Raw genomic sequence first — 129,696 nt, forward strand, 5'->3', positions numbered from 1 at the left:
TGATCTAACAAGATGAGGGAGAGAGGGCTTTGGGGGGTTGGGGGTGTCAGGGAAAGCTGCAAGGAGGAGGTATAACCCAAGCTGGAGTTTCAAGGTAGAGTACTGGAACAGATGGAGGATGAGAGAGACAAGTCCATGATGAGGGGATAGTCTCTATGAATACATGGAGGCAGCAGAGTCCTGGATCAGGCTGGGGAATAACCAGGAGTTCAGCTTGCTTGTCAATAGCTAATAAACCGTTATAAGTGCTTCCTATGGGTCAGGCTGCGGGTACAATGGTAAATGCCTTTGCTTTCAAGCTCAGTCTAATGGGGATATACATCACATAAACAACTATGTAAAAGTACAAACAAGTAATATACAGAAAAAACCGTAAATAATCAACAGAGGGAAGGCACTAGAATGAAGAAGGGTTGGAAGTGGATATGAGGAGAGACCATTTCAGGCGCAGGGGACAGCCAAGGAATCAGACAGTGTCAGGAGATGAGAGGTCGTGTGTGGAACAGCAAGGAGACCGGTGTTACTGGATCACAGAGGAAGTGGGGTGTAAATGTAGAGAACAGCCTAGTTATCAAGGGCTGTGAATGCTAAATAGAGGATTCTATATTGGATCCTGGAGTGTATCAGTGGTGTATGCGTGTGTGTAGAGTGAACATGGACAGACCTGCACTTTAAGAAGATCACTGTGATGACCACCAGCAGGCTACTGAAAGAGTCCAGGCGTGAGGTGATGAGGGCCTTTGGGAGAGGTGGGGAGAAAAGAGTGGGAGTGTCAGAGAAAGGGATGTATAGGAAACACATAGGCAACTGGGTGGTACAGTGACTACAGCTCTGGGCCCGGAGTCTGGAAGACCTGAGTTCAAACCTGCCTCAGATACTTACTGGCTGTGTGACCCTGGGCAAGTCATTCAACCTGTTTGCCTCAGTTTCCTTAATCTGTAAAATAGGAACAATAATGAGAGAATAACTGTAAAGAGTTTAGCACAGTGCCTACCACATAGTAGGCCTTCTCTCCAGATGAATGTAAAATCAACAGGCCATGGCAGCAGACCGGATAGAAAAATGAGGAGTCAAGAATGAAACCTAGGTGGCAACCCAGGGGGCTGGGAAGATGGTGGTGTCTTTGACAGTAATAGAGGTTTGGAAGTAGGGAAGGTTTCAGGGTGGGAAATATAACAAGTTTGGTTTTGGATATGCTGAATTTAACACGTCTATGGGACATTCAGTTCCAGTGTCCAACAGGCAATTGGAGATGTGCCCCTGGAGGTCAGCAGAGAGTTGAGGGCTGCATAAGCAGAAATGAGAATTATCAGCACAGAAATAACTGAGTCAATGGGAGCTGATGAGATCCCCAAGTGAAAAGGTTTAGAGGGAGAAGAGGGTCTAAGACAGGGCCTTGTGGGGTACCCACTGATGTGACCTGGATAAAATTCCACGGAGACTGAGAAGAACCAGGAGAGAAGAGTGTCACAGAAATCCAGAGAGTATCAGGGAGAAGAGGGTGACTGACAGTGCCAAAGGTGGCAGAGAGGTCTAAAAGGATGAGGACTGAGAAAAGGCCATTGGATTTGGCAATTAGAGTAACTTCAGAGAAAGTACTTTCAGTTGAATGACGACGCCAAAAGTCAGACTGGGAAGAATGAAGAAGAGAGTGAGAGGAAAAGAAAGCAGCGCCAACTGCTGACGCCAGCAAGAGAGATGTGAGAACAGCGGGCAAGGATGGCAAAGCCACTGGCACACTTCTAGGCAGCAGAGGAGAAGTCAGGAGACAGGAGGAGACTGAAGATGAGTGAGAGAATGAGAATGACAGCGGGGGCAGTCTGCTGGAGGAAATGGGGAGGAGGGGTTGACCTTGGCCAGGAGAAGGGTCATCTCTTTGTGTAAGACAGAGGTGAAGGAGGAGACTGTAGCACCTGAGTGACAGGAGAAAAGGAAGAGAGAGCAAATGACTTTAATTTATTGTTCATACCACAGCTGCCAGTGGTGATGGAAATGGAGTTATCAAGGAAGGAAAGAGCAGATACTACAAGGAAAGTGAAAAAAGGATATCACGCTGGGCCTGAAAAGGATCACTGGTGACCTTGGTAAGAACACTTACCATGGTCGTCAGGATGGAAGCCAAATTGCTGGAGCTTCAGGAACCAGTTGGTGTCAGGTGGACAGCAAAAAGAAGCAATCAGTATACACTACTTTTCCTTCAAATTTAGCAGTAAAAGAGAGAAGAACTAACGGAAAATACCTGAAGTAAAGGAAAAGTTTTAGGATATGGAAAACCTGAATAAGTTTGTAGGCAGGAGACTGGCGATAGTGAGAGATGGGATAATAGATGGGGCAGACAGCCTGGAAGGCACAAGTGGAGGAGATAGCCTGGGCCATGCCCGCTTTTGAGCCTGCATAGGTGGATAGATATTATATATGTTAGAATTTCCTAAAGGAGTAATTGGTTGAATATTATAGTGGAGATTAACTATTTAATTATAATGATTCTATTAATGTCATCTTGGCAAAAACTTCATTGGCTGAGACATTACGCAACACACCCATATGCATCTGTATCGCTTCCTATGAAATAATAAGTTTAGATTCCACTCAGACCTTAGCACACTGTCTTGTATTTGTAGGGACTCAATATTTGTTGAACCTGATGGAATGAACTGCCATGGCCTACCCTAACCCATTAAGACTCAAATCCCAACAATCCTCAAAGAACTTGAGTTCAGAGGACCCAAAGGACAACAGAAAAACGCTTGCTGAGTGTAAGGAGGCCGACACATTAGCAATGATGACATAGTCACACAAATAATATAAAATTTTTCATCCAGAAAGTGTCTGATTGGAAAGGGAGATAGACCGCTCTGGTAGTGAGAAAAGGGACAGAGGAAGATCTCCACTGCATTGCCTAGGATCCTCTACTTTTTTTTTTAATTACAGAAGAGTTTTTGTTTTTTTTTTTAACAGGAGTTTTACAGGAGGAGGCAGACAAAAGTCATAAAGAAAGTGTGGAACATCAGTCACTAGTGCTGATGGTAGATGAAAATATGGCTATTTGAAGTATTCAGAAATTTTTAAAAAAATGAATAAAAAAATCAACCTCTCACTGTTCACCTCTCAAGTCTCTCCTCACTCCAGTTAATCCACACCCACCTACCAAAGTGATTTTCTGTAAGTGCAGATCTGACTGGGTCATTCCTTCTCAATCAAGCACACTGGGCTCCCTAGTGCCTTTAGGACAAACTATAAACCTTTCTGTTTTGCAGCCTGGCTTGGAGCTCTCCTTACAGCTTCCTTCCCTCCCTCAGTGACCCAGCCCACAACCTGCTCTTAACTTTGGCCATCTCCATGTCTTGGCACTGGCAGGCAGTCTCACAGGTGTGGGCATGCTCTCCAACCTGACCTTTGTCTCACAATCCTTCCCCTTCCTTTAAGATGCAGCTCAGAAACAAAAATAAAACAGTCCCTGCTCTCACAATGTAGTTTACAATTCATTAGCACATATTCAAAAGTATAAGTTAATTGGGGGCACATCAGGAAAAACCTCATTTAGATAGCAATGTTTTAGCAGAGATTTGAAGGAAACCAGGGATTCTGAGAGGCAAAGATGAGGCACTGAGCTGTCATGACATGTGTGAGGGACAGTAAGTTTGGCTGCACCATAGGGTATATAAAGGGAATAATGTATAAAGACTGGAAAGGTACGAACAGTTAAGTACTTGCTAGAATGGCATCCATTGACAGTCAAAGTAAATACTGTTATACCACTGTTCCAACCAGGACTGAAGAAGTTACAAATATGTGAAAAAGGCCCATGTGATTGTGGAGTGAACTAAAGAGTGCCTACCTAAGGAAATTAAAATTGTGTGAACATTTAGGAAATTTGAAGATGTGATCAAAGACAGGTAGATATATTTACATTTCCATATGTGTGTGTATATGTATGTGTAGGTGCGCATGGATGTATATATGCATGTACAGTTGTATCCTCCAAACATGTAATTTACCTACACACTTCCTCACTATGTATGCAAATGTCTGAATATATAGTGTTCGTCTTCTGGCCCCAAAATAACTTCTGACATATGACAAGCCCTGAAAGGGCTTGCTGTACCTTAAAGAAAGCAAAATGGACTTTTAAAGAAAATCTGTTATGGCATAAATAGAACACTCAGTGGTGATGTAATTTTTCCATACACAGGGAATGACCTAAATGACTCATTTGAGTATCTGTGGTTTGAGTTACAAACCAGTCCCTTGTTAATGATTTTTAAATATACAATCGCTCAGGACATTGCATTTACAAGAACTCAACTAAATTTCCAACACTTAAATCACAAAATGCATTGTGAAGAACCACCACACCAAGAAATTAAGTTCATGAGTAAGGGAAACAGAAAAAAAATCATATGGAAGATAAGAATATACAAATCATTTAAAGAATATTTGAGGAAAGCAAACTTTTACGTGTTCCTTCAGAAAAATACTACACATGGATCACAGGATCTTCTCAAAGTTTAACTTACTTTAACAAAATTCTACGTATCCATGGGTGTGGTACCTTTTGATGAGGAACAAATCTGTCAATCTGCCAACAAGTACATCATATATGCTTTAAAATTCTAAAAAGAGAAAACTAAGTACCAAGTTTTATCAATTCATCTTCTCAACCACACCTTGATCTTTGGACATGAACATCTATAAGAAGTGTTCCATAAAGAAAAGGCCTCATTTTAAAAAGCACCAGTCTTTCCTCTGCTCACAGACAACATGCTTAAACAGTGCTGACACAGATGTTTTTCTATGGGGTACTAGGGAAAGAGACTGGATTTAGAGTCAGTTACTTGGGTTAGAGTCTGGCTCTGCCACTTACTAGTTGTGTAACCTTGGACAAATTTCTTAATTCTTCTAAACTATGTTAGCTCCTCCATCTATAAAACGGGGATGACACTTTATAACTATAAAGCACTGTATACAGGAGACCTGATATAGGCTAATTTGGGGGATGGGATACACTGACTCAGTATCACTTCTGCTGCAGGTTACAGAGATTGCCAGCCTTGAAAAGGGTCCTGCCCCCCTCCCCTGTCCTGTCCCCACTCCAATGCTAACTACAGGCCATGTAGGGGCAGGTTAAATCCAAGAGTCCCAGTCACTGAGCTCTGCTTTTATCCCCCTCCCCACCCTATCCCCACCAGAGCCATCATCCAGGGAAGCAGTTTCTGTGGAGAAGTGGCCAACATACCACTGCCATTGATGGACAGGGAAGACAAAGAGCTCCAGGCAGAGCAGGCCTCTGCAGCTATGATGCATGGAGAAAATCCTTTCCTAGCTGTGACCAGGCAACTGTCTTTGAAGGCGCCTCAGTCCTCTCCTCTACCACAGGTGTGGCTACTGGAGAACCAAAAACTGAGATTCTCAATACCAACATCCCTGACATGGTCAAAGACTTCTTCAACATTCTGATGTCATTTTGTTGTCAGTTTTTGAACTGACACAGTTTGTTCATGGAAATGACGATAAATGAGATTCATTATCATCTGCCTAGGGGAGCTGGTACTCAGAAGGACCACTGACACAGCTGAAATTTCCCAGATGTGTTGTCTTTCCCTATCAGCAAGTGACTGCCCAGACACTAGGGACTGTCTTCCTTTTCTACTTGTATTCCAGCACTTTGCACAGTTAAGAGCTTAATAAATACTTTTTCATTCATTTAGAAGAGAAGCTTGTCACAGTGATTCTGATCAGCTAAGAGGGACTTCAGTGGCCACTGATTTCAACTCTGAACCAAAGGAAGCCTCCGGCACTATGATGTCCTCAAGAAGAAGGGGTCATCTTTTCAGCCTGAAGAGAGACCCCACAGACAGGGAACCCACATCATCTCTAGGCAGTCTGTTCCTCTTCTGGACGGTTCTCACTGGCACCAAGTTTTTCCTGGCATCAGTCTACAGTCGCCTCTTTGCCACGTTCACCCACTGCTCCTGCTTCTAGTCACTCCTCATTATAACCCTTCAAATCCTTGAAAGCAGCTGTCATGGTCCCTGAATCATCTCTGAGCTAAATATGCCCAGTGTCTCCCAACAGATCCCAATGGTCTGCTGGTCTGCTCTCCAGATCCCTCATCCCCGAACATGCTCATCGACATCCTTTTAAACAGCAGTGCTTAATCAATTTTTGGGAGCCTATGATCATCTAAAGACAGCACAAGTTCGAACTTACTTCTTTAGTTGTCACAGATCACTCTGCTAAATCACAGTGAGCTTGCAGTCCATTAAAACCTCTTATCTTTTTTTTCCCCTTATTAGTTTTTTTAATTTATTTATTTTTAGTTTTCAACATTCACTTCCACAAGATTCTGAGTTCCAGATTTTCACCCCATCTCACCCCCTCCCTCCATCCCAAGATAGTATGCATTCTGAACAGCCCTTCCCCTAGTCTGCCCTCCCTTCTGTCTCTCTCCTCTTCTCTTATCCCCTCTCCTTCTATTTTACTGTAAGGCAGGATAGATTTCTATACTCCATTTCCTATATTTCTTATTTCCCAGTTGCATGTGAAAACGTTTTTTTTTTTAATATGTGTTTTAAAAACTTTGGGTTCCAAATTTTCTCCCTTCCTCCCTCCCCACCCACCCTCATTGAAAAGGCAAGCAACTCAATACGGGTTATACATGTGCAGTTATGCAAAACATAGTAATCACGTTGTGAAAGACTAACTCTATTTCCCCTAATCCTATTCTGCCTCTCATTTATTCTATTCTTTCTTTTGACCCTATCCCTCCTCAGAAGTGTTTGCTTCTGATTACCCCCTCTCCCAATCTGCCCTCCCATCTATCATCCCCCTGCTCTCTTGTCCCCTTCTCCCCCTATCTTCCTGTAGGGTAAGATAGATTTCCATACCCAATTGAGTGTGTATGTTATTCCCTCCTTAAGTTAAATCTGATGAGAATAAGATTCACTCATTCCCTCTCACCTTCTTCCATTTCCCCTCCACTGTAAGAGCCTTTTCTTTTCTGTTTTTTTTTGTGAGATAATTTACCCCATTCTACCTCTCCCTTTCTCCTTCTCCCAGAATAATCCTCTCTTGCCACTTAATTTTATTTTCCAGATATGACCCCTTCATCTTCAACTCACCCTGTGCGCTCTATCTATCTATATCTATATCTATATCTATATACACATATATAGATATTTTTCCCTCCAACTACCCTAATACTGACAAAGGTCTCATGAGTTATAAATATCATCTTTCCCTGAAGGAATGTAAACAGCTCAACCTTAATAAGTCTCTTATGATTTCTCTTTCCTGTTTATCTCTTCATGTTCCACTTGAGTCTTATATTGGAAAGTCAAATTTTCTATTCAGCTCTGGTCTTTTCATCAAGAATACTTGAAAGTCCTCTATTTCACTGAATGACCATTTTTTCCCCTGAAGGATTATACTCAGTTCTGCTGGGTAGGTGATTCTTGGTTGTAATTCTATCTCCACTGCCCTCCGGAATATTATATTCCATGCCCTGCCGTCCCTTAATGTAGAAGCTGCTAAATCTTCTGTTATCCTGATTGTGTTTCCACAATACTTGAATTGTTTCTTTCTGTCTGCTTGTAATATTTTCTCCATGACCTGGGAACTCTGGAATTTGGCTACAATATTCCTAGGAGTTTTCCTTTGGGGATCTCTTTCAGGAGGAGATTGGTGGATTCTTTCAATTTCTATTCTGCTCTCTGGTTCTAAAATATCAGGGTAGTTTTCCTTGATAATTTCTTGAAAGATGATGTCTAGGCTCTTTTTTTGATCATGGCTTTCAGATAGTCCAATAATTTTTAAATGATCTCTCCTGGACCTATTTTCCAAGTCAGTTGTTTTTCCAAAGAGATATTTCACATTGTTTTCTAATTTTTCATTCTTTTGGATTTGTTTTACACTGTCTTGTTTTCTCATGAAGTCACTAGCTTCCAACTGCTCTATTCTAATTTTTGAGGAAGTATTTTCTTCAGTAATCCTTTGGACTTTCTTTTCCATTTGGCCAATTTTGCTTTTCAGAGCATTCTTCTGCTCATTGGCTTTTGGACCTCTTTTGCCATTTGGGTTAGGCTATTTTTTAAGGCGTTATTTTCTTCAGTATTTTTTTTGGCAAGTATCTCCTTTAGCAAGCTGTTGATTTGTTTTTCATGATTTTCTTGCATTACTCTCATTTCTCTTCCCAGTTTTTCCTCTACTTCTCTTACTTGCTTCTCAAAATCCTTTTTGAGCTCTTCCAAGGCCTGGGACTGATTCATATTTTTCGTGGAGGCTTTGGATGACTTTGGAGACTTTGCTGTCTTCTTCAGGTTGTATGTTTTGATCTTCTTTGTTACCAAAAAAAGATTCTATAGTCTGACTCTTTTTGCAAGGTTTGGTCATGATCCCAGCCAATTACTTGAGTTATAAACTCTTTATTAAGGTAGAGGTCTGCTTCCAATGTGAAGAATGTACTGTCCCAAGCTTCAGGGGTTTGTACAGCTGTTTTCAGAGATACTTCTAGGGACTTGTAAATTTTCAGTTCTTCCAAGAAGGTATGATCAAGGGTGAGATGTTTACTCCTTTCCTGGCCTGTGCTCTGGTGGATGAGTGACCACAAGCACTCCTTTCTGTCCTGGAACTGTGAGGAGGATTCTCTCTCCACAGCCACTATGAGCTCCACCATGCCAGTGCTCCTCCTCGCCCCAGGACCACCACCCAGAACTGTGACCCAGATCCAAGCACCTGCAAAGCAAGAGAATACTGCACCAGCACTGGCAAAGAGATCCATGCAATCCCCCTCTGATCAGCCACTCTATTTCCCCTCAGTCTGTGGGCCGGAAGCTCCAGAGGCAGCCACCACCCCGGGGACTGGAGCTGAAACCACCTTGCTTCTTTCTCTCACCGCAGAAACAGACTTTTCCCACCGACCTTCTAAGTTGTCTTTGGCGTTTGTGGGTTGAGAAGTCTGGAAACCACCACAGCTGCCCACGATGGTCCTATGAGGCCTGCTCTAGGTTCACTGTGACCTGTGCGGCCTGCGCACCCATGCCAAACTGCACTCCTCTCCCACCCCAGCGCAATACACCTTTCTGAACAACCATGCAGGTTGTCTTGAGCTGGAAATTTGTTTCACTCTGTCTTTTTGTGGGTTCTGCTGCTTTAGAATTTGTTTAGAGCCATTTTTTTTACAGGTATTTGGTGGGGTTTGGGGGAGAGCTCAAGCAAGTCACTGCTTTCACTCTGCCATCTTGGCTCCGCCCCCCTTATCTTTTTTTTCCAAAACTGCTGTCTATCCATGCTTCCTCCACATTGTACTTGCAAAGATTTTTTTTTGTCCCCAAGTGCAACACTTTTTACATTTATCCCTACTGAATCTGACTGTATTACACCTAACCCAGTGAACTCATCTGTCAAGATCCTTTTGGATACTGATTCTATCACCCAGAGAGTTAGCTATCCCTCATAGCATTGTGTCTTCTCCAAATTTGATAAGCGTATTTATCCAAGTCATTGACGGCAATATTCAACAGCACAGATCTCCCATGTGCTCCTGTGTTGACAATGAACTGTTCACAAGCATCCAAGCACTTCTGAATCGATTTGACTCGAGTCAGATCCAATCTGTATGCCTCTACTCCCTTCACAAGGATAATATCAAATACTTCATCCCAAGTTTTGCTAAGATCTAGGTGAACTATATCTACAGCATGCCTCATCTCATTTACTAGGTTAGCAAGCCTGTCAGAAAAGGGAAATAAGAAAAGATTCTACTGTCCAGAACTTTGTTTCATGACCCCATTTAGTTCACAGGTCACACTGACAACTGACTCCTGGTCTACAAGTAGCTAAAATCACACCAACACCAAGCCAGCTACTTGTAATTCAGACCATCATTTGGTGCCAGCCAGATAAGGAACATATTTACACAAGTCTGTGACCTCAGCAAAGTCATCTAATTGGCACTTATGAGGTACAGAAACCACATATGTATGTTCTTGGTATCTTCTGAAAGAAAAGAACCACATAAAATGAGTTCTTGTTATTAGGAAGTAAAGAAAAATTCTGAATGAAAAGTGACAAAGTATGCTTAACATAAAATAACGACACCTCAATCTTAACTTTTTAAATAAACAGAAACTTATATAAAGAACATAAAGTTCTCGGTTTCAACTAAGTTTTATTTTAACAAGCTGGGAAGAAAATGTGAAATTTACTGAAAACTTTCTTTTAAAGTTCCTTTTAGGCATATTAAAATTCTGTTTAAAAGCCTTTACAAAAGAACATACAGTAGACCAGGGGTGGGGAACCTGTGGCCTTAAGGCCCACCCCTGCAGTAGCCCCTCATTTCTCTAGAATCCTACTATTCAGTGATCTCACTTACTCCCAACAATACAGATTCACAGCAGGGAAGAAAATCAGAAGCTACCCAGTTTGACTTTTTCATGGAGATAAGGAAAATTCCCAGAGCTTCCCAGGGTTGTATAAAATTCTAACTACTATAAAGAAAGGCAATAGGTTAATCACAACCAAATTAACTTTGGATTTTTTTCTTTTTTAGAAACTGGGAGAGATACTGACAAATACCAAACTTACAGGCTGTCACAACCCAAATAACTTATTTTATTTAGCACTTTGTTTGCAAAGAGCTTTTCTCACAATGGCCTGGTGAGACAATTAGCATAAGTATCATTATGTCCATTTTACAGATGAGGAAACAGAAAGCTGGACACATGGGAAAGAGACTTGTCTGTGGTCACAGTATTAAGTATTACCTCCTTAGTTTGTTTCAGGCATCAGTAAGCATTCAATGCCAAAGAAGGGTCTGTGAATGGACTTTCAGATCAGCAATCTACCCTTTACTGGGGACAAGTCGCATGAACAGTATGAAGGAAAAAGCACTAAATTTGAAGTAAAGAAATCTGGTTTAAAGGCCTGCTCTATTTCCTAGCAGTGACCTTGGGCAAGTCAAAACCTCTGAGTTGGAATTTTCTCATTTGTAAAATGGAGATAATAGGGACATTGTGAAGAAAAGTGTTTTGTAAACCTCAAAGTGCTCTAAGTATGACCTCTCATCACCTTAAAGCACTGTTCAAAGCTAACAGTAGTAATAAAAGAGCAAATAAAAAGTATTAGCCAATGCAAAGAAATGTTGCTTTTTTCATTTCCAACATTTACTGAACATCTAAATCAACAAATGATTGCATATTTCCCTATGTGTAGGATATTATACGCTAATTTGCTTTAGGGAAAAAAAACATAAGATTATGTCTGCCCTCAGGGAACTTATACAATCCCTTAGGGGAAGCAAGGCAAATACAGAAAAAGAAGAATAAATAAATGAAAGCAAAGCTAAGAGCCTACACATGAATAGTGGAAACAAAAAATGCTACAATTTCAGAAGTCATCTGATCACAAGTTTATAAAAATCTATGAACACAAATTACAAAATATGCCAGTTAAAGTATGAATATGCTGCCATCTAGTGATCAATTTTTAATATGTTCAACATTTTAAACAAAAACCAAATATCAATTCTAATAAGATTATGTAGTCACTTGATTAGAAATGCAAAGTCTTGCTTTATAAGCAAGCTCTTTAAAAATTTAAAAAAAAAAAACAAAAACAAAAACATACAACTCCCCCTAAACTACTAAGTCAGCCAATTTTCGTTTAAAAGCACCAAACTATGCAATTAAAAAGCCTCAATAGGTCCAATCTAAAAAAAACAACAACCCGACACTGTACACTGGATTCTGAGGAGTTTTTAAAACAAATATTGATGCCAACTTTCGAATACAAATAAAAGTGAACAAAGAAAGCCACAAATACGCTCAGAGTACGTGACCCATAAGAAAAGGGTAAAGGAACAGATGATTTTCTTAGGGAGTATTTAAAGAAAGCCAGGGAAAACTTAATAATGTTCTTCAAAAGCTAATTTGTAGACTGAGAAAATATGTCCATTGAGGTCAGAATGAGAAAAAGGACTTCGTCTAGAACACAAGAAATTTAGGCCAGAAATGAAAAAGTTCCCTGACAACAAGGAGTTTATATATTGTTGAGAGTTGCAAAAGAAAACTATGAGAATCTTTTACTGAAGCTTTTAAGTGGTTTAAACCTGTGCTGGCTTTGGCAAATTTGAGTGTGGTTTTAACTGAACAAATTTAGGAAATGACATTCTAAATTTTCATTGAAGAGAATACCAAAATCTCCTCATGTGCCTAACAGTGCTCTGAACTTAGGCATTTAGTATTGTTGTACTATACTGAAATAAAGTAGGAGGAAAGAAAAAAGCATTTATTAAGCATTTACTATGTACGAGGTACTGTGCTAAGCCTTAGTAAGTTGGCTTCCCATTTATTAAGCATCTAAGTTTATGCATGTTGTCATTCACTATATACTTAAAACAATAAGGAGATACCATAGACTTTTCCCTCTTGGGAGGTAAGAGGGAATGAATTTTTCCAATCCTCAATTCTTAAATGTTCATCAATGCTCTTTCCATGGCTCTCAATTTTAATAAGAATTAATTAGGGAAGGAGAACAAACATTTATTAAGTGCCTACCATTGTATCAGGCACTGTGCTAAGTATTTTACAAATATCATCTCATTTGATCCTCCCAACAACTTTGGGAGGTTGTATTATTATCTTCTTACAGGTGAGGAAACTGAAACAGATCTCTAGAGGCGAAGTGACTTACCCAGGGTCATACAACTTGGACGTTTCTGAAGCTGGATTGGAACTCAGGTCTTCCTGACTCCAAGAACAGTGCACCATCTGCTAACTAATTAAAAGCCTATTTATGCCAGGCACTGGGGATGACATGAAGACAAAAATCTCCAAAACCCCAATGAGATAGTCCCTTACTTCAAAGAACTTGCACAGAGGGGCAAAGAAAGGGAAAGGGGGCTAGGTGTAGAATACAATCAAGATATAACAAAGATACAAAAAAAAACATGAGGGGAAGTTAAGAAGAGTCTTCCAGGGTGGGGGGGGGGGGGGGTGGTCAGCCTGGCCCATATGGCTGCAATAAAGAGTTCTTGCCTGCATAATCAGCCTGGAAAAGTAAGGTGGAGCCAGACTGTGTAAGCCTTACACTTTTAATGGATTTGTTCTGTAAAATTTGGATTCAGTCAAAAGGCAGCACTGAAGATTTAGAAGGCCACAGTTCCTCTGCCCTGGGTAAGGCTTTAAAAGGCCAAACAGATGACTTTATATTTTATCCCAAAGACCAAAGGGAGTCAGAGAAATCCCGGCACCGACAAAGTCAGACTTTAGGCATCTGTCTGGAAGACTGGTGAGGGGAGAAGTTGGATGCATGCAGACCAGCTAGGAAGTTAATGCCAACAGTTATGGTACAAAATGAAGATCACTGGTTGTGGGGGACGGGAAGGGGTGACCGAATGACTCTGCTCACTCATGTGTTCATCCTCCCATGGTTTCCATGAGGCATCTTTCTCCTAATGACTAAAATATTGTACCTTGAGCGAACCTGGACTCATTTTCTACAGGTCCCCACGATATCTTCACTTGGTTGTTCTGCTCAAAGTTAAAGAACAAACACAATCCACAAAAGAGAAGAATGAGTAAATTTAAACAAGGATGAGGAAGTAGGAAAGCCATGATTCTTGAATCAGCAAGTTCTATCTCCTAAATGGGGACAGGGATGGTGAAGCACTAGTCTTCAAAAATACTCAGGGCTGTCATGGGTAGAACTAGTACCAAAAGGTTGGACACAATTTCAGGGGGGCAGATTTCTGTTTAATAACCTTCTAACAGTGAGAACTGCCCAGCAATGGCCCAAGCTACCTGGATACATCGTGAATGACCATCGATGGAAGTATTGGAGCAGAGGCTTAATGACCACTTGACAGAGATGTGACAAGATTCCAACACTGAGCCTGGGGCTGGACTGGTTGTCCACCTAAGTCCCTCTGCCTTGGCTTTCACAATCATCTTCCTTCACCTTCATCTTCTCCATCCAATTAGTCCCTGAATTCTGGCCTTTCCCACCTCGAGTTCAGCATTACTCTTTAGTTCCACAATCACTGCCTGTAGCTGACTTAACATAGCTTTGAGGTTTGCACAGCACTTTACAAAAGTCATCAAATTTGATTCATCCAAGCCATTCACCTCATTGGACATTTACCCACTAAATAAACTCCAACATACATGGATGGCATGGTGCTAGGTATGACTCAGAAAAAAAGACATAAGACATTTTGTCTTCCACCCTCCAGGAGCTTAAAATCTAGTACAGCGAAGACCTGTGTCCAAATAGTTTTAATATATAAATGCATGAGACAGGTACAAAATGGCCCAATGACTAGTCTCCTGGCTCATCTTCCTATTTGTGGCCTCTTCCCCTCTAGTCCAGTCAGGATCATAGACCTAGAGCAAGAAAGAAACTCACAAGTCACCTAACCCCAAACTGTCACTTTATAGCTAAGGAACTGAAGTCCATGGATATTAAGGGACCTCCCCAAGGTCATGTGGCAATAAATGGCAGCACTCTCGACTGAACTCCAGTTCAGTGATATGTGTAGTTGCCTTGAGCCATGATGTTGTGAAATTTTAGCCAACTCAAAAATCTATGATGATCGATTTCTTTAATGGCCAGTATACGATGATTTCTTCTGCCCAGATTTTAAGGGTCTCCATACTGGCTTCATGAGCAACCTTCTTTCCACATCAAGTGGAATTCCAAACATGTGCCTTCCTCAAGGCCACTTTCTTCTGCTCCTCATAAGCACAATGCTTCTGAAGTCCTATTTTTGTAGACACTGTTGTCCTTAAGAAAAACACCCACCTAGTAAGGCTGGTGAGTTTGCACAGCCCCCTCTCACTTAAATTCAATTCACTTGCATATCATGACATCACCTCCCTGGTATCATGGTCCTCTTCGAGAATGAAGGACAAACAACCTCTGTAAGTAGTAGTAGGAGCTGCCCCACTGGGGACTCAGTTGGAACTGACCAGCTGGACAACATAACTCCTTCTTTCCTTCCTTCCTCCCTCCTTCTGTCCACATAGGGTTATCATACCCTTGCCTGCAGATGCTCTGCCCAAAGGAATGTAAATTTTGATTGCTGAAACCTCACAAGATATCTTGGGGTCACCACTAGATTTCTTTCTTAAGGACTATGCCTTAAACTCAAATCACTGTGGCTCTCATTGATTGGTCAACAATAAGTCCTAGGCCAAGCCCCATTTGGTCATTGTTTGGGCCCTGATTGGTCCAATCACACTCAGAGAGTGAGTGTAAATAGCTATTATTTCTGTTATGGTCAGAAACCCTAAGGGTCTTCCCCTCTCAGATTGTTTGTGTGTGTGTGTTGTTTTTGTTTCTTTTTTTGGCTAGGTAAAGGAGAACACTCTCTACCTCATTTCTTACCTAGCCTTAATCACTGAATGGGTGTTGCCTCAGTCAAACTGAGATCTTAGCTTAAAACGCCAAGGTCTCCCACTACATCCAGGGCCATCTCCAGTCGTCCTGATCCGTATCTTGCCACTGGACACAGATGGCTCCAGAGGAGAAAGTGAGGCTGGTGACTCTGCAGTAGCCTCCTTCACTTAAACCCAATTCACTTGCACGTCACAGCATCACCTCCCTGATGTCATGGTCCTCTTCAAGAACGAAGGATAAACAACCACCACCTGTTGGGCAACTATTATATTCAAGGTACTGTGTTGCTGGGCACCACGGTATACACAAATATGAAAAAAAGTTTCTGCCCTTCAGGTGCTTTCAACTGCCAGGAGGAGCACATGAAGGAGGAAAAAAGGATGAACAAAGTTCATGAAAGTCTAGAAGATAAGACAGAATCAATGGCACGAAAGAATCCATCATTACAAAATATCATGATAGTCCAGAGGAGAAATCCTGTCCAGCAAGGGAGAAGTCAGAGGAGAAAGGATATAATGCTTGAACATGGCCTTTCAATATAAAGACGACTTCGGGGGAAGCATTTCAGGCTGGGGAAACAAAATAAGTAAGACCAAGAACATGGTATGTCTGACTAGAGGCAAGCAAGTGCCAAGACTGGTGTGTGGGATACCGGAAGAAAGAAATAAAGATAAGGTTGTAAAGACTGGGGCCAGGAAAGGGTAGAGGAGTTTTGTGGACCAATGTAAGAATTTTCAATGTTATTGAGGAATCACAAAAGATTTAAAGATTAAGAATTTTAACTGGATATCAGAGTTATTTCCCCCATGTCCATTTGACACCTCAAACACTGGCAACACTGAATCCAGCTGAAGAAGCAGCTCTTTGAGTCTGTTTACAACCCTCCCGTGCTACTACCGAAATGAAGCACCACAGATTCAAAGAGTTTGAAGAGACCTTAAAGACCATCTCATTCAAATCCTTCATTTTACAAATAAGTAAACTAAGGCTAAGGTTACAAAGGCTAAGCGATTTACCAAAGGACACACAGATATACAGCAAAGGTAAAATTTGCCTGCAGGTCCTGCTTTAAAATGCACCCCACCACTTCCCCCACTCACCCCATTCTTTTGCCCCCAGGAGTTAGCACGTAAGTGCACCAACCTACTTTGCTGAAGACAGAAAGATCTGGGGGCAGTGGGATACACATTTTCATGTTAAAGAAAATTCAAACATGTACTGTTTATACTACTTGGTTTGATGGAAAGTACATTAAGACTGCTTGTGCAGAAACCTGGATTACTATTCAAGGTAGTCATCTTGGGCAAGTACTTCACACTTCCGGATACAAGCTATGCTCTTTCTTTCCTTTTTAGGGAGGAGAGGAAGCAATAGAGACAGATTCCAACTCCTGGGTATTAATCTATTAAGTGCCTGGCTACATGCCGAAGTAAAAGAGTCCTTATTTCAAGGACCTTATGATCTTTAAACTAAATCTGAGACCTTTCATTCCTGGCAGGTCTGAGTCTTTGAGGGGCAGAGATTTACTTCATGCATCATCCTAAGGTAAATGGATCACAACAGGGGAAATCATAGTTCACCTGGCACTATACCTTTTTTTTGGTTTGGATTTTAACCAAGGGTCCCTGGATAGATTTCAGGAGGCTCTGTAAATCTGGATAGGAAAAAAAAATTACATCTCTATTTCAATGTAATTGGTTTCCTTTGTAATCCTATATATTTTATGTATTTAAAAACATTGAGACAGGGTCTATTGGCTTCACCAGAATGCCGATGGGAGTCCAGGACACACACAAAAGGTTAAGAACTGCTCTAAGCCACCTTTATTTGAACTCACCAAGGAAATTAAAAGCTACACTTGACTTTCTTCTCTTTCATCCTCCCTCCCCCACATTCAACCAGTTATTGAATTTTGTCTGTTCTGCCTGGCTTAGAGCTCTTCATCTGTCCTCACTTATGTCCATGCCTTTGCTCATTCCTTCATGTTCCTCACCCCCTCCCCAACCTCTGTTTTCTACTGTTTCAAGTCAGTCAGTCAAGTGCTAAGAATACAAAGAAAGGCAAAAACACGGTCACTGTGCTCAGGGAGAATCCACTACGGGGGAGTCATCATCATGTTAATAAGTGAGTTTATACCATATATTTCCAGAGTGGATGCAAGGTAATGGTGGGAGGGCAGGGAGATAGAAGAAGGAAGTCATCTGGGAAAGGCCGTATAAGCAAGGATTTTCACTGAGAAGTCAGGGAAACTAGGAGAGAGACATGAGGTGGGCAGAGCATTTCAGGCATGAGGGGCGAGCCCACACAAAGGCACATGAAACTCTGTGTTTAAGGTAATAAGACCTACTTCAGTGTAGCTGGATAACAGAGTGCATGAAGGGAAATAAAACAGAACAAGACGGGCTTTATACTTGATCTTTAAGGTAATAGGGAGCCAATGACACTCAACGAGTAGGGGACTGATGGTCACACTTGTGGTTTAGAATTATCATTCTGGCAACTGAGCAGAGTTGGACTGGAGTGGGAAGAGATCTGAAGCAAGAAGAAAAATTAGAGGCTGGTGCAGTAGTCCAGGGTAGAAGTGATGCTGGTCTGAGCTAGGGTGATGGGCTGTGTGAGTGGAAAGAGGAGGAAAGGCATAGAGAAGAACCACTGGGAAGGTCAAAAGGACACCATTTAGCAACAGACTGGACATGTGGGGTAACAGCAAAGAGTGGAGGGTGACAATGAAGTCGTAAGCCTGGGTAACTGGGAGGATAGAGGTTTAACAGGGAAGCTGGGAAGAAGTAGGGATTGTGTTCAAGATGCCTACAGAACACCAACTTCAAGATCTCTAAAAGACACGTGGTGACGTGGGACTCTTAGTTCAGAAGAGAGACCAGGGCTGGATATTGAGATCTATGAATCATCTGCATATGGTTAACGGAGCTATGCAATCACCAAATCAAATAGCGCAGCACGAAAAGAGAAGAGGGGCTAGGACAAAGGCTTGAAGGACAGACACTCTGTTAATAAAACTGAAGGACACTGAATGTGGAAGAGGAGAGACTATCCAGGAAATGATGATCAGCAGAAAGGTCAAGAAAGATGAGGAATGAGAAAGGGACATGAGATTTGGCAATTAAGAGACTACTGGTTACTACGGAAAGCAGCTTCAGTTGAAAGATGAAGTTGGAAACCAGACTGCAGAGGGAGGAGAGGAAATGAAAGCATGGCACCTCCTCCCTTCAAGCCTTCCCAGGCACCCCACAGGGATGTCCAAATTTCTCACAGCATTTTTCCTGGACCTGTTTTCAGTTTTCATTCATACACATACACACACACGCACACACACACTTTAATGTTATTTAAAATTCAATTCATTGTATTTTAAGTTTAGAATTCACTCCCCTACCCATTGAGAAGGCAATAAAAACAAAATCTGTTACAAATATGTATAGTCAAGTAAAATGAAATTCTGCATTAGCCATGTTCCACTCTGCTCTTCCCCCACCCTCCCCCACAAAAAAAAGAAGAGGAGAGAAAGAAAATATTTCTCAATCTGCACTGAGTCCATCAGCTCTCTTTCTGGGGGTAGGTAGCATGTTTCATCATGCATCCTTTGGAACTGTGGTTGGTCATTACATTGATCAGAGTTAAGTCTTTCAAATTTGATTATCTTTACAATGCTGTTGTTACCATATAAAACGTTCTCCTGGTTCTGCTCACTTCACTGCATCAGTTCATACAAGCCTTCCTGGGGTTTTTCTGAAGCCATCCCCTTCAGCACTCATCATTTCTCACAGCACAATACCGTCCCATTTATGTACCATAACTTGTTCAGTCATTCCCCCATTGATCCACTCAGTTTCCAATTCTTTGCCACCATTAAAAGAGTTTCTTTAAGTATTTCTGTACACAGGTGGCCCTCTCCTTTAACTCAGTTCAACAAACATCAAGCAGACACTACGGTCAGGGTACCGTGCTCAGCTCTGGAGACACATGGACAAAAATTAAATAATCTATGTTCTCAAGGAGCTTACATTCAACCAAAAATATTCTTTATAATATCAGTTATTTGTATACATGCCTTTCTTCCCTATTAGATTTTCCAAACATCTCTAAGGCATCGACTGTATTATATCTATCATTATATCCCCCAATGCCCAGCACACAGCAACAAATATGATGAATATATGTTGAACTGAATGGTCACATACACCAAAAAATCCAGAGACCAAGAAAATTTAAATATGAAAAACAAACAGGTGTTCCTACACTTTAGGAAAATTAGTCTACTTCATCCCAAACACCACTGTCAGAAAAGGGAAAGAGACTAAATTGTGAAGACCAGTTAGAAAGCTATACTGCAAGAGGGCAAGGGCAAGGACCTCTAGAATTAAATAAAATCAAGATCTGTGCATATAAAACAGAAATGAAGTCAGCTGAAGAATTCAGGAAGATAAATATAGAAAAAAAATCTCAATAAAGCAGAATGATTCAGAACATGAAAAAAACGCCACTGTTGAAGAAAAGTACAGCAAAATTTTAAAACATTAAAATGCCAAAGCTAGAGAATTATTTTAGCTCTTTACAAACCAAAGCAAAAGAACTAGAGGACAGAAATTGGGAAGACAATTTAAGTTAAGATAGTTTTTACTGGTCTACTAGAAAAATATGAAGAATGTCTGACTATCCCATGTTAAGAAACCGTTCAGTTGCTAAGAAGTACTGGGAAGAATGAGTGCACACCTACCAAATCCAAAAGAACCTGATACAGGGAAATCCTGAATTTTACAAACCCCAAATTAAGCCAAGTAACAGAGTTGAAACAAAAGAGTCTGGCGAGGAGTTAGGAAGAAGCAATTCACACACTAAAAAGGACTAATGCAAATTATGTAAGAATATTCAAAGAAAATGACAAATGAAAGAGGCCAAAGCTCGATATATGGAAACAGGAAATGTGCCTCCTCCCCCACCCTGCATTACCTGCAGCTAGTAACTGGACACTGGAAGCACAAGTCCCTTGCTGTCAGCTTCCACTCCTCCACAAGCATTTGTTGTGTGTCAGGCACTGTGTTCAGTGCTAGGCATACAAAGACAGGCAACAAAAATACCTGGTCCCTGCCCTCATGGAGCGGACATTCTAATAAGGAAGATAACATGAAAAAAACTACGTACAAAATACATCGATAGTAAATAGCAGTTCTTCTCAGAGAGGAGGCATTCAGATTACCTCCACAACTGATCTTTGAAATAAGATCCTCTCATCTTAGATCACAAATCATATTAATTTAAGGAGAAAAATTCTGATACAAAACAGCAAGCTTACAAGAGCAGTTTTACTGAGTTTGGGATATCTGAAATGTAATAGTGGTCAAAGGAAATAGGAGAATTTGCAATAAACAAGATGGGCAGAAAACTGAGTCATAAAGAAGCTGTATGTACAAATTCTCAATCCCTTGGTTTAAGCTAGTAACATTATGGTTGTGAATATTTAATAATAATAATATTTAATAATTTGTGACTTTCCCTATCCCAGTTTTGATATTGTGGGTCAGCATAAGAAATTAAATGATAATTTTTGGAGTGTTTTACAGAAGCCACAGACGACATGTGAAGGCCAGCAGATGACACAGAAAGTTTAGAAACTAAGAAATGCATAAAATATATGTACAGAATTGTGCAATATCAAGAAAAAAGAGAAGGAAACCCGCAAAGCCAGAAGACTACTTCTTTGGTACAAAGGGAGGACCAATAAATTTTACTTGGATTTTCCAGATAGAGGGGGCGCTGTGCCCCTAACCCCAATGATGTGGAAGGGATAACTATAGTTCAAGTACTAAGTAGATTTATATCAGCAGTTCATCCTGACCAGTTTTGAAAATTTAGTTCATTGGTATTGTTCTCACCCTGGAGGTTATTCAAGGTAACCGGAGGGAGGGGAGAAAATGGGGTCCTTATTACAAAACACACAAACTACCTTAGTAGGCCAGCCAGTGTGTATTTTCTCCTATGCTGATGGGAACCTTGAGTGTCTTGGCCTAGCAGATTTCCACCAAACCAGCAAGTACCAAGATAAGGGATAAATTCTCTATTGGAATATAGAGGAAATAACAATGGCGAGTACTTTAAGATTCACAAAGAGCTTTACACATATGATCTCATTTTGGGCCTCACAATATCCCATGATGGAGAGGTTCAGTGACTTGCTCATGGCCCCCTATCTGGGGTACAGGGAAGAGAAGGTACCGGGGTATCAGTTCACAAGTTTGGACTAGAAGCCTTTTACTTTTACCCACAGGGGAATGGCACAGCACCGAACATAAGATCTTTACATACCCCGTGAGGGTCCTCATACTATTTTGCACTAACATAGACTTAGGCTAGAATTCTGTAAATCCCACATGAAGGGTTCGGTGAGTTGTCTTAGGGTGATTCATATTGGCTTATTTGATGACAAATATACTCAAGGAACAAAGGCAGGTCTAGAAAACCTGATTCACCCTCACACTTCAAGTCCTAGGAGTTGCCAGGATATCATGGCTCTAGACGTGAGACAGCGCATGATTTTAGGACTGAAACACAGGAGAGCTGGAGACAATCTTACAATCAAACTTCAGGTGCTGAACTTAACTCCGAATTTCAGATAATGATTTCAACAAAAACTGCATATTAATACCAAACAATTTGAATTGATGATTTAGGGCATGATTATTCACATAAACAAGCACACTACTAAACTCCTATAATAGTGATCTGCAATAATTCAAAATGTTTCAATACCCCAAAAATGTCCAAACCACATTATCAGAATTGATTTAGCACTCACATTCACAATTTAAAATCAAAATATTCTAAGTGTGCAAGCAATTTTTAAAAATGGTAAGCAAGATCAGCCCACTGAGTAATTTTTCTTGAAGCTGTTCAGAGAGGCTGAATCCAGACATCAGAATAAACGTCAACAATTTAAACGTAAAGAATTGTAAATGTTACCTCCTTGGTGTATTACAGAGTATTTGCCCAGCTTGAGTTCTTCCTCACTTCCTTAGTGTAATAGTTAGAACATGGATTAAGCTGGTTACAGACAGCACATGGCTGGCACCAATTAACCAGAAGCCAAATTTGACAAGCAGGTGTTAGTGAGACCTTTTTTTATTGACAAAGACACTACTTAGATTTGTTTTGTTGCTTCTTGAAAGAAATATCTAAGAGAAATTTACCTAAAAACAAAATTTATATTAGACTCCAAGAAAAGTCTAAATTTTAGACTCTGAATGTTAAGAGGCTCTCCAGGGATTCTTAGGATTTCCCTAGCGAGGTACTATTCAAACATATCCACAGGTTTTCTGTCCATCCTTGTCTAGTTAAAGAACAGGAATTTTGCAGTGTGACAGCTACCTAATTCAACAACTGCTAGATAATTCTATAACACACTTTAAAATTAAAGTTACATTTTATACTTTCATTATGACAAGCATCATATAAAGACAACTATGAATTGGAAAAAGACAAACAAACCAACCCTCAAGTGGAATATCGAAAGAGCCCTTATTGTATTTTGCAAGTGTTAGGTCTTAAAAATGTGTATTCAAAGAAGCATAGGTGGTTAGGGGATTATAAAAGTCAGTCAGCAAGCACTGATTAAGCACTGTCCTAAGTGCTGGGAATCCAAAGAAAGGCAAACAGGGCTCCAGCCCCAGGGAGCCGACACGCTATGGGGGAGATAACACGTACTTAATAGACAGGCACATATCTTGTAAGATATATGTATATATAAAGTTCTGTGCATCTTACATATGATAAAGATATATCTTTTATCTATATCATATCTTGTAAGATACTTATCTATGGTTATTTGCATATGATCTCCCCCACAACAAGTCAGCTCCTGGAGGACTGCGGCTAGGTTTGCCTTTCTTTGTATCTTCACCACGCAACACAATGCTCTCTATATACACACAAACGTGTATGTGAATATACATATACATGTAATGTACATGTAGTGTAAACAGAAGAGACTTGAGGGGGAAAGGGAAAGAAGGGGTGAGGAAGGTCTTCTGCGGAAGAGACTTGAGTCTTGAAGCCAGGGAAGCCTGGAAGTGGAGGTGAGCCAGGAAGGGAATTCTAGGCACGGGCAATGGCCGGTGACAATGCAATGAGTGGGCTGACAGAGTCTTCTGTCCTCTTGAGAATCACAAGGTAGGAGGCGAATGAAGGGTTTCATGAGCCAAACAGAGGACGTCATATTTGATCTTGGAGGTGAGAGGAGGAGAGATCACTGGAGTTTACTGAGTAAAGAAAGACTTGAGGACAACTGGAAGACTATTAATTGCAATAGTCCAGGCAAGAAGTGATGTGGCTATGTGGATGTACACGAGAAGTTGTGAAGATAAAAAACAAAAGATTTCACATTAGATTAGATATATGAGGTGAGTATAAAGGAGCAGAGAATGACAGAGAGCATGGGTGACTAACTGCCCTTGACACTAATAGGACAGTGGAAGCAGGGGAGAGTTCGAGGACAGGAGATAATGAGTTCTGCTTTAGATGTAGGGAATTTGAGAATCTGAGGAAATCCAAGATGTCCAAGATGTGAGGAGAGGGACGAGGGCTGGATTTATAGATCTGGGAATCAATTCCATAGAGATGAAAACTGAGCCCCTGGCACCTTATCAAGTAAGACAGCACAGAATGAAAAGAGAGTCTCAGGGGACACTCAGGGTGAGGAAAAACTACATGGATAATGAAGAATCACTGAGAAGGAGCATACCTGACCAAGGGAACCAGAAAAGACTAGTGTCACAAAAACCTAAAGAGAAGAAGGTATCAAGGAGAAGACCAAAAGGTTACAGAGATCTCAAGAAGGATAAGGACAGAGACAGGAAGCCAGATTGCAGAGGATTTAGAATTGTGAGAGTAGAGGAAGTGGAGGTAGTGAGTGCAGATGGCTTTCTCAATAGTTCAGATGACAAGGGGGAAAGAAATGGACATGGGACAATAGCACAGACCGTCAAATCAAATGATAAGGAGTTTTTTTTTTAACTCTTTTAACCTAAATAAAGGTCAGAATTGAAAATTAAATGGAAATAGCAAAACCAACTTTCCTTTTGAGTTGATATAGAATGGAAAATGCAAGAAAAACAGGCTAGAACTTTAGAATGTGAGAGAAGCAACTCGATGGTCCAGCTCACAGCTTGATCTTTGTCTACACCAAGAAACTCGTGGTTGCCACAAAAAGTAGCTAATGTCAAAGCACAGCCATTATGAAGCACAATAAGACAAATTCATAACATGTTAAGTCCCTCCATGAAGCACTGATCTTACTCCACATGTGACTCCCAGGGTCCCGATGAGATGGAGCTCCAGTCCCTCCATTTCACATCCCTAACACAACGGTTTTTTTCCCCCATTACTTTCATTCCAGGAAACTCTACAGAACCTGAGATTGGTTACAAAGTGTCTTCACTTCTAGCTTTTAGTGTGAATTCCAAGGCCAAGTCAGTTACATTGTTCTCCATATGACTGATAAGAGACAATACATTTGCACCACCCTGCTTCAAGTATCCTTGCTGGACAAAATGAAATGCTGACACCAAGAAAATGTTCATTCTTTATCTCATTTATCTCAGTGGTGCCAAGCTTAGATAGAAAGGCTGCACTGACTTAGAAAACTACCGATGAACATTACACATTGCACTATATTTTTATTTAGTTTGTTCAACATTTCCCAATTACATTTTAATCTGATCTGGGCCTCTCTTTGACACCCCTGCTGTACATCAGAGGAATAATTATTTTTACACTCTCTTAATAAGAACCTCAGGAAACAACACTCACCAACAACCAGGCCACATTCAGGACAGATCATGTCCCCAGCTCTGTAGTCTTCCACCAAAATAGCATCTGGATGGTTTGGACATGTAACTCTTGGAAGTACATCCAATCTAAATTAAAAAGAAAAAAAGTTTTATATTGATCTTCAACCAACCAATAACATTTGTTTTGCAAAAAAGGATAAAGTATTCAAATGGGAGGCTTTTGAATACTCTTCTACTATCACAGACACAGCTTACTTTATAACTTACATGTACCTTCTAACTTATTAGTAACAAAAACACTAATCACATTACATTTCTTTATCTTCTTTTGTACTTAAAAGTAGAAAACAGAGCTTATTTTCTACTAGAGCCATCTTGGTCTGTTAACACTTAAGATCTCTGGATCTTTTTAAAAGATACATCAAAAAAGAAGATTATTTATTTTTAAAATGTAGACAAATTGCCTAGACCAGAAGTCTCAAAGGCACAGTGTACCCAACTAGATCAAAATGTAACTGAGAAATATAAAAATACAATAAAACAAAGACTACATTACAGATACACAGTCAGCAAGGATGCTTATGTTTGGTTTAGTGGCCCCTATTTCTATTTAATCTGACATGCCTGGTCTAGACCAGTGGTCTCCCAAGTAGGGGCCATAGAAGTCAGAACAGACCCTAAAGTGCATATGATCAGAACAGACCCATAAAGTGCATAACTAATGGTATGGTGGTGAGGTGTCAAATTCCCATCCTCCCTGATAGCCAATCACACACCTACCTTAGTACATCATCCCCCCACCACCCTTCCAATTCATTCCCTCCTTCCCCTTTCTCCCACCAGTATACTTAGTCCTCCCCACCCCAGACCCCAATTAAGCACTCTTACTAATTGACCTCCCGGCCTCAAGTCCCCACTCTAATTCATCTTCCACACATCTGCCAAAGTAATTTTCCTGAAATGCTGATCTGACCATGTCAACACTTTGGGGGCTCCCTCCCCCTCCCTAGACTCTAGCAGCTAGATGATGCAATAGAGCTGGGCCTGGAGTCTCATCTGTAAAAAGGTGTTGTAAATAACAGCACCTACCTCATAGAACTGTGAGAATCAAATGAGATAATACTTATAAAGCCCTCAGTACAGTGCCTGGTACATAGCAGACTTATAACTGCTTAATTCCTTCTTTCCTTCCTCTATTAATTTATTCACTGCAAGACCAAATACAAGCCAATCTCTTTGACAGTTAAGGTCCTTCACAATCCTGTACCAACTCATCTTTCCAGTCTTATTACCATTTACTTCCCTCCCTACACTCTACAGTTCAGAGAAACAGGTCTTTTTCCTGCTCCTCATACTCATACAAAAATCCAACTAAAATATATGAACATGAACAAAGAGGAAGTTTTGATGTGATACCATCCACTAATCAAAAAACACAAGAATAAATGTAAATAACATCCCGTTGAGCTAAAATCATACCTTTTACTAGTTTTTGCACTAGTAAATATCAATGGAAAAAATTACTCCTGCTAAAACATTAAATTCATTGTTAGGACATGGACTGAAATTTACATTGTTTTCATTAAAAAAATACTGATTAGTAATAGAAATGGTTTTATATCATTAAAATGTAAAATATTTATTTCATTATAATTTGTATTTTGTGTGATTTATAAGGTACATAGCACACTTACACAGTAGTATATATAATCTATACATAAATAAAAAAATATCGAGGGTACGTGTCCAAAACTTTTTTTGTTAATAGGAGTGATCAAAAAAGTTTGGAGACCACTGGTCTAGAGTACAAATACTGCTTTACATAAACAGAAGTTCCTGAAGGTTGTGATGATTATTAACCATAACTACAAAAAGAAATTGCATGTTAACATAAAGTTATATTTAGGCAACTGAACTGAATTAATTCAGGGGCTAATTATCCAGTATGTGGGTTTTCCAAGTGATCTGGTTTCACTTTCTGCAAACTGATTCCCTTGTTGTCAAAAAAGAAAAGCTCAACTCTTAATTTTGGTACTTGTTACTTACTCTAGTAATGTTGCTTATGTGTAATCAAATATTTGTGTACATACTAGTTGCTGGTTAAAGCTGAACCTTTTAGCCTTAAGATTTGTTAAAGACAGACATGAATCAGTTAAATCAGAAAGGTATAAGCGTTCATCATGTTTTAAAAGCTGCCTTCCGCACCCTCTTAAGATCCAACTAATACTGTCTCACTTATCACTTCTATTCCATTCATAAATCCACTTTACGAAAGGTATAAAAAATGTTTTCTCAACAATCAGTATCCCATTGAATAAAAAACTCCCATAATCCAATTCTTAGAGCTAATGCTAAGTATCTTGGTTCCTCAAAGCAAAAGTTACTTGAGGTAACTAAAGACTTTCACAGGCTACAGCATCAAGTAGCTTGATCATTATAGGCCTGGTTTCAGGATTTTTATTCTCAAAGAATGGACATATCAACTCAGGTTAAAGCTTAACAGAGGAGTGGTTAAATTTTCAAAGTTTCATAGACTTTTCACTGGAAGGCGCACTAGAAATCATTGAGTCAGACATCTTCACTTACAGACAAGGAAACTGAGGTCTGGTGAGGCTTAGGAACTTGACTAAGATCTCCTGACTCCTACATCATTGCTCCCTGCACTATATTACAATGCAATTTTGCATCAATATGATAACATAAAAAGATGATTCCAATTATTCCTGCAAAACCTAAGTTTCCTTGAGTTATACTATTAAGTTTTCTACTCCATTCTCTTCCCTCACCACCGATAAAACATGAAAATCTCCCTGACCTATAAGTACCTAAAACGAACATGAAAACATAAAAAAAAAAAAATTACACCACCATCAAAAAATATTGGAGAGGGGAGAAGACAAAGGGAGAAGGAGAATCCAAGATACAGAATTCTATGGTAAAGGGAAAGAGGAAGCAAATGGCCCCTCTAAAGCTAAAGCTAATTACAAACTTTGTTTTGGGTTCCAGGCTGTATCCAACTCCACGAAGACAGGGCCTATGTCTTATCTAAACTCTTTAAAACTGCACAGCACAGGCTTCTACACATAACTTTTTTTTCTTTTTTTGAGGGGAACCATAGCTCTTTCAAAAACTCAACAGCTTAAAGAAGTAACATTTACAGATTAGGGTTTCCCAATCTTTCCTTGTAGCTCCTTTCTTTGATGAAGGTACTAATTCAGGAGATATCGATTAGTGGGAAGAAAAGAAAAAGTCCTTAGTCCACAAACTGTAAACACAGTCCTGAATAGTGATTTAACACGCTCTTTCCCTAGTATATTCCAATACATTTTTCAACAAAATTCTGCCTTAAATATCACGGATGATTATGAAATGTATTTAAATATCTATGGTCAAGAGAGTTTTCTTTTTAATTAAGTGCTGAGTGACCATGTGAACAACTGAAACTCTCCAATTGAGAAGGCGCTAAACGCATTAGGCAGGTTGGACTGTCAAGTGTTTCTCCCCACACCCTCACCTGACAGCCACACCCACTTCGATGATGAAAGTAGTGGTCACCCAAAGCATCCTCAGCAGACTGTAAACAAGGGTGTCGGGGCCACCCAAGCTATGCCATCCAGGCCAGCAATCAGGCAGCCAGATTATGGTTCTCCAATCGTTTATCCAGGCCAGCGCTCGGGAAGGGCCCAAGAGCTTCCGGAGGCAGTTTTATTGGGAATGCTCAGAATGAGAGGCCACCTTGGAGATGCTATGAAAGGCAGAGGAGACTGCAGGTGCCGGCCGGACAGACCCCACCGTGCACGGGGGCCATGGGCTGGGTGTCACCACGGCGGGAGCAAAGCAACGAGTCAGGTGTCAGTGTCTCCGCGTGGGAAAGTCAACAGCCTCATGACTCAGTGTCGACTTCGGGTAAAAGGCCCTAAGAGCAGCCTCCCGGGGAGGGAGGGTCGGCCGGGGTCTGCTCCCGCCTGGGAGGCCTGTACCCGGGTGCAAAGGGCAGCCGCCCCGGAGGAAGGTCTACGTGACGTCGGGGAGCGAGGGCTGCGCTCCCCCACCTTCACCGAGAGACTTCCCAAAATCGCCCCGACGGTTTTTGGCAGAAAGATTTGTTTTCAGAGGCCGAAGGCGGAGCCGCCCCGGCGGCCCGAGCGAGAGAAAGAGGAAGCGCCGGAGGAAAGCCCCGGGGCGGGCGAACAGAAGCCCCCGCGGCCCCCCGCAGGCGCCTTCGTCCGGCCCCGCCTCCTCGGCCTCGTTTCCCCCGCGATGCCGCCACGGCGCCCCCCGGAAGCTGCCCCACCGAGGATTCGCTCCCGGCAGGTCTCGGTAGGACTTACTAACCGGCTGGTGGACGCCATCTTGACGGCGGCCGCGGCTGCGGTTTCGGTTTCGGTGACTCCGGGCAGAGCGGAAAACAGCAACAGCGGCGGAGATGAAGCAAGCACAACTCCGGGAAGCCGCAGGCGGCGGCCGCCTTTATAGACGGACAGCGCGCAGCCGCAGTAGGGGGCGCGGAGTACGGGACGGGAGAGGAGCCAAGAAGCTCCAGGGTGCACGTGCTTCGCCTTTTCTTCCGCCTGCGCGCCTCTGGTGTAATTAACTCAGCCTCCCCCGGGAGTCAGCTGACTCAACCTGAGTAATCCTCGTAACGAATGAAAAAGCAGGAAAAGACGGGAGAGAAAGCTTTTGCTGTGGTTCCTAGAAGTATGTTACGTAAACCGGGGCTGCACCTCACAGGCACACCTGAAATGAGACACCGTAAGTGCAGCCTTTTCGGTCCCAAGACCAGTTTATTATCGAGGATTCCCCCAAAACGTTTGTTTATGTGGCTTATTTCTATCGATATTTACCACTTTAGACATTTAAAGGGATAAAGATTTTTAAATGTTTATAAATTTATTATTAAAATAAAAACAAACCTATTACATGATAGCATCAATCAATCAACACTTATATAATTATATATTAATCACATATTTATAAATAACATTGTGTGTGTGTGTGTGTGTGTAGTTAGGTGGTGAAGTGGATAGAGCACCAGGCCTAGAGTCAGGAAGATGTGAGTTCAAATTCCTCCTCACACACCTACCACCTATGTGATCCTGGCCAAGTCACTTAAACCTTATTTTCCTCACTTCCTCATTTGTGTAAAGGGGACACCCTGGAAAAGGAAATGGCAACCCATTCCAATATCTTTGGCAAGGAGACCTCATTGACAAAACCTCATGACGTCACATGGAGAGAGTTGGACACATCTGAACAACGACAAATATAATATTGTGATGTGTAATACCATTATATAATCCATAAACGTTTAATAAACACCAAGTATGTAGTAGGCACTGTGCTAAACACTGGGGATACAAAACGAGGCAAAAGACAGTCCTTGCCTTCAAGGAGCTTACAATCTAATAGGAAAACAACATGCCAACAGTTAATCTAAAAAGCAAACCATATACAAGATAAATAAAAAAAAGAAGATTAACAGAGAGAAGACACTGGAATTAAAACAGGTTGGAAAAGGTTTCCTGTAAAAACATAATTTTATGAAAAAATAAACTATTTTCCAAAACAAAATTAGAGAGACAAGTGGCAGTTCAGCATATTTTTGCAAAACTCTTCAATGTCTGGCTTAAATAGAAGACGGATAGATTTTCATACTGGCTTCTGCAGTCTGTCTGTGAGCACCTTGGAAGCCATAAGATAAAAGTTTGTGCCAGGGTACAAAGGAAAGAAAGTTCATAAAAATTTTTACATTACAGAAGTTTGCATATTTATAACAGTAGGACAAAGGAAGTAGGAGGTACCAGATATCTCCACCCAAAGGGGTGTGGCAAGTCACTTAACCCAGGGTGACTCCAAAACAAACAAACCAGAAGAGCACACAAAAAATTATTTTGGTACTGGTTGAAAAATAGAAAAGATCAATGGAACAGCTTGCATAAGGAATCATTGGAATCACTGAAAAATCAAGGAATTCTACTCAATTTTTGTTGTTGTTGTTGTTCAGTGGTTTTAGGCCTGTTGGACTCTATGACTCCATTTGGGGTTTTCTTGGCGAAGATACTGAAGTGATTTGTCATTTCCTTCCCCAACTTATTTTACAGGTGAGGAAACTGAGGCAAACAGGGTTAAGTGACTTGCCCAGGGTCTCACAGCTAGTAAGAGTCTGAGCCCGGATTTGAATTCAGGAAAATGAGTCTTCCTTATGCCAGACTCGGCACTCTTATGTATGTGTATACACACACACACACACACACACACACACACACACACACTGAATAAATGAATATATACACAAAGTAGTTAAATACAGTTTGAGGAGGGCACTAGCAGTTGTGGAATCAGATGAAGATGGTGCTTGAGCTGTGTCTTTTTTTTTTTTGGCACTCAGGATGACTTGCCCAGGGTTACACAGCTAGTAAGTGTTCCTGACTCCAGGCTCACTGAGCCACCTAGCTGCCTTAATAATTCATGGGAAACTTGGTCATCTTGAAATATAATGCTTATATTACGCCGTTTCAAAAAAATTCACCATGAAAATCATGGCCACTTTTGCATCAATATCTTTCAGAGAATGAGAGGAAGAAAAATTCTGTGAAGACCTCGATAAGACCCTCTATATTAAATCAACATATATAGTAATACTTGGTAACTTAGAGATATATACAAATAAATCTATGCATATATTGATCTCTCTACATATATATGTATAGTTTTTAAAAATACATTTTTTACACCTAAACCAGGTGTAAGGCCACATGTGGCCTGGAGGCTGAGGTTCCCCACCCCTAACCTAAGCTTTGTTTTAGAGGGAGACAGAGACAGAGAGTAAGAGAGAGAAAAAGGGAGAGTGAGAGAGAGAGAGAGAGAGAGAGAGAGAGAGAGAGAGAGAGAAACAAAGATCAGGAGTAAGAAATGGGAAAATTCAAAGTCTTCCAGAGTATATTGAACTCTCATGTCTCTACATCAAGAAAAGTCAGGAAGGATACTCCACGTGATATCGCCAACAATGAATGTGATTATATTTTAATAGAAAGAAAATGACTGGCTACCAATGTGGGAGCCACTTCTGAATCAGCTCTCCTCATGCAACTGGAACACGAAGTTCTTAAAGGATCCAAATTCATATGAAATTAAAAGTAACAATAAAAGGGGCCCAATTGAGATAACTCAGACCTGACTTGTTTCAACAAGCTGTTGATCCCCAGAATGGGAGATGGAGTAAAGACAGACATGGACATGTGATGTCTCCATTACTAAGGAAGTTTAACCAATGTAAATTGATCACCATAACAAAATGTCCAAAAGACCTAGGAAGCACCTCAACCAGAAAGAGTTTGATTTCCAGGCCAGGTAGAAACATATGGCATAAAACCACATGCCTTTAATACATATTGAAACTCAGGAATTCTTGGTCACTGACTTAGAATACAAACTTTTTGGTTAAGCCCCTTTGTGGTGTCTTGGTATGAGATTGTAAACAATAATCATCTCCCAGAATCCTGAGAAGCATTGGAGTGAAAAACTATCTTGCAGAAAACACAGAAGAGACCCAAGGAAACCAGATCATCTTAAAGACTTTGCAAAACTAGAAAGATAATGAACAGAAGAAAAATAAGAAATCCATAGGAATTTCTATAACAATGTCTTCCCCATCAATGACATTCAAATTCTAACATCACTGCCTTCTATGCCAAATGAGAAAATAAAAAATGGCAGTAAAAAAAGCCCAAAACAAAAGAACAGCTGAACTAGACCAAGAATCTACAGCAGAAGTTTGTTTTGTAGATGACACAATTTTGAGGATGCTGAGGGATCGGTACTAAACTCTTGGGGGAAAAAAAAATCATGTATCTTATTGCCCAAAGAGAAGGGAAACCAAGAAGATGTCAATAACTATTGAGCACCGTGGTTAGTTTCTCACTGATAAAAAATCTTTATGATGATAATCTACACAGACATCAAGAATATAATCAATAAAAGCTTAAAAAGGAATCAAGTAGGCTCTTACAAATTATGTTTTACAGCAGACTACGTCATCTCAGTTTATTCACTTTTTATTCATATCTTTTGTTTTTATGTCGACTTCATTTCTGAATGTATCTTTCCACCTACATCGACCCCCACCTTGAGAGTCGTCCTTTGTAACAACGAATGAAAATGGGAAAAAATCTTTTTGTGGAACTAATCTATACATCAGCTGAGTCTGACAAAGTTGCCCCCCTGCCTGGAATGCATTTCTTCCTTACCTCATTTTCTTAAAGTCCCTTTCTTCGTTTAAGACACAGCCCAAGGGGCAGCTAGGTGGCTCAGTGGATAGAGCACTAGCACTGGAGTCAGGAAAACTCATCTTCCTGAGTTCAAATCTGGCCTCAGACACTTCCTGGCTGTGTGAGTCCGGGTAAGTCACTTAACCCTGCTTGCCTCAGTTTCTTCACCTGTAAAATGAGCTGGAGAAGGAGATGGCAAACCACTCCAATATCTTTGCCAAGAAAACCCCAAATGGGATCAGCAGAAGTCAGACTTGACTGAACATCATTATCATATTAATACGTCAGACAAGTAATGGCTTTTCAGCTTCCTTTATTGATTTGTCTTCCCCATTAAAATGTAAGCAAATTGAGGGCAGGAACGGCTTTTTCTTTGTATTCCCAGCACAATGTCTGGCACATAGCAAGCCCTTAACGCATGCTTTTTGACTGACAAAAATAGGGTCCTTATCTTTAAGGAGCTCACATTCTAACGGAGGAGACAACGTGTAAAGAACTTTATGCATACATGAGATATACGGTGTAAATGGAAAGTCATCTTAGAGGGAAGATAGCAAGAAAAAGGTAGCAAAGAGGCCTCCTGAAGAAGGCAGGATGTGAGCTGAATCCCAAGGAAAGCCAGAAAAGCTGAGAGCCAGGCTGAGCGATCATTGGCCGTGGATTTCATATTTAAGGCAAAACCGTTACATTAATTTTTGTGGACTCTGAAAAACTATGATTCTTAGCACTCTCCCCCTTTTCAACCACCTTGACAATGTCACTGCCGAATAGAGCCATAACTAGGGTAAGGCCATGGGGCCCCAGAATGGGAGCCTTAGAAGATCTGAGAGTGTCGGCCTGGGGCACGTTTCTTCTCCCTTTCCACTAGGCTATTTGTAGCTTTCTCCTGGATCCTGCTCCCTCCCCTGTATAGCTCATGCCAGGACTCTTTTCCTTCCCATCGTTGTTGGAGAAACATTTGGTCTCTAAGGGTGCACTTTTCCTTTGAAGCTTCAGCTGTGGTTATAGGTATAATCCTAGAACCCCTTCTCCTGTACCCCTTCCCCAGCTGCTCCTACACCTCATGGTATCCCAGGGTGGACAGCTAGGTGCACAGTGGATAGAGAACTGGGCCTAGAGTCAGAAAAACCTGATTTCATATCTAGTCTCAGTTACTTACTAGCTCTGTGACCCTGGGCAAGTCGCTTAACCTCTGTCTGCCTCTGTTTCCTCAACTATAGAGTGGAGTTCATTATAGTACCTACCTCTCAGGATTGTTGTGAGGATTAAATAAATATTTGTAAAGCACTTCACAAATAATGCCCGGTACACAGTAGGTACTTTAAAAATACCCTCCTCTTCTCCTTCTGGGCTACACAATGCAGGTAATCCTGCCCTGGCTCATACTCTGGTCTTTTAGCATACAAACCTTGCAATGTCAAGGGTGACCTTCCTCTCACCGAGGCTCCAAGCTAGGATAGCCCCTATTTTCTCAAAGCAGTGATCCAGGAATGGCTTCCTGCTGTTCCAGGTGTAGCAATCATTAGTTATGAATATGCCAAAGTCCCTCAGGATTGAGGACAGCTTTATATTTTTCTTTATTTCATAGGTTGCCATGGCCAAAGAATCCAACACCAAATGGCCAGCCTTTGGTGCTGAGCACAAGCTAGCCTGGTTTTCAGAAAGCAGACAGTTTGTTGCTATAGCTATCCATGATGGTAGAGGCAGCCAGAAGTTCAATGGCCTTCAAGAATCAAGGACCGCCTTCACACCATTTTGAGGCACCAGAGCAGGACTTTGCAGGCTCAAATCAATCATTTGAAGGCAGAGTTTCTTAACCTTTCCTGTGTCATGAACCCCTTTGGCAGTCTAGAGAAACCTATGTATCCCTTCTCAGAATCATGCTTTTAAATCCATAATATAAATATATGTGTAATAGATAATGTATTCTAAATTATATATTATATAATGTATTATATTGATATAAAATATATTATACATATATACCAAATAGTAACCCTAGCATCCTCTTTGATGCCTTCCCTCACATGGCATCAGTCCTATTTTTCATTGAACAGTCCAGTTTTCTACCCACTGTGTACCTAGCTATAATATATTAACATATATAATATAATATATTATAATAGTAATATATTATATAATATATATTTAATATAAAATATATAGTATTGAAAAAGGAACCCATTAGGTTGAAATACAGTTATTAAAATTAAAAACAAAAGTTCTGGGACCCCAGATTAAATAACCACTGAACTAAGGGGGTTAGTAGTACCCTAAACTGAATTCAACATAGCAGGTATGATCCACCAGAGCAAGGGAAAATAGTTATCAGTTATCTAATTCTATGATCTATGACTGTCTTTATGGTATTTGTGATCGCATTATCTTTCTTAGCAGCCATATCCCACTATTAAGTCATGTTAAGTTTGTAAACCCTGAGACTATTTTCAGATGAACAGCTTTCTTATCATGTCTCCCCCATCTTGTACTTAGGAAGTTGAGTTTTTGAATCCTTTGAATGCTTAATATTTATCCCTACTTAATTTCTTTTTATTAGATTTTGCCCAGCGTTCTATGAGGGAAGAAAACATTTATTCAGTACCTATTATGTACCAGGCAAGTGACTTAACCTCCATTTGCCTAGGAGACAGCTAGATGGCTCAGTGCATAGAGCACTGGGCCTGGAGTCAGGAAGACTGAGTTCAAGTCTGGCCTCAGACACTTATTAGCTTTGTGACCCTAGGCAAGTTACTTGACCTCTGTTTGCTCCACTGAAGAAGGGAATGGCAAACCACTCTATTGTCTATGCCAAGAAAACCCCATGGATAGTATTGGCGTGCATGACCCAAAGGGTCACAGAGAGTCAGGCATGACTGAACAACAAGGAATGTAAGAGGCACTATGCTAAGTTCTTTACAAATATTACCTCATTTGATCTTCACAATAACCCTGGGAGGTAGGTGAAATATGGTCCTCACTCTATAGTTGAGGAAACTGAGGCAGACAGAGATTAAGTGATTTTCCCAAGTTCATACAGCTAGTAAGTGCCTGAGGCTGGATTTGATGCCAAGCCCAGGGCTCTGTGCATTATGGCGCCACCTACTGGCCCCAGTTGAGGCAGATATCAGTTGAGATCCTTTGAACCTGACTTTTTCATCCAATGACTTAATGATCTCTCTCAGCTTTATCATTTGCAGATTCAATAAGCACATTCCCTCTACCTTTATACAGGTCTTTTTTTTCTTTTTTTGGTGAGGTAATCGAGGTTAAGTGACTTGCCCAGGGTCATACAGCTAGTGAGTATTATCTAATAGCCTGAGGCTAGATTTGAACTCAAGTCCTCCTGACTCCAGGGCTAGTGCTGTATCCACTGAGCTACCTAGCTGCCCCTTTTATACAAGTCTTTTTTAAAAAAGTATTAAGTAGCAGAACCCTGGGGCACTCCATTGGAGATCTCCTTTCACCTTGACATCTGATCATTAATGACTACTTATTTAGCCAATTCTGAATCGAATTATAGTAGTGGTTATCTTATATCTCTTAAATTTATCAACAGGAATATCATGAGAAATTTAGCAAATGCTTTGCTGAAATATAGGGAAATTACTGGTCATGTCTACTAGCCTCATAATCCTGTCAAAAAACTAAATGAGGTTAGTTTGGCATGACCTGTTCTGGATGAAATTATGAGGGCTCTTGGTGATGGTTTCTTCCTTTTTGAGTTTTTACTTTCCTGTCCTTCTAATGATCTGCTCTGGATTTAGGCAATTTCTGTTTTGAAGGACTTTGCTCCTTAGTAGTGTGTATATTATATATAGTATATTATAATATATTGTGATATAAAGCAGAGGAGAGAGGCCACTATTGGTTGGGCTGAACAGGGGAAACTTCAGAGAGGAGGTGGCAGAGAAGCTAGGTTTGGAAAGGTAGGGAGGAGTTAAATTGTAGAGGGCCTCAAATAGCATACAGAGAAGTTTGGACTAGATCTTTCAGGAAGTAGGGAACCATTTAAAGGTTATCGAGAGGCATGATCAAAGTGGGGCTACTGTAGAAAGATTACTCCAGTGGTAGTGGTCAGGCTTGATTGGAAAAAGACATGGGATGGGGAAAACAATTAGGAAGCCATTGCAATAATTCAGACTGTAGGTAATAAGGAAGGGGCAGATGGGAGGTTTTTAAGGCAGTTGGGGTTAAGTGACTTGCCCAGGGTCACACAGCTAGTATCAAGGGTTTGGTGTGAGGCCGGATTTGAACTCAGGTCTTCCTGACTTCAGGGCTGGTGCTCTAAACACTGCACCACCAAGCTGCCCCTGGGAGGGCTATTTTGCAGACAGAATCAACTATCAATGAAATTTAGGGACTTATGCCATGTGAGGCAAGGCATCAAAGAGGAAGCAAGGGTTATCATATGCTCAAAAAGCAAATCCTCCTCCTGAGCGCCAGGACTAAGCCAAACTCTGCTAATCTAGCTTGTGTTGTTGCATGTTCTTACATTGCGTTTCTTAAAAAAATAGTCTATAATTCAAGTATCTCCCCATCATCCATGAACTCAGGTTTATTCCAAAAGGCTTTGCCCGTTAATGACCATGGGAAGATTCCGGTGAGATGTTATGACTGCCTTTCCACTCTCCTTTCCCTTAGCCTCACCACCCTTGGTCGCTTCCTAAATAAGTTTTCTGACCTTTCACGGAAGAGGTACCTTAGCTCTATTCAGAGAGACAGGGTGTTGGAATGGAAGGGCTACAGAGCCCCCTGTGCTTCTTATCTCTAACTTCATGGTTTTGTTATATAGAGACTGGATTTGTGGTTCTCCTGTGATAGGGAACTCCCTGGGGCAGAAACCCACTCTGGCAATGAAAGCGCCTGGCACCTTCTTCGCAATTTAAATCCTCGTTTGTTGTTGTTCAGTCTTCTCAAACTCTTCGAGACCCCATTTTTGGGGGATTTTCTTCGAATTTGCCATTTTCTTTTCCAGCTCATTTTAAAGATGAGGAATTGAGACAAAAAGTGACTTGCCCAGGGATACACAGCTAGTGAGTTCATTTTACAGATGAGGAAACTGAGGTAAACAAGGTTAAGTGACTTGCCCAGGACACAGTTTGTATGTGTCTGAGGCCAAATTTGAACTCAGGAAGAGGCCTGGTGCACTATCCCACTGCGCCACCCAGTGGCCAGACTTAGGGAGTGGCCTCGAGTTAAATATGTGTACTTATTTTTGGAAGTTAATGATGCAAAACAATTAGCTCCTTCTGTGTCTCCTTCACTGTCTCAGCATACGTACCTTGGCTCTGTAGTTCCGTGTATCCAGGCTCTCTACCAGAGCCATTGTCATCATCAGCTGAGTGAGGACGGAAGCCACCTGAAGGCAGAGCCTATGCCTCCTTCTCTCCTGTCTTCCTTCCTTCCCTCCCTTCCTCCCCAATCTCTCCTTTCTTCCCTCCTTCCCTCCTCCTTCTCCACCTCCTTCCTTCCCTTTCCTCTTTTTGCCTCCCCTCCCCTCCCCTCTCCTCTCCTCTCCTTTCTTTTCCCCTGATACACAGGAGGCTTTTAACAAATACTTGCTTAATTGAATTAAATGGAAGCAAGAAAGACAATCTCTTTGCCCAAAATTGAAAGTGACCTTGAAACAAACAGTTCCAAAACAGTCAGCCATTAGGATAGTCACAATTCAATTATCAAAAGTTACTTTTGTTTTGGTGGTAGACTTGTGGGGCAAGGGGGAGAGAAATGAAACAAATGAACTATTAAATTTCAGCTTTTAAAAAAATTACATCTACAGGGGGCTCAGCATGTCAGAAATCCTCCACTGATTTTGATGTCATTCTTCTCTGGCATCCTGTCTCAAAATTCAGAATAAAAGTAGCATTGGAATCAGTGAAGCTTTTCTCACGCATCTGTCTTGACCCAGGTCTCCGATAGAAACACTGCAGCTAACTCAGTGGTACATTACCATCACATCCCCACTGTTAGAGTATCTATGGGTCATCATTTTTATTCTTTTCAATAGCACTGAAATCTGGCTGTGGTCGCACCTTATTATCTACTCTGGGCAAGAAGTGTTAGTTATTGCTTTCTGAAGCTTAGTTATTCAGATCTTTGAAAACTGGAGAGATTTTTTTTTTGGACTATTTTTTAAAAATCCCCAAGGCCTAGGTCTTCCTTTCAGTATATACTACAGGTCCTGGGCATGTCCCCCGAAGCAACAAATGTTCTCCTAAGTCCAGTGAAATCAATCACAAATCTCCACACTCAAAGTGGCTGAAATTTTTCTGGTCCTTTCAAGTCTCTACATAATTTCCTACCTGAGTGGGATATTATGAGCTGCATTTCAGCCTAATGAGGATTTTGCTCTCTTTCAAACAGTCAGAAGGCTCTATGGGACACTGACATTTTGGACTGCTTTGACTTGCGGGTATCAAAGGAGTTTAGATCCGTTAATGTGCTTGCTCCTCTTGAAGCACATCGGTACCGTATTCCCATAGAGCTGATTAGGAAGCTAAGGAAGGAGCTTAAATAGTTCGTATGAGGTCATGCTGGGCGCCAGTCAGGAGCTCCTGACAACTATATTTAGTAGTTCTGTCACCGGTTTCATTTGTGCCCTCATTAGCTCTTGGCTAGGCCATTGTTAGCCTAACGGCTTCCCCTGTCTCCGATCTCCACCTTGGCTAACCCATCCTTCACACCACTGCTGTTGTTTCAGGCGTGTCTGACTCTTCCTGATCTCATGTGGGATTTTCTTGACAAAGACACTGGAGTAATTTGCCATTTCCTTCTCCAGCTCATTTTACAGATGAGGAGATTGAGGCAAACAGTTCAATGGTTTGCCCAGGGTCACACAGCTAGTAAATGTCTGAGGCCGGTTTTGACTCCAGGCCTGGTGTTCTATCCACTGTGCCACCTAGCTGCCTGTATCTTTTACCATTTATCAACTGGGTATTTGCTAATTTCTCTACAAATTTGAATCAGTTCCTTATATAGAAACTTGATGCGAAGACTTTTTCCCCAGTTAGCTATTTCCTTTTTAATTTTAGCTGTATTGTATTTGATTGTGCAAAAACTTTTGTATGCAATCAAAATTGTCTGTTTTATTTGCTGTGCTTCTCTCTATCCCTTGTTTGGTCATGAACCCTTCTGCTATCCATGTATCTGATGGTAATTTCTTCTTTATTCCTCTATTTTGTTTATGATATGTCCTTTTATATGTAGGTCATATAACCATTTGGAGCGTTTCTTGGTATATGGTGTGAAATGTTAGTCTAAACCTAATTTCTGCCAGCCTACTGTCCAATTTACCTAGCAGTTTTTGTTAAAGTGACTCCTTACCCCAGGGGCTGGAGTTTTTGAGTTTATTGAATACTAGGCTACTAGGGTCTTTTGCTTTGGTATGTTGTATAACCTGTTTCACTAATCAACCTCACCATTTTAAAAATCAATGTCAAATTGTTTTAATGATTATTTCCTTCTTGTATATTTTGAGAACTGGTATTGCCAAACCCTCTTCCTTCCCTCCCTTTTTTTTTCATGATTTCTTTCAAGAGTCTTGATTCTTTTATTCTTCCTGATTAATTTTATTATTTTTTTAAAGTTGTGTAAAAGAATTCCTTGATATTCTGATTGGAATATCACTAAGCAAATTAATTTAGGTAGTGATGTCATGTTTATTACATTGGCTCAGTCTAACTCACGAGGAATTAATACTTCTCCAATTATTTAGGTCCGTCTTAATTTTCATAAAGTATTTTGTAGTTGTATTCATCTAGTTCCTGTGTGTATCTTGGTCAGTCAGTCAAAAAACACTCATTATGTGCCTAGTATGTGCTAAGCACTGGAGATACAAAGAAAAGCAAAACGTAGTCCCTGTCTTCAAGGATCTCACAGTCTAATGGGGGAAGACAAACACATAAAAAGAAACTGAAAAGCAGGGGAGGGACCTGAGGATAACCAGTGAGGGTGTGGCTGCATATTAGTATGTTGACATTTTGCAGCTGATTGGTACTCTATGCCCCCTCTTTAAGTGGAGGACCTAGGAGAAAATCTCCTATGTCCACCCTCCATCCTCTCCAGTCAGAAGGAGGAACATACCCCAAGAGAGGGGTTACCAAGGAGATGTGAGTTTCAGAGTTGATTCCATCTTGCAGGACTATGGCTTTCCAGGGACAATAATGGAGTCCAAGAGAGTTGCCAGGTGGGAAATGATGATTTTGGTAGCTTCCAAATATTTTATTTACTCCCTAAGTATTGTAAACGATTTTCTCTTTCTCTCTTCATGCTGGTCTTTATTGGGCATATTTAAAAAAAATGTTGGAAGAGTAATGTGGGTTTATTTTCTAACCCCCAACTTTGGTGAATTTATTGTTTCAGTTATTTTTTAGTTGACTCTTTTGGGTTCTCTAGGCACATTTCCCACCCAGCTGCACTTCTCTAGACTTTATTCCACACACCACAAACCTCCTTTTTCTGCAAGATCACATCAACCAGCAACTCATACCTCAGCAGTACCCTCTGTACCTGGGGCCCCTTTTTCCCTCTGATGGAAGAAGGTGGAGGGTGGGGAACAGAAATCTCTTCCTAGCTAGCCCCATCATTTAAGGGAAATATCTGGGTCAGCCACCTCTTCGTCTCCCACATTCGATTGTGAGCTCTTTGAGGGCAGGGACTGTCTTTTTTCTTTCTTTACATCCTTAGCACTTAGCACAGTGCCTGGCACATGGTAACCTCTTAATAAATGTTCATTAACAGACTGATTACACCATCATATTATTTAAAAAACTATTAATTTTCTTCCTTCTTTGCCTAAGTTTATTCCCTCAATTTTTTTTCTTATCTTATTGCTTTAGCTTTACTGGTGGTCACAATGAACATGCTTCACTCTTGGTCTTACTGGAAAGGACTCTGGTTTATCTCCATTACATGTAGTGCTGGCTGTAGCCATAATGTATAAGCTTTGTGATATGCTGCTGTAGTCTCTTTGCTAATGTATTATTTAAAATTTTCACATCAGTGATCGTTAATCAAGTCAACAAGCATTTATTCAGCTTACTAATTGTGCGCAAGGAACTATGCTAAACATTGTTGTTGCTTGTCCTTTGTTCTTGAAGAGGACCATGACTTCAGGAAGATGATGCCATGACTTGCAATTGGATTTAAGTGAGGGAGGGCTGTGCACAGCCTCACTTTCACCTCCAGAGCCATCTGGATCCAGTGGTAAGATATGAATCAGGATGACTGGAGATGCCCCCCTCCCTCGCCATGTTAAACATGCAAATAGAAGCAAACGGGATACAAATGGAAACACAGAGACACTTACCGCCTTCTAGAGCTTACATTCTAATGGGCAAACAAGACATAAAAGGAAGCTGAAAATTGTTGGTGGTAGGAGTGAATTCAGGAGGCACCCAAGGGACACTATGGTAGAGAAGGAAGGCTGAAGAATCAGAAGTGAGGCCCACAAAAGAATGGAGGATGCTTTCAGAAGAAAGTTTTCTTTCTCTGGTTGGACTCTCACTGATTCAGATATCAAGATCATATTTATACCGTAGAAGGAATTATGTGGGACCCCTTCTTTTGCTATTTTTTTTTACAGATACTTTGTGTAATATTGGAATGAATTGTTCTTTGAATGTTTGATAGAATTTGCTTGTATGTTCATGTAGTCCTTAGGTTTTTTCCCCCTCTTTCAGTTCATTTGTGGCTTGCTTAATTTCTTCCTCCAAAATTGGGTTATTTCTTGTTCTATTAATGGATATTTTATGTTTTGTAAACATCTATCCATTTCTATGATTTCATTAGTGGGGAAGTTTCTCCCCAGCAACTGATAATCTTATAGTTGTCGGAGGCTCAGAGATGCAGAGACATTAGCTAGAAATTTTGGGGTTTGGGGAGCTCGTTTGGAAAGAAGAGTGTCCCAGGACAGAGAACCAGTTGGGCTGGGAAGTAGAATTCGGTAGGTAACTGGTAGGAAACATGCACTGAGACAGTGCTATGTGTGTCCTCAAAATTTCAGTGCCCTGGAACAAAGCCCTATGAGGGGGAAAGGAAGGAAATAAACATTTACTTACTTATTTATTTAAATTAATTAATTTTTAGTTTTCAACATTCACTTCCATAAGCTTTTGAGTTTAAAATTTTCTCTCCCTCTCCTCCTCCCTTCCCAAGACGGCATGCAATCTGATATAGGCTCTACATATACATTCCTATTAAACATATTTTCACATTAGTCATGTTGTAAAGAAGAATTAGAACCAATAAGAGGAACCACAAGAAAGAAGAAACAAAACAAAACAGAAGGAAAAAAAAAGAGCAAATAGTGTACTTCAATCGTATTCAAACTCCATAGTTCTTCCTCTGGATGTAAATAGCATGTTCCATCATGAGACTTTTGGAGATGTCTTAGATCCTTGTATTACTGAGAAGAGCTAAGTTTATCAAAGTCATTGCATAATGTGGCTATTACTGTGTACAATATTCTCCTGGTTCTGCTCACTTCACTCAGCATCCGTCCATACAAGTCTTTCCAGGTTTTTCTGAAGTCTGCTTGCTCATTATTTCTTATAGCACAATAATATTCCATTACATTCATATATCACAACTTATCCAACCATTCCCCAATTGATGGGCATTCCCTCAATTTCCAGTTTAGGAAACAAGCATTTATTAAGCACCTACCACGTGCTTAATTGTGGACTGAGCAATTGATGTAACAAGATTATTACCTCTTGAAGTATGAGTATAGGAGTGGGGGTGGGATTTCCAAGGAGAACCATTTGATTCCATTAATTCATTAAATACTATGTGCAAAGGCAGATGAATCACCTGAAGAACTGGGTGGGGGGAGAGTTGGAAGGCAAAGTTCATTTATCTGGCTGTGTCTAGTTAAACAAGAAAATACAGGGGAAAGATGAGATCAGTGTGGAATTGTGTGAGACTATAGATATGACCAAGCAGATGGGATGGGTGTGTGTGTGTGTGTGTGTGTGTGTGTGTGTGTGTGTGTAAATGTGAAATGAGGTGAATGAGGCAGCAGGGCATAATGGATAGAGTCCTAGACCAGCAAGACCAGAGTTTTAAATTCTGTCCCGACACTAGCTTTATGATCTTGGGCAAGTTACCAACCTCTTTAGTTCAGGTTCCCTTTGCTCACCTCTAAAACAAGGAGGGTGGTAAGCCCCTTCCAGCTCAAAATCCACCATCTCTCATTGTTGAGAGGCCCCTCAGCTAGAAGAGAATTGGTAACCCCAAGATGGTGATTCCAAGGCTTTCATTTGAGGATTATCTATATTTGGGGTCCAGAGTAAGCCATTTGTCCTTTATTTCATTTGCTTTTTGTAATGATATGGGCAGTGTATTTGAAAGAGGGACATTGGGCTGGCCAGTACAGAGGTTTTTTCTCAGAATTCTGGGTGGGGGCTCTGAGCTATTAAGTGGAGAAACAGCTCCCCAGGGTGGTTGAGCTCTTTGTGCCAGAGGGGACTCCAGTTCAAAGGTTGTATCGGGTGTTAGGTTGGTGGGGTGATATTACTGTGTCCCGTCCAAAATCTCAGGTAAATTAACTTTTTTATTCTAACTTCCAGTAACTCTATATTCTAACAGAATAGCCAACTCTTTAAAAATGTTTATTTTTTTCAATCAATGAAAATCTGCGTTCTCTCTTCCACCTCCTCACTTTCCCCAACCACACATTGAAGAAGAAAAACAAAATCCTAGTCATACATGTATAGTTAAGCAAAGCAAAATTCCCCACCAGCCATGTCAAAAAATATATCTCAATTTGTACTACATCCATCACCTCTCTTTCAGGATGAGGGTAGCCTGTTTCATCACAGTCCTCAGGAATTGTGATTATAGTCAACTCTTCTCAATAGCAGTGAGGTAGAAGAGAAATGTGGACAGCAAAAAGACAAATAATTCATTTTAGTCATTATCTCCCCCTTTCCTCTAGGCTGTTCTAGGATTTTTAAAGGCATTACTTTATAAAGGACATTATAAAGGCATTGAGTTTCAGTAATTAAGATTCAACGAACATTAAATACCTCCTAGAGTTTAACTAACATACAGTCCCTAGAGAAAAGGCAAAAGATTTGGGTAACATAAATTTAAAAAGCACTCTTTGTGGGACAGGATTTACTATTTAGTCTCTGTATCAGGTGGTGTCATTTCTTTCAAACCTTCAACAAAGGTTTTAGTTTGGTCTTAAAAATGCTAATCTGAACAATTTTGGCAGCTGAAAAAAATTATATTTTTTAAAGAAAACATTTAGATGTCTGAACTCTCTTTAAGCTAATTTTTGTTACTGATAGAAAGTCATTGCCTCTACACTCATACTAAAAAGTTCAAATGGTCAGTTCTGAAGCACTAAGACTGTGGGAGGATAAAACACATTTAACGATCCCTTTTCTGCTGACAGACATTCTCTGATTCCCTCCTACCCCCAACATAGGACTTCTGATTAAAATAATTAGCTACTTCCAGAATTACCAGAATATATAAAATCAGGAATTACCCGATCAAGTGAAGGTTCCCTTTAGCCTTAGTCAGATAATTCAGGAGGGAGACAAAAACAACTCACTAAGGCATCAGGGCTTCATTTCATTGCTGCTGAGAGAGGATACATCTAATTACCCAATCATTCCCAATTAGACAGGAAGTTCACCTGCTGACAAACAGCAATCTGGGGATCGCTTAGAATAAATTGTAGAAATAATTGGCATTTCCAATCAATATTAATCTCATCATACTATACAGCTGTGTCTTCCACACCAGCTACGGTGCCATTTTCTATGATATCTAACCTGTTTGATGGCAAAATTTCATAGCTAAGAAGTCAAAGTATAATCTTTGTTTAGCATTTTTTTCTATTATGGTCAGTTAAGTAAAAATAAGTTGCCTCCCTTTTTGAACAGCCAACTAATTCTTCCTCCTCAGAGACTAAACCTGAATTGTTATAAAATTTATGTAAAAACTGATTTTAGGTCTTCTTTCCTACCTACCTTCCCAAAGCCATATACTTCAAAACCCATCAAGGATTAAAGACCAGCATTATTTGAGCTTTCCCCCTCAAAAGTTTACAAATGAAATTTCAAGATTTTGTTAAAAATGAATTTAAGAATACATCTTGCATTTTTTGATTTATGCATCTTGTAAAATTCTGCAGATTTGTTTGCTCTGAGAGAAAGCTGTGAAGATAGCTTCATATGATTTTTAGAAAAAAAGTTAAAATTAAGACTAAGGTTGTACTTGAAGTTTTTTTGAATTAATTTACCAAGAATTAAGTCCCTACTATGTACAGAGTCCTGTTTCAGGTATTAAATTTGTGTTGGCCAATATGAACATGGGAATGAGCCTCATTAAACAACCAGGTCTGCAGAGTGACTCTCTATGAAAGGAAAATGACTATATTTTGTTAGCATATGGTGGTAGTTCCCCTTCCCGAAAAGAAATGGAAATACTTCATTTCCCTCTTCCATATTGGACAATTTCACAAATAAGGTGGCAAGGGAGAAAACCTAGAATAAGGACTGCACAATCCAAGGGTTTGATGATTATGTAAAGTACTAACAGTGTGAGCCGTGAAGCATGAAGAGCATAACATATTTCTCATAACTTTATTATGAAGCATCCAAAATATGTTAAATATGACACCTTGGGGAAGAAGTACGCAGTAATATAAAGTAAACACAGAGTATAAAAAAGGTTGGGAATAACTTATCAAGCTCCATTTGTTAGTTCTGTTCCAAGATTTGCCTGAAATTCTGAAATGCAGCTATTTTTACTTCTTTCCATGTCCTTCTTGCAGCCAATAGTCAACTTTTTTTTTGCATATTTCTACTAATTTTCCTTTAAAGTCCCCACATTATATGACAGTGTCCTGTGAGATTCAATAAATTATATTATTTGTACTAAAAGATTTCTTTTCCAATATCCAGTAGGTGGCAGCAACTTCATTTTGTTAAATTAACAAAAGGCACACAAAGGTATGTTGGCAAAAATTAGGATTCCTTCCTCCAGGCTTTGATGATCTTCTCAAAAGCATCCAGGGTACTGTCTTGCTCTAAATGAAGAATATAATTATTAAAAGATCTATAAGTTATTATTTAACAAGTATTTATTATCCACATGTGTAGAGAAACTGATGGCTAAAAAAATACCCAAGACACTATTCCCTGTGTTTCAGGAACTTACAGCCTAATTAAATATCTGACAGTGCATTAAGTGCTAGAAAAGAAGAGGCTTGATCAATGTCAAATGACTCTGTCAGTCTTCATGGAGGACAGAGAATTTGGAGTAACTGTAAAGGAAGATTAAGATTTCTAAGGTGGAAGGGAGAAAGATGGTGTTCCAGGTTTTGTAGGATTAGCGAACTTAAAACTAGTAATGTGTGTGATATGTTTGAGCTCTAGGCACCACTAGAACAGAACATCCCTCAAGGACATGAGACTGCACCTCTCCTGGAGAAAGTACTCACACCCACAATCATCGATCAAAAAAACAGTCAACTCATGATTCCCTAAACTACTTCTTGACTTTGTTTCCCCCCCCCCCCCCACCTTCTTTTATGGCTGTCTTTCCTCATTAGAATGTAAGGCCCATAAGGGCTGGGACTATCTTTGCTTTTGCTTGTATTTGTATTCTGAAAGTTTAGCATAGCATCTGGCACATAGTGAGGCGCTTAATAAATGCTATTTGTCAGTCTGTCTGTCTCTCTTTCATATCAGAGGAAATTCTGTGATTCACTAGAGCAGAACATAAACTTACTTTAATGAAGCAAAACCGTACATATTTCTCAAAATCTTTCTTTTTTTTTTGGTGCTACAGAATACTGTAACAGGAATGGCTGGTAATTTCTAAAGAAAATAAACATAACAATTTATAATAAACTATAAGTTAAAATGTTACCATAGGTTTAAATTTAACACTATTTTAGTGACTATTCACATTAGAAACAAATTGATTTTAGGTAGTCATGATAATTTTCCTTTTTTGTCTTTATTTTTTCCAATTATATGTAAAACATTTTTAACATTTGTTTTTTAAAATTTTGATTTCCAGATTCTCTCCCTCTTCTTCCCCCTCCATTGAGAAGAAAGCAATTTGATATAGGTTATACATGTGCAATCATATAAAGCATTTCCATATTAGTTATATTGTGAAAGAAAACACTGCCCCCCCAAAAAAACCCCAAGAAAAATAAATTTTAAAAAAAGGATGCTTCGATCTACAGACTCAGTCAGTTCTTTCTCTGAAAGTGACTAGAATTTTTTATCATAAGTTCTTTGGAATTGTCTTGGATCATTGTATTGCTGAGAATAACTAAGTCATTCACAGTTGATCATTGTACAATATTGTTGTTACTGTGTAAGATGTTCTCCTGGTTCTACTTACTTCACTTTGCATTAGTTCATGTAAGTCTTTCCAGATTTTTCTGAGAGTTTCCTGCTCATAATTTATTAAAGCACAATGGTATTCCATCACAATCATAAACCACAATTTGCTCAGCCATTCTCCAACTGATGGACATCCCCTCAGTTTCCATTTCTATGCCACCACAAAAGGAGCTGCTATAAATATTTTTGTACAAATAGGTCCTTTTCCCTTTTAAAAAAATCTCTTTGGGATATAGACCTAGCAGTGGTGTTGCTGAACCAAATGGTATGTGTGATTTGTAGCCCTTTGGGGATAGTTCCAAATGGCTCTCTAGGATGGTTGGATCAGTTCACAACTCCACCAATAGTGCATTAATGTCTCCATTTTCCCATATTTCCTCCAACATTTGTCATTTTCCTTTTCTGTTAGCTAATCTGATAGGTTTGAGGTGGTGCCTCAGAGTTGTTTTAATTTTCATTTCTCTAATCAACAGTGATTTAGAACATTTTTTTCCTGTGACTATAGATAGCTTTGATTTCATCTTCTGAAAACTGCCTGTTGATAACATTTGGCCATTTTTCAAATGGGGAATGATTTGTGTTCTTATAAATTTGATTCAGTTTTCTATACATTTGAGAAATGAGGACTTTATCAGAGAAACTTGCTATAAAACTTTTCCCAGTTATAATTACTATATTTCCCTCTATCCTATTTATCCTTCCATTTATCCTTCTCTCTCTCTCTCTCTCTCTCTCTCTCTCTCTCTCTCTCTCTCTCTCTCTCTCTCTCTCTCTCTCTCTCTCTCTCTCCGTGGTTCACCCTCAAAAGTGTTTTGCTTCTGACCATCATCTCCTCTAATCCACCCTCCCTTTTATTAGCCTCCTCTCATCCCTTTCCCCTCCTCCTTTCCTGTAGGGTAATATAGATTTCTATACCCAACTGAGTATGTATTCCCTCTTTGAGCCAATTCAAATGAGGATAAGGTCCAAGTGTTGTCTGCTACCCCCACCCCTCAGTCTCCACCTCTTTGGTAAAAGCTCTTTTGCACCTCTTTTTGGCGAGATAATTTACCCCATTCCACTTTTCCCTTCCCCCTTCTCCCAGTGTATTCCTCTTTGTTACCCTTTAATTTTATTTTTTTTAGATATCATCCCATCATGGTCAATTCAGACCTATGCCTTCTGTATATGTATATTCCTTCTAATTTCCCTAATAATGATAAAGTTCTTAAGAGTAATAAGTATTATTATTGTCTCATGTAGGAATGTAAACAGCTAAACCTTATTGAATCTCTTATGATTTGTTTTCCTGTATGCCTTTTTATACTTCTCTTGGGTCTTGTATTTGAAAGTCAAATTTTCTATTCGTCTCCAATCTTTTCATCAGAAATGCTTGAAAGTCCTCTATTTCATTAACTAGCCATTTGCCCTGATAGATTATACTCAGTTTTGCTGGGTAGGTGATCCTTGGTTGTAATTCTAGCTCCTTTGCCCTCTGGAATATCATATTCCAAGCCCTCAGTTCCTTTAATGTAGAAGCTGCCAACTCTTGTGTGATCCTGACTGTGGCTCCATGATATTTGATCAGTTTCTTTCTAGATGCTGGCAATATTTTCTCATTGAGTTGGGAGCTCTAGAATTTGCCTATAATATTCCTGGGAGTTTTCATTTCAGATTCTCTTTTGGAAGGTGACTGGATTATTTTACTTTTTACCTTCTGATTCTAGAATGTCAGGACAGTTTTCCTTGATAATTTCTTGAAAGATGATGTCTAGGATCTTTTTTTTTTTATCATGACTTTCAGGCAATCCAAAAATTCTTAAATTATCTCTCCTGGATCTATTTTCCAGGTCAATTGTTTTTCCAATGAGATATTTCACATTTTCTTCTATTTTTTCATTCTTTTGATTTTGTTTTATTGTTTTTTTGATGTCTCATGGGGAGTCATTAGCTTTTACTTCCCCAATTCTAATTTTTAAGGAATTACTTTCTTTAATGAGCTTTTGTACCTCCTTTTCCATTTGTCCAGTTCTGCTTTTTTTAAGAAGTTCTTCTCTTCAGTGGATTTTTGTGCATCTTTTACCATCTAGCCTATTCTTTTTTAGGTGGGTTTTTTTTGAGTTTTTTTTGGTATGCTTTCTTTGCCAAGTTGTTGCCTCTTTTTCATTATTTTATTGCATCACTCTCATTTCTTTTCCCCATTTTCCCTCTACTTGTCATATTTTAAAAAATCCTTTTTGAGCTTTTCCAGGAATTCTTTTTTGGGCCTGAGACCAATTCACATTTTTCTTTGAGGCTTTGGATGTAGAAGTTTTGACTTTGTCATCTTCTTCTGAGTTTGTGTTTTGATCTCCCCATCATAATAATAACTTTCTATGGTCAGGTTCTTTTTTTTGTTGTTGTTGTTTGCCCATTTTTCAGCCTATTTCTTGACTTTTAATTTTATGTTAAAGTTGGGCTCTGCTCCCAGGGTGGAAAGAGCGCTGTCTCAAACTTCAGCTTTTTCATGTTGCTGTTTTCAGAGCTAGTTCTGGGGTGTGTGTAAGTTTTCAGTTCTTCTAATGTAGTATGATCTAACTAAGGATAGGTGTATTTGCTACTCTCCTGACCTATGCTCTGGTCTTTCAGCAACCACAAGCACTCTTTTCCACCCTGGACCTGTGACTAGGGTCTCCACCCCCTTTTGACCACATGCTCTAGTGTGCTAGTACTCCTCCTTGCCCTGGAACTGTGACAGAGTCCTGCACCCAGTGCCAGCAAAGGATCCTTTGTAAACTTTTTTTGACCGATTGTCCAAACCACAGATTGTACATCTGTGGGCAGAGAGCTCCAGAACCTGTTGATTCAGTCACCCTCAAGGCCTGCTACTGAATTGCTGGGTGTGACTTGTACTGGACTGTGCTCTGCTCTCACCTCAACGAGACAGACATTTCCTGCTGACCTTCTAAGTCATATTGAGGTGGAAAATTGTTCTATCTTGTCCTTTTTTGGTTCTGCTGCTCCAAAATTCATTTTGAGGCATTATTTTAGAGTGGTTTGGAGAGGAATTTTAGAGAGCTCAGGTAAGTCTTAGTCATTATAATTTTCAGGAGGTAGATTTTAAAAAGCACCATCTTAGCAACCAGCTGTGATGGTACAATAATGAAACTCCAGGCAACATTTTTATAGTGCTTTAGTAGCAACACAAAGATTCCCTTCTGTACTTTTCTAAAATAATATATTAGAGTTGGTAATAACCTATTACCTTATTTTTAATCATCCACTTCACAAATTTATAGTCATAATATTCATCTTTCATCATTTCAGAGAGGTCTATATCTAACATGAGGGGGAAAAAGAGTATATCTAATGCAAATTATTCTTTAGCATTTGATTGTTATTAATAGCCATTTTCTTTTTTTCTCCATGTAATTGAATGTAGTTTGAGATTCTCTCATTGGAGACCAAGACCTGGAGACTAGAACCCACTACCACAGGAATAGAGGAACCAAAACATTCGATGGGCCCTATGTAGGCCATCCTTTATCTGGAATTTACAGATACATGTTTTAAGTGAGCATTTTATTGGCACTCTAATAGTGTGCCCGTTGGCTTTCAGTTTAAGTGTAGTTACAAATTAGTGTGTTCTATCAACTAGTCCAACTGATTGTGTGTATAGACCAGTTGCAGTTGTTGGATGAGAATCTCTAACATTCTGGTGGAAGCTCTGGGGAGGGAGAGGTGTGGATTACCTGTCCTAAGAATGAACCTCAGGATATAAGACTTTTTGGTCATTGCAAAGGAAATGCCTCTTTATACATGAAAAATTTTCACCTCATGTTTCATCCATTTGGAATAATTATATGACCAAATATTCTATTCATTAACAGTCTTTGTTTTCTTAGACTGTTTAGTGAGATCTTCTCCTCTGCAGCCTCATATTGTCTTGACTCTCTCTCATCCCTAGTATTCCCAGACATCTCAGCTCCTCAAGGCCTTTTTCATAGTCTCAGGCTAGACCCAGATGTTTCCCTGGTATTCAGTTTGAGTGATAGCTCCTTCTTCTTGTCCCCTTCAATTTCTATAAATTCTTATACTCAGATATTTTTGAGTGCCTTACAATCATTAGTTTACTTTCATCAATAACATAAAATGATTTATTTTTCACAAAATATTCATGAAAATGTTCTCCATATTCATTAAAATAGTTTTTAGGTAGAGAAGTTAACCTCTATTTTAAATTTGTCTCAGTATTTCATTAGGGATTATATATTTACATATGACATTTAAAATTTAAGTATTACCCTAGAAAAAATTAACCAATTTCAAACTTATTACCCATTTGTAAATTGTATGAACAATTTAGAAATGATATATAAATTACACAGACCAAAATTGTTAGGTATCTGTCGTTGGGTTACTTCAGTCAGCCAGTCAGCGAACAAACATTTATTAAGCACTTACAGTGTGGCAGGTACTATGCTAAGTACTGAGGATACAAAGAAAGGTTAAAAAAACAACATTCCTTGCTCTTGAGAAGCTCACAGACTAATAGGGGAGACAATTATTATGAACAATTTATATAGGATAAATCGGAGATAAGAGGGATCAGGAAGGGGTTCTTATAGAAGGAGGGACTTTAGCTGGGACTTGAAGGAAGCCAGGAAGTGGAGAAGAGGAGAGAACATTCCAGGCAGGGGGACAGAGAGCCAGTGAAAATAGATTAGTGTCTTATGTGCAGAACAGCAAGGAGACTGGTGTCACTGGATGATGTGCTTTAGGAAGTTCACTATGATAGCTGAGTGGAGGAGAATGGCCTGGAGTTGGAGAGACTTGTGTCAGGGAGATCACCTAGCAGTATCTAGGGAGAAGAAGGTCCAGGAGAGAGTCTTGTGGGACACCTATGGGTTTAACTTGGATGAAGAACCCAACAAAAGAGACTGAAGAGCTGTCAGAGAGGTAGGAGGAGAACCAAGAGAGAGCAGGGAAACCTGGAGAGAAGAGGGAACCAAGGAGAAGAGAGTGATCAGCAGTATGGAAGGCTGCAGAGATGTGGAGAAGAAAGAGCGTTGAGAATATTGGATTTGGCAATTAAGGGATCGTTAGTAACTTTGGCGAGAGCAGTCTTGATTGAATGATAAGGTCAGAAGCCAGACTGGAGAGTTAAGTATAGAGTGAGAGGAAAGAAGTGGAGGTGCCTATTACAGATGGCCTTCTACTTGGCAGATTTCTCAGTTCTCTGCGTGAAATTTGTTCTGTTTTAAAGCTCTCATGTTCTGAACATTAGCACCTTCACTTCAAGTCAACTCTCTGTTGTTGTTTTTTTGCTTCTCCTAAGCTTGATAAGAGTAAGGTGGGATATGTCAAGAGGACAAACTGAATTCAATTGGAAAATCCAGCCCACCTAGTTCACTACAGCTCATCTTCATGGAGGAGCACAGCTCAGAATGGAACACATCGTGTTTGCTGTTCCCTTTGTGTCAAGAACCACATTATTTGGATGGTTACAGTCTGGTCTCATGACCAGTCAGCTCTTTTTTTTTTCTTTTTGGTGAGGCAATCAGGGTTAAGTGACTTGTCTAGGGTCACACAGCTAGTAAGTGTCAAGTGTCTGAGGCCAGATTTGAACTCAGGTCTTCCTGACTCCAAGACCAGAGCTCTATCCACTGTGTAACCTAGCTGCCTGTCAGTCAGTTCTTCTTATAGAGTCCCAGACACAGTTTACTTTTTAGAGCATTGATTTAGAACTTAAGCTCAGGACATTTCAGTTTTTTCCTCTTTTCTATAAAGGGACTTGTTATGACATATCTGCTAGCTCAATAGCCATTATAAAATTACATTCCGATTTACTAGAACTACTTGTGACAAAGATTACTATAAGAAGGAATTGATATTACATGCATTTTCTGAGTAGACAAACCTTTACCAATCTCATAGGAAGATTGCTCTTTTCCATAGTTAGAATATAGATGGAACTACCCAATAAAAACATCATTCCACATTTATGTTTACTTGCGCCAAAAATTTATAAAACCTTTACTAACTTGGCAGCGAAACATCAGCAATGATGAAGTATCCCCCTTCGGGGCCTATGGGTATCAGTCCAATGCTTTAGAGTAACTGGACCATCCGATCCCATTTTGGTTCTAGTTCCCAGGGCAGAGAACAAATGTAGCATTCTGGTCATCCATGCCTTTAATGTCAAACCAAAAAGCTCGAGCCAAAGCCTCCTGTATTTTAAAGGTTCAAAAACAGGGAGGAAATATATGATTTTTTTCCCCATTAATTACTGTAATGAAAATTTAATGAAAGAGAATCAGTATCATTCCTAATAAATACATCAATGATCACTTAACTAAGCAGAAAGGAGAGGTTCCTTCGTGGTGTTAGCTGTGGTTAAATTTATGCAAATTTTGACTTCTACAAATGTTTTTGCCTGGTTATGACTTCATAAGTGTTTACCTGCCTACTATGAAGGTTATGGATGTGAAACTATCATATTCTTAATCATGATGATGTACATTAAAAAAAGTTATCACACACAAAAAATTTCCCTGTGGAATGAAAATGATGCCAAATTATTTTTCTAATAAGATGAATTACCAAATGACTCTGATTAATGGGTTGGAGTGACCAGGACAGGAGTTGTCTTGCTTTTGCCTTTTTATCCCTAGCACCTAGTACAGGCCCCGGCATGCAGAAGGTGCTTAATACGTGTGTGTTTAATTTTACTGACTAGAAAAATAATGACTGAGGTCAGTGGCTTCCACCCTATGGGCCAAGGGCTCTGGTGTTGTGGCTGTGGTGTTTGTGCAGGGCTCATGGATCCACAAACCCACCAAGGACTGTCATTTGATGTTTAGTTCCAAGAAAATAAACAATGTGAATAATACTTGTTTTTATTTGTTAAGTGGATGCAGATGCTGTTGCAATGAATAACAGAAATACATTTCAAAGTGTCATTGAATTCATAGTAAACTTTTGTCATTTCGTGTTTCATCAGTCAATGGATGCTAGCAATACAATTTATGTTATGGGGGAGGTAGTCTATACAATATTTAGAATTTAAGAAGTGGACCGTATACTTGAAAAGGTTGAGACCCCCTGATGCTAGGCATACAGTGGCACATAAAGTATATATTTATGTGGAAGACGGAAAGTGTCTCAGCCTTTCTTCCAAGTTCACGGGAAGAGCTTTATGTTAGCACGTTCAGGAAGGATGGAGAATTGTTGAACAGGAAGGCAGCAGCTGTTACCAATAAACTTGACCCAGATGTTAGCCTCTTTTCCCCCTCTGACGCCACCTGTAGCCAGTCTAGAAAAATCCAAGCCAGCCCACGCTCCTAGGCTGGTGTTTCCTAAAATGGTTCTCATATTGTAGACATAATTGGTCTATGGTAGGGGGAGAGCTCTAAGAAGCCAGGTCAGACCCTGGAAGAAAGGTGTATCTCTGAAGAGTATTTCATAGGACCCTAAATAAGCGCTTAACAGGATCATTGAGCAGGGCATCCTTGGTTGATACGGCTTGTATAACCATCCAAAGAGATGCAGAGCCAGGAGGAATATATTGAGCCATTAGGGAGGTAGACAAATTTCAAGTCCGTGCAGCAGTGAGTAGGACGGGCTGCTCAGTAAGAGGTTTCAGTCCCTCAAGGGGTAGTAGTACCAGTTGCCATGTCCTGCCTTTGTGATGTGGCACCCTCCACCACCTAGTGCAGTCAGTGAGTCTGTGATAATGACTTACAGGAATGGGCCCTAAGACCAGACAAGTAGAGACCAACCACAGACCTTAGTTTCCCAAGATATGACCATAAGGGGGTCGGTCACTGGGTCTGCAGTTTCCAATGTAGAAGCCTTAGTCTCCTGTTCTAGTGTCAGAGGAAACAAGGGACCGTGGGGAAAAGGCCTGCCAGTGGCAGCCAAAGCTATGCTGAAGGTATGGGTGGAGCTCTGCAGAATCGCCAACTTCCTTCCAGGCTCAGCTTATGTGCTGCCTCCTACAGGGAGCCTTCCTGATTCCCTTAGTCATTGCTTTCTCCCTTATGTTTCTTAAATTATGATATATTTGCTTATATATATATATATATATATATATATATATATATATATACATATTGTATTCTCCCAGGAGAATATGTGTTCTATGACAGCAGGGACTGTTTTTCATTTTGTTTTTGCACCTCTAGCCCCTAGCAGAATACATAGTACACAGTGGGTGCTTAATAAATGCTAGTTGCATTGGATAAAACCATTAATGCTATTCTTCTGAGATCTGTAGGCAATGTGGAGAGATGTAGGCCAGACAATAGTAAAATAAGTAGATCTGGACGTGGCTCAGCAGAGAACATTTGTATGTGCCAGTCCTTTGATGGCCACTACCTTTAAGAACTGTATACTCTACTGGGGGAACCAACACATACACAGATAAATCAATTTAAAAATTGACACGCTCATACAAAGATAGGTATAGCATAAACATATATTATATATGTAAAGACATGTTTTTTCTTTTTTGAAACTGACCTGTGATTTTACTGGCAGAGGGAACTTCTGATGAGAGAACTTTCCACCGGTGCTGACTGGCACTTACCTTTCAACTTATAAACTTAGAGAGTTGCCCCAGGTCACTGAGCCTTAGTGACTTGCCTTGAGTCACATGGCCAGTATGCAGCAGAGTCAGGACTCAAACCCAGGTCTTCCTGGCTCCAAGGTGAGCTCTCAGTCCACTGAGTAGTAACACCTCTTGTACAGAATATCATAAAACATGTATAAAGTAAATACAAAAAAACTTCTAAGGGAAGAGCAGGGATCAATAAATCAACAAGATTTATTAAGTGCCTACTATGTGCCAGGTGCTAAGCTAAACACTGGCGTATGTTTATATATATATATATATATGTATATGTATATATATACACACACACACACTAACATTAATAAACATTTATTAAGCACCTACTGTGTTCCAGGCAGCATGTTAAGTACTGGGGATACAAATAAGAAAAGAGACAGTCCTTGCCCTCTGTGAGCTTACAATCTAATAGGGGAAGACAATGCACAAAAGAGACCGAAAAGGATTCAGTGTGGAAAAAGGATGATAATGTTGGAGTAGAAACCAACAAAGCAGCTGGTGGCAAGTGAAAAGATGCTGGGATTTGGAGCCCTCTGCAAGGGGGAGTGATGGGAGGAGCTCTTTGCTCTTCAGATGGTCAGATGGACAAGAGCAATGGAAGGGGCTGAGGAGGTGATAGTGCCAGAGCTGAAGCAACCTCCACGATGCTGAGGTTCCAGGTAATGCTTATCCTGGGAGAGGCATGATGATGATGGTGATGTAGTATACAGAAACAAAAGTGAAAACACTTCTTGCCTCCGACACCCTCGTGGGGGTCACAGATGGGCCTCTTGTAGAAATTGGCAGTTGATCTGAGCCCTGAATCGACTGAGGAATTTTACAAGGCAGGTGAGGAGGAAGAGCATTGCAGGTGGGGAGGACGCTTGTCCAAAGGCACAGAGATGGGAGATGGGCGCTGTATATGTGAAATAGCAGACAGGATAGGTTTGCCTGCAATGTAGAGAGCATAAGGGACAGTGATGTGAATTCTGGAAAGATAGGCTGGGGTCCGATTATGAGAGACTTGAAATGCCAAACAGAGGATTTAGTATTTTATCCTGAAGGGATAGGGAGATGCTGGAGATTCTCTGTGTATGGGCTACAGCCTGGACAGAGGAGAGACAGGAGGCAGGGAGACCATTTCAGTCTCTGACTGTAGTCTAGGCAAAATACTGGGAGAGCTAGGGAAGTAGAAACCAAGGGGAAGATGGCAGAAAGGTAGAACTAGCAACTAATCAGATAGAAACTGATCAGATAGAGGGAGAGGGAAGAGTGAAGGATGATGCAGATTGCAAACCTGAGGGACTGGAAAGATGGTGGAGCCCTTCCACTGATGCAGATTGGCACTTGCTCTTAGACACTTGACTGGGGCAATGAGAGCTTTAGCAACATGCCCAGGGTCACACAGCCTGTGTGTTTGAAGGAGGATTAGAATTCATTTTTGCTAACTTTGAGGCCAGTTCTCTATATGCTATGCCAAGCAGCCTCTAGGGTGGAATCTGTAAAGAGGAAAATTTAGATGTGATATCAGGAAAAACTTCATAATAATCAGAGCTTTCCTAAAGAGGAATGAGCTGACGAGGCAAATATCAGCTCTCTCCTGACAGGAGACTTTCAAGCAAAGAGTCAATGGCCATTTGTTAGGAAGTTACAATGCTGGAGAGGAGATTTTTTTGTTCAGGTTGTTGGTTGCATTATATGGGCTCCTGGTTTCTTTCCAATTTTGAAATTCTGTGATTTGGGCTTTTACTCTATATTTCTGGATTGTATTTACTAAATATTACTAGTTTTAAAAGAAAAATATTGTTTTTAAAAATAATATGATTAGATTAGTACTTACCATCATCTAAACACTATATTTGTATAAACAGGCTAAAATTGCTTTAATTTTTAAAAACTGACCACATAACATGGTTTTCATCTTTCTCATACTGAGCTTTTGAGTTTAAACATTGAACTATAATTTATCTCTAATTTTCATTTTGTTGATTTCTATCTGGCCTGCTACAATGATTTGCAATGTTGATTTTATCATCTAATATAATACCTCTCTTACTAACTTCCTGTGTTCTTTGAATTTGAGAAGCATGTCATCCATGATCTCATTGTTAAATGAGATTATATAAAATTGTTGGTAAATGTTAAAAGTGCTACATAAATTGGCAGATATTATTATTACTATTATTATTGTTGTTGTTATGAATGTTTTCACCCAAGTTATCAATAAAAAAGATGTTGAAAAGGAATCCAATATAAGTGTAATTAGCAGGCCTTAGAAAAATATTTTAAACCTTTGTTAAAAATCAGCATTTTAAAATAGAAATTTTTCCATTCAGGAGTTTTTAGTGGTGGATTTTTTTTTCTTTTGCTTCTTAGAAAAAATTCATTTTTCAGTGAAAATATAATTCACAAAATAGGTAACAGCCAAAAGCTAATACTTTGGATATGGAAACATTTTTTAGGAAAACCATTTTTGTATATAAAATATCAAGGATTTACTATGAAAGCATTGTTACAGCAATTAATAATGTTCCCTAAATTCCCCAAATATATTATATGTAAGCTGGACTCAACGTAGGGTAAAGTATGACTTCTGGGCATGAAGGCAAGAACTCAGCTATTTAAAACATGTATCACATCAAGTACCGCCTTCAAATAGAAAGCATGCTTCATAAATCCCTGGGCACTATGTGCATTTATCTGTAAAGGAGTTGCACAAGTATAAATGACATTTTGTTGTACAATCTGCATTTGTCTGATGAGATTCTTAGGACCAGTAGACCAACCAAGCTAAGAAAGGAAGCAGCAAGAGCAGATATAAATAATCTAATTGTTAGTAACAAATTCGAGAGAATAGAAAATTTTAAAATTGTATGCAGTTTACAAATTTACAAACGCATGGTGAAGAATGAATGCTAGAATTGAGACTCATTTCACCACTTTCTTTTTAAATAAAAGTGTATCATTAGTTCCACTGTCCTTAAGTCTTTACAGACTTTGGGCTGAGAAGGCTATCTGAACAGGAGGATGAAGGCCCAGCTCCCATATAGCTGCTCTTGCAAAACCCTTAAGTTCCACTAGACCAATAGAAACTACAGTTAAGTGACTTTTTATGCCCAAGTACTGCACCATGGACAACAGAAAAGAGAGCCCGTCAGCAAAGTTAGTGTCAGAGCATGGTAACTTTGAAGGGCACCCAAAGATGGTCCGGAACGTGTGTAGCCTACAAGGCTCTGTCTCTGAAGGCAGCAATAGGGCAAGAGGGCAGGGGCCCTTGAGAAAGTCCCAGGGTAGGGACCTTGGAAGCCTCAGGAACCACGGCAGAAAGCAAGCAAAACAATGTTATAACAAGCAATCAGACTAGGACACCGAAGGCCCAGGGGCAGAAGAGATAGAAAAGGGCATTTCACCACAGCCAGATGCAAGAGGCGCCGTCAATAGATACTAGATTAACAAACACTGATTCAAAGATAGACTATCTGTTGTTCAAAGACAGCCCTGGGAGGTTCATCACGAATAGACTGGCAATTAGGTCATGAATTCTTTGAAACAAATAAAAACGTGAAATGGCACCCACCTTTGTTGTGAGCCCCTTTCAGCTTCCACTGTGATGGTGACTGAGTAGTGGAAAAGGAGCAAAGGGTGCCATTAATGTCAGTTTTCCAGCCATATATAAATTATAAAAATTATATATATATATATATATACATAAAATATATAAAATATAAAATTAATTTAATGGCCGATGACCTAAAAGTAAGGTCCTTGGCCAACATCAATGAAGTAGAAATGAACCATATCAATAATGATGTTATTACTATAAATGGAAGTTGCAGCTAAAGGGAAGGCTGGTACTTGTTTCTTGGAGAGGAAAATGAAGTTAGCAGAATAGGCTTCAACCTGTACCCAAAGTCAACAAGAAACATCATAGGACATTGGCCAACTCTCCTTTTAGGACTCATAGTGATCATAAAAGAAAAGAGATGTGAAGATAATTGCAGTTTAGGCGTCAAATGCTGTTGCAAAGAATGAGAAGTAGAGAAATTCTGTGAAGAACTAGACAAGATCCTCTAAAGTGGATCAATATATATCTTAATATTTGTTGACACCAAAGAGAAAGTAGCATATACAAATGCAACAGCTCCAATATGAACTATTCAAATAAATTATTAATGCCAAAAATGGGAAAGGGATAAAGGAAAAGACATCATTATGTTTTAGTATAGCTTTCTATAGAGTATAATGGGGAAAGCTAGGTGGTGCAGTAGATAGAGTGCTTGGCCTGGATTCAGACTCACATCAAATCTGTCTTTCTGACACTTATTAGCTGTGTGACCCTGGACAAGTCACTTAACTCTATTTGCCTCAGTTTCCTCATTTTCAAAATGAGCTGCAAAAGGAAATGACAAATCATTCCAGTATCTTTACCAAGAAAACCCCAAATGAAATCACAAAGAGTCAGGCATAACTAAAAATGACTGAAAAACAACAACAACATAGAAGTATAATGCATATAAAGAAGTGTAATTTCTATAAAGTTGTCACCACAATGAAGAGACCAAAAGAACCCAGAAATTATTTCAAATATTTGAATTGCTATTTCAAACTTCTTGGTTGGAAAAAGGTCTCACTCCAACCTTTTGTTGGCTCTGCCACTCCAAAATTTAATTTGAGGTATTATTTTAAAGTTGTTTGGAGGGGGAATATTGGGAGAGTTCAGCTGGATAGGTGCCACTAATCCATCATCTTGCATCCCAGATTTCTTCTTGATGCACTTAGTGTGGTCCAACAGGTTGTCCAGTTTTTATCTTCTATGGTGCTATTGCTGTTTCCTCACATAGCACATAGAACATATGATATATGAATAAAGTGGTTCACTCTGGCTCTCATTGATTGGTCATCAATGGGTCCCTGCCCTAGTACCACTTAATGGTTATTTGTTGGGCTCTTGTGGCTCAGAGTAAATGCAAATAGTTAATGTTTCTCTTTTGGCCAGCAACCCTCAGGGTCTTCCCCTCCCAGTTGGATATTTTTTAAAAAAAATTTTTGATTAAAGGGGCTATCCCTTGACTCACTTCTTAAACAGGCCTAATAACTGAATGGGTGTTGCCTCAGTCAAAGTTAGAACTCAGAAAAACCTTAGCTTAAAAAGGGCAAGGTCTTTCATTGCATCCTGGACCATCTCTAGCTGTCTTGATCTATATCTGGCCATTGAGCCCAGATGGCTCTGGAGGAGAAAATGAGGCGATGACTTTGCATAGCCCTCCTTCACTCAAATCCAATTAAATTGCAAGTCATGGCATCATCTTCCTGATGTCATGGTCCTCTTCAAGAATGAAGGACAAACCACAACTTTTGATGGAGTTAAATGCTGCCTCTTAGAGATGCTCAAACTATCCTGTGGGTAAACCCTGTGGAATTCTCGTTTTTTATTTAGCAGCTTCTGAATTTCCCTATCATTTTTGTCAGACCTTTGTGATGTTTGTGAGTGTTCTGGCTGAGATGAGTCAATGCAGTGCTTTACACCGAATCTCTGAAAGCTGCCCACTCCTTTTCTGCTCCACTGTTGCCAATAGTGTGTTGGCTCAGCTTTCCCTCCAAGTTAGCAACAAACAGGTCATAGTGGAGAAGCGCTGTAATCTATAGACATTAAGTCTTCTGGTAGTCATCTTGCTTGGGGCCACTGCTTTTGTTGAATGTGGATGTTTAGGTCAGAAAGGAAAAGTATATGATTCGTCCAGCACTCTGCATCACACATTGCCTTTGTCGCTCTCATGTCCTGTCTGTCTCTTCTCCTTACAATGACATAGTCTATTAAATGTCAGTGTTTGCTGTGAAGGTGCATCCATGAGATTTTATTGCATTTAAATAAAGAGAAGACAGTTGGTGATGAGAAGGTCATAAGACGCACAAGTCTTCAGTTGTAAGTGACAGTTGCTGTTTCCGATTCCATTTCTCCCAATGACTCCTTGCCACGTCTGATAGTCTGTGCCTGCTCCGGCCTTAAAGTCATCCAGAATTACAATCTTGTCCTCTTTTGGCACATTGATGATGAGGGTCTCCAGGTCATCATAAAATTTATCTTTGGCCTCATCAAAGTTCATCATGGTGGGAGCATATGCACTGATCATGGTGGCATGGCACTTTCTGGCAAGTAGCAATTCCATTGTCATGAGCCTTTTGTTCACTCCTCTTGGGAGGTATTCAAGCTTGTTGACTAGATTGGTTTTGATTGTGAAACCTATGCTTGGCTTCACCACACTGTGACCATTCCAGAAAAACATGTATCCAGCTCCAACTTCAGTAAGCTGGTCTTCATTGGCCAGCCTTGTCTCGCTCAGGGCTGGAGTACCTTTGGATGTGGTACCAGAGCTATTTGTCTTTCAGGTCTAATGGATTTTGTCATAAGTGTGTGCACATTCCATGTACCAATGGGGAGGGGAATCATCTTTGTCAAAGTTTTTGTACTTTTTTTGTATTTTGACTGTAGGGTAGGATCCCCACTTGTTGTGGTAAGCAGGCCAGGGTTAGGTTAGGTGAAACACATAATTTTAGGGCACCTTTTCTAGCCCCTTTTGCATACCAGGAGATGGGCAGTGCCATCCTTAAAAAAAAAAAGGCTGTTTAGACACCCGGGGGCTACCAAATCCCATTGCTGTTTCAGTCTGGTGAGATGATCCTATGGCCTAAGATGCCTGTCTGTGTACAAGGTTGTGACTGAAGCTCCCAGTGTAGCTTCACCTGCTGCTTCTTTACTTGCCTGATGCCATGGGATTTTGATGTAGATAAAAATGGTAAAATGGTGTGAGTGATATCTTTTGATTCGCACATTGATTGGATTTAAGTGAGGCAGCGTTCCTTGAAGTCATCGATCTCACTCTCTTTTCCAGAATCATCAAAGTCCAGTGGCTAGACAAAAGTTAAGAAAACCAGTTATGGCTTAGGATGGCAGTAGATGACCTTGACATCTTCAATGTTTAACAATGCTCTAAACACTCCACAGCTTCTGCCTCCTTAGCCTTCATGGTCCAATGGAGCAAACTGTTCTCATCTGCCCATTCCACTGGGGGAAGGAGGTCTTCACATGCTAGGAGTAGACATCCCCCTGACTTACTGATGGGTTTATGGCCTGTCTGCAGAAACAGCTTACTGAAGTGTGGCCATGGCATATGCTACAGCTTCTTGGAGCTACAGGTGAGAGTTGGGTGGCAGGTGGATACCAAAGACGGAAAGCATCTCTGAAAAGGGCATGGCAGCCCTCATACCAGAGGTGCTAGTCTTCCCTGAACACTCTTACACCCCAACAAGCACCTACTACTGGGATATATCTACAAGAAGGTGGAGCCACTAAGACCAATGTGCCTTTTCCCTGACATAAATGTGACTGTTATGTTCCTATAAGCCCAGGAACTGAGTTACCTCAGATTGGTACTGTCAGCTATGCATGCCAGCCTTCTGTTGTTTACTTTGCTATGAAATCACATCATTCCTAACACCTCTAGGCCATCTAAGTTTGGGCTATTGTCTTGGATAAAGCTGACTTGGGTCAAAGGAAGATAGAGATGGCCTGAGGGTATGGCAGTGAGATTGATAAAATTCAAATGTCTCCTTACTTTTGTTTTGCAAGAATATGTTCATCGATAGTTTTTATGTTACTTAATAAACTCTGTAAGTGATCTTAAGGTGGGTATAGCCATGTCTCTTTTCCTTAATAACCCAAACCTAATCATATTACTTGCCCATCCATGGTCACACAGCCAGTATACATCAGAGGCAGAACTGGAACTGAGATACTGCTTCTACATCATCATGCACACATCTACATATCTGCACATACACACATTCTACAACATCTCTACAACAGATGAAAAAGGGAACAGAACTGTCAATATTTCTATAGCAACCTCTTTTCAAAATTGGTTACAGTGGAACCACTATATTCATATATCATATGTTCTATGTGCTATATGAGGAGACAGCAATAGTACCATAGAAGATAAAGACTGGACAACCTGTTGGACCACACTAAGTGCATCAAGAAGAAATCTGGGATGCAAGATGATGGATTAGTGTCACCTGCCCAGCTGAACTCTCCCAATATTCCTCACCAAACAACTTTAAAATAATGCCTCAAATCGAATTTTGGAGTGGCAGAGCTGACAAAAGGTTGGGATGAGACAGTTTTCCAGCCTAAGAAAATTTAGGAGGTTGGCAGGGGAGAAGTCTGTGGCACCAGGGGGAGGCCTGATCAGAGTCCACACATGCAGTGGTGGCAACACTAGCTGTAGCAGTAGCAGCAGCTTTGGGATCTCTCAGCCTAGAGATGGTAAGGGGTCAGACAATTGGTCAGAAAGAGATTACAGGGGACCCTTTGCCAGCACTAGGTATAGCTGGCACTGATTGGCAACTCTATTGCCTATATGCAGTTCTGAGCTGTAGCTCCAGGGTAGAGAGGAGAGCTGGGGGTCAATCACAAGGGAGCGAGGGCCCTGGTCCCAGTTTCAAGGCAAAGAGAGCACTAGTGGGATTAGGGGGAGAGCTTGCAGCTGCAGAGGATCAGGGACCCTTCTTAAGCAAAGACCAGATCAAAGACCAGGAGATCAGTGACCACATCTCTCCCCAAATCATACCACCTTGGAAGCACCAAAAACCTGTAGACTTCCCCTGCAACTTCCCCCCCCCCCAACAACTACTCTGAAAACAGCAGCATAAAAAGGCCAGAATTTTAGGACAGGGTCTCCCCACTCCCAGATAAGCAGAGCCCAACTTTAACATAAAATTATAAGTAAAAAAAATAGACTGGATAAATGAACAAATAACAAAAAAAGAATTTGACATTAAAAAGCTACCATGTTGGCAGGGAAGACCAAGATATAAGCCTAGAAGAAGGCAACAATGTGAAAAAAAGTTACAAAAAACTCTCAAAGAATGATGGTAATTGGACTGAAACCAAACAAGAATTCCTGGAAGAGTTAAAGAAAGAAATAAGAGTGGAGAAGAATTAGGAAAAGAAATGAAAGTGATGCAAGAAAATTAAGAAAAGAGAATTAACAGCTTGGTTTAAAAAAAAAAGCACAGCAGAGATAAGTTCTGAGCCCCATGAATCCATTGCTTGTAGCATTTGCTTGCTCTCTGACACTATTCTCTAGAGAGGCTCTGCTTCCAGAGTCTCCTCTTCCCTCAACAATGGCCAAAAAAACCATCCCCACTGAAACAGAGAGATGCATTGAGTCCATGATAGTTGTTTTCCAAAAGTATACTTGATTGAGAGATAACTAACTCCCTAAACACTCTCTCCAAGACTGAGTTCCTGGCCTTCATGAATACAGAGCTGGCTTTCTTCATACAGAGCCAGGACCCCAGTGTTCTGGACTGAATGATGAAGAAACTGGACCTCAACTGTGATGGGCAGTTAGACTTTCAAGAATTCCTGAATCTAACTGGGGGCTTGGCACAGGCTTGCCATGCCTCCTTCACAGCATCTGGCCAGCCCATCAAGAAAATGTGAATGGACCTTCCCGACAATTTTCCAAATACACCCTTCTCCCAAACCAGCAAATGTGTACCCATTCCTCATAGTCACACACTGAACCCTAAGAAGCCAAGGCTACAATATAAGCCATTCACTTTGTAGCAATAAAATGTGATTTTTTAAAAAATAAAAATAATTTTTAAGAAGGCACAAAAAACATGAAGAAAATAGTATCTTAAAAAACAGAATTGGCCTAATGGTTAACAAGGCAAAAAATCCACTGAAGAAAAGAACTCCTTAAAAAACAGAATTGGACAAATGGAAAAAGAAGTACAAAAGCTCACTGAAGAAAATAATTTCTTAAAAATTAGAATTAGGCAAGTAAAAGTTAATGACTCCGTGAGACATCAAGAAACAATAAAACAAAATCAAAAGAATGAAAAAATAGAACATGTCAAATATCTCATTGGAAATACAACTGTCCTAGAAAATAGATTGAGGAGAGATAACTTGAGAATTATTGGTCTACCTGGAAGTCATGATCGAAGAAAGAGCCTAGATATCATCTTTCAAGAAGTTATTATCAGGGAAAACTACCATGATATCTTAGATCCAGAGGGTAAAACAGAAATCAAAAGAATCCACTGATCAGCCCCTGAACGAGATCCTAAAATGAAAACTCCCAGGAATATTAAGCCAAATTCCAGAGCTCCCCAGTCAAAGAGAAAATATTTCAAATAGCCAGAAAGAAATAATTTAAATATCATAGGGCCACAGTCAGTATCATACAAAATTTAGTGGCTACCACATTAAAGGAGCTGAAGGCTTGTAATATGATCTTACAGAAGGCAAAGGAGCTAGGATTACAACTAAGAATCCCTTACCCAACCAAACTGAATGTAATCCTTTGAGGGAAAAATAGATATTTAATGAAATTAAGGACTTTCAAGCATTTCTGATGAAAAGACCAGAGCTGAATAGAAAATTTGACATTCAAACACAAGACTGAAGAGAAGCATAAAAAAGTAAAGATGAAAGAGTAATAATCATAAGGGACTCAATAAAGTTAAGCTATTTACATTCTTATATGGGAAAATGATATATGTAACTTCTAAGAACTTCATCATTATTAGGACAGTTAAAAAGAGTTTACATAGACAGAGAACATGAGTATGAGTTGATCATGTTGGAATGATCTCCAAAAAAAAAATGAAAAGGCGAGAAAGAGGGATGCACTGGGAGAAGGGGGAAGGGAGAGGTAAACTGGGGAAAATTTTCTCCCACAAAAGAGGTGCAAAAGGAAAAGCTTTTACAATGGAAGGAAAAATGGCAGGGGAAGGTGGCAAGAGATGCTTGAATCACCCTGTCATCAGAATTAGTTCAAAGAGGGAAGACTATATAAATGTGCTTAGTTGTGCATAGAAATGTAATTCACCCAATAGGGAAATAGGAGGGGAAAGCGATAAAAGAAAGACAGGAGAGAGGGGAATGATAAAAGGGAGGGTGGATTAAGGGAGGCAGTGGTTAGAAGCTACATGGACTTTTGAGGAAGAACAAGATAAAAAGAGAGAGAGAAAGGAAGAAACAGAATAAAATGATATGGAGGGAAATACATTGTTTGTAATGATAATTGTTGATGTGAAAGGGATGAGCTCATCCATAAAATGGAAGCAGATAGCAGAATGGATTAGAAACTGGAATCCAACAATATATTGTTTACAATAGTCACTCTTGGGAAAAAAAAGACACACATAGGGTTAAAATAAAGGGCTAGAGCAGAAACTAATTTGCTTCAGTTGAAGTATAAAAGACAGGGGCAGCAATCATGATCCCATACAAAGCAAAAGAAAAAATAGACCTAATTACAAGAGGAAACTGGGGAAAACTACACAATGCTAAAAGGCACCATCGACAATGAAGTGATATGAAAACTTTTTACGGCAAGTTTCTCTGATAAAGGTCTCATTTCTCAAATATATACTGTGTATAGAGCCGAATCAAGTTCGTAAAAATAAGAACCATTCCTCAGTTGATAAATGGTCAAAGGATTTAAACAGGCAGTTTTCAGAAGAATAAATCAAAGCTATAGTAATATGAAAAAAAGCTCTAACTCACAATTGATTGGAGAAATGCAAATTAAAGCAATTCTGGGGTACTGCTCACACCTATCAGGTACACTAATGAACTGCTTACTGGTGGAGTAGTGAACTGGTCCAACCATTCTGGAGAATAATTTGGAACTATGCCCAAAGGGCTGTAGAGCTATACATGCCCTTTGACCTAGCACTACAACTGCTGGGTCTATATCCCAAAGAGAAAAAAAAAGGAAATGGACCTATATGTACAAAAATATTTATAGTGGTTCTTTTTGTGGTGGCAAAGAATTGGAAATTAAAGAGATGTTCATCAATTGGAGAATGGATGAACAAGTTGTAGCATATGATAAGTGAAGAAGTACTATTGTGCTGTAAGAAAAGATGAAGGGAGCAGTTTCAGAAATGGTAAGACCTATATGAACTGATGCAAAATGAAGTGAGAAGAAATGGGAGATTATTGTGCAAAGTAACAGCAATGTTGTAATGATCAACTGTGAAAGACTTGACTACTCTGATCGATACAATGATCCAAGACAATACCAAAGGGCTCATGATAAAAAAATGCTATCCACTTCCAGAGAGAGAACTGATTAATTCTGAAAAGTGCTAATTGAAGTTTAATTTTCTTGCTTTCTTTCTTTCTTTTTTACTTTTTAAAAATATGGCTAATATGGAAATATGTGCTGCATGATTTCACATGCATACTTGATATCATAATTCTTGCCTTCTCTGTGGGTAGGGGCATGGGGTTGGAGGGAGGGAGAGAATTTGGAGCTCAAATTTTAAAAAAATGTCATAAATAAATAAATAATAAATTAAAATTGTAAAAAAAAGGAAATCTGAGATGGATGCAACACAATTTTAAAGGAATTCAAGGATCAATTTTCAAGATATTGGAAGGAAAAGATGATACTGAATAATGGGGAAAAAATCATGGATTATATTATTTTCTCCCCCTAAAGAAATCAATAGCCACTAACTCATATATTTACTTTCTCTTTTCTGTAAAACCTTCATGATAACAATTGACATATGTCAAGGGTATTCTTGATGAAAAGGAGAAGAGAACAAGAAGGCTTTTCCAGAATTAAGTGATGCTACACAAAGGATTTTGAAAAGGTCATCATGTTGGAGTAGCATTGGACTTAATGAAATCATGTAATCTCAAGAGTTGGAAGGAATCTCCGAGACCATCAAATCCTACCAATATCTGAACAAATACTCTCTCTATGACATACCATACAAGTTGTTGTCTAGCCTCTGACTGAAGACTTCTGGAAATGAGAAGCTACTGTCTGTCAAGGTAGCTCGTTTCACTTTTGGTTAGCTTTCGTTGCTGGAGAGTTCTTTCTTACATCAACCCCCAGTTTGCTCTTTTACAACCACCCCCTTGCTTTTAGTTCTGCCCTCTGGGGCCAAAAAGAACAAGGTTAAACTCTCTTCCTTATGTCAGCTATTAAAATATTTGAAGACAGTTTCACATGCCACCCCCCTCCCCCCAAGTCCTTTCTTTTCTAGGCTAAACATCTCCAATTCCTTCATACGATTTTCTTATGATATGATCTCGAGGTCTTTCACCATCGTGGTGACCCTTCCCTGAATACTCTCAAACTTTAATTTACTTCTCATGGTATGGGCCCATGGTCTGATTAGGGAAGAGGGAGAAGTACTAAGTAAGGATGCATTAGCGGGAAAGGAGATAACAGTGTACCTGGTTCCAATAAATATTTATGGTAACTGGTAAATTCCTATGCTTATTTCTTTTCTCAAAAAAATAAGAACCACAACAAAGCTTGAAACATTTTGCTTGGGTATAACAGATATTTCCCAATAAATTCTCAAAGCTCCCTACAAAATAAATCTCTCAAAAAGTAATTGGTGAAAACTCTAAGTGTGATTACATGTCACTTTTCATGTGTAATTGATCAATTCCTCTAAAGGCTATGTCCTTTAACTGTTAAAGTATGATCCCAGCACTGACCATTGTTACTTGTTTTGCTGTCTCAGTGCTATGGGTCTGAGGATTAGCGAAAACACTCAAATGAGGTTACAGATAATCACATGAGTCACTGGTGTTGCTACAAGAATCCTCAGTTACAATCTGTGTTCATGTTCTTTAAATCAGCCAAGGCAGCTGTGTTACTCATAGGTAGCTTATACTTTTATAAGTCAGATAAGTGTTAGAGACATGATAGAGAGCCCCACTCTAGGGAAAACTGCCTATGTGACAACATAAACATGTTACTAATTTCCTGACATATGGTTGGAAACCCTTATTATATTATGTTAAAGAACCACCACTACATTCTGCAAATTGATGTAATAACCATTGTGAATCTTTCCTGAAACAAATGTCACTGCATTTCATGGCGTAGGTAAAGTTTAATGGGAGCGAATGGCCCTCTCTAAATAGTGAAATAGTGGGCTCGTTTTCGCCTTTGTTTTATTTTTATAGACTGTGATAAAAACTAAAAAGCTGAGTTTAAAAAGATGTCTTGCTTCTCTTTGGTAAAGCTATTTTATTAGTTACATTTTTACTCTGAAGGGTTTATAGTTTGTAGGTTTAAACAATAAATTTCATGGTCATTTAAAATGACCTGTTGGAAGAACATCCCTAAATGAAGTTAACTCAAACTCTGGAGCTTTGAGCAGAGCCATTATCATGTAGATATATTTTATGTTGGGCATAAAATGCTTTTGGTTCATTAGCTACTCTTCTTCCCCCTTTAAAATCTTAAAAGTGATTTCAAATGACTCTATTTCTCTACCTTCCTACTGGGGAAAGATTCAAGCCTGCATATACTTCAAGCAGTCACTTATGATAAAATTCTCATGTTGCATCATAAACTACTCATTCAGGAAAGTACTTCCTTAAGTAAATACAGGTCAAAAACCCAATCAACTTGCTGTATTCCTGAAGTAGGTTCAGTCCCAGACAAAGTGTTAGGGCTCTAATCAGGGTTTATCTGGCCTGGCAGGTCAATCTTGTAGTTCCAGGTCTCCCAAGGCCAGAGGACTTCATGGAGATCAAAAGAACTTTGCACCTTAGCCCATATGGTTTAGGTTGCAAATATTGTATCTGGAATCTAGAATTGAAGTCTTCTGAAATCCTAAGATTCACAAAAATGTTATTTAGTTCATTAGTTTGAAGCAGGGGCCCTGTGTAACATTTTTTTTTTTTTTTGGTAACATCTTTGATGAGTCAGCTTGCACTACTCAGCTTTTATTCTTACTATTCTCCTTTATGGCCATGCCAGTAGTACCAATTATCTACCAAACTGGTCCAAGCTGGTAGAAAAAGGATGTTCCCTAGTTGGTGACAGGAGGTTGTGCCATATAACAGCAGTGATGCTCCTTCTCCCCAGAGACCCTGATAACCCTCCTTAAAGCCAAAGTCAAGGTCTCAGAAGTATAGAAATTCTATGCATGCACATGGTTTGATAATCAGATCACAAAGGTAAGAATGAGGAGATCTAGATTTCAGCCATGGTCTATAACTTTGGCCAAGTTGGTGCATTAATCACTTAAATCCTCTACCATACCTATTTCACAGAGTAGCTGCTAAGAGAAGATTAGGTAAGAAATAATATTTTCTATTGCAGTATAAACCAACTTTTCTTCCTGGGCTTAGTGCCCACTATTCTCTTTCATGTATTCAGTGTTTCAGTGGAACTAGATTTCTCATTGATTCCTGTTCTTTTTCACCTCCAGATCACTTCTCATACAAATCCCTTACCCTAGAGAGGATCCTCTTTCAGTAACTCTGTCAAAATATCATCCATCCTTTAAAGTTCAACTCAAATGTCACATCATTAATGAAGTTTCTGCTGACTCCTCCTAATCAGTAACATCTGCTCCTTCTCCTCCTTTGCATCACTAGTACACTGACATTTTTTAGAGTACGTCTAATCCATCTCATGCTATAGGCATGGCATGTGTGTCCTTGTCACCCCTTGACAGATAGGACTGTTTTACTCATCTTGGGAAGCACCTACCACTGTGGAAAGACCACAAGAAGTATTCTGGCGCTCTGGAGACCCTGGCATTATGGGAATTGGTTTGACTTGATCAATGGAGACAGTCCAGCTCTATCCTGAGGATAGAGAAGCAGCAAATTCTATCCTGAGGAACCCAGGAACAGCTATATTTTGGTGATAAGCCAACTAAAAAGTAGTGAATACTAACTTGATTTCTGTGACCTAAGGGCCTCCTTCCTCTTACCTTCAAGCCAGGTGGCCTGGCAAAACGGGCTTGGGGTTTTGGTCTTGGTTTGTTTTTCCCATTTCTAGGGGCAGAGAATGGAGTCCCAGATACAGAAGCTCAAGCCATGGGGACTTTGGTGCCTAGGATCCCAGGTCAGATATTGTAACCTGCCCGGAAGGGGACTCCTGAGAAGCCAGGATCCTAGGAAGCTAGTCTGGAGGGGCTTTGGATTTGGAACTTGGTGGGACTAATGCTAGGTGGGAACTGATCTGAGCTGTAAGCCTAATTCCCCTCTGTTGCCCAGAGACTAACACAGCAATGTAGTGGGATTATGCTTTGGGGAAGGGTCAAAGGGGTATGGGAAGAAGAATGATAGTATCTTTGTTTTGGCTAAACTTTGAAGTAAGTGGCTGTCCCCCATGCCTGGAAGTCACTTCCTCCTCATCTGTGCCACCTGGCTTCCTTCTACAAGAAGCCTTTCCCAATCCCTCTTAATGGTAGTGCTTTCCCTCTGTTGATCACCTGTAAATATCTTGTCTGCACATAGTTGTTTGTATACTGTTTCCTTCATTACATTGTGAGCTCTTGGAGAACAGAAGACTGTCTTATGCCTTTCTTTCTATCCCCAGTGCTTAGCACAGTGCCTGGAACATTGTAGGCTTAATAAATACTTATCGACTGATCATCATTCAACATAATAGCCCCAAATCTCCCTTAAGTTATGACTATTCATGCATAAACCCTTATAACTACTGGCTATTATTAGGGATAAAGAGGTTGTTACAGGTTATCTAGCCAAACTCCAATGCTCTAACTGGATCTAGTCAGTTAGTATATAATCTGTGCAGTATGTTTATATATACACACAGACAGATATATGCAGATATGCTATATGTACATATGTGTATGTGTATATATGTATAAATTATATATTCACTCACCTGATTATTCACTTAAATAATATGAGGATGAGTTAATAATGAAGGTGAATTTAAGTATATCTTCAAAATGCTTTATTTCAGAAACATGAACGAAAAGACTCAGAACTTTATATTTCAGAAACTATGAGTATTACACATTCTTATGATGAGAATATGTTGTAACATGAGTCTTTTTTTTAATTTGTGATTTCATTGGTATTGAGTGAAGAAACTCTCCCTACCAGAAAACATACTGCAACGTATAGTCAAAGAAAGGTACCTAGGGCACTGCAAGTTGAAGTAATTTTTCCCAGGATCCTGCAGTCAGGAATGAGTCAGAACTGGGATCTGAACCTAGGCCTTCCAGGTTACAAGACTAACTCTCTATCCGCTCCACCATGCTGGCCCTCTAATGTACATGCTAAGGTAAATAATTGTTGTGATTATTGAATTGATAAAAAGAAACATTTACCTTACCTACTGCCACTCTCTTGTATTTTTAGGTGCCCATGGCAAACAACAGATATCTGGGTCTAAGAAACAGGTTAGCTGGTTGTTCCACATAAGCCCAGACTTACTTTAAGATTATGGATCTACATACTAATTAGTAACTATTTTAACTTGTTTTTGTCCAGCATATATCAGCTATTCATAAACCTCATCAATGATGCCAATGATACCATATTTAATACAAATATCAGCAATTCCTTGAAGCTCTTCTTTGGAAAATATCTGAAATACAAAAATATATAAAAGAATCTGTTACATAATACATATGAAAGCTATAAATTTTACTAACTGGGGCAAAGGAAAAAGACTAACCTTGCCAGTGGGATTGTATAGAGTATTTATTATAAGAATTTTGGTTTTTGAACTAATTTTACTTTCCAGTTCTTCAAGATCTAATATCCATGAGGCACTGGACCATCCATTTCCCTTAGTAGGTTTCTAGGATATTAGGAATGAAAAATGAAAATGTGTTTTAACTTAAAGTCAATAATTATTGTTGCTGAGCAAGTAAAAATAAAACAAAAATAAATGAAGAAAGAGTTACAGGAAGGTAAGGTAAAGAAATTCTCAAAAATGAACAAGGAAAATAGAAAATATTGGGCTCTGTCCTGCTTGAGTGTCTTAGAGGGCTAGATGTATAGAGACCAGTTTGGAGACATCCCATATGTCTACATTAGAACATATGCCTCTGCAGGGAATCCACCTGAACTAGGCTACCCCTTTAGCACCAATTCTGAGATAATTGATTTTGTGCTTTACCTTCATGTATTAGTTAGCTGGGTAGAAATCCTTAAAAATCATACCATTTTTAAAGGGCCACAAGGTTATTAGAAGAAAAGAGCTTTATAAACTACTGAACTAATTTTTCTTAAGTGTTTCTTAAATGTGAGTTGCTATTATTGCTTTCTAGTGCAGTTGTTGACAATCAGTGAAAAAGATTCCATAACTAATTAGGAGATGTTGACAAACTCAGAAATACCATTTTCACACTATCATTGTCCAGAATAACCACAGAATCCCTTGGAAGGGTGTTTTGGACTCCTCCACCCATTCATTCATTTCATAGCCTCCTTGTCAGCGTACTCACATGGCGTAAGGGAATAATGACAGGAATTGCTCCTGCCATCTTTATCATGGGATTGTGGCAATCAAAGTAAGGCTCAATGATGATCACCAGGGCCACACAGTAAGCATTCTAGCAGCACTCTGGGACAGTCTCTGCAGGCATTGTTGATCTCTTCCTGCCTGCCTTCTCCCAAATCTATGCCCATCTCTTTCACACAAGGAACACATCCCCTCCAGATCTTGTCCTCCTCGTGTCCTTTTCCTTCCAGGCCCAGGTCAGGTGCTGACTCCTTCATGAAGTTGTTCTCTTTTCCTCTTTTCCAATCATTCTGCATGTCAGCATACAAGTTGTAGGCCACTGGTGCAAAGTAAACTTTTGGAGGGAAGTGACTATTTCACTTATGTCCTTGTGCCAGTCCAATGGAGCAAGCATTTATTAGTCATTGAGTACCAACTATGTACATGCCACTGTGCTAGAGAACAAAGAGGAAACATGCCCTGCTTTCACAGAGCTTACATTCTGAAGAGGAAGGATTTGGGGTGGGAGTGGGGGTGGGGGTGGAGAGGTCTCTGTAGCATGTAGTCTGTTTGGCTGCAATGTAGCAGAGGTGTCCAATTCACAGCAAGCCAGAAATGCAACGTGGATAATGTTAATTTGTGGTTTTCTAAATCAACATGTAGTTGGTCCATATCTGTCCAAGTCTGACACCACTGATGTAGAGCACATGGAGGAAGAGACATAGAAAGAAGAATGAGCATCAGTAGCAAGGACCAGTAAGTCAAGGAGACAAACTCAGATGTCTGCATACAAATGCACAAAATATGGAAGTGGAGATCCTAATATAAATGCTATCATAAGAATCATAGTCTTGGTAGAATGGGATTCATGACTGGAATGTGACTATGAAAGAGCGAACATGACTCCTAGGGAGAAAACCCAGATGATAGGGCAGTGGAGAAGCATTACAGACGTAACCTGTGGGCTAGGAGCCTTTGGCTTCTCTACAATCCCTCCCCCCTCCCCATACTCCCACCCTGGAATTCTAGGCTTACAAAGGTCAGATCTAATCCTGGAGCCTTGCACACGATAGTCGCTTAAACATGCACTGGGTTATAGATACTAGGTCAATTGGGTATCTGTTTCATCATCACCTCGTTATTTACACTTGTGCTTTACTGCTTTCCCAAACTTTCTGATTTTACTCAAATGTCCATAATGGGTGACAGATCAGTGTGATCATTGATTGGAGTCCTTAGATCTTTCAAAGTTGTTTTTCTTTACAATGTTGTTACTATCATTTAAACTGTTCTCTTGGTTTCGCTCACTTTTCTCTTCATCAGTTCATACAAATCTTTCCAGGTTTCTTTAAAACAACCTCTTTCATCATTTTTTATGCCACATTAAAATTTTGTTACATTCATAGACCATAATTCCCCGGTTGATGGACAACCCTTAGTTTCCAGTTCTTTGACACTACAAAGGGAGCTGTTATAAACCCAACTTCACTGTAAACTCTCTGAAGGCAGTGACCTACTTGTGTTACCAGCCATTCATTCAATCAATCAGCAAGGACCAAGTTATATACCTGTTTTGTATAATTTCTGGGGTTTACTGTAGTAGAATACAAGAATAAGGGAGATTTTTATGAATTTTCTCTCCATTGAAATAAACTTTAAAATAATGCCAAAGCAGAACAGAAGGTAGTAATTAACTTGATCATTGCTACATTAACAGATTTAATGTAACAAACACTTCAGTAAACTTACTTCCTCTTCTTCATTAACTAGTCCTTGTATGGCATTAAAAAGAGATCCATACCCTTCCACTGTCACTCTTGTTTCATGATTTAGGTCAATCGGTCTGTTATCGATCTTTTCATATAGAGAAGATAAAAGTTTCCACTAGTGCTGGATGACCCTGGCCAGACCAAAGAAAAGAAATCTTAAATTTTACTTTATGATTAAACTCTAAAAGATGAGCATTTTGCTTCTTTCAGTTTAAATGCTTGAACTTCTGCCAAGATGACTCATATTTGAAAAATATTGTAAAACCATTAAAATGTCTAATTGAAAACACTATCTCTGTGTACCTATATCCAGTTACTAAAGCGGTAGCTATTTTACCATTAGGAGGTAGATATTTTGTCATTAAAACTGTATAAGCCTGGAAAGGCATTCTACAACAAGAATATGAGTCATTCTACAATTGATAAATAGTAAAACTACATAAAAAGTTTTTTTGATGAAGAAATCAGAACTATATAGTCACATGAAAAAATGCTCTAAATCACTACTGATTACAGAAATGTAAATTAAAACAACTTGAGATATCATTTCATACCTATCAGACTAGCTAAATTAATAGAAGGGAAAAATGACAAATTGGTTGGAGGGGAAAAATTGGGATACTAATACACTGTTGGTGGAACTGTGAACTTATCCAACCATTTTGGAGAGCAATCTGGAATTATGCCCTAGGAGTTATAAAACTGTGTATACCTTTTAGCCCAGCAATACCACCATTAGGTCTGTTTCCCAAGGTGATCAGGGAAAAAGGAAAAGAAACTATATGTTCTAAAATATTTATAGCAATTTTCTTTGTGGTGGCAAAGAACTGGAAATTGAGGGGATGCCCATCAATTGAGGAATGGTTAAACAAGTTATGGTATATGATTGTGATGGAATACTATTGTGCTATAAGAAATGATGAGCTGGTTTATTTTAGAAAAACATGGAGACACTTGCACGAAATAGTGAAGAGTGAAATGACAGGCCCCAGAGAATATACAATGTATACAAAAACAGCAATATTATTATACAATGTATATAATAAAATATACAATGTATACAATAATAACAATAACATCTGTATACAATAACAGCAATATTATTGGAAGAACAACTGTGATGGCTAAGTTATTTTGAGTATTATAAATACTCAAATCAGCTACAAAGGACCTATGTAGGAAGATGCAATTTATCTCCAGAGAAAGAACTAATAAATAGAAGTATGCATAGTACTTATTATATAACTTTTCAAAAAAAAGTAAATGGTGAAATGGAGATTCATGGTTTCATACTGAATCCTCTTTTTGTGTTATGTTGTGTCCAATGAAATGCTTCCCCCCCCCTTTTGAATAAAGTTCAAACTTTTATAAAGTTCAAAGTGAATTTTAAAAAAGAGTAAAAGAATAAAGTCAACTTTTATCAAGCTGCTATTACCAGAGGATATTATTCTTAAGCCAATCTTTACCTTAAAAGTTTTTCCACTTCACCAATGTGATATTACACATATCAGTTTACTATCTGGCTATGAGATATTTAGTGCAATGATCATTATCCTTCTTTTATGGATGATGAAACTGAGTATCTGAGAGGTTAAATAACTCCTCTATTATCACCCTGCTAGTGCATGCCTGGGAGTCAGCTAGGTGGCTCAGTGGATAGAGTGCTGGGCCTGGAGTCAGGAAGACCTGAATAAAAAACAGCATCAGCTATTTACTAGTTGTGTGACCCTGGGCAAGTCACTTAACCTCTGTTTGCCTCAATCCACTGGAGGAGGAAATGGCAAACCACTCCAGTATCTTTGGCAAGAAAACCCCATGGACAGGATTGGTGGGATATGGTCCATGGGGTCATGAAGACTCAGACACAGCTGAAAGACTAACCAACAACAATATGTGCCTGAGGTGGAGTTGGAACTTGGGTCTCCTAACTCTAAGTCAAGCACTCCAACTGGGCACTGCACACGCACATTGAAGCAGACATTAGGTTTAGAAGGCTCTTCCCTGATAGCAATACAGGCAGCCTAAGGATTATTACTCCCGCCTCAGAGACAAAGAAACCAAGGCTTGTAAGGATGGTTAAAAGCAGAGCCTGAGCCTGGGCCCATGTGATCTTACTCCCAGGCCAAGTATTCTTTCCATTAGACCATCTCCACTACATCTGAGCTATCTGTCACTAAAGAAATATGGACAACAGTGGCTGGCACCTGCAACCCTTCCAACAAGCTATCACTATGATGAAAGAGAAAAAATAATAAACAATTGAAGAACTATAAAAGCTCCAGTTTTTGACAGTAAAGTAAAACTGTTAAAAAAGTATCTGGATATGTGATAAATTTTCTGATTTCATGGTGCATCAAATCCAGTGCCCCACGTACTCAGCAGAATATCTTACTATAACATGGACATTTTATAAAGGGGAAGTTTGTTTTCCTTGTTCCTAGACCCTAACATTACAATAAAATTCTTCTATTTACATATGCTTACTCCTGTATGATCATACTCCTGTATGATCCTGTGAGCTTGCTTAAAATGTTTTTATATACTTTCAAAGCCCCATGTATACTGATTCATTTTATGAGTTGCTGCTACCTTTGCTAATTCTTCTTTAACATATATTGGAGGCGATATATGTGGCTGGCCTTGGCCAAAATTCACAACAGTGGAGTATGTAGATAGATTAGAAAATTCAACCCTAAGATGGAAAATAAAGAAAGTGTTAGTGTTAGTCAAAATTATTAAGTTTAGTCAATGTTTCATGTTCTGAGTATTAAACTGAAAAACAAGTTTTAGTTGACTATCATAATTCAAAAGGACAGGAGAAGGAAAAAGAGGGAAGGGAAAGGGAGAGAAGGGGAAAAAGAGAGAGAAAAGGAAGAGAAAGATGGGAGGAGAAAGTTTATTTTCTCACAAAGTATCCAGCTGTACCGAACTTTACTAATTCTATCTTCTGACTAATTCTTCTTATAGCTATCCATAACTAGTTCAATTGGTTATAGCATACACTCATAAAAGCAAAGTTATGGGCAAGATACCCCCATAAGTGGATTGTGTTGCTAAGTCTTACAAATCTCTAACTTTGGTTGCAAAAAAGGCTGCTGGCTAATAAGTGTGGCTAAATATACACAAATGTATTACAACTGGAAAAAACAACTCAAAGTGTATGCTGATGATGGGTCAGCAGTGCCATCTTTGTATAGGAAGATCAACATATTATCTGGCGAAGAGAGCACAAGTTTATACCTGTAGTCAAAACACTTCAGAGTTCATTCGCAGATAAAAATTTCCTGAAGAAATAAAAAAAAGACAACAAAATGAAGGGGTGCTTCTTGAATTCCCTTGGAGTCCACTTTATGTCCTTTAACTCATCAGACAGATATGACCTCCTTAGTATAACAAATATAAACATTTTAACTGATATTAGCCAGTGGATTTTTTTTTTATTTAACTCATTAATGCTGTGGAAATTGACACAAGTTGAAGCCAGACTTCTTATGCAGTATATTTTTAGTCTTTCTGAAGTGTTTCTTTCTACTCTCCTTATATTTCATAATGTGTGGTACAGCGACTCTAACACAATTAAATTCAGAGACTTCTCAAGGTGGAAGCAAAAAATTACTCTTTATTACAATCTTGCGAGAAGGGGTGTCTACTCCGCCAGTACACTACCAGCAGGAGAGAGGCAAGTCACAAAGGACAAAGCAAGGTTATATATCTTAACGCAAACAAGAAACTCCCATCCCGCCACTATCCCTTACTCCCATTGGCTGGGAGACAGGCTTACATTCTAGGTGTGAAAATCTTTCCCATTCCCAAAGAACAAGGAAACAGGGTATAGCCAATCCAAACATACATGTCCTTATTTAGTATACCCAATGCTTAAGTGGCAGTGGCAATCAGGAGAGAGTTTAGGGCCGAATTAAACTTATGGCCTGTTTGTTCTCTCAGAATCTATCTCTAGTTTTGAGACAGTCTTTTCATCACCACCCTGAGAAGTCTTCACAGAGGTTATATCTCATTCAATAAGTTAGAAGATGATATTGGTTTTATCTACAGAATACACACACACACAGAGACACAGACACCCCCCCCCAACAAACTCCAAATAAGATAAAAGACTTGAAAAAGATAGCAAGCAAATAGTAACATTTTGTAGATTGTTAGGTACTCACCACACATTACTATCAAGTCCTGTGATTCGTCTTGCATTTTTGAACTTCTTGGACATTTTCTAAAAGATGCAAGCACACAATGGGGCTCTTTTATAATAAAAGAAATCAAAACATTTTCTCTTTCCAATAGGTATTTGTCAGATAACCATCAAATGATTACTAGGTACAAATTCTGGTAACTAAAACAAACATTTTTTTAATCTAGCTCAGGGTAGGAAACCTGCAATTTGTATTCAGTCAAAAGGCCACACTTAAGGATTTAGAAAGCCACATGTGGCCTTAAGGCCACAGGTTCTCCACCTCTGACCTGGTTCTATATGCACTACAATCTGCCAGGCCCTTATAACCTACTCCAGGGCTCTCTAGAGGTCTCTGGAGAGGCTTTTTAACTCTTGGGTGTGTTTGCTGGGTGCCTGGAATCATACTTAAATATATATATATTGTAGCATTTCAATGAAAATATTCGTCCATGGTTATTTTAAAAATGCTTTATGAAAACTTATTGATGGACACTTAGTATGTCATTTATAGGTACAAAATGAAGCAGAAAATGGACACAATTTTAAAAAAATCATTTTTCTGAAATATCTGGATAGCGAATTCAAACACTATTTCTGTTTGCTTCCATTATTTCAATAGTTGCTTCAATTATTCGGTTTCCTTTTAATACCAATATAGCTTTTGAATGGAGCTAATAGGGAAGCAGGGCTTTACACAGACAAGGCTGCCAGGTGAGAGGTGGCTAGAACTTTGGCCTTGAAGTCAAGGGTACTTAATGTGGTCTTGGGGAAGTCATAGCCTCTCTTAGCTTGTTTCCTCATCTATAAAATGAGGGTAATAATACCACTTACCTCACAGGGTTTTGTGAGGATCAACTGAGATGATATTCATAAATTTTGTAATCCTTAAAGCATTGCATATGTCAGTTACATAAGTGAATTGTCTAGATAACTAAAGATTATCCCCTTTTAAGTATTGAGTCTTTCATCTTGGTTATTTTAGATGAAGCTCTCTAGCATATGACAGATTTTCCGGTCTTAGTAAACAGAGAATGCCAAATATAAATTAACCCTTTCTTCATGACTCAGTGTCCCTGTTATAAACATCAAGTGCTATATTGTGCTGTAAGATATGAATGATGTAGCTATGTAAGCAGTGTTGAAGACAGATGGCTGTTAAATATTAAACTTCAGAAACTGGACAACGGGGCTCCATTTATTGTTTTGTTGATTGTCTAAACTTCAGAAAATGTTAATAATGCAGAGTAAATTTTGAAAGGTGACTGCATACTTTTCTTTTTTTCCTACAGAGCCTACTGTCATTGTCAAGTATTTACCAGCACATTCCTATGTGTAAGGCCTTTCTTTGTATCCTCGACACTTAGCACAGTCCCTGGCACATAGAAGGTACTTGATAGATGCTTCTTGATGGTTTGTCCTAATTGGATTGCTTCCTCTTCCACAATTCTGTAGGCCTCCAATGACAATTAACATTTATTAAACATCTTAAAATATGGTTCTGCTGAATTCTGTGACCTGGGGTAAGTCACCAATTTCCATATCTGTAAAATGAGGTTTTTGACTAGGTGAGCTCTCAATTTCCTTCTAGCTCTAAATCTCTGGTCCTAAATATCATAGGTGGGGCTAAATTTCAGAATACTTTGCATATTGTGCCTGGGGATTGGCTCCCAACCTCCTCATTTGATTTGGAGTTAGAGGACCTTGATTCAAATCCAGGCTCTCCAAATGACCACTTGTAACTAGTTCTGGCCTAAATCAATACAATCACAGACTTTTAAGAGGGGACAAAGGGGGAAGCTTTAGTTATCTGGAAAATTAACGTATATGGAAAAACTCCATTCAGTGACAATGCTGAATAAATTAGACACTACTATAGCATTGTTATTGCAATTGTTGATTCCATTTAAAAAATTAAGTCCTTTATCATAAGATAGTCTTTGTAGAACAACACAAAGGAAAAATCCAAGTAGTTAAAATGTTAAAGAGATAAAAAGAAAGTAACAATGATTATAATGTTAAAATAAATTAGTTGAAAAAATGTCTCAAACTAATCTAGAAGTAATTACTTAAATGGAGCCTACACAACTGCCCTCAGGCCACTTACAGCAGGTCAAAAGATTTCCAGTGGCCTGCAGAAAAATGTAGAGGAAAATATCTTTCAATGTAGAGGAAATCCTTTGGCTTGTGGCAAGTTGTGCAGCTTGACTTAAACGATATTGGCTGAATTCCAAAAATGGGGGTCCTCCATGGAAAATAATCTATCTCTATTCCAATGACTACTTTCAAGGGATTCAAAATGGTGATTAGAATGGGATGAGGAATATGGCTTGAGAAACCAGTATTTCTTTTTGTTTTGTTTTGTTTTATTGTATTTTTATTTATTTTGTTAAATAGCTCCCAATTAATTTTTTATAATTAGTTTAATATTTTTACTGAATTACATGCAAAAACAATTTTGAACATTTGTTTTTTTTTTTGGTGATGCATTTTTTTTATTAATTTATTTATTTTTGGTTTTCAACATTCACTTCCACAAGATTTTGAGTTCCAAATTTTCTCCCCATCTTGTCCTTCCCCCTACCCCAAGATGGCATGCATTCTGAATATCCCTTGCCCTAATCTGCCCTCCCTTCTATCTCTCCCCACTTCTCTTATCCCCTTCCCCTTCAATTTTCCTGTAGGGCAGGATAGATTTCTATACCCCATTTCCTGTATATCTTATTTTCCAGTTGCATGTGAAAACAATTTTTTTTTAACATTTGTTTTTAAAACTTTGGGTTCCAAATTTTCTCCCTCCCTCCCTCCTCACCCACCCTCATTGAGAAGGCAAGCAACTTGATACAGGTTATACATGTGTAGTAGTCATGCAAAACACTTCCATAGTAGTCATGTTGTGAAAAACTAAGTATATTTCCCTTCATCCTATCTCATTACCCCATTTATTCTATTCTCTCTTTTGACCCTGTCCCTCCTTAGAAGTGTTTGCTTCTGATTACCCCCTCCCCCAATCTGTCCTCCCCTCTATCATCCCCCTGCTCTCTTGTCCCCTTCCCCCCCTATTTTCCTGTAGGGTAAAATAGGTTTCCATATCCAATTGTGTATGTTATTTCCTCCTTAAGCCAAATCTGATGAAAATAATATTTACTCATTCCCTCTCACTTTCCCCCATTTCCCCTCCACTGTAAAAGCCTTTTCTTGTCTGTTTTATGTGAGCTAATTTACCCCATTCTATCTCTCCTTTTCTCCTTCTCCCAGTATAATCCTCTCTCACTCTTTAATTTTATTCTCCAGTATCACCCCTTCATCTTCAACTCATCCTGTGCCATCTATCTAAATCTATATCTATATCTACATATTACATATAATTTTTCCCTGCAACTACCCTAATACTGACAAAGGCCTCATGAGTTACAAATATCATCCTTCCTTGCAGGAAGTAAACAGTTCGACCTTAATAAGTCCATTATGATTTTTCTGTTTATCTCTTCATGTTTCACTTGAGTTTTGTGTTTGAAAATCAAATTTTCTATTCAGCTCTGGTCTTTTTATCAAGAATGCTTGAAAGCCCTCTATTTCACTGAATATCCATTTTTACCCCTGAAAGATTATACTCAGTTTTGCTGGGTAGGTGATTCTTGGTTGTAATCCTATCTCCTTTAGCCTCTGGAATATTATATTCCAAGCCTTCCAGTCCCTTAATGTAGAAGCTGCTAAATCTCTTGTTACCCTGATTGTGTTTCCACAATACTTGAATTGTTTCTTTCTGACTGCCTGCAATATTTTCTCCTTGACCTGGGAATTCTGGAATTTGGCTACAATATTCCTAGGAGTTTTCCTTTGGGGATCTCTTTCAGGAAGTGATTCTTTCAATTTCTATTTTGCCCTTTGGTTCTAAAATATCAGGGCAGTTTCCCTTGATAATTTCATGAAGGATGATATCCAGGCTAATTTTTTGATCATGGCTTTCCGATAATCCAGTCATTTTTAAGTTATCTCTCCTGGATCTATGTTCCAGGTCAGTTGTTTTTCCACTGACATATTTCACATTGTTTTCTATTTTTTCATTCTTTTGGTTTTGTTTTACAGTGTCTTGATTTCTCATGAAGTTATTAGCTTCCATTTGCTCCATTCTAATTTTTAAGGAAGTATTTTCTTCAGTAAGTTTTTGAACTTCCTTTTCCATTTGGCCAATTTTGCTTTTTAAGGCATTCTTCTCCTCATCGGCTTTTTGAACCTCTTTTGCCATTTGGGTTAGGCTATTTTTTAAGGTGTTATTTTCTTCAGTATTTTTTTTTTGAGTCTCCTTTAGTAAGCTGTTGACTTGTTTTTCATGATTTTTTTGCATCACTCTAATTTCTCTTCCCAGTTTTTCCTCTACTTCTCTTATTTGCTTCTCAAAATCCTTTTTGAGCTCTTCCATGACCTGGGGACCAATTCCTATTTTTCTTGGAGGCTTTGGATGTAGGACCTTTGACTTTGTTGCATTCTTCTGGTTGTACATTTCAATCTTCTGTCACCAAAGATTCTATGGTCTGACTTTTTTTTGCGAGGTTTGCTCATCATCCCAGCCAATTACTTGAGTTATAAACTTTTTGTTAAGGTAGGGGTCTGCTTCCAGCGTGGAGAATGTACTGTCCCAAGCTTCAGGGTTTTGTGCAGATGTTTTCAGAGATACTTCTAGGGACCTGTAAATTTTCAGTTCTTCCAAGGTGGTATGATAAGGGATGAAGTGTTTATTCCTTTCCTGGCCTGTGCTTTGGTCTATGAGTGACCACAAGCACTCTTTTCTGCCTTGGAACTGTGAGGAGGATTTCCTCTCCACTACCACCACAAGCTCCACCATGCCAGCGCTCCTCCTCACCCCAGGACCGCCACCCAGAACTGTGACCCAGATTCAAGCATGGGCAAAGCAAGAAAATCCTGCACCAGCAGAGAGATCCCTGCAATCCCCCTCTGATCAGCTACTTGATTCCCCCTCAGTCTGTGGGCTGGAAGCTCTGGAAACAGCTGCCGTCCTAGGGCTGCAGCCAGGACTGGGGCTGGGACCAAGCTTCTCTCTCACTGCAGTTACAGACTTTTCCTACTGACCTTCTAAGTTGTCTTTGGTGTTCATGGGTTGAGAAGTCTGGAAACTGCCACAGGTGCCTGTGATTCAGTCCTCTGAGGCCTGCTCCAGGTTTGCTGCAGCCTATTTTGCCTGTGCACTCACTTGAACTGCGTTCCTCTCCCAGCCCAGTGCGATATACCTTTCTGATCAACCATCCAGGTTGTCTTGGGCTGGAAATTTGTTTCACTCTGTCTTTTTGTGAGTTCTGCTGCTTTAGAATTTGTTTAGAGCCATTTTTTACAGGTATTTGGAGAGGTTTGAGGAAGAGCTCAAGCAAGGCACTGCTTTTACTCCACTATCTTGGCTCTGCCTCCCCTAACATTTGTTTTAAAATGTCAATTTCAAATTCTTTCTCTCCCTTCTTCCCCTCCCTCCTTCATTGAGAAGGCAAGTAATTTGATATACATTATACATGTGTAGTCATGCAAAACATATTTCCACATTAGTCATGTGGTGAAAGAAAACACAGACCCCCTCCCCCTCCAAAACAACCAAGAAAAATAGAGGAAAAGTATGCTTCAATCTGTAGTCAGACTCCATCAGTTCTTTCTCTGGGGATGGATAGCATTTTTCATCTTAAGTCTTTCAGAATTGTCTTGGATCATTGTACTGCTGAAAATAGCTAAGTCATTCACATTTGATCATTATACAATATTGCTATTACTATATACAATGTTTTCCAGATGCAGTTCTAGGCAGTGCTCATTATTTAAACTAAAAAGCCATAACATGAAAAATAATTGAAAGCATTTTTACAAATATCTTTTGCAATCCCAATATAAAAATTTAAAATTCCAAAGACTTTAAGGAATATAAGGATAATTAAGGTAAAATTAATAATAAATGACCTTAGATGAAGGCGTTTGACTTGCGAAAAATGATTTCTCTTGGTAATCCATGTTTGGGAGACTTAGAGTTCCACCTTGCAGGCCTTCTGTCCAAATTTGTTCAGAAGGACATCTCTGATAATGAGATTGCATTGAATCTTCTTATCTTGGTCAGACTCCAACCCAGGCCTGAATTGATTTCATCCTATTCAGGTTTGTGTGGAGACAGACTTCCAAGACTAGGGGTGGTATTTCCTTTGATGGCGGGAGATATGGGTATATCAGCCCCTGTGGACTGAGTGATCTAAGAAACCCACTCATCTCCTAGTATGTTGACCAATCATGATTGATTGGCACTCCCTTGGGAACACTTACTCTTTGAAGGGCATATAACGCTATACCCCAAAATCCCAAACCGAGCCAGTTCTGAACTGGCCTTCTTAGGGGGGCCCAGTTTTGGACTGAACTTCCATGCAATACATGTCAAGCCCCTTTGAGAAATTATACTGTGGACACTTGGACCCCATTTTCATTTGTCTCTTTCTTAAAGCAGACTCTGTTTCAAATTGGGGTTCATGGAGTTCATGGTTCACAGACTAGATTAGGGATGTTTAACCTAGGGTTTGTAAAGTTATTAATATGTATGTATACATGAACATATATGTATGTATTTTGATAGATGCATTTCAATATAACCGGTTTCCTTGGTAATAATTTATTTTTTATTTATAAATTTAAGTATGTTCTTCTGAGAAGAGGTCCAAAGGCTTCCCCAGATGGCTGCCAATGACAGGGGGCCAGGACACAAACAGGACTAGAATAGATGATCTTTAAAGGCTCCTTTCTACCTCTTGAAAATCAGTAAAAATGTGATTTAGGTAAAAATCTGATTTGACTTAAAACTATATGTTTAGATTTAATTATTTTTATCATACGGATGTGTAGCATTAGTTTTCCTTTTATGATTTTTTTTTAAAAAACTTGACTTGTCACTATGTTGGGAAAGGAAATTCCTAAGAAGAAACTCTTCTCAATGTGAATCAATACTTTTTGGCAGCTTCTATAGTCTTTGGGGGTTGCCTGAGATACAGACAGGGTAACTGTCTTGCCCACAGGCACAGAGTTTGACTCTTGTCAGAAGGAGAACTCAAACCCAGGTCTTTCTGACTCCAAGGTTGACTTTCTATCCACTACATCATACCATCTCTTAGGTTTATTTAACAGCAACAAAAAACATTTCCTCATTTGGGTTATCATCATTATGGTATATATAAATCAGGCTAAACTAAGTGACAGTAGTGCCCTATTCTGATATGCCTGTACATAGAATATGTATATGTTACATGCACATACATGTGTACATGCACACAGATAGATTTATACAAATATATGCACATTTATGCTTACATATAACCACATCCATGAATGACATGTAAGCATACACACATATCCAGGGCACATCCCCCAAACTGTGCTGAGTATATGCCATCAATAAAACTGCCAGTGATAACCTTAATATACTCATTGAAAAGTGTGTAGATGATGTAAGGGTCTGAAATATAATGACCCCTTTTTGACCGGGTAGCATCTGCTGGCCAGACATGTGCACACCCCTAGCAATCTTCATGGATGGACTCTGTGACTGCACTCTTGTCTCCATGAGATGGAGCACATACAGATATTTCCTCTTTTGAAAATGAGAGCTGTACAGGGACCATAAACACAGTTTGAATTTTCTATGTAATTACCTCTGTTGCCAGAATATATTTTAGAGTTTGAATAACTACATATTTGGGGATGGAGATACTGTATGTGAAGCAAGTAGAGAGGCAGGAAAATGGCATTCGTGCCTTTTGAACTGTTATGTGGCCACCGACCCTGTTAATCTCCTCTGGCTCCTATGACACTGTATTATGGGGGGGGGGTCTTACTTTGTTTCCTTGGCTAATTGCTCTTCCTAAATGCAGCAATCCCCCAAGGTTCTGTTCTCAGCGTTCTTCTTTCATCACCCTCTCCTTTAGCTATTTCCTTTGACTATTCCTTTATGCCCCACGTCCAGTCCAAAAAAAAAAAAAAGAGCTCATCACTACTTGGTGGCTTCCGGACTCTTCTGCCAGGGGATTCAAGTCTTCCTATGATTGGGCTCCAACCTGGCTTTTCAGTCTTATCCATACACCGATGAGCCAGGGCAGACAGTTCACCATTCAGTTACTTTACCATACCAAACCCTTTCATGCTGCAGTGCCCGGGGGTCACATCTCAGCCATTCTACCAGCTGATCCTTGCGTGGCACTATGCAGGTCATTTATTTCTGTGGGTCATTTTTTCCATCTGTAAAATGAAGGAGTTTCACACCATGACCTCTGAGGTCCTTTCTAGCGGTAAGAATATGACCCTTCAACTTTGCTCAGGTTGTTCCCTCTACCTGGAGAGTCTTCCTCACAATCTCAGTTTATCAAAATTCTACCCATTTTTTAAGCCCCTGCCCCAAGGCACCCCCTTCAATGGAGCCTTCCTTAATCATGTCAGAGAGAAATGACCAAGCTTGACTTTGAACTTTGATAGCATTCTGTTTGTAGCTTGTTTATGATGTGTATTACATACTACCTGGCATTATCAGAATTTCTGTGCCCGTTTGATCTCTTCTACTCGATTTTAAGCTGCCTGGGGGCAGGCACCATGTCTTAGCATAGAATCCTAGGTCCAGGGCAGAGGGGTCAAACACATGGCCCAGTAAATCTTGCAACACTCCAGAGTTCAGCCTGAATCAGATTAAAATGTAATTGGGAAACGCTTAACAGAATAAATACAAATACAATAGAAAATAGATAATGTTCATATATGGGTTTTTAAGTCAATATGTGGCCTACAAGATTCTTATGAACTATTTAATGGCCTCCATTTCTATTTGAGTTAAACACCACTGGTCTATAGTAAGGAAGGAACTCAGAGGCAATCTACCTAACCCTCTCATCTTACAAAGAAATTGAAGCCTAAGGAGGACAAGTGACTTCCCCAAGGTCACAGGGCTGGTGAACATCAGAGGCAGGATTTGAACCCAGGTCCTGAGCCACTGCTTCCCTGAGGCATTCATTTTCATATCCCTCATAGTACCCACTGCAGTGCTTCCTGCATAAAGAACACTCAGTTATTTGCTGAATGGATAAGCTGTCAATGCAACAGTAGTCATCAAAAAGTCAATTAAAGGGACAAAGAAAAGTGGGCCAGAATTGACTCTTCAATATGGTGGCTGTCCCTCAGCTCCCACAATAAAACTGTATTCTGTTACTTTTTCCTACAATGAAGTTCTGTACTGATGTACTGTCTTACTGTTTTTATATATTAAAAATATCCCAACAGAATATCCACATGCATCATCTGCAGATGGATGCATCTTTTCTTGCCAAGCTGCACAAATTACGTAATTTCTAAGTGATCAGCAATACATATGACAGAAGTCGAAAAACAGAGCTGTCCTGAAGCACATGTTGTCTTTAGTAATTCTACTTTATTGCTGAGTGAGCAAAAACACCTCTGAATTAAAAACATCTACATGATAATTCAGAAAGAAGGAAAAAGAGAAAAATTAGTCACCAGCATGAGAAAGCACTACCTTAGCAGCGATGTTTAACAAACTATAACCTTGTATTTTAAACTAAGTCTCCATGTTTCCCATGATGTAATCTCAATATACTGGAATTATCCTGGTAAATTTCTTTCACCTTAAAGCCACAAGCATATATGTGAATATTTTTAACCCACAGTTCAGGAAGGCAATACTAAACAACATTTGACAACACTAAATTATCACAAATAAAAGTCCTTCCTTCTAACATGGGTAAAAATCTAGGCTATTTTAGTCTAGGTACTGCTCAAAGCATAGAGGCATTTATGTATCAGTCCTCATTTCAAATGCCACCCATATCAGCAGTACATAAAGGTATTACAAACCAATGGCTATTCAGAAACTTATCTGGAAAGAGTTGTTGGTCTCCTCTAAACAAAACCACAGAGAGCAGGTCATCTCAAACAAGAGCATAGTTACAAAATGTGAATGCACGATGAACTTGCTTTTGAAGTTGTGAGATGATTATGATCGGGCATGGTTACAATAGTTAGGAACAAAAGCAATGTAAAGTTGCATTATTTCTTTGCCTGTTTAGAAAAAGAAAACTAGAATTCCTGGCTATGTGCTCACAACAAAAGACTTTCCATCAAGTGTAAATCTGATAACACTGCACTCTCAATTAAATGGGTTGTGCATCTGAGAATTATATTTCCTGGATTTTCAGGGCTAAAACAAGAACAGCAGAAAAAAAATTGGCATTCCAAAATAAACCCATTATCCTAGGCCTGCTATTTGTTGTTCTGTCGCTTCAGTTGTGTCTGACTCTTCATGACTCCATTTGGGGCTTCCTTGGCAAAGATACTGGAGCAGTTTGCCATTTCCTTCTGCAATTTTACAGATGAGGAAACAGAGGTAAAGAGGGTAAAGTGGCTTGCCCAGGGTCACACCGCTAGTAAGTGTCTGAGGCTGGATTTGAACTCATGAGGATAAGTCTTCCTGACTTCAGGTTTTGCACTCTGTGCATAATGGCACTACCTAGCTGCCCTGTGCTGCTATTTCAAGATGGCAGAATAAAAGTTTTTGCAAAGATTCATGTATGATTTGGATTTACTGATCTGGTAAGTCCATTCTAACTCTTGAGATACTGTGAGAAATGATTTGCATCCAACTCCACCTTAGTGCAGACCCTTATCACCCTAGACTACAGCAGTAGCCTTCTAGCTGGTCTCCCTGCCTCAAGTCTCTCCACTGAGGTCCATCCCACCACACAGCTGGCAGAGTGATTTTCCTTAAGCACAAATCTAATCTCGTCATTTCCTTCCTCCACAAACTCCAATGGCTTCCTATTACCTCTAGGATAAAATATAAAATTCTGTGTGTTTTTAAAAACCTTTTACAACCTCACTTCAACTGATCTTTCCAGCCTCATTATATACTGCTCTGCTTCCTGAACCCTCTGGTCCTGATACTAGCCTTCTCTAACTCTCCACTCCACCTACCATCTCCATGTCTTTGCACCAATAGTTTCCCATGTCTAGAATGCACTCCTTCATCATCTTTAACTCTTAGAATTCCTGGGGCACCACTTCATTCAAGAGACTTTTTCTGATGTCCACTTCTTAGTGATCTCTTGTGGATAGTCTGCATGTATTTTTCAGTGAATATGATGAATCCCAATAGAACAAAAGCTCTTTGAGAGCCAGAGTTTATTGTTTCCCTTTTTTGTATTTGTATCCCCAGGGCCAAGAAATACCACATGCACACACACCAGCACGTATGTTTGTACAGTTTTGTCTTAAAAGCCTTCTTTCACAATTGTAAGAATATATGAATACTTCTCCTTGTCTCCTGCCCTTGAATGGGGGATGTCTTCTCACTTTGTCTACCTCTCCTTGAACTGTGAAAGATGCTACAGAATGTTGTTTATTGACTGGCTGTGACCCCAAATGTTATATAACAAAATTTGTCCTCTGGGAAGTTGAATTCAGCTATTTCCTTAGCATGCTAGTAAATTTCTTTGCATTTAATTTGGCTTTCCTGTATTTGAACTGCAGTCACTGGGCCCCCACTGAGGGTCTGACTCTCTTAAGAAGTTATATTCCTTTTGGTTGACAGAATTTCCTGCAATTTGGTGTCAGAAATGGGGTAACTGAGACTCTCTCTGAGCTAGTGAAATGATTAGACACCTGGGATAGCTGGAGCACACATAAGGCAAACATTTTGCCTATGTTAATCTCCTCAAGGTGGTGTGTATATTCTCCTACTCATTGGACATGAATCATTTTCCTCAAATTTCTTTTGTCTGAAGGAGAGCAAAGTGAAACACATATAAAAAGTGATCGAGGCTTCTGGAGTTCTCAGCCCATAGATGGTAAGAGGGTAGGACAACTGGTCAGAAGTAAATTACTTGGTTCCCTTTGCTGGCATTGACTGCAGGACTCTATTGCATTGCCCATACTCAGATCCAGGTTACAGTGAGGAGGAGCACTAACACATTAGAGCCTGTGGCCACAAAGTCATAGTTCCAAGGCAAAAAAGAATAATTATGGTCACTCATACACCAGAGCACAGGCCAGGAGAGTAGTAAACACACCTCTCCTTAGATCATGCCACCTTGGAAGAAATGAAAGCTTACAGACCCCTAGAACTAGCTCTGAAAACTGCTGCACAAAAACCTAAAGCTTGGGACAGTGCTCCCTCCACCCCAGGAGCAGAGCCCAACTTTAATATGAAGTTGAAAGTCAAGAAATAAGCTGGAAAAATGAGCAAACAATAAAAAAGATTCTGGCTATAGAAATTTACTACTGTGATGGGGAAGATCAAAACACAAACTCAGACTGGTACATCAAAAGCCTCCAAGAAAAATGTGAATTGGTCTCAGGCCACGGAAGAGTTCAAAAAGGATTTTAAAAATTAAATAAGAGAGGTAGAGGGAAAATTGGGAAAAGAAATGAGAGTGATGCAAGAAAATCATGAAAAAAGTCAACAGCTTGGTAAAGGAGGCATAAAAATTCTCCAAAGAGAACTCCTTAAAAAGCAGAATTGACCAAATGAAAAAGGAGATACAAAAACTACTGAAGAAAATAACTCCTTAAAAATTACAATTGGGCAAGTAGAAGCTAATGACTCCATGAGACATCAAGAAGCAATAAAATGAAGTAAGAAGAATGAAAAAATAGAAGAAAATGTGAAATATCTCATTGGAAAAACAACTGACCTGGAAAATAGATCTATGAGAGATAATTTAAGAATTACTGGACTACCTGAAAGCCATGATCAAAAAAAGAGCCTGGATATCATCTTTCAAGAAATTATCAAGGAAAACTGCCCTGATATTCTAGAACTAGAGGATAAAATAGAAATTGAAAGAATCCATTGATCACTTCCTGAAAGAGATCCCAAAATGAAAATTCCCAGGAATATTATAGCCAAATTCCAGAGCTCCCAGGTCAAGGAAAAAATACTGCAAGGAGCCAGAAAAAAAAATGATTCAAATATTGTGGAGCCACAGTCAGGATAATACAAGATTTGGCAGCTTCTACATTAAAGAAGCAGAGGGCTTGGAATATGATACTCCAGAGGGCAAAGGAGCTAGGATTACAACCAAGAATTACCTACCCAGAAGAACTTTGAGGGGGAAAATGCATATTCAATAAAAGAGAAGACTTTCAAACATTTCTGATGAAAAGACCAGAACTAGAGAATCTGACTTCCATACAAGACTCAAGAGAAGCATAAAAGGTAAATAGGAAAGACAAATTATAAATGATTCAATAAAGTTTAACTGTTTACATTCCTACCTGGAAAGGTGATACTTGTAACTGATAAGAACTTTCCCATTATGACAGCGGGCATGGGTGTGAATTGAATATAATGGCTTGATATTTAAAAAAAATAAAAGTAAGAAGTGAGAAAGAGGAATGTACTTGAAGAAAGGGAGAGGTAGAATGGGGTAAATTATCTCATATAAAAGAGGCACAAAAGACCTTTTACAATGGAGGGGAATGTGGGAGAGGTAGATGAGAACACTTGAACCTTACACTCATCAGAATTGGCTCAAAGAGGGAATAACATATATAATATATAACATATAACATATAACATATAACCTTACATGAAAGTAGGAGGGGAAAGGAATAAAAGAAGGGGGATGGGCTGATAGGAGGGCGATTGGGGGAGATGGTGGTCAGAAGCATAACATGTTTGAGGATGGACAGGGTGAAAGGAGAGAGTAGAATAAACAGGGGAAAATTGGATGGAGGGAAATACAGTTAGTAATCAGAGCTGTGAAAAAAGTTTTACAGCAATTTTATTTGATTAAGGCCTCATTTTTCACATATATAGAGGACTGAATAAAATTTATAAAAATAAGCCATCCCCCATTTGAGAAATGGTCAATGGATATGAACAGGCAGTTTTCAGATGAAGTCACCAAAGCTAACTATAGCCATATGAAAAAATACTCTCAATCACTATTATTTAGATAAATGAAAATTAAAACAACTCTGATATACCACCTCACATCTATCAGATTGGCTAATATTACAGAAGAGGAAAATGACAAATGTTGGAGGGGATGTGGGAAAATTGGAACACTAATGTACTGTTGGTGGAGTCATGAACTGATTCAACCATTTTGTAGAGCAATTTGGAACTATCCCCAAAAGGCTACAAAATCACACACATTTGATCCAGTAATACCACTACTAGGTCTGTATCCAAAAGAGATAAAAAATGAAAAGGAAAAGGACCTGTAAGTACAAAAATTTTCATAGCAGCTGTTTTCTGGTGGCAAAGAATTGGAAATTGAGGGGATGCCCATCAATTGGAGAATGTCTGAACAAGTTGTGGCATATGATTGTGATGGAATACCATTGTTGTATAAGAAATGACTAGCAGGATGTTCTCAGAAAAAAAAAACCTGGAAAGATTTACATGAACTACTGCAAAGTGAAGTGAGCAGAACCAGGACAACATTGTACACAGTAACAGCAATATTGTATGATGAAGACTTGTGAATGACTTGGCTATTCTCAGCAATACAATGATCTAAGACAATTCCAAAGGACTTATGATGAAAAATGCTATCCATCTGCAGAAGAAGAACTGATGGAGTCTGAATACAGATTAAAGCATACTTTTTAGACTTTATTTTTCTTTGTTTTGGCTTTTATTTTTTGGTCTGTGTTATCTTTCACAACATGACTAATATGGAAATATGTCTTGCCTGACTGCACATGAATAGCCTATATCAAACTGCTTGCTTTCTCAATGGAGAGAATTTAGAACTCAAAATTAAAAAAAAAACAAATGTTAAAAATTGTTTTTTTACATGTAATCAGGGAAAAAATTAAATACCAAGTAAATAATTTTTAAAAAGTGATGGAAAGGGTACTGATTTAGTTGTTTGTTGGCTATTGCTTTATAAGAAAGCGCCTTCCGTCCTGGGGTCTGTCTTAGTGATAAACTATTGACCAAGGATTGGACCACACATCTTGGGAGCCACACTTCATTCTCAAGATTTCTTTCAAGGAATTTTGTTGCTGTTTAGTAGCTCGGTCATGTCTGACTCTTCATGACCCTGTGGACCATACTATTCATGGTGTTTTCTTGGCAAAGATACTGGAATGGTTTGCCATTTCCTTTTCCACTGGATTGAGGCAAACAGAGATTAAGTGACTTGACCACAATCACATAGTAAGGTCTGAGGTCATATTTGAACTCAGGTCTTCCTGACTCCAGGCCCAGTACTCTATCCACTGAATCACCTAGCTGCCTCCTCTCTTTAGGAAAGTAGACTACAATAGCTGGATGTTGGAACTTCATTCCTTAATGGGAGGGACACTTCTTTTGTCTGAGCAACACCAGAGCTAGGACTAAGACTTCATTCTTAATCCCTTGTTCCTTGAACCTTAGGAAAATCCTTCTCCAGTGAAATGAACAGAAATAGTCATTTGGCTGGGCTGCAAGAATGTATAAATGATGGCCAGTGATTGCCTGACTGAGTGTAGAAGATTGATCTTATCTTGAAGTGAGCATCAGAGCAGACCTGAGGATAGCTCTCCTCATAAAGAGTTCTGGGCAGTCAGTGGTTCCCTCTCAGACCATTAGGGCATGTGGATTACACAGAGAATCCATGGGTGTGTCAGATATCTATGTAAACTCTCCTTCGGTGTTTTGTTTGTTCTGTGTAATGTAAAGTATATTCTGTCAACATTGTCTATATTCTGTGTCTTGGTTAAGTCTGGCTGAACTTTTCTCGTGGTCTGATGAACCAAAAGGGAAAAAAAGGCAAAAAGGAGGAGAACTTTCTTGCCAAAAGTTTCAAAGCTTTCCAAAGATACAATCTCATCTCTGTGTTCCCAAAATTGAAGTGCTTTACTTGAGGAAACAAGAAAATGTCTATAAAGTTTGAAGTTTCAGTTCTAATTGGGGAAAACCAAAGTTGTTTGTTTGTTTGTTTGTTTTTTTGTGAGGCAATGGGGGTTAAGTGACTTGCCCAGGGTTGTCTGAGGTTGGATTTGAACTGAGGTCCTCCTAACTCCAAGGCCAGTGCTCTATCGAAAACCAAAGTTTTGCAATGGATTTGTGATACCTAAGAAAAATGGGCTAACTTGTGAAGGAGAGATTAATGGAGTAAGGAGACTAGGTCTAAAAATGGTGTAAGACATAATTTGGAATCAGAGGTGTAGGCTTGAGAAAGGAACAGTACTGGGGGGAAAAATGGAACATCAAACCAATATGTAAAGAGAAGTAGAATTCAGCAATTTTTAAGGTTCAGTTTGGGGTTAATTGGAGTTGGTAAAAAGAGAGAAGAAAGAAATTAGGGTAAGTTTACTCTGACGTGTTGTAGACTTGAAACTCAATTAAAAGGCAATGAGAAGTATGAAGATGCTCTTACAGGTAAAAAGTTATAAAAATGCAAATCAATTTTGATTAATAAAGGACTTTTTTTTTTTACCCCAACTAGGACAATACAAAGTCTTCATTTTTGCCAGTCAGTGCTTCCTAGTATTTCTTTGAGAAGAGAATTCTTGGTATTGAATTAACAATGAGGAAGAGAATATATCAAGTGCCAGGTGCTGTTAAGCACATTTCAAATATCTTACCTGATCCTTAAAGCAACCCTGGAGGTGGTGCCATTATTATCCCCACTTTACAGTAAAGAAGATTGGGGCTGAGAAAGGTTGAGAGACTTGCCCAGGGTCACTCAGCTACCAGATTTGAACTTAAGTCTTCCTGAGTCCAGGCCCAGCACTCTGTCCAAGTTGGAGAGGTGGGTTGGGGCCAGATTGTGAATGTCTTTAAAAACTAAACAGAGGAGTTTATATTTTATCCAATAGTCAATAAAAACATAATGAAGTTTATTGAGCAGAGGAGTGACCATTACTGACCAGTCTTATGTGGTGTCTCTTCTTGTAACAGCTATGATTATTTTTTCCTAAGAGCAAGAAAAGGGCCTCCCTCATCAGAAGATCCAAGGCTAGTGGCTCTGCTAGAGAGTTTAAGAAGTTCCAAAGTGCTTTGTGCCTTCTTTCTCTAAGTCACATATTTCTACCCCCTAACATCCTGACACAGGTTAGTATTCCACTCTATGTCTTCAAATTCTCTTATTCCCCTTGTAATGATTATCAATCACTTACAATATAATCTAGTTAGTTGAGTGTTACAAAGCATGATACAGGCAGTTAGGTGGCCAGTGGATAAAGCATTTGCCCTGGACTCAGAAGGAAATGATTCCTGCCTCAGGAATATATACATATATTCCATATAATATTCCTTACACATATTAGCTGTGTGACCTTGGGCAAGAAAGTCGACTTCTCTGTCATTTATCAGAAGAGGAACTGAGGCAAATAGGGTTAAGTGATTTGCCCAGGGTCATATAACTAGAAAATCTGAGGCGAGACTTGAACTCAGGAAGATAAGTCTTCCTAACTCCAGGTCTGGCACTCTCTCCACTGTGCCACCCACCTGGCCTGGATTTGGTTAAATACTATGCCCCAAAGAGGTAATATTTTACATCTGGATCACTTGCTGTGTTCCTCTTACTCTCCAAATTTACCTTCATATATATACTGTGTATTAACTCATCTATGTACTCCTTATTTCCCTTAGGAGAATCTATACTTGGCTTCCTCATGGCAGAGATCATTCTTCTTTTTCCTATGCCTAGCACAATTCCTGGCACTTAATATGTTGAATAAATTCAGTTCAATCAAAAAGCATTTATAAGATCTTCCTGTTATTTCCTCTGTATAGGACTGGAAGCTGAATTTCATTGGTAGAGGGACCTCTCTTATGAAGAAATTCTCTCTAATAATGCAGGTTGGCATCTCTGCAATTTATGGTTTTAGAGAGTGGCCCAGCTGAGCCAAACTCAAACAGAAATAGATCCTGCAAGAGGCATATTGACTTAGAAAACCACAAATTAACATTTTAATCTGGTTCAGGTAAATTTGATCCCTCAGGCCTACAACACTAGGAGTTTAAGTGCCTTGTCCAGGTTGTCCATTTGGACTTATCCCACCCCCTCTCCCCATTCTTACCTAGCCCTTAGTCATTGAATAGGTGTTGCCTCAAACAAACTGAGACCCAGGAAAGACCTTGATTTAAAAAGGCCCAGGTCACTCATTGCATCCCAGGCCATCGTGTCTTGACTTTTGTCTTGCCACTTGACTTCCATGACTTTGGAGGAGAGAGGCTGACGACTTTGCTCAGCTCTGCCTCACTTCAATCCGATTCACGCGCAAGTCAAGACACCACCCAGAGATGCTGTTCAAGAAGGAAGGAGGAAGGAGAAAGGAGAGCTACAACAACATGCATACTTACTGTGAGGCTTGTTTAGAGGCAGACGGATGCCCTGAACCAATCAACAAGCAGGTAACAAGTGTAAGTGTTCGAGCTGGTCAAGACTTGTATCATCACAGACGGATCCGAGTCTGTTTAGCCTTGCAGTACTCCCTCCCGGGACCCTGTGCTGCAGGAACACTGGCCATTACTGTTATTACTAATGAACAAACGCCACTCTCACAAACCCTGCCTTGTTTTGACCGGGGGGAGGCGGAGGGGAGGAGGCTTGAGGGTCCCTGCCAGAGGTCCTGGTCATTTCTGACCCTTGGGTTCGTGCCTCTCAGGACTCCAGCTACACTGACCTTGGGCAGAAAGAGCAGAGCCCTGGCTGGCACCAGCTGGAGCCCGGGCAGAGCGGGCAGCGCCAAAGAGAAGTCCAGCAACGCCTCCCCCCTCCCCCCTCCCCCGAGCTCCCCATTTCTTTCCACCTGCTCGAAAGCAATGCGATTCGATCCAGTCTTGGGCAGCCCGGGGTGCGGTGGGGGCGGGGGCCGGACTTCAGAGTCAGCAAGACGTGGGGTCAGGGGAACTTGGATCTAGGGCTGGGAGAGACCTCCGAGGCCATCCAGTGTCACATCTATCCCCCCACCCCTCCCATTTTACAGACGAGTAAACTGAGGCGCAGGGAGGTCAAGTTCCCAGGGCTCCCCTGGGCCTCACTTTCCTCTTCTGAAAAAGGAGAGGGGTCCCTTTTTCTGGAGGTCGCACAGACGGGGGCCGGCGTCTTTCAGGACCCGGGTCGGCACCGCAGCTCAGTCAGAGGCGGACTGAGGACCCAGGAAAGACCCAGGACGAGCGCCCCCAGCTGGGCCAGGAGGAGGGCGGGGGGCTCTTCTCGACGCTCCAGGCAGAAGCCGTCTTTGACCCCTCCCCCGGGGTCTCTTTTCATTCCCCTTGGGGCAACTCACAGCTGCTGCCACGCCCGACTCAAAGGCCTCCAAACCTGCCTGGCCTCCAAAGTCTGAGGAGGGGCGGGGCCTCGTGTGGGAAGAATGGAGGGGGGCGTGGTCTGAGGAGGGGCCCCGCAGCGGGTCTAGGGAGGGGCAGGGCCTAGTGTGGGGGAAGACGAGCGGACTTGTCTGAGGAGGCTGTCTGGGGAGGATGAAGGGAGGGAGTGGGTCTGAGGAGGGGGCGGGGCATGAGCGAGGGGGAGGGGGTTGATTTGGGGAGGGGCGGGGCCTAGTGTGCAGGAGCACTGGGAAGGTTGAGGCGGGACCAGAAGGGAGGGAGGGGCACGATCTATGGAAGGGGCGGGACCTAGGGGAGGACGAGATCTGAGTGGATGAGGACCGGGGCGGAAGGGGTGGGGCCTGAGCTGAGGAGGTGGCTAAGCTGAAGAAGGGGGGACAGAGGCGCCCAAGTCTGAGGAGAGGGAGGGTAGGGCTTGGCGCGTGGAGAAGGGCAGGCTTCACTGGGGGACGCTTACTGTGCCCCTCGTCTTCCCCCCTCAGCCCTCCCCGCCCGCGCCTGCTCCATCACTGAGGGAAACACCACCATTGTCGCAGTCCCTCAGGCCCACGACGTGGGAGCCTTCGTCCCCTCCCCCACCCCAAAATCCAAGGTATTGCCAGGGCCTGTCGATTTCATCTCCACAACGCCCCCAAGTATGACCCCTTCTCTCCTCTTTCTCCGCTCGAGGTAGCTGGCTGGTGCAGTGAATAGAGACCTGCATCTGGAGTCAGGAAGACCCGAGTGCAAATCTATCCTCAGATACCTCTGAGCTGTGTGTCACTGGGCAAGTCACTGAACCTCTGACCCTCTTTCCCCATCCGTAAAATATGGGAACAGAATGAGATTCCTGTAAAGATCTTTGCAGACCTTACACCTCTGTATGACACTGCCACTGTGGTGAAGGGGAAGAGAACTGGCATTTTAATTAAGCACCTACTACGTGCCAGGCACTGTGCTTAGCATTTTATAGATAATATCTCGTGAGATGCAGGTCTCATCACCTCATGCATGTCTGGATCATTACAGCAGCCTGTTGGATGATCTCCTCGCCTCCACCAGCTGCCAAAGTGATGTTGAGGGAGGGTCGGATCATGTCAGCCCCGTTGCCCCTACTCAGTAAACTCCAGGAGCTCCCTGTCACCTCTAGGATCCAATATAAACTCTTCTATTTGGTACTCAAAGCCCTTCACCTTTACTCACTCCTTCCCCGTGTACTCTCCAGCCAGTGACAGTGGCCTCCTGGCTGCTCATTGTGGAAGACCCTCTATCTCCTGACTGGGTATGTTTGCTGGCTGCCCCCCCCCCCCCAATGCCTGGAATGCTCCCCCTCCTCATTCTCTGCCTCCTGGCTTTCCTTTACAGGACACCTTTCTCAGTCCTTAATGTTATTGCCTTTTCTGGATTGGTTATTTCCAATTTATGCTGTGTATAGCATGCTTGTACATAGTTTACATAGCTTATTTGCATGAGCTCCTTGAGGTCAGGAACTAAAGTTTTTGCCTTCCTTTGTATCCCCAGTGCTTAGCGCATTGACCAGAACAGAGCAAGCGTTTAGTAAATGCTTACTATTGTCTGAGATTAAGAAAGACTGGACTTTGTCGGTGAGGGAAACAGAATGGGGGGGTGGATTAAACAGTGTAGTGGGTTGTCTAGTGGAAGGGGGAGGAGGTGGGCAGGGTCTGTTGGGGTAGGGTTTGACTTGGAAGGAGAAGCAGTAATGTGATCTACGGAAGGCAGCTCAGTCTGAGGAGGGAGGGCCTTGGGGCTTAACATGGAAACAAGGGATCATCTAGTCTGGGGAATAAAACCGGGGTAGGAGCGGGGATGGGAAGAGGTAAATGAGGAAGAAAGGCCAGGCCTGAAGGAGGAGGAGTGGATATACCCGAGGAACTAGCTAGGAGGACCCAGCCTTGATATCAGGGGTTTGAGGGAGCTAGGGGCAGTTAGTGAGGCAGTAAGCACAGTGGTTAGACTAATAAACAATTTTGACTAATGTGATTGGCTTGTAAAAGAATGAGTTTTGGTGAGGCAAGTTGGGATGGTCAGAGAGTTATATAGGGGTTGGAGGAAGGGTATTACCTAAGAGAGATGAGAAAAAGATGGCCAGAGAGCTGTGATTAAGGGAAAGAAAAAGATTTTAAAATTAAGACTTTTTTGAGTCTTATCCCAAATTGAGATAAAAAGTCTGAAAATGGAGATTTAGGGAAGAGCGTTAGGGAGTTGCCTGTGAGATAGGTAAGCTTCAGGGGATACAGGAAGTGTATGAAGGTATATGGAGAATTATTTGAAATCAGTATAAAGGATTATCTCCTAAGGAAGCATAGGGAATCTGGGAGAGGAGAGAGGCTAAGAGACTCTGGGAGAAAGGATATAGGACAGATCAGAGAAAGAAATGTGAAAAACAACTTCATCAATAAATAGGGATTTAAGTAAGGATTAGAAAGCACTATCTAACCTTAACAGGAAGAAGGAGAATAAAGCACAACTCTAGGCAAGAGGAGAGGGTATCAAAATGTGACAAAGTTAAGGAGCACATCTGGCTAAACAAGGAGGGGAAAGAGTAATATATTATAAATATGTTGTTATATGTAATTATATGTTATATTTATATATTATATGTAGTTATATGTAATATATTTGTAATATATTATTATTTTATATAGTAACATAATATTAATGTGTCGACCTTAAAGTTTGGTTAAAAGGGGCAAACAAGTTAGTGATATATATATATCACCTTCTCTTATCTTATTGTAAATATAATAAGAGAAGTGTCAGAGTGTTGGTTGAAGTTACAGTCCCAGGATATCTATGTTTCCCCTACATAGCATATGTCCATAAAATACCAAGATAAGAAAAGTCCCATTATTTGAAACAATGTTCAGCCCCAGGCATCACATCCTTAGTGGTCACAAACAGAAGAATGATCCTAGTCACCTTCATCTGGTCCTGTAGTTGTTGACACAGGAAGGAGCATTCTGGGTTTACTCAGAGAGCAGAGCAAAGCATGTCTGTCATGTCAGAGTGCTTCTTCTGGTTGATTAGTTCAGGCTTTGGCCTTTATTAGGGTTCAAATAATCTTAAATGATTATCAAATAGCTCATTTGATATAATGCTTTCACTTCTGCAAAGGACCTTCTTTAAAATAACTTCTGGAGATTGTTGTAAAATGTTATTCCCATTCTGCAGATGAGAAAACTGAGCCACAGAGAGGTTAAGTACTTGTCCATGTTCACATAGGTAAGTGTGGAACTAAGAAATGGACTAACACCTGTGCCTGCCCTGCCCTTGCTGCTCTTAGATAAGCAGCTCTGCAGGGTACTCCCTGAGGGGACCAGGCTCCTCATCTTCACCTTGCCCATTTTCCACACTGCTAATACACAGGAATCCTTTTTCTGTCTTTCTTCCTCTCTTACCAAGAACTGTGATCAATTCACATTGCCATTGCCTCAGTAAAGGGCATGCCAATGGAATGACCTATGTGACTTCCTAGATCATAATTCCCTTCCCTGACCTTCACTCTTTTCTGTGTTGTCTCCTCCATTAGAATAGAAACTCTTCATAGCCCCAAGCAGTTTAGCACAGTATTTGGCAAAGAGTGAGTACTTAAATGCTTTTCATTCATTCATTAGAGGATATTTTATGTTGTCTCAGCTGAATTGATAGAATCCCAGATGACCAGGTGTTAGTGTGTTAATGAGGGTTTAATTCCCAGAGATCCCTTCTCTACTAGCTGGTTTATCCTGGAACTTCCCTCAGTGCCTGAGGCATCCCTGCCCTGAACATAAATTTATTCAGGATTGAGCAAAGGTTCACAGTTTAGGCTAAAGTTCAGTTAAAATTTGCATTATCAAGCAGAAAAATAGTGACAACTTTTGGCAGAGCTAAGGACATTAATTTTCCTAAAATTATCCCTTTGAGGAGGCTCCTCTCCAGATGGTCAAATGTGACTTCAAGAAATCTCTCATTAACTGAAGTAATAAAAGTCCTTTTCCTTCTTATTGTCTGATAGATACTTTAATCTGGTTAAGGCATTGGAATAGACAGACCTTAACTAAATTGAAGTATTCCCTGTCCTACATTTGATCACTGTCCTTAATCTATTTTCTGGAATCTTAGCATTCATTCTTAACAATTTGCATAGTTTCCTAAGAAAAAATGGCTAGACTTTAGACTAGGATAATTAAAAATGCCTTCTTAATGTTTCTAAAAGGAGTGGGGTAGTCTGCTTCTACATTCCTCATGGATACTTCTAGATTATTCCTATGCCACCATTGCTCAGTCAACTCTTCACCTTGTAGTTCCCACCATTCAAATATATGACTGTTCCTCCCGTTCCCAGGTCATTCTGCCTCCTCTCTCAATGAGTTTTGTGTATGCCTCTCTATCTTTCTCTCCACCCTAACTCCTGTCCTCATACTAGGGGACTTCAACATGCATATTGATGTTCTTGTAAATACTCTAACTTCCTACTTTCCCAATCTACTCAGTTTCCTTGCCTTATTCTTACATTCTACCTCAGATATATATAGAGATCCTCATACCCTTAATCTTGCCATTACCGAGGAATGTTCCTGTTACATGTTCATGAACTCTGAAATCTTTATATCATAGTAATATATTATCATTCCATCTGGCTCCATTCCTCAGTTCTGTCTCGGTAACCCTAGACTACACTTTGCTCCCTTCACAATCTTGACCTTCTTGGGGAACCATACAACTCCATACTGTCATCTACTAATCAGTCCCTTGCCCCTTTGTCCTATTGCTAATCACATCTTGCCAAACTTGAAACCTAGATTACTGCCATCACCTGACTCTGTCACTCCTCTTTATGTGCTACTCAGTGGACTTAGAGGAGGTCATTAAGCTGTGTTGATTGGGTCTCCTACAAATTTATGTTATCTAGTCCCTTGCATCTGGATCAAGTTGAGGTTTCTCTATATTCTCACTTTCTCTGCTTCCTGAACAGAACACCACCACCCAGTCCCCCAGCCTCTTTAGGAACATGATTTTTGACTTCATGTAAGGGCAGTTTACACTTTGTTTCCTGCAAATTTTGAGATAGATGGAAACTGAAACTGGTCTGATTCTAGGAAATCAGCCCATTACTGGGTTGTTTGTGAATGTGTATGTGTATGTCTCCATGAAGGGCTCCAAACACCAAAGAGAGGATTCTATATTTGACCCTAGAGGTGACAGGTAACCTCTGGAGATTACAGAAGAGAGATATGACATGGTCAGACCTGCATTTAGAAAGATCTCTTTGATAGCTGAGTGTAGGATTGTCTGGAGTGAGGAGAGAAATGAGGCATGGAGAACAACCAGAAGGTATTACAGTAGCCCAGGCATGAGGTGAAGAGGCCATACACCAGGGCAGTAGAAATGTCAGAGGAGAGAATGTACATCGGAGATGTTGTAAAGTAAAATCAATAGGACTTGGCAATAGTTTGGAGATGGGGAGGAAGAGATAGTGAGGAGGTGAGGATGATGCCTAGATTAAGAGCCTGGGTGATTGAAAGGATGGAGGTACCCTCAACTAATAAGAAAGTTAGGAAGAGGGGAGAGCTTTGGAGAAAAGAGAATGAGTTTAATTTTGGACATGTTGAGTGTATGATGTCTAGAAGATGTTCAGTTTAAGAAGTCCAACATACAGTTGGAGCTGTGAAGCTGAAGGTTAGGAGAGAGGTGAAAGCCTGAGAATCATCTGAGTAGATATGGCGATTGAATCCATGAGAGCTAATGAGGTCACCAAGAAAACTAACATAGAGGGAGAAGAGAAGAGAAGAGGGCCCAGGTCTTGCCTTGAGGGATCCTCAGTCAGCAGGCTCAGCCTGGAATGACAGGAAACAGTAGTGTCTCGAAAATGTAGAGAGAAGAGAATACCACAGAGAGGAGAGCACTCTAGATCTAGGCTGCAGACAGGTCAGGAGGGCTGCTGACTGAGAAAAACTTCAGATTTGACAGTTAGGAGATCATTGTAACTTTGGAGAAAAACATTTTCGGTTGAATGATGAAATTGGAAGGCGGACTAGAAGAGTCAAGAAGGTGGTGAGAAGGGAGGAAGTGGAGGCACCGACTGTAGATGAAATTTAGCCACAAAAGGCAGGAGAGCCATGAGATGATAGTTAGCAGGGATGGAATGTCTGTATTGCGATTATTAGAGATAAAGAATGTGAGGGATGGAAATAAGAGGCATGATAGTGAAATCGGAAGTAAAAGCCACTAGGTTCTTTAGTCCTTATGCTATTTAGAAACTCTAGCCAATTGCCTGATCACCAGACTAATCTTCTGCTCTTCCTTCTTCCTCTTCTTCTTCCTCCTCCTCCTTTTCCTCTTTTTCTCCTTTTCCTGTTGCTCCTCCTCCTCCTTTTCTCCTCTTCTTCCCTCTCTTCTTCCTCCTTTTTCATCTCTTCTTCTTCTTCCTCCTCTCTGCATCCTTCTCCTGCTCACATAGTATGTTTTTTGTCTATACAACAATCTTGAGAAGTAGGTGCTAATATTCTCCCCATGGTATAAATGAAGAAACTGAGGTAGCCATGTGATTCATGCTTTCTCTTTTCCTCTTCCAGATGAAACTTGGGACAATTACTTCCTGTTTCCTTTTGTGTGAGGGAGAGAAGAAAAGAGAGAATGAGAGACAAACTGTTTCTCCTGGACTGCTAGACTGGTCAGTACCTACACTTTATTATCTTACTACTTCCCCTTTGAATTATTTTGTCTTTTCGTTCTTCTGATACAAAACACTGTCCCTTGAAATCCACTTGGGTTAAAGTATTTTATTTTCTGGTTTGAGTTGATGATGAGAGAACAGAGAAGTTTTTCCCTCTGGAGACACAGGAAACACTGAACCCATTCATCAGAAGGTGAGGTCTGTTGGGAGAGGCCCCTGAATCCATTTTGACCAGAGAAAAAGGCTGGGGATCATGTTTAACCCTTTGGTCTAATAAATCCATAAGGTACCTGCAGAGCTAAAAGCCCAGGTGAAATGAAGCCTAAGGAACTTAATATTGAAATGGTTGGAACTTCCTGCTAGTTTACTTTTGAGGTCCTGGTGCTACAGTGCACTGAGGCTGCAGGGCTTTGAGATGACTAAAGCTGGGGGTCACTTTCAGATTTACCCTGGTGCCTGAAGGGTTTCTAGCACCAAACCCTTTTCCCTGACAGACCTGAGAAGTGAGGCTTTACCCAGGACCTTCATTGTTATTTTATATATGCAACCTTTTCACACGTGTGGGCATATTAGAGGGGGAAGACACCATCCAAGTCATTTATCATGTCAGAAATGAGAGTGCTGTCTCACTGGGACTAAGATTTAATTAGTACAAGGATCATCTGTATGTGGGAGTTTCCCTTACAAATGCGGTCTAGTATCTTCTCTGTATTTTATGGTTATAGATAGTTGTCTAGGACACCGAGAAGTAAAATGAAACGTCCAGGTCACAGAGCCACTATGGGTAGGATTTGAACTCAAGTCTTCTTGGCTCCAAAGCAAACCCTCTATAATCCATGATGTCATGCATACCCATACCTTTGTCTCTTCAAATATACATGGAAACTCATGTTCATATTTGATGTTTCTTACTTGTTTGACATGTAAAACATGGGGGCTCTGTATCTGGCCTATATAAGGACACAGTTTACAATATTACAGAAGGACGTTTTATTTTGAAAAGGAGAAAAATAAAAGAGACCTTCAAAGGCACCACCATTAGGCTGAAAGGTGTAGCGAAGGAAATGTGGATGGTTTAGCTTGGAGGAGAGAAGCCCAAAGGGGACAGAATCAGTGTCTCCAATTAGCTGTAGGGGTATCATGTGGAAAAGGGATTAGATTTTCTCTTATTGGTACCAGAAGTCTGAATCGGATGTGATTCTCAAACTGTATATTGAACCCTCCCCCCACTAGCCCTGCTCCCCCACCCCCACCCCATGAAGCCACAGAGAATTCAGAGGGGCATCCTGTGATGTTTTAATTTTCAAGGGAAACACAAGGCTAACTCAATAGCTGTCGGACACCAGATGAACTACTGCCTAGAGACAGCTCACAGATTCAACTTTAGATCATTTCACTGACATTTTGGAATGTTTGAAATGAATCTGTTTACTTGTGCTATTGGCTAGGTTAGTAAATTCTGGGTTACATCTCCAAGAATTTGTGAAGCTGGGTTTTTGGCAGTTGTTGAGTTAAAAAGCAATCACTGAGCAAAAATCACCTTGGAACAGGAAATGAGGATTGTCAGGTATAGTGTCCAATTGGATTCCATCTTTGAGAAGGTGTGCTGTGCCCAGCAGACAAGTATATCCCATTAGTAACTGTGGCTATTTAAGAATGAAATAAAAATATTTTTCCTTCCTATTTATGTGTATTAATTTTTCAAATGGCTACTAAATTATTAGGATATAAATACTTGTTACAATATTTAATAAACAGGACTATTAGGTATTTCTCTTGTCCCTGTGGTACTATGAAAAAATATTGAGACACTAAGGGTTCTCTAAAATGAGAAAGTTTGGGAACCTCTGAGTTAGCAACTGCAAAGAGGCATATTCAGGCTTGTCATGAAGCATATAGATACATGCACTTCTTCATTTATTAGCTAAGAGATATCTCTCTTTACTTGGAGATTGTAAAGGCACAATTTACGAAGTCATTTTATAGGACTAGGAAACACAGCATGTCAGGCACCTTCTGGACAATAGTAGTGAGGGGATTGTGGTACTCCTGACTAATACCCACCAAAAAGAAATGAGATTTGGAGCTGGAAGGGACCCAGGAGATCATCTCGCTCAGCCTGCTTATTTTACAGAGGAGGAAACTGAGGCTGGGGAAGGTAAAGTGATTTATCCCAAGTCACATAGACAGTAAGTGTCAGGCTTGGCATTTGAGCTCAGATCTTCTGACTACAAACTCAAAACACTTTATTGCTCATTCATGAATATTTCTACTTCAAAGTGTAATTGGGGGTTCTGAAATCAGGAACTATTCCACTTGACCTTTTAAAAATCTTTTTTAAAAAAATCTTAAGAAGTACAGGGATACATTTATGTGTTGTCATCTCTGAAGAGGGGCCAAGGGACTTGTCTTCCATGGTCATCAGAACATATTTAGAGTCAAGAGGCCTCAGTTTAAGTCCCATTTTCTGTTCATAATATTAATAGCTAGTATTTACATAGCACTTTGAGATTTTCAAAGGGTTTTACTCATTTGTTTCTCACACCAAGCCTGTGAAGTAGGTACTATTATCATCCCCACTTTATGGCTGAGGAAACAGACACAGAGAGGTTCAGTGACTTTCTTAGGGTCCTACAGCTCTTAAGTGTCTGATGTCATTTTTGAACTCAGGTCTTCCTGAGTTCTTGCCCCACCCATTGCACCATTAGAGAGCTATGTGTAAAATGAGGCAATTAGATTCCATGACTGTCCAGCTCCTTCTAGCTCTGAATGCTCTGAGTCATGAAAAGGAAGGGGGGGACTCAAGTTTTCTGCCTTCTAGACCATTTGCCTTAAAGAAAAGAAGGCTTTCCCTTAGGGGAGTGAAGCCTTATCTCACTAACACTGAGGAGCTGGATGCTCTTCATGTGGATCTCCTCCAGCGTTCTTTATCCTCTGTGGTGAGCATCAACTTTCCTTTTTAATACTTGGGTGAATTAGAAGCAGGAAACATACACACACTCACACATTCACATATATATGTAAGAAGGTCTCGGTGCCATGTCTTATTAGGTGGAACAAATGTATTCTTTAACTTTTTTTGAGACATTGAAACCCAATGCCCAATTTTGATAACCCCAAGCCAATGAGTTTTCTTGCACCATGTAACATGTCCATCAATGCAGTGCCAAAATGACCTAAAATCAAGAACCACCAGCAGGACTTTTCACTCTCAGCAGCCTTAATCTTTTTTTGCAGGTCCTCTACCTCTCTTTCCATTTCTTCAGCTTTCTTCCTCCATCACCTGCTTTTGTTCCTAAGAGAAGACAAAAGAGCATCAGCATTGCACATTGGTTAGTCCTCATTCCACCAAGAACCAGGCAGCTCTGTGTGTTTCTCCTGCATAAGGTGTGAGCCCTAAGTAGATTAGAAGAGGGGAAAAGGCACAAGGGATTTCTCCTCAAGGGACATTCCTGGGCAGTGAGAAAAACCATCTAGAGGTTAGGCCTCTGTAAGGGCTCATTACTTCCCCACTACTAGATACATGAAGCTAGACCTCAGGGCCAATGCTGAAATCTGTAACAGCTGAACACAAGGCCAATTGGGTTGGAATCATGGTCCTAAAGTGGGGGTGGTAGGTGGCACAGTGCTGGCCTTGGTCAGGATGACATGAGTTTGAATCCTGCCTCTGGCACTGACTGGGTATGACTGCAGTCATGTTCCTTAATTGATAATAGCACCTAGTTCCCCAGATTGTTGTGAGGATAAAAGTGAGATAATGTGTGCTTTGTTAACCTTAAAGTGATATGTAAAATGCTAGCTAAAACTTCAGCAATATTCTTAATTCTTAATTGGATGATCCAGATGTCCACATGTTTAAAAATAGGCATAAAATTCCATATAGAGAATGACTTAGAATGGGCTCAAGTCAGCTTCAAAGTGGCTTGGCCCTCTGATCAACACTGAAACAAATGTGAATCAATATCTGCTATCTCTGTTACTAGCCTGGGCTGGCTCTGGCCCCATTCCAGGAGTTTAGGCAGGGCCTCCTCTACCCCATGGCCCTGTGGGTAGGGGCTTACTGATAATGGTCCTAAGAGAACCAGGTCAGCCCCTGGATATGCTCTGGCCCCAGGACCCAGCAGTTGTGTGCTCAGGTAGGAGGATACAATTGACTCAGTCTGGGATACTTGGCATCATCCTAGCAGCCCCAAACCTCAGGGGACTCTGGAATTCACTTGCACTGTCCATGGTTCTTAGGATTACAGATGACCCCGCAGACAGCTTGGATTGTTGTAGGGTCTTTGTAGAGGACAGAGAGGCTTTGATGTGAATTCAGGGGCTTCAGTCAGAAGCAGGTGGGGGGGGGCAGCAGATCCAATCCAGTTCCCTTTGAGGTTTCCCTCTATGTGCTATGGTGTCAGAAGTACTAATCACAGGACCCGAAAGGTTCATGGCACTTTGTGCTTTTTAAGCCTTTTTAAAAACAGATGTTATGGAAGCTTTTTCCTACCACAGTTATGTACAGAAGGCCAGGAGAGTGGTTGGGTGCAGCACACAATGGCCTTGTCCCCTGGGCTCGCTTTTGCTCCTGTGTCTTTCTTGGCCTCCTCTCCTTTGTATGAGGCAGCATGGTCCTGTTGACAGCCTTAGAGTCCTCAAGACCTGGATTCAAGTCCTACCTCTGACACATCCTGGCTGTGTGACCCAGGACAAGTCATTGACCCTCCTCAGTGCCCCCAGACATTCTCTAGGACGATGCGTACAGACAGGGTGGTGCTGACTGTACTGATAGGGGAAATCTTCTCACTGTAGTTATTTCAATCACTGAGGTCACATGACCAGTTCACTCTTTCTTACATTTGCAAGAAAGAACCAAGGATTTGGGGATCAACATACTTGGGGGCCTTGAATTTAGCCCTCTACAGTGTTCAGAAAGGGCATCCCTTAGCAGATGCTATCTGAGACAAGTTTAGCAACACAAGTAAAGCCAGGACTTTCTGACCTCAAGACAGAGAGGATCCTGGAAGAGATAATGCCAGAGATGGCTGACCAGGAAATAGAATTCAAAAATAGCCTTAAGCCTGAATGTACAAGTTAGTTGGGATGGGCCTGGATCTTTGTTCCAGAGAGATTGGTCCCGGGTTTCTGCAATCTCCTGGAGAGAAAAGGCCCATTCCATTGAGTCTCAGAGAAATTCATGGATCTCCTATGGGAGAAAAACCACTGAGGGATGTTCTGTAGACTGATGATTGTATGTTAAGTTGTCTGCCTGGTATAAAAGAGAGGTAGCAGAAAAGCCTCTGGCCATTAGGTCTTTGCTTTGAGCTAATTGTGTCTTCTGGTGGACTAGAGAAACACAGACTTTGGTAGGGGCTTGTGAACTTTGAATCTCTTAGGGTGAGGATCTGTAGAATAACTTGAACTTGGAATAGACTTGCCTGGGCAGCTCATTGTGAGAGCTGGGGGGATGTTCTATGAGTGACACAAAAATCATGTGTGATCTGTACAACTATTCTGTGCACCCAGCGAGGTAGATGTGATTGACCTTATATTACAGGTGAGAAAATTGAGGAGGAGGAAAAGGCTCAAACCTAGATCTTCTGATGAAAAGTCCAGGGCCCTTTGCTTTCCACCATGTTGACCACATGAAGGCAAATTTGCCTTCCTCGTTTGTCTGCCCATCCCTTTCCTGCCATGGTGCTGGGGTTGCTTCCTAAGCATAGCCACTGATCCCAATCTCCATGTACCTTTAGCTTATGATCCAGAATAATTTTTTGTTTTCCCAGGATCTGGATCCTATCTTCTTCCATCTTCTTTTTCAATTGGTTGATGTTTTCTTCATAACTTTTCAGCTGAGAATCCATCTTTTGCTGCATTTCTATTTGTTGCTGTTCCAACAACTTCTTCTGCTCAGCTGCTTCTCTTTTTACCCTTTCACCTGATCAATGGAATAGAAAACATGAGAAGATTAAATCATCTCAATCTTCTCAGTTAATCAACAAGCATTTATTACTGCTTATTAGGGGCCAGGCATTGTACTAAGAAGTTGAGAGACCAAAAAAAAAAATTCCTGCCCTCAAGGAGCTGTCATTCTGAGAGACAAAACAACATCCAAATAATTATTCAGATGCAAGATATATAGATAGATAATGGGAGGCAACATGAATGAGGAAGACAGCATTAAAAGCTAGAGGGATGAGGCAAGGCCTTTTGAAGAAGGTGGGATTTTACCAGAGGTAGGAGTTATGAGGCAGAGCATTAATGGCATAGGGGACAGCTAGTGGAAAGACTTGGAGATAAGAGATGGCTTGTTGTGTCTGGGGAACTGCAAGTAAGTCAGTGTTGCTGAAACATATCTTGCATGGAAGACAGTAAGGTATAAGAAGCAGTTAAGGCAGGAAAGGGCCAATTTATGAAGGACTTTATATGTTGAATGGGGGACTTTATATATGATCTTAGAAGTAATAGGGAGTCATTGGAGATCATTGAGTAGGAGGATGACATGTAATATTTTGTACTGAACTCTGAACCTAAACTGATTATGTGAAAGATTGGAAATTTCTAAATTTCTTTCTTTCTTTTTTTGTGAGACAATTGGGGTTAAGTGACTTGCCTGGGGTCACATAGCTAGTATCAAGTGTCTGAGGCTGGATTTGAACTCAGATCCTCCTGACTCCAGGGCTGTTGCTCTATCCACTGCACCACCTAGCTGCCCCAAATTTCTTTTTTCTTGATTAGACCCAGGAAAGCAGAGCTGAAGAAGTCTGAGGGAGCAGCCTCTCTGACCTGCTGGTTGTGGTCACAGTTGCTGTTTGCAAATCCAGTAGGGACTGGGACAGTAGAGAAGAAGGAACCCCAAGTATTTCAGGAAAATCTTCATGTCACACTGAGGCCCTTACGGAAATTTTTGTTCCCAATCCCCTGCATGACTAGATCATCAGACCCCAGCTCCCTGGACCTTGCAAGGCCTTCTATTGTTCAATGAGAGCTTGATCTGTCTGCAGGATGGATTCTTCTGTCCTTGCCAGTGACTGTAGAAACCTTTGGAAGACCTCATCTGCTTGGACAAGCACACAAGACAGGCACACGTAATTTTTCCCAGACTGAGTCAGATTCTGAGAAGGGCAAACCTTCTGTGGTAGGAGCAATATCTGCTATATAGGCTAGAATATTCTTTTTCTTAAAAGGTATTGACAACAGTTTGGGGACATAATTGACTCAGAAGACTAAACATAGAGGCCATTGATGTGACTACTTGTCAGTGAATACCAAAAGGCCAAAGCACAGGGAGGTACAGCTATGAGCATCTCATTTCAATCCAAGCTTGAAACTGAGGTACTAGGCCAGTCTGTATCGGGCCTGGCCTATTACGACCCTCATCTGATCTAAATTCCACAGCGTTATCATTCTCTAGTCAGAAAGATGAGATTTCTGTCAAGAACTTCCAGGTGAGATGTGAACTAAAAAGCCAGCAGTGTCTAGACATTCTCCTCTTGGGTGATTATTGGTAGGAGAAAGTAAATGCTCAAACACCCAGTGGGATCAATGGAGCCCTCCTTGCACTGTCACCACTACTGGACTCCAGGTCTTTCCTCACCTTTACCCCTTTCCTGGGATCTTGATGGTAATCTTTTATCATTTTTTCTCTTTCTTTCCTGAAGAGCTGGTAACTCCCTGGCACAGAGAAGGTGCCTTAACAAATGGCTTCCATCGGGTCTGAGAGAAGTCCTTAAGCTTAGTTTGACAATATTTGGTTGATTCTTTTTCATTTTGACATATGAAATCATTCTTCTTGGATTCTAATATTTGCTGCCATTGAGACAGAGAGAAAGACAGTTAGGGAAAATGAAGCAATGTAACAGTAATAATAATAACAGATAATGATTGACATAATGCCTCAAAGGTTATCAAAGTGCCCTATTTCATTGGGGGAGGGAATGAGATTCTAAAGAAATTGTAGAGAGAAGGTCTATCTGCTATTTTTCTAGAAGGATGTATAGAATGGTAGAACAAAACCTTAAATTCTGCCTTGGGAGCTGAGATACTTGAACTCTGGTTTTAAATCTACTACTTTTTATTTGTTACCATGGACAAGTCACCTATGCTCTTTGGGGTCCAAAGTCCTCACTTTCTAAATGAGGTGATTACATCACATGATCTTCCATATCCCTGCCAGTCCCAAGCCTATAATAATGATTCTCTCTTTCGGGTGGGCCAAATGAGTACTACCAAGGTAAGTAAGATTGAGCAGACAGTTGGACTGACAGGAGATGCTCCTAGAAGGAATCCCAGGGTGATAGTGGTGGGAGGGTGTGTAGAGATGAGTGAGTCTGTGAGCACAAGAAAAAATGTGCTCTGAGAAAGCCATGATGCCATCTATTCAGCAAAAATGGGAGTGGGTGATATTTTGTCCTTGAAGGAATGACTGATTTTAATGTGTCACAAGGAAGAAGCATCTTTTCTTGACAAGTGGGATTTATGCCTTCATGCCTGTAGCTCTCTAGAGAAACCAGGCTCTTCTGTGATGAACTAGGGATAGAGACCCAAAGGTAAAAAAAGAAAATGAGAATAGTCTGATCAGTCTCTAGGATTCACTCAGAAAAGAGAGGTAACAAGAAGGATAAATAGTTGAGAGAACATACCACCAATTCCTTCTGGAATTTGTGTGTGTCATCTTTGAAAGAATGTGTCATGAAAATTGAGATGGCTTCTTTCTCACAGTCTGTGTGTAGATTTAGAAGGTCCTGGAAGGTCTCTGTAGGGAAGTCCAACTCCAGCACCATCTGCTCTACATAATGCCTGGCAGCTTTTTGCACAGCAGCTGGGTTCTCAATCTGAGTCAATGCTGACATTGCATTCTCCAGGCAGGCAATGTCTCCACTAGAGATTGTCTTCACATAGATCTCCAGCAGCTTTCCCAACCCTGATAGACAAGATGGAATGGAAGATGAGGTAAAGAACAACCTGTATTCATTTTGGTCCAAGTGTTTATTATCTAGGAGAACCCATGCCTAGCTAAGCATCTTTTTGACAGTATCCTTGGGGAGTGGCTTCCAATCATAACTAGATAATTTTGACTGAAGGAGAGAGCGTGATGATTCAAGGCAACCTCTTCAATGTTTTAACTATTTAAATGGTTAGGAAGTCTCAATTATTTATCACACCTACATATATGTCTTGGCAAATGCTTCTCATTTCTTCTCATTTTGACCTCTGGAGTTAAGAGGAATGGCTCTAAGCCTCCTTCCATGGTCTTGTTCTTGTGTGAACTTCAGTCCTTTTACAGATTTTAGTTATCTTGTTCTGGAAATGTTTGCCTTTGTCTATGTCTTTCCTAAAGTGAGGTGCCTAGAAGTGAACACAGAATACCAGATGTGGCTTAACTGGATGCAAGTATCTGGCTCATTCTTGGCAACAATATAACTTTGCATTTGAGATTGCTGTCTTGTACTGAGTTATTAATCCATGTAATTCTTTAGATCTTTTCCCCAACAACTATTTTCTATCTCTCTCTCCCCTCTCATCTTGTTGAGTTGATTTTTATACCGAAATGGAGAACTTTGCATTTATTCTTTGAAGATTGCATCATTCATTTAGAGTCATTGTTTTATTCTGCCAGGATAACATTGTATCTCATTTCTTTCATTCAATGTATTAGTTATTCTTCTGAGCTCTATGCCATCTGCACATTGGATCACTATTCTGTTTACATCATCTTTAACTTTGTCGGTGTTATTGAGAATGTTCAAAAACCTTGACACGTGGCATTATAGACTTCCCTTCAATTTGACCTGAAGTTATTATTATCATTGTTATTATTTTGCGAGGCAGGCAGGGTTAAGTGACTTACCCAGGGTCACACAGCTAGTAAGTGTCAAGTGTCTGAGCCTGGAGTTGAACTCAGGTCCTCGTAACTACAGGGCCGATGCTTTAACCAATATGTCACCTAGGTGCTCCTGACCTTAAGTAAATAAGGGTTATTTTGGAGTTCTGTCATTTTATATGTTCTGAATCTACCTGACAGTATTGCCGTCTATTTTACATGTCTATCTTGTTCAGAATCATAGCATGAGGCACTGTTTAATATTCTGTTGAATGAAATCTAACTATGCTATGTTGACATTATTTCTCTGATCCAGTTACAGTATCAAACAAGGAAAGTTGCTTAATCTGCTGGATTTCAGTGACCACTGCTTCCCTTTTTTAGTGCTTATAAACCATCCCCTTAATAATGTGCTCCAGAATATCGTCAAAAACAGAAGTCAAAGTCATGCATTTGTACTTTGCTAAATCCACTCACTTCACCTTTCTCTACACTTGTGGTTCCTTCTAATTTAATTTAATATAATTTAATCTCCATCAAAGATCACTGACATTGTCTCAAAGTACGTATTCCTAGGCATTTTTTAACTGAAAGGTAGAGAAACAAGAACAATACAAACCAAGCCCATAAGGACATTAAAACAAAAATCTTACAATACCTGTACGCATACAAAGAAACAAAGGACACACATCTAATCCCAATCAAGAATGCAATGGTGTAAAGAAAACTCACGATTCCCATTGACCATGATTCCACCATTAAGGGTCTTGGGTTTTGCATTGGAAAAGATGTAAGAGCAGAAGTTGTCTGCCTGATCCTTGAATGCAAGCTCCAGCTGGCTTTCTTGGGCATTTTCAAGAGGAGCTAAGGGTGACTTATCATTTGTTGGACAGTCAAATGTAAAACACCGTTCTGGAAAGAATTATCTGATGCACTCTTGTAGAGTGTTGGCCTTTTGAATTTCAGGGTGCTTGTCTGAGGGACAAGGAAAAAGAGATCATGGTAAGATACAGGCCTGGGAGAAGAGGGTGATGAAGATGCTTAAGACTGTTAACTGCTATATTCAAGTCTTCATATATCCAATTCAAAGATAGAATGATAGACACAGAATTTTTAAAACTAGAAGTGATTAGGGAGAGATTATTAGAAATCAAACAACAGTTCACTTCTTGTAAGGATAATGTTTTGTGATATTCAGAGGAGATACCTAAAGCATGCTGAGAAAACAGATTTGCCCCACATCTGAACGGAACCTCTCACAGATTCATAGTTGAGCTACGGTTAGATAGAACTCGGCAAATTAGTGGACTAATTATAGATAATGTAGAAAGAGAACTGTGGGTCCCCAAAATGAATAGGACCCAAGAGCTGAAGGCTAAGATCAAGCAGAAGACAGACTCACAGGTTAATAAATGGACATGGTCCTTCTGTGAGGTCAATAATAATTCTACGACTACGAACAGAATTAGCCATTGAGAAGAAATGGTCTCAGAAGTCATTTTCAATACTTCTTTCTCAATCCATGTCCTTTATAACCAGTTAGTTGCATTCTACCCCCATATCATCTCTTGAATTCATTGCCTTCTATAAGCTTCCCCGCCACAGTTACCTGAGCTCAGGTCCTCATTACCTCTCACCTTGACTTTTGCAGTAGCCTTCTATCTGGTCTCCCTGCATCCACTTCCTCCTCTCTCCTACTTATCCCACACATTACCAAATTGATATAACAGATGGACAAGTCTGATTAGGGTATTGCCTGGCTCAAGAAACTAGCTATAGTGCTTCCTTAGTGCCTCTGGAACCAAATACAAATGTGACTCTTTGCTATTAAGCCTTTCCCAACCTGGTTCTAATCCTTCTAGATTGTATTCATATTATTTTCCTTCCATCCTCTATTTCAATCACACTGGCCTTCTTATTCTCTGTGTATGACATTCCATCACTCATGTGCATGTTTCTGGCCAGGGAGCTCTATACCTGGGCTTTTCTCCCTATCACCTTTTCCTCTTGGAGCCTGTAACTCTCTGCAGCCCTCTGTTTTGACAGTACCTCCTACAGAGGCCTTCGATGATCCTCATGGTCCTTTAGTTCTTTCCACTTCCTTTGTTCTCCCCATTTATTCTGTGCATATTTTTACTTACTTATCTTTCACATGTTTTCTCCCACTAGCACGTAACCTTTTTGAAGGTAGGCATTTTTGTCTGTGTATGCTGAGTATCTAGCACACTCCCTTGGGTGGAGTAGATATTTAATGAATGCCTTTTGACTGGCATTGAAGGAACTCATTGCCAAGCCTGGTTGAGTGATATTTCTAGTGAGATCAGCATCTCTGCCTGTACGTCATTAAGGAATTATCAGCATACAATGAAAATAGTGCATGATTAGAGATTTGTACAGTTAGATTTATAATCCCTTAGGAAGTGTTACAAGAAGAAAGGGTACTAGAGCAATGACAGAGCTGAATGATGGTCAGTTTGAAATCTTTAGGCTAAGATATCTTTGAGAGAATCATAACCAGTGTTTCTCTAGAATTCTCAAGGGGAGAAACTCTCTGTCATCACTTGCTAATGGATGTATAGCTATGTGTTTTTGGGATATATTGGAGTCCAAACTCTTCATTTTACAGATGAAAAAATTGAGGCTCAGAGACATTAAATCACTTGTCCAAAGTCACATGAGAAGTAAACACTGAAGTCGTTATTTGAACCCAGGGCCTCTGATTCCAAATGTCATTCCCATTTTGATGTACAACATGCCTTCTCAAGGATATGGCTATCTATCTCTTGTTATGAACCAGGTCTGTGCTGTTACTAGAGAGGAAGAATTCCTCAGGCTGTGCCCTGGACTGAATGAAATAATACTTAAAATCAAGTCATTCCCTTTTATTGAAATTCCATGCTCACCAACCAACTTTACAGGACATTCAGAAACATTGGCCTCCTTTGTAAATTTATAAGATACAAACCCATCACAGAGGTTGGTAAAAATCTGTTATCTCAGGGACTACTACCCCCTGGGAGAAGTCACTAAATTATGGAAATTCTGGAGCTACCAAAAAGAAATTAACTGACCCTCACCAAAGCCATGTGAGCCTTGAGAGCTTTCAGCCTCCATTTCTATAGTCCATGAGATTCAAAAGAATAAGCCCTAGGAATAAACAGCTAAGCACCAAAGAAAAAGAAAAAAAAATTGTTGTCCATTCCCCTTCTATTGCCAAGGGTCACTCATGGCCTAAACTTAACTCCTAATAAATTACTTTTACTGAGTTTCAAGGCATTTTCCAGGTATTCATCTGAGGTGATAGGGTGGCCATCTACCTCAAGCTCCAGGGTGAAATCCCACACAGTCCACACAAAGTCTGGGAAGAAGCCCACAAACTCTGCTGAGTCTTCTCCTCCGAGAGCATCAGGTGAGGATTTGACTTTGATTAGCTTTGTCAGCTCTGTTATATATCTAAGATCATGGATAAGGAAAAAGAAACACCCACCAGCCTCATCAGTTCCCATTTTTACTTGTAGGATATTCCCTTCCCTGCAGTGAGTACCTTCCCTTTTGTACTCATGGGATTTCAATCACTGATTTAAAAAGGGAAAGGAAAGGCTTTTCAGGGGATTTCCTGATCAACCTGATGTTTCTTCAGTCAAGTTGGTGAGACCCCAGGTTTCATTATGATTCCTGATTGTTGTAGTATTAGAACATAAGGTCTTGTACTGAACCAGCCAGTTAAGAAGCACGTATTAAATGTTCATTGTGCATCAGGCAGTGTTCTAAGGGCAGGTGTACAAATAAAGGCAAAAACGTGGTCTCTGCTCTCAAGGAGTTCATATTCTAATGGAGGAGATAATAAGCAAATGATTAATGTAGTCTATATACATGCATATAAGGCATATATATCTATATGGATATATCTGTGTATGAATGTACTGATATCAATGTTTATATATGTATATGTGTGTATACATATATACACATATACATATATGTGTGTATACATAAATATATACGCATATATATGCATGTATATATTCACACACATATTTAAAAATATCAGGCATCCCCAGAGGAATGCCTGTAGTATGTGGAGATTGAGAAAGATCCCTTGCTGAAGTGGGGATTTGAATTGAATCTTGGAGGAAACAAGGGAAGGTAGGAATTGGAAGGGAAAAGGGAGACATGTGCAGATATGAAGAACAGTCAGTAAAAACTCACTGAGTGAAAAGATAGAATGCCAAGTAAGAGAAAGAGCAAGAAGATGAGTGTGGTTTGATTCTGGAGCATGAGGAGGAATTGTGTAAGAAGACTGTAAATGTATGAAAGAGCATGTTGGTAAAGGCTTTGAAAGCCAGACAGAAAATTTTATATTTGATCCTGGGGGTGATAAGATTCACTGGAGTTTATTAAGCTGATGATGAGTGACATTGTCAAATCTGTGCATTATGAAAATTACCTTCACAACTGAATAAAGGGGAGGGGCTGGGGAGGAGAGAAATTTGAGGCAAGGAGACCGACCAGCTGTCTAATGAAATAGTCCAGGTATGAGGTGATAAGGACCTGCACCAGAATTGTAGCAATATCTGAGGAAAGAAGGGGGTGCATGGGATAGATATTATGAAGATAGAAATGAAAGCTCATGAAAACAGATTGAATACAGGGAATTAGAAAGAAGGAAGAGTTGAGGATGATACCTAAGTGAAGAGGTTAGAGAACAGGGGGTGGAAGTGTTGATGACATTAATAAGAAGTTGTGAAGAGAGAAAGGTTTGGGGAAAAGATAATTCTGTTTTGGACATGTTGAGTTTGAGATGTCCACAGGACATCCAGTGTGAGGTGTCCAATAGGCTACTAGAAATGAGAACCTAGAGCTCAGCAGAAAGGTTAGGGCTGGATAAGTAGGTCTGAGTATCATCAGCATAGAGAGGATAACTGAATCCATTGGAACCAATGAGATTACCAAGTAAGAAAGTAGAATGGAAAAAGAGAAGACAGCTCAGGGCAGAATCATTCAGGACACCAAAGGCCAGTGGCCATTACCTGAATGAAGATCCAGCATAAGAGATGAGGAGTGGTCAGACAAGTAGGAGGAGAAACAGGAGAAATTGTGTCATGAAAATCTAGGGAGGGTATCTAGGAGAAGAGCTTGATCCACAGTGGCAAAGGCTTCAGAGAAGTCAAAAAGGATGAGGATTGAGAAAAGACTAGTACTTAAGTTTATTGTCAACTTTGAATAGAGGAGGTTCAGTTGAGTGATGTGGTCAGAATGCAGACTGCAGAGGGGTTAGAAGAAAGTGAGAGGAAGGGGGGTAGAAGTACTGATTACAGACATTCTTCTCAGTAAGTTTCACTATTAAAGAAAGTAGGGATATAAGATTGTAGCTTTTTGAGATAGGATTGAGTGAAGGTTTTTTTTAGGGTTGGAGAAGACATGGCTGATTTTATAGATGACAGGGATGCAGCTTATAGATCGAAGATTAGTCAAAGGACAAAGATGATAGAGGGGAAAACATGTTAGAAAAGACAGAATGAGATGGAATCCAGGGAGCATGTAAGGGGTTTGCTTTGGCCAGGAGAAGGACCATCTCTTCATGTGAGACTGGGGTGAAGGATGGGAAATAGAGGAAGACATATGAGTGATGTGTGATGAGAAGAGGGGAGAAGAAGAGGGCTGGCGGTGATAAGGCAGAGACAAAGATGGAATAACTGAAACATTTCAGAGTTCTTGAACATGAAGTGGAATACTGATATCTAATGGCAACTTCAACCAAGGTCCACTCCAGGCATCATTTGTGGGCCTTGTGCCAACCTGTCATGTGAGGATCAGTCAATCTGGTTTGGGGACATTGAACCAAAAGGTTGGCCTCCTAGTGATGGGTGTTTCTGGGGAGAGTAACTCATGATGACAGCTCCTAAAGTGTGGATAGTTTATTATCTATCCTGGCGAGGCATCATTGGCCTTGGGCATGTCATGGATATTCTGAAGTTCTTAAAGGAGACTGCATCTTTTCCAAGGCTTGGTGGTTGATGGTGATCATGCTATTATAGATGAAAGTGCTGCTGAGCAGGATGGCCAGGGCGAAGATCCATGAGTCTTTCTTGGAGTCACCCTACAAAACAGATTATCTCAGTGAGCCTATTAGTCAACCCTTCATCCATGACACTGTATGACCCTTAGAGTCAGTGGTCAATTCCACTGGAGTCAGGGAATACTCATCTGTTCAAAATTTGATGCTTTAGGGTTGGGGCTGGAGATTGTAGTCTAAGTCATTGCCTGGAATCTATGCATAAAAGATTACCTATCTGTTCTGTCTATCTATTTATCTAACTATCTGTCTATCTATCTTTCTGTCTGTCATTTGATTGGTCTATATTTTATCTGGTCACCTTTCTAATCTAACCAATCAGAGAAAGATCAAGATTGGCAAAGCTGATGTCTATTTTTGCATTCAGTTTCTTTTTTAATAACATTTTATTTTTCCCTCTATTACATGTTAAAAGAAATTTTGACATTTGTTTTTTTTCAAGTTTTGAGTTCCAAATTCTATCCCTTCCTCCCTCTATTCCCCTTCTCTGAGATGCTAAGCAATGTGATATAAGTTATGTGCAATCATGTAAAATATTTCCATTTTAGTCACTTTGTACAAGAAAACTTGAACAGAAATAAAAAAGAATGAAAGAAAGAGAAAGGAAGAAGGGAAGAAAGCAAGACAGAAAAGAAAAATTACTATGCTTCAGTCTGTATTTAGATATCAGTTCTTTCTGTAGAGGCAGATAGCATGTTTCATCATGAGTCCTTTGGGATTCTCTTAGATAGTTGTATTGCTGCGAATTGCTAACTCATTCACAATTCTTCATTATACAATAGTACTATTACTGTGTACAATGTTCTCCTGATTCTCTTCACTTAACTTTCATTAGTTCACATTAGTTTCTCCAAGTTTTTCTGAAATATGCCTGCTCATCATTTCTTATAACCCAATAGTATTCCATCACAACCCCTACCACAACTTGTGCAGCCATTCCCCAAAGATGAGCATCCTCACAGTTTCCAGTTCTTTGCCTCCACAAAATGAGCTGCTATAAATATTTTTGTACATGGCAGTCCTCTTCCCATTTATATGATCTCTTTGGGATACAGACTTAGAAGTGGTATTGCTAGATGAAAGGGTATACACAGTTTGATTGCCTTTTGGGCATAGTTCCTAATTGCTTTCCAGACTGTTTGGATCAGTTCACAACTCCACCACTAGTGCCTTAGTGTCCCAATTTTCCCACATCCTTTCTAACACTTATCATTTTCCTTTTTCTGGTCATATTAGCCAATCTGATAGGTATGAAGTGGTACCTCAGACTTATTTTAATTTGTATTTCTCTCATTAATAGTGATTTAGAGCATTTTTATATGACTACAGATAGCTTTGATTTCTTTGTCTGAAAACTGCGTGTTTGTGTCCTTTGACCATTTATGAATTGGAAGATGACTTGTATTCTTATAAATGCGACTCAGTTCTCTACATATTTGAGAAATTATACTTTTATCGAACATACTTACTGGAAAATTTACCCCCAGTTTTCTGCTTTCCTTCTCATTTTAGTTGCATTGGTTTTGATTGTGCAACAACTTTTTAAATTACACAATAAAAATTATCTATTTTATATTTTGTAAGGCTTTCTATATCTTATTTGGTCCTAAATTCTTCTCTTATTCTTAGTTCTGACAGGTAAACTATTCCAGGCTCTCTTGTTTTCCTTATGGTATCACCCTTTAAATGTACATCATGTATCCATTTTGACCTTATCTTGGTATACGATTTGAGTTGTTAGTCTATACCTAGTTTATGCCATACTGTTTTCTAGTCTTCCCGCCCAGTTTTGGTCAAATAATACGTTTTTGTCCCAAAAGCTTGGATTTTTGGCTTCATCATATCCTGGTCATTTACTGCAATGTATTCTATATATAATGTATTCCAATGATCCACCACTATTTTTCTCAGCCAGTATTAGATTGTTTTGATAATTACCAATTTATAATACAGTTTGAGATCTGGTAAGGCTAGACCACTTTATTTCACATTTTCTTTCATTGACTCTCTTGATATTCTTGACCTTTTGTTCTTCCAGAAGAATGTAGTCATTATTTTTTTCTAGCTCCATAAAATAACTTTTTTTGTAGTTTAATTGGTATGGCACTGAATAAATAGATTAATTTAGGTAAGGTTTTTTTTAAATTATTATATTGGCTCGGCCTATCCATGAACAATGACTATTTTCCCAATTGTTTAGATCTGACTTTATTTGTGTAAAAAGTATTTTGTAATTGTATTCATATAATTCTTGGAGTTGTCTTGGCAAGTAGAGTCCCATATATTTTATATTGCCTACAGTTTTAAAAGTAGAATTTCTCTTTCTATCTGTTGCTGCTGGGCTTTGTTGCTTATATATAGAAATGTTGATCATTATTATGAGTTTGTTTTATAGCCTTCAACTTTGCTGAAGTTGTTAATTATTTCAACTAGTTTTTTAGTTGATTCTCTAAGTATACCATCATATCATCTGCAAGGAGTGATAGTTTTGTTTCCTCATTGCCTATTCTAATTCCTTTAATATTTTTTCTCCTCTTATTGCTATAGCTAACATTTCAAAGTACAGTATTGAGTAATAGTGGTGATAATAGGCATCTTTGCTTTACCCCTGATTGCATTTGGAAGGCTTCTCCTTTATTCCCATTTTAGATGATGCTTGTTGATGGTTTTAGATAGATATTACTTATATTTTTAAGTTAAGCTCCATGTGACTTTTTCTGCACTTATTGAGACAATCGTATGATTTCTGTTGGTTTTGTTATTGAGATGGTCAGTTATGATGATAGTTTTCATCATGTTGAATCAGCCTTGAGTTTCTGGTATAAATCCCACCTAGTCATTCAGTTTCATCAAGCAAGCAAGAGACCCAAAAGAGAGATAGGAGGTAGCCTATGTCATGCAACAAAATTCCCACTACCACCTGGACCAGCAACTCCCCTAAGACTTGGAGAGAGACAGCCCAGGTCTCTGAACCCAAGATTGCTCTGCCTCTTGGAATGAAAATGCCATCTAGACAATCCAACCACCTTCCATCCTGGACCCCAGAGCTATGATTTGGGGAAAGACCCTGTTGAGGTGAGAAATCATTTCAGATAAAGGGCTTTCCTTCTTTGTTACCACCAACACCAACTTCCAGCAATAGGCAGACAGGCCCAAGAGGCCTGGAAAGGGCAAATCACCAGTCCTACTGGCAGCCCAACTCCAGCTCCCATCATTCCTGGGTAGAAACCTCGATAGAGGTGCCTCCCTATGAATGTCTCTTCAGGTACTGAAGCCACAGCTACTGAAGTTAAAGGAAAAATGTTTTTTGCTGCCAAAATCCTTGGCATTCTGAAGTAGCTCAATAGCAGAAACTGATGTGATTTTATTAGTGGAAAGAAGAGGCACTACTGACTGGGTTGGCTCTGTACCATAAAGAAGGACCCTGAGACCTCTCTATCTGCCTTGAAGCTGAAATTTCTTCTGTGTTTCTCATCCACTAGAATGGGAACTCCTGGGGAGCAGGAACTGTTTTTTTTTTTTTAAATATCCAGCATTCAGTAAAATCTTGTAAAAAGCTTTTTTTCTTTGCCAAGGGAAAGGACCTTGGTAATTAAATTCTCCAGTTTCCATCGGTGACTTGGACTCCAGGGACCATCATGCCCTTCATGTCTCCCCCAGATTAAGCTGATCACTTGAAATCTCATCCCCCTGCTGGTTGACTGAATTTTTGATTCTCAACAATTTCATATCTCCCTCAATTGCCTCTGCCCTCTAACTGGAGGGTTGGAGAAAATTCCTCCCAAAGCCTTCTTTTAAAGGAAGCTCAGATTAGAACTTTCCAGATGTCTCTCCATTTTCTATCAGCAACTCTGGTGTTGACTCTATGCAATGTCATGCCCCTGCACAGGATTTCCCGTTTCCCCCCTCCCCCATTGTCAGCTTCCTTTTGTCTTTCTCCATGAGTTTGTAAACTTCTTCCCTTTTTCTTTCCTTTTCTTATTGGAGCCTCAGAACTTAGCACAGTGCCTGGCACATATTAGTTGCTTAATATATTTTTTTGATTTGACTCGGCGTGGTCATAGTGTTGTTGGGAAGGACAATAGGTCCTTTGCTCTTAAGACTTCACAATTTCCCCTTGAGATTCTGCCCATGAATGTGGACCTCAATGGGGATAAGGTAAGCTTGGCAAGGAATCTGATGCTAAGGAGCAGGGGGCCTCAACAGGCCAGCTCAGCTACACATAGAGATGGTTCTATTCAGGTGCCCATACCCAAGCCAGCAATTTCAGCTCTTTTACGCTCACAGAGGAAGTGTGGGGTCCTTGCAGTTGAAAAACCCTAAAGAACAAGAATATCCACGTGAAAAAAAAGCAAACGTCATATGTTAGAGGATGTGTTATGAGATCATCAGTTTCCCTGGCTTTCATAAACACCCTGCCAATAGTTCACAGCTATGAACTATCGCATATTCATTTGCATATAAGCTTTGCAAAGCATTTTACAGAGATTATCTCACTTGAGCCCAACAGTAATCCTAGGATGTAGGTGCTATTATTATCCCCATTTTACAGATAGGGAAACTGAGTTAGAAAGGGTTTAAGTGGCTTTGCCAGGGTCACAGAGCTCATGACTGTCTGAGGTAGAAGTCAAAGTCAGATCTTTCCGACCCCAAGTTCAACACTCCAGCCACTATGTCCCCTGGCTGCTCCTTGAAGGCAGGGACTGGGTGACTTTGGTACTTTTGTCCCCTGAGCCAGAGTAGGTTCTTAGCAACTGCTTGCAATTAGATAGACTGCTAATTTTCATTCACTGGTGAATTTATAGCCTGCAGGAACAAGTTCAGACATGGGTTTTTATAGGTCTTTTAAAACAAATGGGAACCACCTGCAAGAAATGGGATTCCCAGACAATAGGTCTGACCTGAGGTCCCGTGCCAGACTCATGTTGGGGTTTTGGTCAGCTTCCTCTTTTGGCCCATCTTCTTCTACAGGTAGAACTTTTGGGAAGTCCTGGATACACTGAGAGTAGTAGGACCCTGTGATGGGTCCTTTATGTTCAACCTGGCATGGCCTTCTTCCTCAATGTGATGGCAGCATCCCAGAGCCCAGGCTGCAGTCCCAGACCCCTCCCACTTGATCACCCCACAGATACATTGTACAAGCAGCCCTTGGCAGTAGGCGTTTGTACGCATACACAGGCCTGCCAGGTATAAGAGGTCATTCCTTCTTAGCTCAGGCAGAACCAGAGAGGGGAATTGAGTGAGCAGAATGTCACAAATTAATTTACCTTTTCCACGTCTCCAAGGCCTTCAGTATCAAGCAGAACTAAGGCATGGTCCGGTTTGCTGGGGTGAGGGACTCACCACATCCAGATGCCCTTTGTGTGAGACTGCACAGTGGAGCCAAGGGAGAAGCCTGCAAGGGAAGGGTGAGACATGAGGGCCCAGGGAGGCAGGGAGCCCAGAGGCTGCAGCAGCCCCTAAAGGGAGAAGATGGGGAGCTCCTCAGTGGGGAAAGAATGAGAACGAGGATCAGAGTTAGCATTTATGCAGCTCGTTTTATGTGTGTTCTCTCCTTCTGTCTTCACAGTAATGCTGTGAACTAGGTGTTTCTTTTATCTCCACTTCACAGAGGCAGAAACTGAGACTGAGGGAGGTAAATTACTAGGCCTGGGCCACACAGCCAGTGAGCAGCTGAGGCAGCTTTCACACTCAAGTACTCCTGGTTCTACATTATCCAATATCAGCAGCTAGATATGGAGGAATGCATGCATTCAGTTCACCCAGAGCACTGTGAGATTAGACTTAGGGGGTAAGATCTATGATAAAGATGGCAAACAAGATCAATGAGAGCTTCCAGTGTGCCTGGAGACAGCACCTTTCTTGACAGATTCAGCCACACCCAAAGCTGCAAAAAGTTTAGACCAACTCCAGAAACTTGAGCGTAGAGAATGAAGAGCAGCCCAGAGGAGAGCATGATGGCAGTGTTGGTAAAGAGCAAAGAAGGACACAGGACAGCTGTGGGACCCTGGGCAAGTCATTGAATCTCTGTGCGCCCCTCCCTCACCCAGCCCCCAGGAAACCTGAAGTGACAGAGAAGGAGCTGATCTACATGAGAAGTAAAGTCTGTACTGCAGGGGTCACAGGACAGTAGCGCACACACACACACACACACACACACACACACACACACACACACACAC

At 40.1% G+C, this 129,696-nt stretch overlaps 1 protein-coding gene and 2 pseudogenes across 1 annotated transcript in view; all 3 read right to left on the reverse strand.

Moving 5' to 3' along the window:
* Positions 1 to 29,648, reverse strand: part of LOC114030648 (transcription initiation factor IIB) — a 39,665-nt gene extending 10,017 nt beyond the window's left edge. Inside the window, exons 1-2 of the mRNA XM_027845499.1 lie at positions 29,532 to 29,648; positions 25,216 to 25,322 (exon numbers count right to left, since the gene is read on the reverse strand). Of these exons, the coding sequence (XP_027701300.1) occupies positions 25,216 to 25,322; positions 29,532 to 29,548 (124 nt within the window). The 5' untranslated portion in view covers positions 29,549 to 29,648. The remainder of the gene's footprint in view (positions 1 to 25,215; positions 25,323 to 29,531) is intronic.
* A 17,800-nt stretch (positions 29,649 to 47,448) lies between these two features.
* Positions 47,449 to 100,904, reverse strand: LOC114030777 (annotated as a pseudogene).
* A 9,849-nt stretch (positions 100,905 to 110,753) lies between these two features.
* Positions 110,754 to 129,696, reverse strand: part of LOC114030667 — a 25,390-nt pseudogene continuing 6,447 nt past the window's right edge.

The sequence above is a fragment of the Vombatus ursinus genome, unplaced genomic scaffold (assembly GCF_900497805.2).
Source record: "Vombatus ursinus unplaced genomic scaffold, bare-nosed wombat genome assembly UNPS02005264.1, whole genome shotgun sequence".
Classification (NCBI taxonomy): Eukaryota; Metazoa; Chordata; class Mammalia; order Diprotodontia; family Vombatidae; genus Vombatus; species Vombatus ursinus.